The 142922-nt window shown below is 42.5% G+C and overlaps 1 protein-coding gene across 2 annotated transcripts; it reads right to left on the bottom strand.

Moving 5' to 3' along the window:
- Positions 1 to 858: 858 nt before the first annotated feature.
- Positions 859 to 87433, bottom strand: FILIP1 (filamin A interacting protein 1). 2 transcript variants are annotated; one of them, XM_065401270.1, is made up of 5 exons: positions 87161 to 87433; positions 53704 to 53877; positions 50346 to 50524; positions 5204 to 7999; positions 859 to 1063 (listed from the first exon to the last, which is right to left on the bottom strand). In XM_065401270.1, exons 1-5 carry the CDS (start codon positions 87431 to 87433, stop codon positions 859 to 861), a joined length of 3627 nt encoding a protein of 1208 aa, XP_065257342.1. The 2 variants fall into 2 exon arrangements, with proteins under 2 accessions (XP_065257342.1, XP_065257341.1); XM_065401269.1 differs by having other exon boundaries at positions 859 to 1065; positions 5197 to 7999.
- Positions 87434 to 142922: the final 55489 nt, after the last annotated feature.

Here is a 142922-nt window from a genome sequence, read left to right on the forward strand (position 1 = left end):
ATCCACTTATTGCGGTATCTACATCCCGCTGTGTTGATGGGAAATGCTCTCCTGCTGACTTACCTTACTCTTCTCGAGGAGCTGGAGTACAGGAGTCGATGGGAGAGCACTCTGCCATTGACTTAGTGGGTCTTCACCAGACCCACTAAATCGACACCACTGCATTGATCACAGCAGTGCGAATCTAGCCAAAAGTATAGACAAGCCCAAATAAAGTAATTCCATTGACTTCCAGGGGTTTTGGATCAGGCCCAAATTGTGGCTGTAACAAAAAATCAGTTAGATCAGAGCTTTCCAAACTGCGGTCTGTGAATCACTGCTGATCCACAGAGAGATGGCTGGTCACATGGTGCTGGCTCTTCCTCTTTGTTTTAGCTATGAGACTTCATTAAAAGAGACCTAAAAATACATGGCTTTTCTAGCATTACTTCTCTAGGCAAGCAATGCTTTAGTTGTCTCAGGAATGTTAAATGATCATGAAAAAGGAGGGAAAGTGGCCTATGTGATTGTGAGTGAGATGGAAAGTGGTACCATGAGACAATCTCTTAAGAAGTGGCCCATCCTATCAATAAATTCAATAACCCCTGCCTGAATTAAGATCAATGTGTAAGTGAGGCTGCTCAGTCTGATTTCATTGTCTGCAAACATTACGAGCCTCCAAGTAGCTTTTTAGCCCAGCACAGAAACAAAATTATATTGTTAAAGACACACACACACACACACACCTATTAGTTTGTTATGTTAAGTGACAGTTTCAGGACTTAATTAGTAAATGCAAACACCAGCAACTAACAGACAGGGGGTTGATTTCCATGGTAGCAGTAAAACCTGCACAACATACCCCCTTAGCCACTGCCCTCAGCCCTTCCCCCCGCCCAGGGAGGCAGAGCTGTTGGCTGAAGATTTCTTCAGTTCTATTTTCATAGACTGAGTCTCGGCACGAGGCTCGAATTTTGTCACATTTCCTGTTCCTGGGGCTGCCACTACTGGCTTTCCTGCTTTCATACCTTTTGACACAGGAATACGGGTGGGTGTAGGTCTCTGTGATGACCCATCCTGTCCTGTCTGAAAGAGAGAAAAAGAGAAAGGATATAATTGTAAGCAAGATTTTTAGGAGTTTTTCTTTAACAGATCCTAAATCTGTGCAGTTCCTTATTTGTTTCTTCAAATTTTTAAAATATGCCTTGAAGCACCTATCCAGTGCACTGGGAGCCTCTGCCATGAATTAAAAATAACAATATAAACAAACAACTGGCCATAAATATATTCACCCCAGCCCAGCTCCTCCTTAACAAAGACAGAGAAAAGATGGACTTTGCAAGCATGCCCAGACGGTTAACAAATCTAGGCTCTTGTGTACCAATGGTGGGGAGCAAGTTCCAAAACGGAGGACCCCTCACAAGGAATGCCCTGCCACGCAGCTCTCTTTCACTTATATTGGGAGGGTCCCAGTTTGAGTGCCTCGGCTACTCTCAACAGTGGCAAAAAATCACAGGAAGACAGATCATATCTCAGGCAACCAGGTCACTTTGCGCACCTAAATTATTTAATTGGTATTCAACTTTGGAATCAGGGCATCTCCTTTGGTATAACAATGGTTGAATCCTTTGCAGCATATTTAAATATTAGTGGCATGAAGCAAAATGCCAAGAAGACATTTTGTACCAGAAGAGTTACTGTACAATGGTGAATATCATGCTAGAGATGGACCCAAAATGCAGAGGTCAGATCCAGACCTTATTTTTCTGGTGTTCAGATCCAGTATTTTGGGTTGGCTTATTAGAGATGGGGGTCAGGTACAAAGCTCTGGATCCATACTTTCCTAAAGTTTGGAGCTGTTCAGATCCAGAGAATTGGCCTAATCTTTTATTATTGAGAAAAGAGAGGAAAAGGAGAGAAAGTCTCTACTGTCTTACCTACATTAATGTAGACAAGACCAGCACCTCTATGGGAAGAGATGGACTAGAAACCTAATAGGTCTTTACTATTTCCTGTTCATCTGACAGGCCAATGTATTCTGCAGCAAAAGAATTTGGAAGCCATTCTTTGCCATGCAACTATAGGCCAGACTCTAACCATCACGTAGGAAAAACGTGTATAGCCTTCCTTCATGGTTGAGAACAAAACATAATGCAAATGTAAACTGATGCAGCATTGCACATGCATTGCCCTATTTATCTCAGTGGGCTGTTAAATTTGAAGCTTAATTAACAATATTAACTGCTTCACCACTGATCATTTTAAACAGAAAAAAAATCAGTTATTGTCCTAATCCCAAATTCCCAGAACACCTCCTCAAGTTCTAGAAGTCCCAGCTATCCTCAACCTAGAGGCTAAAATACTTCCAGGTTCCCTGACAATTTCTACATAGTAATTTTGCAGTGTGAAGACCAAAGCTGCAGCACACTGAAAACAGCAAGTGTGGAAACAATATAAACTGAATTGAATCAACAAAATAAACAGTGTTGTGGGCACTTATAATATATATAATTTTCCTAATAGCATTTAGTTGCACATTACAAACTTGAGTTTAAAATAATCAAATGAATCTGCCACAGAATCTCCTTCCTGCTGCACCAGACTGCAATAGAATCTAGGGCCCTTGCCACAGAGTTTAGTTTCAAGTTGCCGTGGAGCACACAAGGTCCTGATTATATGTACTGAGCATTGCAAAAGAGGAGGCAAACTACCACCATCCTTACCAGTCAATCAGCGCTCTCCATTACTTAATGTTCCAAGAACAGTACAAAACCACATGCACACATACACAAAATAAAATAAATGAAATCACAATTGGGAAATTTGAATGCTGACAGACCGATGGGAAGCAAGCCATTTTCAACAATCAAAAGCAGTGTTTACAACAACATTTAAAGGAACTCACATTTTTATGTCAAAACAAGTAAGAACCATGGAACATTGTATGGCACAACATGCAAATACATTCTATCAGAGTTGGAAAATATGTCAACATACCCTGGAGCCAAAATGACAAACATCCTGCACTCCCTGAAAGCTTTCCCCGGTGTGTAAACATACAGCTATTAAATGAAGTAGCTGGAATCTCAGGCATTTCTTGAGTTTTAATGACACGTAAATTATTAACTGAAGATTTTGGCACTCTAGAGTTACTAGTTTCATGTCTAAAACACTCAAAAATCATTTTAAAGTATTTTGACTCTGCCCTCCCGGTCCCCAAAGAGGCACACTAACATGTCGCTCAGATCACAGCTCAACACACAACTCCAAACACATTTTTCCTTGCTAAGTGAAGGGAAAATTAGCTGTATGCAGGTCCCCACTGTCTGGCCAATGTAACTGAATAAACATGCAGACTGGGCTTCAAACAGCCTCAGCCAGTGCTGGTTCTAGGGGTGAGCAAGCAGTGTGGTTGCCTTATGTGCCGACTTCCAAGGGGTGCTGTACCCCTGTGCCATTTGTGTGTGTATGTGTGTCTCTCTCTCGCTCTCTCTCCCCTCCCCTTTGCTGATTGGCCAGCTGTGGTGTTTTGGGGGGTTCAGCTGCTTATGGGGAGCATCTAAAACATTTTTTTGGTGGCTGGGAAAATGGCTAGAGCTGCTTCTGCCTTAACAGTGTCAGTTGTAGAGAACCTCTTGGTATCATTTTGCAGGATTCAGAATCCGGTTGGCTCCCTTCTGCCTCGCACGTTTGCAGGTGACTGCATTTTTTTCTGCTTTACGCAAATATACTGCATCAGCCAGAATTTGGCTCTCTGTACTTTTATGAAGTTAATACGGGACACCTATAATGCTGCCTCATTAGGACTTGCAGAGTGAAGCTAAGCTGTTCTCTTCCCAGAAGTACACACTAGTGGAACATTATAGATACCCAGAACTAAATTTTAATGAAGGAGTAAACACATGCAACTGCCGAGGCTATTTACGCCCATAACGGTGGCTCACTGCAGAACATGCAGACATGACTACAAGTATACTAGTCAAAGTGTTTGCAATGAGGATGGGTGGTTGGTTTAAATAAGCAGCAATGATTTGGACTTTTTGAAAGTTTAGCATATTCTTAAGCAGTTTATAACACAAATCCTCGAGTGTATTTTATTACTATCTGAGAATAGCTATGTCACTTGCACATTATCTCTTGTAACATTTTTAATATGTGAGGGGAAAAGTGGTACAGAGGGGGCAAGAACAGTCATAACACAATAGAGAATTGGGTCCCAGGCCTGTAAGAATGGCACAGAAGGTGTGTGGAACACACTGATGAGGAAATTACAGGACTGATAATCATGGATTTTTGTGGCTTGCATGAGTTGGCCAACCACATCAGCACTTCCAAGATGGTATCTGTAATTTCATTCAAATTGAGCCTGCTGGAGGCACTTATATAGATTTTTGGAAAATAAAAAGTTAGACAGACTAGAGGGGATGTCAATTAAAAAAAGAAAATCCCCCATGTCCTAAATGGCCCAGACATGAAATTACAGCCACCATCTTGGAATCACCATGCAGGGAGGTTTCACAGCTCAGGCAGGACTCCTAAAAATGACATGCTTGATCCTAAAGAAATATCCTCCCTGTATAACTGGTGGTTCTGCAGAGTTGTGTGTCGTCCCCCCCCCCCCACACACACACACACACCTACCTCTATTTTATACAGTTAAAGTTAAAGCCATGGCAAATCTGTCATAAAACAGACAAGAGCCAGGAACTTCAGAATTAAATCTCCCACTCTGTTCTTTATTCACCCCACTGGGTACTGTATTGCTACATAAATCATATCAATTAGCTGAGAGCTATACACTAGCTAAGCACAATGGACTAAGTTAAGAACTGACACCTCCAAAAAAATAGAAGCAGGGTTTCTCTCTGCATTGCCCCCTCTTCCTCTCTGCCCACCTCCCCCAACCACCATAGGAAAGTTTACAGCACCATCCTTCTTTCATTTCCTACAGCTTTGCAAGGGCTTCCTTGTAAGGCTCACCTCAAGTGGTTATAGTGAGACAATGCCAAAATGGACCGTTTAAAAACACAACAGGGCAAATTCTGCTCTCAGTTACCCCAGTTGAAATCCAGAATAACTCCAGTGAAGTCAGTAGCATGAACAGTTTTTTGCAACTGTTCTTCCACAATTGGGACTCACACAAAGTCCATTTTATGGCTTCCCATCTCCCCACCATGAAGTCTGGGCAGATATCCCATGGAATCCTCTGCTACTTACCACTGATTGTGTTCCTCGTGTGGATGATGTTGTAACCGGAGTTATAGTTATGGTACTTGTCACTTTGCTTGCTCCAGGCCTGGAGGAGAAATGGTTCCTGGGGGAACGAAGGACGGTACCAGTCATAACCTCCTTTTCTGCTGCTACATTCATTGGTCTGACCGTTATCACAGGACTAGCTCCTTCAGAAGCAGCACCAGGGGAGCGTTTAAACTGAGAACCTAAGTGAATGTGAATTTTGTTGTCCTCTGTTGTTATAATGTTGGCATTGGCATTGTACTTCCGGATTGGGGTTGGGACAGTTTGTTTTTCTGGTGTTACTTTGAAAACAGCCCTTCCCATGGTCATATCCTGCAATTCTGGAGAAACAGAGATTTCTGCTGGTGCTGCAGACGTAGATACTGTCATAATCTGAATTGGGGACGTGGGTCTTTCCATGAAAGGAGCTCTCCCTCCATCTGAGGACTTTTCTCTGGAGAATGTAGTTATAGTAACAGGTGACATAGCACGCTCTGGGCCCACTGAGCTCTCGCCACCTTTTCCTTTTTGTGACACATTTGGAGAAGGAATGATGGTAATCCGTGGCTTCTGATTTCCCAAGGTTGGAATGACAGTGGTGCTTGAAAAGAACTCCTCAGATGTTGGGCTAGTTATCTCCAGAGTAGCTGTACTATTCTCATGATCTGGAGTCACCCGAATATGAAGAGGTTGCCCCTGCTTTGGGGAAAGGACAACCTCTCCAGGATGTCCTGGGCTACCATGTGTTCGGGCTCCTTTATCATGAGCTCCTTGGGACACATTCTCTCTTTTTCTCATCCATGGTATCCAAGATTTCCTCATTGCAAGCTCATTTGCTGCTGGGGGATACCTGTCAAGCACAGATGAGCGCTCTGTGGGTTTTTTCAGCCCTACCTGTCGCAGATTACTCATGATGTGATTTTCCTCTTGGAAGGATTTCCTTATAAACACAGCTGGGGTTTCTTCTTCTGCTGCTTCACTGCTTTCTGCATCAGTCTGCACCCCAGTTGATGTCACAGGAACATCTACCATTCTTCTACCATTCATGCTGGGTCTGAGGACACGACTGTAACGCTTAGAAAGCTCTAACTCTTTTGTTAAGTTCAGGACTTCTTGACCCATATTTTTGTTTTTATCTTCTTCTTCCATAAATCTTTGCTGAAGAACGGAATAATCAACTTGGAGCTGGGAAAGCTGGTCTTCTTTGTTCATCAGCTCATGAATTTTTTCCTTAAGAGCTTGCACTTCTGCTTTCAAATCTCTGCTTTTAGCTTCTTCTAACCGAAACCTGTGCCTCAACTCTGCTTCCTGACTCACCACTTCACCCTTCTCTATTGCTTTGTTTTTGGCAATCTGGAGCTTCATTTCCTCCAGTTGTTGAGAAAGGAAGTTAGCTTTGTCCTGCTCAGTCCTAAATTTCTGCTCCAGCTGATCATATTCATCCTCTGTCTTCATCAAGTCTCCTTCAACCACTTCCAATTGTTTGAGACGTTTTTTCAGTCTTTCAATTTCAATGGTTAGTTCTTTAATCTTGTTGTCCTCATGATAAGCAAGTTCTTGTCCTTTTCTGGCTCGACCTCTTGCTATTTCTCTTTCTACTTCCTCTATACCTTCAATTCTTTTCTTTAACAAATCAACTCTACAACTCAGTTCAGAGGATTTTTCTTCTTCACTTTTCAGTTTCCCAATTAACTCATCTCTTTCCTTTGTTAAACTGGACACTTTTTCCTCCATTTCAGTTTTCAGTTTCAAAAGTTTCTTACTTTCATCTATTAATTTCTCAGTCACATCCATAACTTTACCTTGTTCTACCTTAACATTTTTGTTCAGACCTTCAACTTTTCTTTCTTCCTGCTTTATTTTTTCCATCATATTTTTTCTTTCATCCACCAGCATGACAGTAAATGACTTCAGCTTGGTAAGGTCCTCCTTTAAGCTTAGTTCAGCTTTTTCCAACTTACTTTCTGAAGATTCAAGATCTTTCACTCGAGTCTTCACCATGTCCAACTCACTTATTAAGTCTTTGGTTAAATTCTTTTCTTTCTCCAGATTTAAGTGCAACTGGGAACATTCAGACTTACTTTTACTAAAAGCCTCTTCCAGCTTCTCCAGTTCTGACATTCTCTTCTGCAACTTTTCCACTTCAAATTTCAGCTCTTTGCTGTGATGTTCTTCCTCTTGCAGTTTCTTTTTCAGCTCTCTACACTGGGATTCAGTTTTTGTGATCTCCTCATCTTTGCCTTCCATTTCAAGTACACGCTTGCGTAGGTTTTCCACTTCAGCCATCAAGCTAGAGTTTCCACATTCTCCTTTTGCTATTTTATCTCTTAATTCCTGAAGTTCTTCCTCAGCCTTTTGAAGATTTTTATTAGTTTCCTCTAGCTCCTCAATTCTACGAGTCAAACCAACCAGCTTAAGTCTCAGCTGTCTATTATGTGACTCTTGATTACCCAGTTTAGCGGTCATCTCCTCATGCTCTTGAGAAAATGATAATGTCTTGTGTTCAAGTTCTGCTTCTAATTTCATCAATTTTTGTCCATCTTCTTTTGTTTTTGAACTAATAACTTTAAGCTTTTCTTCTTCCTCCTTTAGTTTCTGAGCAAGATCTTGTATTTTCTGACTTTGCTGACCAAGTTGTTCAATATGCATTTGTCTCTCATCCACCAGCATGAGTGCAAATGACTTGAGTTTGACCAATTCGTCTCTCAGTTTATTGAGTCTCTTTGTGTGTTCTTTCTCCTTGCGAGCTTGATAGATTTTTTCCTGTTCGAGAAGCTTCTTTAACCTGAAAAAAATGGAATAAATACATTATACGAGTGCAATTTTCCCCTTGCATTTCAAGTTTCAGCCACATTTTCTAAGGTTTTCATGTTTGCATTACTGTCCTACAGCGCTCTTTCAACACTTGGTTTCATATAAGTCTCCCAAAGCACAGTTATTTAAATTAGGGAAGCTTATTGGAAATCACACAAAATCATTTAGTATTCTGAAAACAAGTGTCAAGTGTAAGATTTTATCCTCCAACTATCCTCCCTACACATTTTCCCCTTTATCTGAATGTAAATACATTATTTCAGATTTCCTCTTTAATCCAATATATATGTGGCATCATTCAGTTGCAGAATACGTTATCTTCAGTTGCAGAGGTGACAAAGAAGATTTTAACACACAGCTTTGAATTGAACTATTTCTCCATCATCATCCCACCTGAGAAAGTGTACAGTTTACCCAACAGGACATATCTCTAGATTTACTGTCCCTTTTATACTGTGCCAGCTTTATAAGATGGAAGCCTCATTAGCTTGTTGTACATGCAAGAATGCGTGAAATGAGATCAGAATTGAGTGAGTTGCTTCAAGCAGCCAGCCTTCACCGGATCAACATTGGTCAGAAGTGAAACAGCTGACCAGAAGTACAGGATGTCAGCACTTGGTCATCATCTAGATATTGCAGCAGTGGAAAATTAATATAAAAATAGGTTTGGCTGCTTAATGACTGCTATGTTAAAGACTTAAAAGTGTTTATTTTCCTGGGCTCAATTCCACATACAGCACAGTACACAACTGGTACCGCTCTACTGACTGCGAGGATCAGACTGATCAAAGCTTTGGCTATAACACAAGTTCTCTACTTGACATACAGCAATTAGAGAGCAATTGAATTTTCTGACATTTCACAGAATGTAAAGGCTGATATATGAACTAGATCTATTATTATCAGAAAAATGATTTAAATCTGTTATGTGCAATGATACTTTTCCAGACCTATTCATATAACATTTCAAAGCAGAAACAAAGTATAGTTGTATACATTTTAGGCTTGTGCTTTAAATCCAGAACACATGGATATCAATGTAGAAAGTGCTAGTGCATTATTTAGCAGAGATTTGTAAATGAAATGTTTTTCCACTGATAAAGAGGTACTGTTGTTGCAGGGATATTTATGGTCATAAATTTAGGAGCACTGCTGTAAAAAAAGTAACAGTATTGTTTTAAAGAAGACGATACAGATATGTTTATACAAATTACTGGGAAACTACATACTGTTCAATCCATTACCAAAGTACTCTCAGTTCCCATATGAAGATCCATCCAACAATACAAATTCATTTGCTTTCTTCAGTCTATATCCAAAACTTTTTAACCCTTCACAACCAAGTGAAGAGCTAATTTATTTGGACCTTGATTTAACAGCAAGAACTAAATTAACTTGGTTGTCAATGACTATTAATGTCTCACTCCTGATTCCATGGGAATCAAAAAAGACCAGGAACTGGGATGAAAAGCCATAAGAAAGGGGAGGGAAGCCAGAACACTGAAAGATTCAATAGGCAGGGAAGGCGAGTGTCAAAGAAAGTGACTGAATGAAAGGGTGGGATGGGACGTGGGTGGAAGAGGAGAGTAGCAACATTAGAAATGGAACTCATTTTTGGCTCAGGAGGAAAGGCAACAATGGGAGCAGGAACGATCAGTAAGGCTAAATTTTAATCACAGGTATTTTTAGTAAAAGTCACAGACAGGTAACAGACACTAAGCAGAAATTCACGGCCCATGACCTGTCCATGACTTTTACTAAAAATACCAGTGAATAAAACTTGGGAAGTCTGCCCGGGGCCCCCATGAGTGCTGAGGGAGGGCAGGCCAGCTGCTTGTAGGGGTGGGGGGGAGAGGAAGGGACAGTGTGCAGCCCGGGACCCCCACTGGTGCGGGGGCGGGGGGGGAAGGGTTGGTGGGGCCGGTAGGCTCCCTACCTGGCTCCACGCCTCCCCCCCAGCAGCAATAGAGTTTGGGTGTGGGAGGGCGCAGGGGGTTGGGGCACGGGACGGGGTGAGGTGGGATCTGTGCAGCGCTTACCTGGGGGGGCTCCCTGGAAGCGGCGACATCCCCCTCACTCAGCTGCTAGGCGGAAGCATGGCTGCCTCCAACTGCAGGCACCACCCCCGCAGCTCCCATTGGTCATGGTTCCCAGCCAATGGGAGGTGCGAAGCCAGCGCTCTGGGTGGAGGCAGCGTGCACAGCTGCCTGCCCACGCCTCCACCAAGCAGCTGAGAGAGGGGTATGTCACTGCTTCTGGGGAGCCCCCCCGGTAAGCGCTGCACAGATCCCACCTCACCCCGTCCCGTGCCCCAACCCACTGCCCCCTCCCACACCCAAACTCTGCACGGTGGCCCGAGACGGCCCCAGCAGCGCCCAGTGCACCTGACGCAGGGGCTGCCTGAGCTGCCCCTAAGCCAGGTGCACCAGCTGCTGCAGAAGTCACGGAGGTCACGGAAAGTCATGGAATTTGTGACTTCTGTGACCTCCATAACAAAATTGCAGCCTAACTATCAGGTATAGGATGCTGTAGCACATAGCACAGAGAAATGGGGAGGGGAAAGAGAAGGGGAAAGCAGGGTAGCTAGCAGAAGAGAAAAGAAAATATACCAGGAATGGGAGTAAATCAGTTTGTCTGATGCATCCCCTAAGAGATGTGAAAAAATTAAAGTGAAAAAAAGAAGATCCCCAAGCAACATGCACTGTCTTTATACATTCTAGGAAATTGTGCATAGGATGGCACTACCAACACCAACCTCCGTACTGCAAGTTTCTTAAACTGCTGAACTAAGCCCTTATAAGGTCAGGTAAGCAAAAAGAACTGTATCCTTGAAAACTCTCAGGCCCCTTTTCCCCAAAAAGTTAATTTAAAACAGCCTAGGTGTTTGAATTACTGACATTCAGTACACATCCCCTCTGAATCTTGTTCAGTGGAAATTAGATTCATAAGAACATAAAAATGGCCATACTGGATCAGAACAATGGTCCATCTAGCCCAGTATCCTATCTTCCAGCGGTGGTCAGTGACAAATGCTTCAGAGGAACTGAACTGAACAAGGTAATGATTGAATGATCCATCCCATCATCCAGTCCCAACTTCAGGTAGTCAGCGGTTTCGGGACACCCAGAGCAGGGGGTTACATCCTTGGCCATCCTGGCTAATAGCCATTGATAGGCCTATCCTCCATGAACTTATCTAATTTTTTTTTGAACCCTGTCATACTTTTGGTCTTCACAACATCCACTGGCAATGAGTTCCACAGTTGACTGTGCCTTGTGTGAAGAAATACTTCCTTATGTTTGTTTTAAATTTGCTACCTATTAATTTCATTGGGTGACCCCCTAGCTCTACTATTATGTAAAGGGGTAACTAACACTTCCTCATTCACTTTCTCTACATCATTCATGATTTTATAGACGTCATTCATATCCTACTAGTCATCTCTTTTCTAACCTGAAAAGAGAAGACTTTAATCTCTCCTCATAGAGAAGTTGTTCCATATCCTAATCATTTTTGTTGCCCTTGTCTGTACTTTTCACAATTCTAATAGATCTTTTTTGAGATGGGTGACCAGAACTATGTGCAATATTGAAGTTGTGGCTATTACATGGATTTATGTAGTGGCATTATGACATTTTCTGTTTTATTATCTGTCCCTTTCCTAATCATTCCTAACATTCTGTTAGCTTTCTTGACTGCTGCTGCACATTGAGCGTATGTTTTCAGAGAACTATCCACAAGGATTCCAAGATCTCTTTTTTGAGTGGCAACAGCTAATTTAGACCCCATCATTTTGTATGTATAATTGGGATTACATTTTCCAATTTGCATTACTTTGCATTTATCAACACTGAATTTCATCTGCCATTTTGTTGCCCAGACACCCAGTTTTATGAGATCCCTTTCTAATTCTTCACAATCAGCTTTGGACTTAACTATCTTGAGTAATTTTGTATTGTCTGCAAACTTTGCCACCTCACTGTTTACCCCTTTTTCCAGATTATTTATTAATATATTGAATAACACTGGTCCCCTACAAATCTTTAGGGGCCTCTGCTATTTCCCTATCCACTGTGAAAACTGACTATTTATGTCTACCCTTTGTTTCCTATCTTTTAACCAGTTACTCATCCATGAGAGGATCTTCCCTCTTATTCCATGACTTCTCACTTTGCTTAAGAGACTTTGGTGAGGGACCTTGTCACAGGCTTTCTGTAAGTCCAAGTACACTATATCAGCAGAATCACCCTTGTCCACACGTTTGCTGACCTCCTCAAAGAATTCTAATAGATTGGGGAGGCATGATTTCCTTTTACAAAAGTCATGTTGACTCTTCCCCAACAAATCATGTTAATTCATAATTCTATTCTTTACTGTAATTTCAACCAATTTGCCTGGTACTGAAGTTAGGATCGCCTCTGGAACTTTTTTTTAAAAAGTGGCATTATGTTAGTTATCCATCAGTGATCTGGTATAGAGGCTGATTTAAGCAATAGGTTATATACTACAGTTAGTAGTTCTGCAATTTCATATTTGAGATCCTTGAGAACTCTTAGGTGAATACCCTTTAGTCCTAAAGACTTATTACTGTTTAATTTACAAATTTGTTCCAAAATCTCCTCTACTGACAACTCAATCTGGGACAGTTCCTCAGATTTTCACCTAAAAAGAATGGCTCAGGTGTAGGAATCTCTCTCACATCCTCTGCAGTTAAGACAGATGCAAATAATTCATTAGCTTCTCAACAATGGCCTTGTCTTTGTTGAGTGCTCCTTTAGCACTTCAATTGTCCAGTGGTCCCGCTGATTGTCTGGCAGGCTTCTTACTTCTGAGGTACTAAAAAAAATTTAGCTGTTAGTTTTTTTGTCTTTTGCTAGTTGTTCTTGAAGTGCTTTTTGGCCTGCCTAATTATACTTTTACACTTGACTTGAGAGAGTTTATGTTCCTTTCTATTTTCCTCAGTCAGATTTGTCTTCCAATTTTTAAAGGATGCCTTTTTGTCTCTAACTGCCTCTTTTACTCCGTTGTATAACCATGCATCCATTTTTGTGATTTCCTTACTGTTTTTTTTATTATTATTTGGGGGATACATATAATTTGAGATTCTGTTATGATGTTTTTTAAAAGTTTCCATGCAGCTTACAGGCATTTCACTCTTGTAACTGTTCCTTTTAATTTCCATTTAACTAGCCTCCTCATTTTTGCATAGCTCCCATTTTTGAAGATAATGCTAGTGTGGTGGATTTCTTAGCATTTCCCCCCCTACAAGGATGTTAAATTTAATTACATTATGGTCACTATTGCTGAGTGATTCAGCTATATTCACCTCTTGGACCAGATCCTGTGCACCACTTAGGACTAAATAAAGAATTGTCTCTCCACTTGTGGGTTCTAGGACTAGCTGCCCAAGAAGCAGTAATTAATGATGTGTAGAAATTTTATCTCTGCATGCCATCCTCAGGTGACACGTTCCCAGTCAATATGGGTATAGTTGAACCCCCCCGCCCCCAATATTATTGGGCTGTCTGTTTTCGTAACCCCATTAATCTCCCTAGGGATTTCACAATCACCATCACCATCCTGGTCAGGCGGTCAGTAGTATATTCCTACAGTTATAGTCTTATTATACAAGCATAGAATTTCTATCCATAGAGATTCTCTGGTACTGTTTGATTCATTTAATATTTTTATTATATTTGATTCTATGCTTTCTTTCACATATAGTGCCTCTCCCACCAGTGCCACCTACTCTGTCATGCCTATATGTTTTGTACTTTGGTGTTACCATGTCTCATTGATTATCAAAATTCCACCAAGTTTCTGTGGTGCCTTTTATATGAATATTCTCACTTAATTCCAGGCACTCAAGTTCACCCAGTTTAGTATTTGGACTTCTTGCATTTGTATGCAAGCGCTGATAAAATGTATCAATATTTAGTTATCTGAGTTCATGTGATGTAATTGACTGGGGCACTTTCATTTGACTGCTTCTCTTCAGCTTCTACTTGTACTTAATCAACTTCTATCCTCTCCTCTTTACTAGGATACAGAGAATCCTCGTTAATAAATCCTCCCCTAAGCGATGCATCTGTCTGAACTGTACACGCCTCAGCATTTGTTGGCTTTCCCCCAGTCCTTAGTTTAAAAACTCCTTTATGACCTTGCACCAAATATCTGAATGAGCATAAGGGAAACTAAATGGGTGTCCAGTACATAACAAAGAACAAGAAAAAAGTAGAATGGAGGATACTTTAATTTACTCCCTATTTCACAGTCCTGTTATTTTCTTTTCTCCTCTTTATGAGTTATTCTAGTTAGACATGTTTTCACTCCCTTGGACTCAGTAGGCCAAATTTAAAGGCAACGCACAGGGAAGAGGTGTAAGCTAGATTGCTACCCACCTACCAAAACTAAGTGAATTTAATGGTATGTCTTCACTATGGAGACTATACTATACTATAACCTGGTAGCGTACATGCAGCCTACACCCACGGAAGGGGTTTTTCCATTGGTGTTGGAACACCACCTCCTTGAATGATGGCAGCAATGGAAGCATTCTTCTATTGACATAGCTATGTTGCCCTGGGGATTAGGTTGGCATAGCTATACCAAGATGGGGTGTTGATTAATAATGGCTACCAAAAAAAATCTGCCCCCTAAATCCAAATTTATAAAAAAACAAAACGACAACCACGCTAACCATTGCACTTGTTCTAGTCAACATCCATCTGTCCTCTGGGGAAAAAAACAGGCCCCTTTTAGCGTGTTGCAAATTGGGTTCCCAAAAATTAATCATCAGTTTTGAAAATCTTGACCTAAATGAATTTGCTTCAACTACACACGTGCTTCTTGCATTCATTTCCCATTAATATCTGAATAAACAACCTTTACTGGCATAAATATTCACAGAAGAGGTGTCAAAGTCACATGGACAAATATTAGCAGAAATTATGTATTTGCATCAGAAATCCTCGCACATGCCAGAAAAGGTCATGTGACTTATCTGATTACTCACAGCTGACCAATGCAGTACAATCCACAATGTATTTTTAAATAACCTCTAGAAAGTCATAATCTGCTTGCTGATATTAAACCAGCAGAAACAACAGCTAACCTTGTTGTGTAATTTCTTATAGATTATTCTCCATGATCTGTTTTTCTGAGACTGTTGGAAAGGACTGAATGGACATGGAGATTAAACTACCCTAATAGGTGCTGTGTCCAGGTTGTGTGGATCAAGTTAGAGCGTCATCTGACAACGATAAAGAATAGAAAGAGTCACTTCTAACACCGAACAAGGAATTTTATTAGCAAAGCCTATTATTCCCAAGGCTACTCCATCTCTCTCTGCAATATTCAAGAGTTTCTGCCTAGAACTTTCCCCACACTCCCACTGATTGGCTTCCTGCAGTGTTTTTAAAAACATAGGATACATACCTTCACAAAGGGTTATGTAAAAACTCTTTTGCTTTACTTATGACGCCATGGTACAGTGCTACCAACTCTCACTATTTTATCATGACTCATAATATTTAGTGTTATTCTTAAACACCCAGCTCCTGGAGTCATACAAATATGTGAGAACTTGAGCTTTCATTAAAAAAAAAGAAATCTTATGTTTCTAGTCCTCATAGTTGCAGAGAAAAGCTTGAAAATGTGACCCCAATGTATCCTAAAGGTTCAAAAATCAGAAGGCAAATAAAAAGAACCAAAATGGTTTGGTTTAGTTTTTTTTTTTTTTTAAATCTCGTGATTTCTAAGCCAATCTCATGGTTTTTGCATGCCGGACTCCTGATTTTTCAATGCTTGTGGTTTGATAGTACTGGTCATCTGTCAACAATTGTGTATGCCAACTAATCTGCTAAGCATTGTTAGAACCGTAACAGGAAGCTATTAATAATAAAGCTCCTTACAGAAAGAACTGTTTTTTAAGATAGAAGAGAAGTTGGGGATGAGACCCAGGAGCAGAGCCATGCAGGTAAACTGGCACTGCCATTGTTATGCCATCCCTATTCAGAGAGCTAACGGAACACTACTATTTCTGGGCAGTCAGGCTTGAACCTTTCACAAACAGTACAGCCACTTTTTAAGAAATAATGTTACAGTACTTCTGTATGAATGAATTAGTGAGTGTGTGCATCTTTACAAGTGTAGTGTTGGACCTTCAGAGCACTCAACTCTGTCTCAGTTCCTACACAGTAAAATCAGAAGGCCTGCAGTTTAAGAAGTGGTCTTACATCAAATAGTAAACTTCTATTTCAGTGTCCACAGAAACCACTGAAAGTTATTTGTGTGGAGGATGGGTGGTAAAACCATGTCAAAACTGGTAGTGGTGTGACAGTAATAGCGGAAATCTACAGCCTTGTTTTAGTGTTACTGCTAAGCAACAGAATAAAAGTGACTTTTGTCTTGCTATGGCACCTACTATACAATACTTCAGATTCAATGGTTAACTGGAATTTCAGCAGAAACCCAAACTATGCTGTTCCATCTTGACCTTTACTACTGATTTATCAGTAGGCTTTGCCTCCAGCATTAGCTTGGATGCTGTTGTTAAGGCTATCTGAGTCACATTGGCCTATACAGGTTCCAATGACTCACCAAAAAAACACCCTCATAGACTCAGAGCAGGAAGGTCTTAATATACTGTGAGTAACAACTCTGCTCTGGGTCATCAAGAGAGGGTGAAATCCCCTGCATGCAGTGTCAAAATGACCTGGCTAGCTTCAGTGGAGCAATGAAATGATTTACTTGCATAATGAAATGCAGAGCTAGGTGCATTCAGAACCACTAGAAACTGGTAGAAAGTTCTGTTCTCTTGGCCTTGGATTGACGGTTGAGGGTGTGGGGGATCCTGACTGGCTGTTATTCCCCTCTCCCTCCAGAGACGTATCCATCCAGTGCCAGAGCTTTGTCCTACTAACTACTGTTGATGGTGTTTGGTTGGCACTTGCCTTCACAGCCCCGCTTTGGATAATCACTCTTTCAGGTTAGAAAGACATTTTTTCCACAAAGCAAAACTGGCTGGTGTTGCATGATCTTTTTCCTCTCAGGAACAAGGAGGTCTGGTTATTATATATATATATATATGTGACACATTTGGAGGAGTCTAGTATGGAATATGGTGCAGTCCCAACTGGCAAACCAGTACATGATTAAGCTCTCGCAGCTGGGACTGAGATTTGATGGGCAAGCGTATCAGTCTATAAGGTCTAATGCAGACAGAGGCCCTCTTTCATCTGGACCCCTAATACTCATACGACAAAGAACAGGTGAAAGGGGAAATAGGCTGCTGGACCTAATCTCTTATATAGTAGCAAACCCGGGGAGGCTGAGTGAGGGTTTCTTAGTTGGAATCTGCATTGGACTTGGTCTGCTGGGTGGTTTTACTCACCTTGTAATGCTGATTGCTTTATTGAATAAATAAAGTTACCGCCTTGTTTAACCACATATTGTTGTCCTATGTCTTTTTCCTGCATCTGTCAAGTTCAATCATTGACACACAAACATGGAACCCCACAATGCCATTTTCCTAGTCACTTTTCAGAGTAGAGCTGGACTTCAACATTCATTACATATTACAGATGGAGACAATTTTTTTTTAAAAGGACAGTGCAACAGTGTGTCACCTGAAAAGTTTAGAGTAGCGTTGTTATAGAGATCTAGTTTACATGGGACTTATTTTGTTTGAACACCAGTAAGAGAAATACTGGAACCTCAACCACTGCCAAGGGCCAATTTTGGCAGATGGAGGTGAGGAAGAAGGCCAGAGCTATTTCATTCAGTTGGCTGGTTGGTTCCACGGTTCTTTGCTCCACTGAAACACATCAAGACTATTGCTGTTCAGACAGTATGAATACTTCTTCTATACGAAGCAGTCCACTGCTGCTATTACACAGCTAAATATAGCCGACAATAGATATAATAGACTGACAACTGAAGGTCTTCTTAAACAGCCTATCTGTTGTCCTTTAAAATAGTGACAACCAAGTTTCTTTTGGTGTAGTTCACCTAATACATATAAATTCTTTTCTCTCAAATATATTGAAGATTTCAAAACAAACATAAATTTTTAAAATCTTTCTGTGCTTTATAACTTCCAACCAATTCTTCTCTGAATTTGAAAAGTGTGCATAGAATGTAAACATCATTCTGATCTAAAACATATGGAAAGTTTCTGCTTCAATGGCCATAGGGGCAATTCTACAATATCATGCACAAATTTGAAATTTACTAAACATACTTCACAATGGATGAATAAAAACCGATAATGATAGTTAGCACTTAGAGTCAATATGAGAACCTAGATACATTTATAAGCCAGGGTTTTCAGAAGTGACTAGCAATTTTAGGTGCCCAACTTGAGATAATTTAAAACTCCTGATTTTCAAAGGGAGAGTGCTCAGCAGTCTCTAAAAATCAGGCCCCTTTAGGGTGTTTCAAATTGAGCATCCAAAAATTGATGTACCCCAAATGACTTTTAAAAATCATTATAATAGATTATATTACACTTTTCATTTTTATGTCTCAGTACTTTATAATGGTGGGTAAGCATCATTAACTCCATTATACAGATAAGGAGAACTGAGGCACAGAGTTAAATAATTTACCCATGCAAGTCAATGGCAGCACCAGGAACCCCCAGTTCAGTGGGATAATGGATAGTGTCAGAGGAGGGAGAAACTGCGTACGCTCTTTGGAGCAGGCACCCTTTTTCTGTTCTGTTTGTATAGTGCCTACCACAAGGAGGACTTGGCACAATGGAGCTCCTAGGTGCTCCCGCAATGCAAAGAAGAAGAAATAATAAATTTCAGAATTACTGTTAAAGGATAGAAATACACACTTTAGTTATTTATATTTCTAACATTGAAAACGTCTGATGTTAGTATATCACGTTTCCCATGGTTTGTGAATGGTGGGTGCATGTAGATAAATAAAAATTCAAATCTATAGAGTAAGTTATTATGAAGATGAAGCCAGCTAATGAAAGCCATCTTCCTCTTTGAGGGGGCCTATGACACCAGCTTACACTGCTCCTGCCAGTCACATAACAATCTTGAGGAAGCATCAGGAAAGCAAGCTCCTTTTTCCTGTCTTTCAACTTGAGCCACAGAGCCTGAGGGTATGTGTACGCTGCAGTTACAAACCTGCGGCTGGCCCAGGGGGCTCAGATGTTCGAGCTTGGGCTGCAGCCTCAGCTCTGGGGCCCTCCCACCTTGCAGGGTCCTAGAGCCTGGATTCCAGCCCAAGCCCGAACGTCTACACCGCAATTAAACAGCCCATTAGCTCAAGCCCCGCGAGCCCAACTCAGCTGGCACAGGTCTTTAATTGCAGTGTTGACATACAGGGAGTTTGTTTCTGCAGGAGCATTTGAGAGGCCATGCAACTCATTGTTTCCAGTTAGAACAGGGGTGGGCAAACTACGGCCCGTGGGCCGGATACAGCCCGCGAGCCGTTTTAAGTTGACCCGCGAGCCTAATCACACGGCTCGGCCCTGCTCCGGTGCGCAGGGTTGGGGGCTGCAACACGTGGCTACAGGAAGCCGCGGCATGGCCCCGCTCTGACTCCTACGCACTCCAATGGCCCCTCCGGCGTTCCAATGGGAGCTGCAGGGATGGTGCCTGTGGATGAGGCAGCGTGCAGAGCCGCCTGGCCGCGCCTCCGCGTAGGAGCCGGAGAAGAGACATGCCACTGCTTCCGGGAGCCGCTTGAGGTAAGTGCCACTCGGAGCCTGCACCCCTGAGCCTCTCCCCATGCCCCAACCCCCTGCCTCAGCCCTGATCCCACTCTCCAAACCCCTTGATCCCAGCCCAGAGCACCCTCCTGCACCCTAAACCTCTCATCCCCAGCCCCACCCCACAGCCTGCACCCCTAGCCGGAACCTGCACCCCTGCCCCAGCCCTGATTTCCCTCCCACTCTCCAAACCCATGGGTCCCAGCCCAGAGCAACCCTCCTACACCCCAAACTCCTCATCCCCAGCCCCACCCCAGAGCCCGCACCCCCTCCTGTACCCCAACCCCAATTTTGTGAGCATTCATGGCCTGCCATACAATTTCTATTCCCCGATGTGGCCCTCGGGCCAAAAAGTGTGCCCACCCCTGAGTTAGAAAGTAATTGCCCATCAAACCTTGTTAAAGAACACCTGAGTAGAATTTTTTTTTCCAATTAAAAATTTATATGTTTTAAATAAAGCAATTCCTTCCCTACTTTATTGATGCTTAAATTACACAAATGATTTTGGAGAAGCTATTATTTCATAGGTCACTGGGAAATCTTCTACATGTCATCCGGATTGAGAGTATGTGTGGTGGAGGAGAGGGTTAGGGTTTGCAGTGATGCCCAGATATTTAAGAACATCCACTAGTTTTGAGTACCTCCATTTTTGGATGCACATCTTGAGACACCTAGGACTTGATTTGCATAGATTCTGAGCATCCACAATTCCAGTGAAAGTTAATGAGAGGTGCTGGTGCTCAGTGTCTTCCTGGGAAACAAACAGCAAACAACTAAATCAGGCCTACTATTCAAGTGGACACTCCAAAATATATAAAGGCACCCAAAATTAGTGGACACTTTTGAAATTTTTGGGTTCAATCTCTCCCCCAAGTCCATATGAACTGAGAAAGGGAAGAGAAAACCTCCACAGTAAAACTGATGTGATCAGTCCTGGGATCCATTAGCAAAGAGAATGAATGAAATATATTTGTATTAATTCCTTTTCCTGCTAGTCCCTGAAATTTCAAAGCCATCTAGCAGAAGAAAAGGGGAAGGTATGTTGCAGTTATCTTGATACAGAATATTTATGAATAGCTGTTCAATTTAGCAAATTATAAATTGCATTAAAAAAGTAAAGGTTCATTAAATATGTGATCACTAATGCTGGTAATCTATGGAAAAATGTTATCTGCATCATAAAATTAAAGCATAGACTACGTATGCTAAACTAACTTTGATCTTATATTTAGCTGTGACACTTTGAGTACATTTCCCAAATCTGAAGAGCTTTGTGTAGCTCGAAAGCTTATCTTTTATTGGACCAACTTCTGTTGGTAAGAGAGACATTACCTCACCCACCTTGTCTATCATAGGAAAACCACACATTACAAATTTCTGAGAAGTGACTGTGTTAAATGAAATCAGACTTGTACATTAATAATTTTGGCCCTGGGGAACTTCACAACAATTATCAACTTAGACAGCGAAACTCATTTCCTTTATTTAGGAGGATAAACTCTGCTGACCTTAGACAACAACAATACGTTTGTTTTTTTTCTTCCTTCTTTTGGAACTTGCTAGGTGATTGTTTCAGTTTTATTTATTTGTTATTAAAATCACATTTGGTTAACATGGCTCATCACTCTTAACTTGTCCTCTCCTCTTTGAAACTGGGCACTGAGTAAGCTCACTATTTTAGAGCAATTACACTTATTAGCTCCAATGCCTTGCCAGCTTTCCAAACTCCTTATTCACATTAGAAAAGAACCAAGGATTGTCAAACAAACAAACAAAATTGTTCAGGATGCAAGACAATACTCCAAATACTCAATAGCACTTTACCCAGATATTTTTTTCTTCTGGCTTTAAAAGAAATCATAAATTAAAAGATACAGAATTGCAGCATACGTCAGAAAGGGATGTGGGCAGAAAGCATTCAAAATACATCAGTGGGATAAAGAAGATTTAAAATTTAGATCACAGATTAAATTCCCCAAAAGTGTCTTTGGGCTGAGGTTGTCTTTTCCTTAACACTTCAATATGTTGTCTGCATTCGCACACACACACACACACAGAAACACACACAGAAGCACAAAATATGAGCATCAAAACAAGGTGTAGCTTTAAATGGTCTTTGGATTCTTCAAACCCAAACATTCCAAATCAGTTATTTTAAGACCATGATGTTCCAGTACCTTAATACAGTTTTTTCTCCCTTCCACGTGAGTTAAAGTCTTGAGAGAGCTGTAACTTAAAAGACTGCAGAGTTCTCCCTTTGGAACATGTCAGATTAGTCAGTGCTTCATTAATTTACAAACCCAGTTCCCAAGCTGTTCTTTTCAATAACACTTACAGCTGTTTCCTTGCCAAGTAAACCCATTAACAAGTGAAAGGCGCATGTATAAGAAAAACTAACATTTGTTAAATAAAAGCAGATCTTGATTTTCTTACCTCACAATTAGGAATATACATATATATATTTGCAAGAGGCAAAAAAAAAAAAAAAATCCAAAAAAACTCCCACACTTGCTGAAGAATTTAGCAGGCCGTGCTCAACCCCCTGCTCCACAGGGAATTAGCCATCACATTCCAGCCATGTCATCAGAACAATGAAAGGTGAATGTTGTGCAAAACAGCTTGGGACCACTCACTGATGATGTCATCCCTCCCTTATATGGTTCATTATTGTGCAGATTTACTTTAGTCAGTGAGAAGGGGTGGAGCCCAGTGACTCTAGAAGGAAGGCAGTTCTTAGGAAAAGAAAATAAGCTGGCTGCAGAAAGGCTTAGTAAAATGCGTAATCTATTCTAGATGGGGGGAAAACTGCATCCCTTCCATCCTCCCCTCACTTTTTTTCCCCTTCAGAAAAACTGGATTCCAGCCAATTCTATTCAGCATGGCTGAATGTAAGTCGCAATCACATTAGCTGAAGATGCAGCATACTGAGCTGAAGTTAGCCAGGGTTTAGGTAAACAATTGATCAATATAAAGAATTCCATCCAAAATACAACACAACTAATGAATAGCAAGCAACTTTTAAGTTACTTTTTCTTGCAGTTGCTTTCTTGGAAGCTATCTTTAGCAAAAATGGATATGAATAAGCTCTCCACACTGACTTGACGCTTCTGAATTTAAATCAGTTTAACTATCTTCAGGGTTTGCTTTTGTCAACATTCTGCTATAATCCCATCTCCCCTCTTCCGCCTCCCCCCCACCCCCGGTTTATTATTAACAGCTTCCCACCCTCCACCACCAGGTTTATAACTTAGCAGTTATAAGATATTCATTTGAAACCAGGGAGCATCTACGAGTTATGTTCTTTTAAATTAAACAAGTATGCACAAAAGAGAAGTTTACCAGGCTGAGTTGCCACTTTTGTTCCTTTAGCTGAAGAAAAGCTTGAGGTGTTGTTGGTTTTTTTTTTGGGGGGGGGGGGGGAGTTAAAGTTAACAGTCATACTCTTGTTGATGATTTATTGACCCTATGGTCCATTCATAAAGGGATTTATATACTTATGTAAATAAAGGAAATCTATTGCTGCTGCCCCCCCCCTCCAAAAATAATAAACTTGCTTGTTTGTTTTTAAAAGCAGATGCATGGCAGCAGGACTATCACAAGAAACAGTAACAGGACAGAAGAGCATAATATTGCCACCCCCAGTGTTTAAAAATCATGAATCACGCCACCCCCCTCCCTCTCCAGTCATTGACATTTTTGGGTCCTTTAAATGCCCTTTGATCCTCTATGCTGTGTTTGGGTCACCTTTTCAGGCTTTATTTCTCCACAAGCCCGAGGACTAGAAACTTTTTTTTTTTAAACAAGAGACTTTCAAGCTTTCATTAATCACAGGATTCCAGAAGTTGGACTTTTAAGAAATAAAATCAAATATATTGTGAGATGGAAACACTGCAAACACTCTATTATACATAAATATTGTGAAGGTTGCAAAGTCAAGCACTCAAAAATTAGAAAATTCCAGAGTTAAGGTTGCCAGTGCAACCATAATTTAGCTCCTTTGTGAGTATGTATTATGATACAGCCTTTAATTACAGGATCACATACTTTTTTCCTACAGGACCCCTGCCTTGTTCAGTGCACAGGAAGGCACTGCTCTGGACATGAAGCATGGCTGTGCAGTGAAGGAGATTGTTATAGGACCCCAGCTTCATATGTTGCAAAAGTTGGAAGGTATATAGGGAATAAGACAGGGGATTGCAGGAAAATAAAGTTCAGTCTTATGGTTTAAGGCAGGTAAATGTTTCCATGGAGAATTAGAGTCTATCTGTGCCTCTGCCACAGAGTTCTTATGTGATGCTGGGAAAATCACTTAAAACCAAACTCTTCACAGGTGGTCACTAACTGTGTGTGCCTCATTTTCTGTGTTCCCAACTTGAGAAGTGCTGAGTACTCACATCTGCAACTGAAGTCAATGGGAGCTGCAATTTAAACATGTAAATGCTATAGAATGCGAAGTACTCTGAAAAATCGGGTAGTAGGCATCTCAAATTGGGCACACAAAATTAGTGGCTACTTTTGAACTTAATCTCTCTGTGCCAAAATTCCCTATCTGTAAAAAGGGGATAATAATACCCAATTTTCTCATAGGGCTATTGTAAAAATAAATTCATTAATATTTGTGATGTAATCAGATGCTATAGAAAAGCTTTCAGAGCAGGGTTTGAATAGTGTACAGTAAATAAGGCCTGGAACCACAGATAGAACAACGAGGAGAAAACATAATATTGAATAGCTGATCAATAATGAGTACCATCCATCCTATGCACTGAATGAGTCTGGGGGCCTGTGAAAAAATAATGTGATCATGTAATTAAAGACTGCATCATAATGCATAGGTACTAGGAAGCCAAATGAAGATTACCCTTAATTCTGGCATTTCCTAATGTTTGAGTGTTTGACTTTGCAACCTTAATAAATGTTCACTTAATGTAGTTTGTGTGTAAGTTCCTAGGTTTGTTAAAAAGCAAACTGACAACAGAAATTACATGTGGCATCATACTGACATCCACAGGAGTCATCAGCAGAGTTGGAACCTTTAGATCCACCAGATAGACCTCTGCCTCTTGAACTAATGGAGTAGCTGATAGCAGTAGCACGTTGTTATTCTCTTTATGGACCAACACTAGAAGCGGATGGAACACTTTGGCTGTATATTTCACAAATATTTGCAGACAGCCACTCACTCCTCTCTACCTGCTCTCCTCTCATTGCTTGCACTTACAGTAGGAGGGGGCGGAAAGGAGCAAGTGGCAGGGCACTCAGGGGAGGGGGCAGAGAGGAACGAGCAGTGGGCAAGTGGGGGGACTTGGGGAAGGGGGCGGAGAGGTGTGAACAGCAAGCAGGTGAAGAGGGCATCGGGGAAATAGGCGGAGTGAGGTCAGAAAGAGGCAGAGCGAGGCGGCATCTTGGGTGGAGTGAGAGGTGGGGCCACGGTCTGGATGCTGCTGGCCCCTCCCACTTCTAGGGAACTTCTGGCAATCCCGCCCAGCCTTCCCAAATGCAAGTCATGCACCGCTTGTGCAGACAGCAGAGGAATGGTGAGACTCAGGAATCTTAGGCTACGTTCCATGCTCTGAAGAGAACTGTGTGCTAGTGGGCACAGAGTCTATTTCTCATTTCCCCCAAGGGTGACCCCTTCTTCTTCCTTCTTTCTAACCTGCCCTTGTCCCAGTCATGCCTCATCCCCACCCCGGTTCCTCATCCCAGTTCCATTTTCCTCACCTGGCCAGTCCCAGTCTCCACTCCTCAGGCTTTTCATCCCAGTCCCAGTATTCTGGGTCAGCAAATCCTAGTCTTGCCAGTTGTGAAATGCCCCCTGGACTCCCCATTCCAGTCCCAGTATCCACACCTCAACCCCCACTGCCATTACCCAGCCATTCTCAGTTCCCCACTTCTTCATTTCATCTCTTTCTCTCCTTCACCCTGGCCCCCAATTATCCCCTCCCCAACCCATATTCCTCATCCCCACTGGCTCATAGTCACAATCTCCTTGCCCAGTCTCAGTGTCCACCGCTTCCAACTCCCTATCCCTTGCCTACCCAGCCCCACTTCTCTCCTCCCCAACACCCCCGCCCCCAGTTCCTCATCAGATTTGACTCCTCACCCCTATCTCAGTCCCAGTATCCTGGCCCAGCCAGTCCCAGTTTCCACTCCAGCTCCTCCTTTTACTCAGTCTTTTACTAGCTCCAAGTCCCATCCCCGCTAGCCACATTTCCCCCCCTGGCTCCCAGTCCCGCCCCCTCTGCAACTCTCAGTACCAGTTTCCCTCTTCAAAGTCACAGTCTCAGCCTCTCCACCCTGTCCTCAAGGGTGAAGCTAATCACACACAGAGACTGCCAGTGCAGGTCCAGTTCTCTTGGTCTGGCTCATTCAATCAGGCAGCTTCCTCCTCCACACTGCCTGGAGCTGGGGTGGAGGGGGTGGGGGGAAACTGGTTGTCTTTGAAAGCACAGGAGAGACAGGCCCACTCTCTTCTCTCAATTCAGCATGGCCTGCAGCTCAGACCTGCACTTACACGGAAAGTCCTGCCAGTCCTGGGCTGTAGCTTGCCAAGTGTGCATGGAATCTTTGGGGACATTTAGCTGCTCAAATCTAAGGTGTTTTTAACATGTGCAAACTGTGATTTTTCAAAGACTTAGAATAACCATTTGGGCAGATTTTCACAGGGATGGCAAAAGGCACATCCCTGACATAAAGGGCACTTCCCTGCCAAATTTCAAATCCCTGTTCCAAGAGTGCAGAATGCTAGAGCCTTGCAAAGAAGAGGTCACTAGAATTTTGTAACATGGGCAAAACAATGTGTTTTCCCTAGCCTCATTCTTGGAGACAGCTGAACAGTTTGAGCTAAAATAAACGAGAGAGAGAGAGAGAGAGAGAGATCAGCCTAAGGTAGATATGTGATGTGACATGGAAAATTTCAGCCCCAGCAGTTAATGTTTGGCAAAGTTATAACAACACCTAGGTCTTCCATAGCGTTTTTCATCAGTAGACCTCAAAGCACTATATAAAGGAGGTAAGCAGCATTATCCCCATTTTACAGATGAAGAAACTAAGGCACAGAGCAGTGAAGTGATTTGCCCTAGGTCACCCAGCAGACCAGTGGCCAAAATGGGAATAAAATCCTTGTCTCCTGAGTCCCAGTCCAATGTGCTACCCACTAGTCCATACTGCCTCCCTATAAAAAACTGAAAAGAAGGTCTTATAATGGGAAGTGTCAGGCAACCTTTATAGCAGGTGGTGCTTCCACCCCTCCTATGTATTATTTGTATTGCTGTAGTACTTAAGAGCCCCAGTTATGGACCAGAACCTCTTTGTACTCGGCCCTGCCAAACTCTTTTTTGTGTATTGACCTAGAGTCATGAGGCACATTAAGGGGAAGAAATTTCTCCTTGTAAAGTTTAAGATACTGATACATCAACTGTATTTGCATATTCATTTTAGGGCTGGCATTCAGCCAATATGCCGACTGCACTTTTTATTAGCTGCATACACAGCTCCAACTGATTGCCATATTTAGGGTCAGGAAGAAATCTTCTCCTGGGTCAGATTGGCAGAGACCGTGAGGGGTTTTCACCTTCCTCTGCAGCATGAGGAATGGGTCACTTGCAGATTTAAACTAGTGTAAAAGGGGAATTCACTGTAACTTGATGTATTTAAACCATGATTTGAGGATTTCAGTAACTCAGCTAGTGGTTAGGGGTCTATTACAGGAGTAGGTGGGTGAGATTCTGTGGCCTGCAATGTGCAGGAGGTCAGACTAGATGATTATGATGGTCCCTTCTGGCCTTAAAGTCTATGAGTCAGTGTATGTCTGTTTCAAAGGGTGCCTCTGTTCTCATGCTGGGTTTTAGCCAGCATAACACTAGGCATATCCCCTAGAAATCTGGAGGGAGACAGTGGGGTTGGGGGCCTGTGTGTAGCAGGATTTGGGTTAGAGTGTGAGTGGGGCTGGGGCCCTAGAGTGTGAGAGAAAGCAGCACACAGCAAGGGATGAGTCGTGATCGAGAGAAGCTGAAGTGGCCTGCAGGAGTAAGAGGTCAGGAAGGGAGAGAGGAAGGAAACTGGAGGGGAGTGCACACTCTCTCTCTCTCTCTCTCTCTCTCTCTCTAGGGGGAAAGGAAGATAATATCAGTGAGGCTGGAGAATAATGAGTGGGAATCCAAAATACTGGAAAAAGGAGACAAATACAAAAAAAGGAGAGAGAGAGAAAAGGATGAAGCTGGAAGGAGGGAGAGAAAAAAAATGACAAATAAGGATGATGGAATCAAATAGAAAAACAAGAACGAAACTATGTACGTAGAGTCCGAGATTCCAAAATTCGAAGGTGAGAAGGGACCACTGTGATCATCTAGTCTGACCTCCTGTATAGCACAGACCATAGAACTTCCCCAAAATAATATCCTTTTAGAAAAACATCCAATCTTGATTTCAAAATTGTCATTGATGAAGAATTCACCATGACCCTTGGTAAATTGTTCTAATAGTTAATTACTCTCACCATTAAAAATTTACACCTTATTTCCAGTCTGAACTTGTCTAGTTTCAAATTCTAGCCATTGAATCGTTTTATACCTTTCTCTGCTAGACTGAAGAGCACAATACATATTTGTTCCCCATGTAGATATTTATAGACTGTAGTCAAGTCATACCTTAATCTTCTCTTTGTTAAGCTAAATAGATTGAAAGACTCAAAGAGCTCACTTATAAGGCATGTTTTCTATCCCTTCAATCATTCTCATAGCTCTTCTCTGAACCCTCTCCAATTTATCAACAGCCTTCTTGAACTGTGGGCACCAGAACTAGATACAGTCTTCCAACAGCAGTCACACCAGTGCCAATATAGAGGTAAAATACCCTCTTTACTCCTCAAGATTCTCCTGTTTATGCATCTCATGATCACATTAGCTCTTTTGGCCATAGCATCACAGTGGGAGCTCATGTTCAGCTGATTATCCACCATGACCCCAAATCTTTTTCAGGGTCACTGCTTCAAAGGATGGAGTCCCCTATCCTGTATGTATGACCTACATTCTTTGTTCCCAGATATATAAATTTACATTTAGCCATTGATAACAAATGTTAAATAGAGGAGGGCCAAGAAGTGATGCCTGCAGGACCTCTCTGGAAACAAATCCTCTTGATGATGATTCCCTGTTTACAGTTACATTTTGAGACCTATTAGTTAGCCATTTTTAGTCCATTTAATGTATGCCAGGTTAATAATATATCATTCTAGTTTCTTGAATCAAAATGCCATGCAGTAACAAGTCAAATGCCTAACAGAAGTGTAAGTATATTATGTCAATACTATTACCTTTATCAACCATACCTGTAATCTCGTAAAAAATATATCAAGTTAGTTTGACAGGATCTATTTTCCATAAACCCATGTTGATTGACATTATTTACATTACCCTCCTTTAATTCATTATTAATCAAGTCCCCTATCAGCTGCTTCATTATCTTACCTAGGACTGATGTCAGGTTAACAGGCCTATAATAACCTAGGTCATCCTGTTTATTCTTTTCAATACAGACACCAACTAATACCCCATCTTGTGCTTTATCTGTTAGGACATTGATCCATAAGCATTCAAGGTCATTTTCTTCCAAGTTATCAGTTACTCGGAAACAGTAAAACCACTTTTGACAGAGTGCATCTCTCCCTCCCCTTTTGCCCACTTGATCCTTTCTAACTAGGTTATAACCATTGATTTTAACATTCCAATTGTGTGAGCTATCCCACCAGGTTTCAGTCTTATCAACTAGACCAAGTTTATGCTCATAAATGAGCAATTTCAGTTTTTCTTGCTTGTTACCCAGGCTCCAAACATCGGAGCATAGGCAATTAAAGAATTTCTTCTCATCATGTCCTTTGGTTCCTTGATTAATTTTGTTCTCAGCATCTCTCTTTTGTGCTGAGTGCCCATATCTTCCCTTTTTTTTACCCACCCCTTTTGCTATTAGTTTAACCCCCTCCTGACTACTCTAGCCAGCCTGTCCCCAAGCAGATTGGTCCCCCTTCAACTGGATCAAGGATTCAGGCCTAAATTCATATCAGTTTTTATACGTTTAATGTTTTTATCTTTACTTGCTTTGTGGGTCTGTTACAAAGTCAGGTCTGTAACTGCATAAATCATGGCCTTTGAACCACACCACCTTTTACCCCCCTGTGGAACACGGATTTAATTTGGTAAGTAAAAGTGAACAGCTAAAAAATATTAAAATCCATTTTCAAAAATAACTAATTTTTTTCTCAAAATGTATTGAATCAGAAAGAGCTTATCAGGTTTCAGATATAGATTTTATTTCAGTTTAATCTAGAATTCTGTGTGTTTACACATTCGTAGGCCCCAATCCTGGAAACTGGGCAGACCCCTATGTAGCGTTCCATTAGGAATTTATGCATGAGTAAGGGTTCTGATTGTAGGATCAGGGACCTTTATCAATATCCACAAAGCCCCTCACAAACCACCTTCCCTTAGATTGATAGGGGAGGAGGAGATTTTATTTAACTCTCAAGGAAATCCTGCAAAACTAGAGAGGGGTCTTGATGTATGACATGAAGCTAAACAAATGCATATCATATACAGAATCCCTTAACTCTCAAACAATGTTTTCCCCACACATTTATCATGGTATGTTTGGCTGGCTGCTTGCTGTGGGTTTTTTTTATATAGAAAAGCCCATCACGGAATCCAAGACTAAGAGTCTCCCTTAAATATGTCTTGTGTAGTGGGTTTAAGAATTAAAACACTTTCCTTCATTTATTTGAGCTATTGCACTGTGCCAAAGTATAATGGAGCACATGAGGTATAACAGCATGAACTAAGGCTGAATAGAGTTTCACCTTTAACCCTGGGAGACTCTTTTGAAGTGTGGGAATTAAATTCAGAGCCTAAGCATTAAATGCCTTTTTAAAATTACTTTTTAATCTCTCAGTTTATACAAGAGGACTGAATAGGTCTAGCTTGCTCCCTACAAGATTTACAGGTAAGCATAACTTTTCTTCTTAATCTCTACATTTAAGCTTTCACCAGCATGAAGTAGTTTAAAACACTAAATTCCAGAACAAATTGCACTCACAACATTTGAGAAACCACATAAGACAAAAAACAGGAAAAGAAAAGGTGGTGGGGGAGGGGAATCACAAATTCCAGCCTAATTCAAAATTTGTGCTACATGATGGGTACAGTCTTTTGCTACAATGAAGAGGAGAAACTGGGAAGCAAAAGATGGAATTGATTTAACTGTTTAATGATGTGCTAATAGACTACACATTGCTCTGATTTGTTGCTCTCTTTTGTCGGTGTTCTTAAGTGTCTGTAGCCATTTCCCTTAGCAAATGAGTATTTGATTATAAAATTTGCTTTAAACACTGCTTTGTATTCTTTCCAGGGACAGCCCCACCCTCTCCCTTGCTCTTTATCTTCAGTGCAAGAACATATGTAACATTAATAGCAAAGGCAGTATCTGCAACCTCTGCAGATTCTCTAGCTATATTACAAATAACCCTAATCCTGCTACTAGTGCAAAGCAAAGCAAAACAAAACAAAGATTTATCTGGATTTGTATTTACTTACAGATATGAAAATGCACATCATGTAGTTTGACAGACTGCAAATTACTGTCCATAAAAAACCCAAAGCAATGAAAACCTTTCATTATTAGGCTCCAGTGTTCTCCTTGATCTTTTAGGGCACTTGTCTTTGCTATATGTTTCTGGATAATTAGCACTCATTTGTTAGGTGCAAATCTGTCTTCAAACTTCCACCTGTCCACATATCTTCCCATAGCTTAATAGATGTTAATGAATTCAATGGAACAAATTCCTGGTAGAGCATAAAAGAAAAACTCAGAAAAAAAGACTTTTTAATATGCTGTTGAAAATATATTTAACTAGGTGGTTCCCTGTGCCTTTTGGGAAAAGTATACACTAAAGATATATATACCAAATCCTTGAAACTGAACCTTGTAGGAAAATCGTAAGTAAAAGACCACAAGTTGGAATCTGTTCCGTTATATATTCTAGGCAATACATTTTATGTGGTATACGTCATACACGCTAAAAAACTTCATTTGGTGATCTAAGCTGAACAACTGGCTTTGTTCACCTTTCTTCTTATTTAAAACAGGTTGTTCCAGGCAGCTGTTAAAAATCCCCAACACTTTGTTTTATTATTCCCTAGATAATTTCTAAATAAGTCATGCTGCCTGGGTTTAAGTTTTTCTTCTCTTTTCTTTTCAGTATGTAAATTTCACTACATTTTGACGTTGTTGCCTTTTATGGAAGTATGATCCATGAGCTAACCATAAACATTTCTTTCTTTTTGGCTTAAGAGAAATCATTCTTGCTTTCATGGAACTGCTATATGTCCTGACACTATTTCAAAAAGCTCATTTTGGAAGCAATGATATTACACACCTGCGTGGGAGATATTTAATAAAAGAAACAAAACAAAAATGATTTAACTTAAATCATAGATAAATGCAAAGAATCATAATAGTTGGTTTATATGACTAATCCTTTATCTGCCTATGAAGAAAGCCAGTGTCAGTGAGACTTCTCTGAGCAATGATGCTTAAAGCTGAACATCATTCAGGACCTACCTAGACAGCAAGTTGTACTATGTCAGGGTTCTAATTGCTTTATGGCATGGTTTGTTCTTGCCAGTATGGACAGGATTCAGTCATGTTATACAGCCATATCACAGTTCTTTAACAACAGGGGCCAAGTATATCCCTGGAGTAACTCTCAATGATTTCAGTGGGGTTTGTAGCTGCTAATGTCAGGGCTGTAACATGGTTCCATGCTGCCCCCTATCTACCTGTCTAAACGTTCATGCCCACCTCATCACTGTAGCATCTTAGAGCTAGTCTACACTAGACTGTAGCGCTTCTGGTGAAGACGGTCTATGCCTCCGGGAGAGAGCTCTCCCATTGGCATAATAAATCCACCTCTGTGAGAGGTGGTAGCTATGTGGGTGGGAGAAGCTCTCCTGACGACATTGCGCTGTTCACACTGGCACTTAGGTCGCGGGGGTGGGGGTGGGGCCTTATTCATATCCCTGAGCGATGTAAGCTATACTGAAGCAAGTAGTACTGTAAACCTGGCCTAAGCAACTTCCATGTTGTTTCAGAGTACACTACTGATCTCTCTTGCTCTACTCAGATTTCCTCCCTCCTTTTCCCCAACCCCATCTTCTTTTCCACCCCATTTAATTATTTCTCTTCTTCCTCCAGCTTTCTCTCCTCCCCTCCCCTCCCCTATATCTTGCTGCCTTTATTTTTTAATTGTTTATGTAAAAACACTAAGTTGAGGCTGTGAAAAATGCTAAGTTTTATATTCTGCTCTGAAGGCCATGCGGTTAGAGGTCATTTGGAATGCAGAAGAAGAAGAATCCATAGTCTTGGGCCAGCCACACTCTGTCTTCCATTCTCAGAAGTTTGACCTGAGAGGGTGTCAGTTTCATAGTTCTAGTGGAATGTATCTGTCATGCGAGATGACAGATGAGAGAAAAATGTTTCCTTAGGTAACCTGAACCAGTGTCACGCAGGGCTTTAGAGATGAGAACTGAGATCTTGACCTTGACTTGGTGCCGTAAAGAGAGCTAGTGCGGTAAACAGAATACCAGAGTGGCATGTTCTCTTGTTGCTGAGTAGACTGGCGGTAGCATGCTGGACCAATTACAAGCTTTTTGTGGCTGGAACAGTCTTCCTTCCTCTTCCACCCAGCACCATCTCTTTCTTTCTTCAAAGTCTTCCTTAAAAATCCCCAATTCCACTCCCACCCCCTTTTCAAGCAATTCCTCTTTTCTTACTCTGATCATGCCAATCAATCCTTAACATCCTGAACACTGTTTAAAAACAATTGATTCAGGGTCTCAGTATTTGGGTCTTTTTGATTTGTGTTTGTATAGCTCAGGGATCGGCAACCTTTGGCACATGGCCCGTCAGGGAAATCCACTGGCGGGCCGGGGCGGTTTGTTTACCTGCAGTGTCCGCAGGTTTGGCCGATCGCAGCTCCCCTGGCCGCGGTTCACCGTTCCAGGCCAATGGGGGCTGTGGGAAGCGGCGCGGGCCAAGGGACCTAGTCCATCACTGGGGCTCCTAGGCACAACCATAATACAAATAGTAAATCATCATAATCATCAATAATTCTCACAGCCCCTCACTCCAGAACTATAGTGTCCTATGTAGACTAAGTTCTTTAAGTTCTTACCTACTTTTATAAAACTCCATGAAACCTCCCCAACTCTCCAACATCGGTCCTGTTTCCCTTCTTCCCTTCACTTCTGAACTCATCAACACTGAATGAACCATTTACAACTGTTGCCTTGAGTTTCTTTTGTCCAAGCCAGTCATGGATCCCTTCTACTCTTTCTACTCTATTGAAACTGTTATCACTAAAGTCTCTAATAAGTCTTCACAGCCAAATCTCAGGGCCTCTTACTCCATCTCTTCACCATCTCCCCTTCCTTCCATTCTTCCACTTGCACAAGCCCTACTACATTCTTCTCTCTGACTACTTTATACCTAGCTCTTCTCGTTGCCCTTTCTTCCTTCACAAATCTTCCACTTGCAATTATTTCTCCTCTTTGTTTTTGTTATCATCTGTCCTAAACTGATCCTCCTTTTATTCCTGCCATCCTTTCCTCTCAGACCCCTTCCTTTCCCCCGTTATGCTGCTTTTAATTCTGCTGACCTTGTTTCCAGCTGCTGTTCTTTCTCATAATGCCGCCTAGAAGCAGCATGTATGGATCACAGGATGACTATGAGCTGCCAATGTGATGTGGCGGTGAAAAAGGCTAATGCAACCCTAAGATGCATCAGGCGAGGCATTTCCAGTAGAGATAGTGAAGTATTATTACCATTATACAAGGCATTGTGAGACCCAGAGGTGCCGACTTTCTGAGTTCGTGAGGGGTGCTCTGCCCCCACTCCACCCCTTCCCCCAAACCTGCCCCCTCACCCCGCCTCTTCACACACCTGCTCTGCCCCGCCCCTTCCTGCCCCCTCTCCCTGCCTTTTCCTTCCCCCTCTCCTCCCTCTCGCCCCAAGCACCTCCTGCACACCGCTGAACCGGCGGGCGGGAGGGGGAGGAGCTAATCCATGGGGCTCCAGTCCCGGAGAATCCACAGAGTCAGCACCAATGGTGAGACCTCACCTGTAATACTGTGTGCAGTTCTGGTCTCTCATGTTTAAGAAAGATGGATTCAAACTGGGACAGATGCAGAGAAAGGCTACTAGGATGATCAGAGGAATGGAGAGCCTACCTTATGAGAAGAGACAGCATGAACTTGGCTTGTTTAGCCTAACAAAATGAAGAATGAGGGGCGATATGATTGCTTTCTATAAATACATTAGAGGGACAAACACCAGGGAGGGAGAGGAATTATTTAAGGTAAGGGCCAATGTAGGCACAAGAACAAATGGATGTCAACTGGCCATCCATAGGTTTAGGCTTGAGATTAGACAAAAGATTCCAACCATCAGAGGAGTGAAGTTCTGGAAGAGGGGGAGTAGCTTGATAAGTTTATGGAGGGGATGGTATGATGAGATTGCCTACAATGGTATATGGCCTATCTGCAAGTGCTATTAGCAATGGCTGGAAATGGAACACTAGATGGGGAGGGCTCTGAGTTACTACAGAAAATTCTTTCCTAGGTGTCTGGCTGGTGGGTCTTGCCCACACGCTCAGTGTCTAATTGATCACCATATTTGAGGTCGGTAAGGAATTTTTCCCCAGATTAGATTGGCAGAGATCTCTGGGATGGGGGCAGGGGTTTGCCTTCCTCTGCAGTGTGGGGCACGGGTCACTTACTGGTTTGAATTAGAGTAAATGGTGGATTTTCTGTAACTTGAAGTCTTTAAATCAAGTATTGAGAACATCCAGTAACTCAGCCAGAGGTTATGGGCCTATTGCAGGAGTGAGTGGATGAGGGTCTGTGGCCTGTGATGTGCAGGCAGTCAGGCCAGATGATCATGGTGGTCCCTTCTGGCCTTAACTTCTATGAGTCTGTAAATCTAGTGAACCAATTATGGGGCTGGTGGACAGAAACTCCTGCGTTCTAAGCCTAATAATAATTGTCAGTCTTGTCATTGTCTTTCATTTGATACATCAGTCTAGAAAGGCAAATAAAATGAGAGGGCGAAACACACAAAAATGTGGGCAAAACACAGCAGAAATTGCCGTTTTGCGCCAATTAATCCAAAAAGTCAGAGTGACAGAAGTTCTGGGAGAGGGATGGATCTGACTTTCCGGTGAGGGCCATGAACAGAAAAGCTCTCTAAAGCAAAAGTTGAGACTCTTGACTTAGGAAACAAAGTAATTCATGTAGCTGTGTACAATGGCATAAGAATGATCTAAGATTTAGGAGAACAGTGAAAATCACCTGTGTGCAGAGAAGTGAGGCAAAAAATTATACACCTCTACCTCGATATAACGCTGTCCTCAGGAGCCAAAAAATCTTACCGTGTTATAGGTGAAACCGCGGTATATTGAACTTGCTTTGATCCACTGGAGTGCGCAGTCCCGCCCTCCCGGAGCACTGCTTTACCGCGTTATATCCGAATTTGTGTTATATTGGGTCACGTTATATCGAGGTAGTGGTGTATATATATATATAGAGAGAGAGAGAGAGAGAATTTTCCTAATAGTAGAACAATTGCTAATGTGCAATTGGAGTGCAATTTCTGGGGTTGATCCCACCTTCACTGAAGTCATTAATAACATTCCCATTGGCTTCGATAGTCTAATATCAAGCCCTTCATTTTAGAAATTATTTTTCTACTTTTTGAAATTGTCATTTTACCTTTACACTTTAATCTTAGCCATTTATAATGTCATTTGCCTATACAATGAGTTTATATTAACTCTTTCAAAGATGTTTCTTAGGGTGCCATAACAGAAATACATGGCTTTATTTACTGAGGCTTTTTTTAGCAAACTTTCCAAAGAATGGCTTTCTACATAATTTAGCAAAAATGAATTTTCAAGAACTGTGCAACATAAATCAGCGGCTGCTTCTGACCCCAGGTGAGACGAATAGATTTTAATAACTTCAACACTGAGTAATCCTGACTGTCACCACAACCTAATACACCATGTCACAACTGTCAGTAGGAAAGGCGGGAAAGGTATTTTCATTAATGTACATTTCAGTATCTGTGGATTTTTCCTGGAATGCAAAAGAGAAAACAGCTGCCCATTACATCAAAACCTCCACCACTGCATCTCTAATACTTTCTGTCCCCTTATTTTTTCAGTGTAATGAATCTAGGAAGAGTAGGTTACATGGATAAAATGTGTATTTTTATCTACAGCTAGTTTTTCTTGGCTAAAATTAGTAAACTTCCCAAGTGATAGCTGTCTTCTGTGTCTGTGCTAGCATGTTTATAGGTGGCTGTGGAAGAAAATGGCTTCTCTGTACTTCCATCTGTATTTTATGATATTTCTAGTATATAGTGAGACAAATTTTGCCTTCACATATGTAACTCCTCTTGACTGGAAGTGTTGAAAGAACTTCTCCCCCACAACTTCGTACTATTCTGTTTGTCTTTCCTTTGAATAGCTGCAAGGTTCATGCATCTTCACCCACATCCCCCTCAAATTTTGTATCTGTTTGCCTCACTGTTGTCTACTACAAATTCCATTGGCTTGTATATTGCTATTGTTTTTATATGTATACAGTGCCATAAGTATGAATGGTGCAAAGTCCCTTTCCTGAAAAGCTAAAAATCACCAGTTCATCTGCAATGTGCAACACTGACTGACTGTTGTTATAAAAATAAATATACAGTATTTGGCTACAGAAATGCTCTAAAATTAATACGGCCACAAGTGGAACAAATATGGTCTGCAAGTTACTTTGCTAGAGAGCTAACTTTTATTCAGAGACTAAAAGTACAGACTGCAAGTAGGAAACAGCTTATTTATATACTTTTTAAAAAGTTATTATTCAGATTCTGATTGGACTTACACCAGTGTAAATCTTGGGTAGTTCCAATGTCATCAAAGGAATAGCACCAATGTAAACTTGTGTATGTGAGACCACTAATCAGACTAATACATTTATGGATTAGTTGTGCACTCAGGTCTAAATTACAACTTCCTGCATGAGCTTGCGGCAAGGAGCTCAGATGCCAGTGTAATGGACACAAAATGGTTCAGGGGTCCTTGGCCTGCCAGGTAGGGGACAGCTACTTATCTAAACTGTTTGAAAGATATATTCATAGTGGAGGCCCATTGTTAACTTTTGACTATAGAGAACAGATTGAAAATATTTTTAAAGTCTTTCCAAGACACCACTTGAACTGCTATGCAATACCAGTATTTTTCTTATAGTCCCATCAGTTTCTGCAAGGTTTTTGAATGCAAAATTAAAACCAACATGCTCAAACTGCAGAGCCTAAAGTCAGAGAGACAAGGTCTTTTATTGGACTAACTTCTGTTGGTGAGAGAGACAAGCTTTTGAGTTTACACACAGCTCTTCTTCAGGTACTAACACCTAAATCCTTAATGCACCACATTAATAAGTGGTGCATAAGTAATATGTTAGCAGTGCTGAGCACCTGCCACTTCCATTGAAACTGTGCTTCTAGCCTGTCTGTTTGAGAAGAAAACTGTCTAAATGTGACCCTGATTCAGCTAAGGTTTCCTGTGGCTGTAGACAGCCTGAAAACATGACTAATAGAGCTGTTAACGAACAGATATGTTTCAATTATGTGTGTGACGGGTTGGATCACAGAACCCCCCCTGGGAGCTGCCACCTAATGTGCAAAGACTACCCCTGCTCCTGTTTTCCCTGCCAGCTCAGAACTCCAGCACCCTGTCTTGCTGAGACAGACACTCCCGTCTGCTCCAGCACAGACCCAGGGTCTAAATTACTTGCCCCAAAGCTGCAGGTTTACCCAAAAACAGCTCACAGAAGTGTGCTTGTCTTTAGCACTCAGATGCCCAACTCCCAATGGGGTCTAAACCCAAATAAATCCGTTTTACCCTGTATAAAGCTTATACAGGGTAAACTCATAAATTGTTCGCCCTCTATAACACTGATAGAGAGATATGCACAGCTGTTTGCTCCCCCAGGTATTAATACATACTCTGATTTAATTAATAAGGAAAAAAGTGATTTTATTAAATACAGGAAGTAGGATTTAAGTGGTTCCAAGTAGTAACAGACAGAACAAAGTAAGTCACCAAGCAAAATAAAATAAAATGAGCAAATCTATGTCTAATCAAACACTGAATACAGATAAGATCCTCACCAGTTCCAGAATGCTCCCTTTTACAGACTAATCTCCTTTTAGCCTGGGTCCAGCAATCACTCACACCCCCTGTAGTTACTGTCCTTTGTTCCAGTTTCCTTCCAGTATTCTGGGGGGTGGAGAGCCTCCTTCTTTAGCCAGCTGAAGACAAAATGGAGGGGTCTCCCACGGGTTTAAATAGACTTTCTCTTGTGGGTGGGGACCCCCCTCCTCACTCCTATGCAAAGTCCAGCTCCAAGATGGAGTTCTGGAGTCACCTGGGCAAGTCACATGTCCCTGCATGACTCAGTCTTTAGAGGCCGAAGCCATTGTCCACATGGTATCTTGTATGTCTCCAGGAAGACTTCTTATGTGGATTGGAGCATTCCAAGATGCATTGTTCCCCAAGTGCTTCCTGATCAGGTACTTAACCTTGTGAATTCCTTCCTAGAGAAACTGACCAAATGCCTCACAAAGCTTACTTAGAAACCAAGCAAGTATACAGCCCATATTCTTAACCTCAAGTAGAAAATGATATAAGTGTACAAATAGGATGAATAGATATAGTAGACCATAACCTTTACGGAGATATGTTACATGGCACAGGCAGCACAAAACATATTCCAGTTATGTCATACATACATTTATAAGCACACACACCCCCATAAAGCCTTATGGGGTACACTGTCACAATGTGGTAACTGTGAAAGACACCTATGCCAATTTTAATGTCAATATTGCTAGTTATTTCACTCTGGGTGGAGCTTGAGATTGTGAGTGGAGCTTGAGTAGAGTAACTTCCCTCCCCCACCTGACCCATGGAGTATTTAGAGTGATGGGTCTGCAGATGCACTAAACTTGTTCAGAAATAATGCAACAGATCTCTTCTGCATAATAATTCTCTCTGAAGGCCTGTAAAGCTGATTCTGACTTAGAAATAATCTGCAGTTGGAAGAGTAGCTGAAATACCACATGATGCTATTTTATATGCTCCCAGTACTGACTATAAGATCTGACAGTGTTAAGGAATATCCAAGCGTGAAGATAGGGATTTGGATTACCCCAAACTCATGGCAAATAGCACATCATATTAGCCTCACAATATTTTCTCGTTGTTTTTGTACAGCTAGATGTAGCTTTATGTTTTCTCATTATTTTAACGTTTGTGGAACTGTCCTGTTTAAATCTGAGATCAGGATCACAAGCTTTACAACTCAGCTAAAATACATGCCTCACAAAATCACATGTTCCAGTCATTATCTTACAGGTCAACTGAAACTGTAAAATAGAACTTGAAGAATGGGTGACCTCAGGAGCTTTTGATTTACTTAACTGTTTGGAAGTGGCATTTGTTACTGTCAGGTGTTTTCATAACAGACTATCATTAAACTTGAACTACTTAATCTGCAATCCTAAAATTTTATCATATCGAGAGAAAAACTAATCTTTCTGAAGTATACAGATACTTATGTCAAGCTAAAGGAATGGGATGAAAGCTGTTTAATGATTGTAAAACTGTTGCCCTTGTCATTGTCAGCTTTTTAATTAATTAACACAAAATTCAGTTTATAGATGCAATTACTGAAAAGTCCAAATAGACTGACTCAGGGAGTTACTGTTGCCAACAACATAATGGTAAGCTGAGTAACAACTGTAGGCCATGCTGTGGATCCCTACTGTGCTGGCTTTTTCCTTCAGGCTCATGATTTGGAAAGCAGGTCAGAAAAACAAATAAATGAGAAAACTCAAAGTCAGAATAAGAAGATGGCTGAGAAGTCTTGGATGTATGGATGCAAATCTCTAACCGTGAAAGTTTCCAGAATTTAAAAGAAAAAACACATTTTATAATTAAGGGCCAAATTCTGTGCTATATTATACCTTCCGGCACCCCTCTGAAGTCGCTGCATGGCATTACACTCAGAAATTGGCCTTAAATGTTAAGTCCGAGAGATTCATTAACAGTGAACATTTCAAAATGACCTATGTTTGGTTAGACTATGCTGTAGATCGGTCACTGGCTGATTGATACTGTGGCCTTTTCTTCATTTTACTAGTGCTATAAAAATCAAAAGAATCTACAGATCTGAAGGAGATCACGGGTAAAACTCTACAACAATCTCAGAACTCTAGCCCCTACTAGTACCCCTCCACCTCGGCTGTCTTGGCTAAATTTAAATAAAATGAAACAATTGAAAATGTTTAATAAAGAAAGGGCTTGGTGCTGGCTTCTCATGGGATAAGGGAGAGGAGAAACTTTAATAACAAAAGCAGGGGAAAAAAGGAGTTTGAAATCTGCTAACATTGATACTCCCGTTTTTGTTTCAAGACGGTTGTGCTTTTTATTACTTGCAGATCAATTTTCTTTGCAGGTGATGTGGGCCCAGCATTACATCACCAGAAGAGCAGCCAGGAGTATCTTGATGCCAGGATGACTAAAGCAGAGAGGAATGTATTATCACAGACCGCTGAGAAACTTGCCAATACATTCCTTGCTGGGGGTGCTGCTCTGGGGGAAGAGGAGAGGAGACAATTTTGCATGAAGAGTGAAAGAAAACTTTGTAGAAGAATGATCTGGGGTCAGAATCCTGCTGTCTCCTATGCGCAGATCTAATTATGGTCATGTACTTCAAAAAGAGGGTTTAACTAAAACCAGATTTAGCTGGGCATTGCTTAAGAAATACAGAATTAATTATCAACCCTGTCTTGGAGGAAAATGCTAAATGCTTCTCTGTACTTGGAACATTGTCTCATTAGTTGTAGAGTGCAATTTGAGGCTACAATGAGAAATGCAAACAGTCAATTCAAATCTTTATCACTTTAATGAAGTCTAGCATAAACGTGTGTGTGTGTATAATTTATATATACATACATACGTTAGTTCTGTTAGGCTGAAATATCGGTTTTCTATATTGACAGATAGGGAAGACATGGTATGTGTTGTGTTATAAATGTTTTATCAGCCTGGCTTTGCGATGGTCATGTTACTCCCAAGTGTCAAAGCCATGAGTGAGTTACGCAGATCATCCCAACTACGTTCCAGTAAAACCCTCATGCCATCCCACTCCATGATGTATTCTGTAAAATATATGCCATGTATATTACAGAAAAAGCTATCTTAGGAATGTTTTAGAGGGCTTTCAGGGCTATTTCTTGTATTCTTCTGCAAGACTATGGGCTTGGGCCTGATCCTGAATCATTAACATCAATGCTGCTGACTTCAATGGGAGAAGGATATGCCCTTATGAGTCCAACCAAAGCAGGATTAGAGGGAGATAAAATTCAAACCAATAAATGTAAACACTTCCACCACTGATGCAAAATAGCTTTTCTGGGGCTAAAATTATCAGGGTTTTAAGTCTGATCTCTCAGGCCTCTCCAGGACTTGTAGCAAGAGCAGTTTCATTGAGGATCTCTCCATTCCATTGTGCCCATTTCTAGCCCTGCAGGATCATTAGATAACAGACTTTAAAGTTGTGACAGTTTTATGTATGGAAAAGCTGCCACTAGTGCAGGACTGAACTGTGTGTGTCCTGGGCCTCGGGCAGATGTAATTTTTTTTTTTTTTTGGGTGGGGTGAGGGGAATTAGACCACCCTGGAGGAGAAAGTGTACAGTTTTCTGGTCGGTTGATTTTTAAGACAATGAAATGGCAGCTAATTGAAGCTGCTCAGTGGTCACAGATGTGTGAGCAAGTGAACAGAAGTTATAACTTAACTGTATACCTGTGCACTTTATCACATGGATATAAACTCAACCTGTCAGGGGCCTAAGTCTCCACTGCCTTGCACCACGTGCAGTCAGAGTGCTTGTAAAACTCTGCTGCTGGCATAAACAAATGGAGAATTAGGATTTGGTCAAATTTTACCCGCACTTTGCATAGGTTCAAATCAGTGGAGAATCAGGCCCAGGGTGTTAGAATTGTTAATTGTGTTACACACACACTCTCACTCTCTCTCTCTCACTCACCTATTTATTCATTCTTTTGCCTTGGAAGTGTAGGGTGCTAATACTCTATAATCTGTGTGGAGATCTTACTCTTTAGTTAATATTTGCTAATACTAATAGTGTGTTGTTTGCATTTGTTGCACCCAGAGACAACAACATTAGGTGCACGTTAGAAATTGCAAAATAAATGAGAGAGGGGTTTCATAGAAGATTAGGGTTGGAAGAGACCTCAGGAGGTCATCTAGTCCAACCCCCTGCTCAAAGCAGGACCAACCCCAACTAAATCATCCCAGCCAGGGCTTTGTCAAGCCAGGCCTTAAAAACCTCTAAGGAAGGAGATTCCACCACCTCCTTAGGTAACCCATTCCAGTGCTTCACTACCCTCCTAGTGTTTCACCAGATCCAAACCCTTTTATACTTTGGAGTAATTCAGATCTTAATCCAAACATGTTCGCTCAGCTCCATTTCTGCAAAATGAATCTGAACAACATCACCTGACACAAATCTTTCTGAGCTTTACAGATTCAGATCTGAACCTGAACATTCAGGCTCAGGCCCATCTCTAAAGCCAATCTATCGTCTAGTTTTAAACAACACCACCCAGCATTGTAGTATCTCTATTCTCAGGCCCAGATCAAAGGCATTCAGGTGCCTAACTCTCATTTGAAATCAATGGGAGCTAGCTGACTAAATACCTTCGAGGATCTGGGCCTCAGAGCCTCCCAAATGGTTAAAAATCAAGAATACAAACAGCCAGAGGCCTAAATTATTTTTTCTATGTGCCTCTAGATATTTGGGGTGAATTTTTTGTTTGTGTAGGTTTTCTTTCTTCCTTCCATCTCTCTTAGCTCCCTCTTCGATTACACTTTTTCTTGTTCTTCCTTCTTGTCTTCAACTCTTTCTCCTCGTCTTCCACCTTTTCTCTTCTATGATGCTGTTAGTTGTGATTGTATGAAATCCAAGTCAAAGGAGTGAGTTTTACCTTTCATTCTGAATTGAGAATTGTGGTTTTGCTAATCTCAACTGGTAATGCTTTCCAAAGGCTTGCTCCTTTTGCCAAGAAAACCCGTCTCCTCCTCTCATGGGTTTTACCTGTGAGGTTGACAACTTCATAAGTCCAGAGGAGCACTCCCACTGAGGGAGAGTGCACAATGGAATCAGGCATTCTCTGTGACTGTGTCTATTTTTGAGGACTGCACAACCTGCAGCATTGTGACTGAATCAGCACGAGTTTGCAATGGCGCAGTGCTTCTACCCTAGCCATCCTGCTTTAGGTGCACACAGTGCTCCCTGCAAGCATTGCAGGTTCTGGAATTTGTTTCACTGATCCCATAATGCCTAAGCCAGCTCCCAAGGAGCTGAGACCATGGTCACACCTGTAGATTGTCACCAATCACCCCTGAGCCACTGCCAGACTGACTCTGGAGTGGACCTAGAGGCACAAGCTGTATTATGAGAAGCATCACTGTCTATTAGTGGTGATGCCTGCAGAAGTGAGGGACTGGACTGTATTCTTTTCATTCATTTATTCAGTAGTATTTTTCATTTCAATTTTGCCATTAATGTTTTTTCAGTTCGTATTTCCTGGTCTTTTGCTTTCTTTTGTAGCTGAACTAATGGCTTTCTTCTCTCCTGAGTGGAGAAATGGGAGTGATCCAACCCAGGATCTGAAGGGAGGCCATCTCTATAGGGCACCCTCCATTTAGCATATCTAGTTTCGCCTGCCCCTCCCCCCCTGCACAGTGCAGTAGGACTTCCAGGATATGAACCATTCCTTGAGGGGACAGTGAGGCAATGAATGGGTGCTGAGGCACCATGGGGAGTTACAAGAGAGTAATGGGATTGGGTGACAGCAATAGCCTTACTTTGCATTTTAGCTAATGACCCCTTCCTATGTTCGATCTCAGGAGCGTGGGAAATGCTGAGGCAGTGGATGGACAGCAGTGGCACTCCCCAGTAGAGTGCACTGAAGGGTGTGCCTGCATTTGTCGGTTAACTAATCTTTGATTTTTGTCTTTTGTTTTCCAAGTGAATCTCCAGGGGACCAAAGAAAGAGTTTAAAGTTTGTAATAAAGTTGTAGTTTTTGTTATATTTTTATATCCTTCTTTGCTATCTGAGGGTTGGGACTAAGCAGAGCTGAGGGCAACAAGCACTCTCTCTTGGCTACGCTAAGCCCTGCCCTCAGGAGAGGTTTGTGGGTGAATGGACAGAGCCAAGAACTGCCTCAGCTGCTCTCATGCTTGAATGCAGCCAGCTTGACAGGTGACAGAGCCAGCGCTCTCAGCTGTCAAAGCTGTGACTGAAGGATGGGGAGGATCATTGTGGGACTGTGCTGAAAGGATCAATTGCAACCTTGCAGCTGCTACACCAGCCCTTCCTTTCTACAGTGGCCAATTCTATCCAAGACCCCATCCCAACTCCACCCAGACCCCATTTCGCCCGTCCCCAGCCATTCCTGGTCCCTCTGGACCCCACTTACCATTGATGTCTTTGAAAAGTGGGCCTGGTGTCTTTCAGCCCTCTCCTTTCTTCCCAGGCTTTCTAGGGGGGCTTAGATTGCTGTTCCTCTCCACACTGGGACTTTAGGGTAGGTAGTTGGGGTGCCAGGCACAGGTTACTGCTCTTCCCACCTATTGAATTTTCTGCAGATAGTACTAGGCATTCTCCCCTAACCCTTGGGCTGGAGGGACTGGCAGTCTGCTCACTGCTGTGGCCATATATAATGTGCAGAAATATTTGCAACTATACGAAGACTTCAGCCATGATTTAGCTGGAGAGATGACTGTTCCCTTCTCCGGACACAGGAAAGGGGCCACCTAGAATCCCACATCCACAGAAAACTTCATGAATGAGGAAGGGTTGGCCCTCACCTGGCACCTCATCTCCATGGAAGGCCCAGTGTGGTGTGAGTGGCCATTTTGTGCTAATCACCCTATTAACCCTGAGAATGTGGGAGAGGAATGAAGACTACCCCACTTCCCTACCCAAAGCCACCAAGTATGAGTGAGGAAGAAGAGATGAGTGACAGGATGCTGAGCATGAATGGGAAGGCAAGACAATACCACAAGGCGATGGAGCTTGGATAGGCTAAAGGCTTTGCAGTAGGAGAGGACAATAGAAGGAGACTAAACAGAAGGTAAGGAGATTGTGAGGGAAGTGGCTTGGGAATAGGCCTGGATATAGCTAATATGTATGCTAGACCTCGGTGGGTGGGAGGAAAGAAGGGTGCCAATGGAAGTGCAAGGCCTGGATGTTGGCTGAATGGAATGGTATAATCTGTACCTAACAGATACTGGTGAATTTAGCAGACCACCAGGCATCCTCCTGAAAGATAGCACACTCTGCAAACAGGATTAATTAATCCCGGGGGAGGGATAGCTCAGTGGTTTGAGCATTGGCCTGCTAAACCCAGCGTTGTGAGTTCAATCTTTGAGAGGGCCACTTAGGGATCTGGAGCAAAAATCAGTACTTGGTCCTGCTAGTGAAGGCAGGGGGCTGGACTCGATGACCTTTCAAGGTCCCTTCCAGTTCTAGGAGATAGGATATCTCCATTAATTTAATAATATACCTCATTGATGGAGACATTGAAACAAGAACAGACAATTAGTAAACTTTGCTAAACAGTAGAGAATAAGAACTGAAGAAGAGAATGAGGGTGGAGAAAATGGTGATAGAAGTGAGTAAGGGTAGAAAGATAGACTTGTGGTTAAGGTACAGGACTAGGAAACAAAATATGTGGTTTGTATTCCAATCTTTATAAGAACAAACTATAGAGATATTTACAAAACACAAAGGCCACCCTTTCTCTGGGAGCATCTTCCTTTGGAATTTCTGATTCCAACTCTTCCTAGTCTAGAGATGCCTTCTTATAAGATTTTCCCCCAGCATGCCTTTCTGGAGCTGGCTTTTAAAATTTGGCAAAGTCAAACAGCTACAGCCCTTAGGGGTCATTTTGTGACTGGCTGCTGCTTGCTACAATTTCCTCTCCTTGATGGGTATGTTTTATACACTCCTGTTATGTTTTCCACCCAAGTGCTTTTTTTGATTGAATACCTAAACTATATAAGTATTATAGCATTATAAAGTAAATATTATAAATGAGGATTGGGAAGATGTAAGAACCAAGAGCCCTCTGATTGTTCTTAGAGTGTTTCCGACCGATAGCTTGGGCAAGATGGTATGGGGCATGTGGTCTCTGAAAGGCAGCCTGTAAAGCATGGGTTACGAAGGATTTGTAAAGTTCTTTGAAGAGGGGAAGAGCCATAGAACTGCTAAGCATGATCATCGTTATGGCTGACTTGTAAGAAAGGGACCTTCTAAAGGATTGTTCTTTCTCTAGGTTTTCACTCTCCATTACCACTGCAGATACTGCATGTGTAATAGGGTGAATAACAGCTTAACCTCAACTCAACTTCTGCTTTCCCTTGCACAGGGGGGACTGGGTATTTGTTCAGTTCCTATCACAGTGGGGCCTGGGCCTTTAAGAACTGCCATAATATAAATAATATAGATGATGTTGATGGTAAAATAAGAATGGTTAGGTGAAGAGAGAAGGAAAAATGCCTTTGGGAAGGTTGACTCCCCATCCAGTGTCTTAGACTGGATTGAATCTTGAGCTGGGGATGGGTTTTTCTTATCTCAACTTAATTTTCTTTCCTGTTACAAAACCTGTCTCTTGATTAAAAGACCTTGCTGACAGTTTCTGTGGGGTTTTGTGATGATTCATCTCACTAGTTTATCTTTCTCTCTGAATTTGTCCGTCCAAAGATATTACTTTCAGTTTTAAAAATATATGAAATAAGCTATTTGAACTCAGATTAGTCTGGATCCTGAATTCCTTGTGCACTCAAATCCTAAAGGATCTGTCCCCTGAAGGGTAAGAGTTGAGACCATTTAAGTCTAAATTAATGAACAATTTCCACACCTCACTCATAATGCCATATATAAAGCCATGGTACACACACACTTTGAATTCTGCATGCAGTTCTGATCACCCCATCTAAAAAAAAGTTATATTAGAAATGAAAAAGTACAGAGGAGGGGTATGGAATACCTCCTGTACGAGGAGAGATAAAAAAGTTGTTGGGATTGTTCAGCTTGGAAAAGAGACAGCTAAAGGAAGAATAAGTGAATAAGGTGAAAGTGAATAAGGAAGTGTTATTTACCCTTCACATAACACAAGAACCAGGGGTCACCCAAAGTAATTAATAAGTAGCAAGTTTAAAAAAAAACAAAAGGAAGTATTACTTTACACAATGCACAGTCAATCTGTGGAACTTATTGCTTGGGGTGTTATGAAGGCCAAATGTATAACTGGGTTCAAAAAAGAGCTAGATAAGTTCATGGAGGATAGGTCCATCAATGACTATTAGCCAAGATGGTCAGGGATACAGACCCATACTCTGGGTGTCCCAAAGTCTCTGACTGTCAGATCCTGGGACTGGATGACAGGGATTGGGTCACTTGATGATTGCTCTGTTCTGTTCATTGCCTTTGAATGATCTGGCATTGGCCACTGTCAGAAGATAGCATACTGGGCTACATGGCCCACTGGTCTCATCCAGTATGGCTGTTTTTATGGTATCATATTTCTCTTGTCACTTAACAGAAATCAAAGGGGCTTCAAGAGGTGCAATTCTTGCCCTACATCTATTTGCCCTTGTGACTGAGGCAAATGGTCTTGGCTATTCCCAAAGGATCAGCTTTCAATATATATTTAAATTCAGAATTTCCTTTTTATTTATGTTTTTGCACTAATCATGGAGTTTATAAAAGGACGCACACAATGGAGCAGAGAGACTGAGAGAATGCACATGGAGATGGGACTGGATGTAGCGAGTTAGTAACAGGAGACAGAACTCAACTCAACCCAACCAAAGAAAACAGCACAAGTCAGTAATGACCAATAGTTTATTACTTTAGGGCTGTTTAGTGGCCTATATGAATTGAGCTGGTAATCTCAATTCAATTGGCAGTGCACAGGTGTACACATAATAAATACCTCTCACCCTTGAAGGTGCTTTTCTAAGATAGGGATAAAGTGAGGTTGCAGGGAAACTCACACTGGTACTTTCAAACCATCCCTGATCAGTGGATAAAAAAAGAGCTTTAATCTCCAGGGCTGGTAGTGCTGCCAACTCTTATGATTTGATTGTGAGTCTCAGGATATTAGGTGTTTTTCTTAAATTCCTAGCTCCTTTAGCCATGTGACTATGTAAGAGTTCCAAAAACAATGTACAAAACCGCATTATTTGGACAACACAAATTCATTGCTGGGATGGTGAGATGGCAATAACTGAGCTGGGTGATTTGTAGAAAGTAAATCAGATAAGATAATACTGAAACACTCTTATAATAATGTATTATTATAATATGTACTTCTATAGTGCTAAAGGCCTGATTCAAAGATCATTAAAGACAATGGGTAGCTTTCAATTAACTTCAATGGGCTTTGGATCAAACCCTTGTTTGTGTAGTCTCTAGGCATAAATATGTATCCCTACACACATGAATACTAAGCATATATAAAAATAATTTATATACAAGCACCAAATGTGATAATTGTCATACTCCTTAACTGGAAAAACAAGCCAACATAATTCTTGATATGCTGTGAAGGTGACAACATTTCACATCACTGGGTAAAATGCAGCAGAGTTTGTGCTCTTTGAAGTTTGTCAATCAGCTCAGCAATGCAGCCAAGACATACATACTTTGTAGCTTCATGCGTCATCTACAAAAAGATGGTCTTGAACCTCGCTGAGAAAATAGGTAACAAATAATTTACTCAGTGAATCTGGCATCTTTCTTCTTGGGAATGTCTGTAACTAGTCTGCGGTAGCAGATGGGCAGGACCAGGCAATTTTTAGAAAACATTTCCTTCCTGGGACAGACACACACGTTGCCTGAAGCATTGCTCTTCAATCAATTGTGAATTCACAGCCCTGGATGTGAAGAGTGCAATCAACTTCTTCTCACTTCCGTGCCAAGGCTCTAGAATGTGGGTTTGGAAACCATGTCCTCCTGCTGTGCTAAACAGTGTTCCATTCCATAGGAAACCTACCACCTCGGGTTCAGCATGCCAGATTAAAATTCAGTCAATGTAAATAAAATTGTATCACTCAAAAGTTTCCAGAAGATGAACACAAATTGGGCACTGGTGTGGCCAAAGCAAATTCATTTTAAAATTCGAGTGCATACTCACAGAACTGTCTGGCAGGATCTCCCAGCTCTGGACCTGAACAATGTTGTTAGTACAATGTGATCACAGTGATATTTTACAAACAGATTGCATGGGCAATAGATGTATCATATAAAAAAACATTTAACTTCTTAACTGAGGAAGTGACCGGATGTTGAGGATATGCTACATAGTAACTCTAGTGCTCACCTTTCACGCTCCTGCTCCAAGAGGTTGGTAAAGTCATCGCTCTTGTTCATGTAATCTGTATGTTTATGCTTCTCGTTTTCCAGCTCATAAACTGTGCGCCGATGGCACTTCTCGGCCAAGAGGAGCTGTTCCAACATGCGTCGATATGTCTCTTTCTGCTTTTCTTCCAGTCTGTCCAGCTGGATAGTTGAAAAGGAGAATGGACTGTTTGAAAGGTCTCATTCACTGACATTGGCTGATTAACTAACTGAATAAACTGTATTTAGTAAATGTCAGTTCAGTAATTTTACGTCTTGGGTTTTACATAAAGCAGCGGCTTGGAACCAGAGCAATTGTTCTGTGAAAAGAATGATTTCTTTATACAGTGTATTTATATTAAACATTTGCATAGCTCCCAGATGTCTGAAGAATGGAATCTGACACCATTGTATAACACTTTTGCAGGACTGAGTGCTTCCTGCAGTACGCTGCTGACCACCTTCACCTCCTACCAACTGGAAGAGGAATTGAGGGTGTTCAGTGCCTCCAGGGAGGCAGGTCTGAGACAACGAACAGACAAGGTGTTCAGCCTCTCCTGTCAGGTAATGTGTCCTCAAGCCTGTTGAAGTCAATGGCAATTGAGGGCACCCATCAGAACAAAAGAGGGTGGACGCTATGTACAAACTAAGATGCCTAATGTTAGACACCTAAATCCTGCATTCAAATGGCTAGATGGGCATTTAGATGCCTAAACATGGGGTTTGGCACTTAAGTTGCATGCCTAAAGCTGAAAATGCAGGTGCATATCTGTGACATTCATAGATAGTCGCCCCTGCCATTCATTTGATTGATGAAAAATAAAATCTAAATTAGCTAGAGTCAGTGTGGATTCTTTTTGTAATACATTTCTGGTTACTGTTCAATTTAGACTTTTTCTCTCTGCCTCTTCTTTTACAATTTATCTCATTACTTTCTTAGGAATGGTTTATATTTTTTTATTTGGTCTAATTTTATTATTAATTATATTGTTATTAATTATTATTTTATTATTATTATTCCAGCTATTTTTCAAACACTGGTTTTCGTGTGTAAAAAGTTGCTAGGAAAGAACAATACCAAACATTGCTATTCACGCTGCTACCTTCAGTGTTTTGTTGGGGAGAGGGCAGTTGAATCTGAGTTCTCATTCAGTTTGTAACAAACTTCCCACTAAGGTAGACCCACACAGTACCTTTCTGATTATGTGCCTCCAACAAAAATATCACTAGGTCCTGCTCTGATCACACTCAGCCCACCCATTGTGGGAATCATGTCTTCTATAGCCAGGAATGGCCAAGCTAGTGGCTATTTTATGGTATTCCTGTAATGGGCTAAAGGAAAGATGAGAACAGGATTGCAGCCCTTTTGAAACAACTCTAGATGATAAACAGGAGAGTCTGAGGTGCTCATTAAACTTCACAAAGGAGAGAGCCTGGCTTCGGCTGCATTCTCATCTGGACAATGGACCTTTTGAAGCCAGAAAATATTGTAAACGCAGTATTTTTATACCAATCATCTTCTAATAAACTCCTTGCTGTACAAGTTTTACAGAGAACAAAGGGTCCCTCACAAACCAAGGGATTCCATGGACACAGTGCCCTTGCCACCTATTACAAAAGAGTCTTGTTAAGCTCTTTTAGCATTGTTCAAAGTGAATATTTAATGTATCCTCCTGAATGCTACAATCTGTTTTCCTTGCTTACTTGCCTCACAAATATTCCAGAAGATGTCACATTAAAAGTACGCAGTGTATTTTAAATTATCTTCTACTAGACACAATTAATATGAATTGTACTGTGTTCTACCCAGAGAGTCCTTGAAAAATTGTACATACATTGTGGCATATTATACATTTTTTGGCTGGCAGTTATCAGTGCTAGTTTTTTGATATGTGGGTAGAGTTCATCAGCTGCACCATTCCTATTCTGGTACTAAGCAATAAAGTGGCTGCATGCATCCTAAGACTCTTGGGTGTTCTGTGACTCACTTTTTTCCTATATGAATCAAATGTTGGCATGAGTTAACATGGGGATCTCTTGGCCAATTCTTATGAATACCTAGCCTCATAATTTGCACTGGACACCTTTAGTATGGTGAGGGGATCTCAGATACAATATAAGTGTGTTTACAGTGTGTCCTGATCCTTCTTTACTTTTTTTTTAACATAACCAATCACCCAGGCATGTTGAATCAGTTTGATCACTCTGTTGACTCTAAATTCTGAAAAGATGTCATCTAATACAGTGGGTTGTTCAACCATTGTACCATTATTACTGTAATTATTGTACCAATATTACTGATGTATTTAGAAAAAGTAGAAGAGATTAACTAAAACCCTAGGGATGCTACTCTTTACCTTAATAACTGATCTCAAAGATGGCCTTTTTTACCTTAAGAACGTGCTCTGTGCTCAGTTTTGGATTCACCCTGTAGGTATTAGGACCTTTTTCTGGTCTCCTACCTATTCTACACTGGTATAGCTCCATAGACTTCAAACCAAGGATCAAATGCTATAGGTCTAACTTAGAGCCTGATCTTGCTCCCTATGAGCCTGATTCTCCACACTGTTACACCATTTTAATGCTGATGTAACTTTGTTGACTTCAATGGCATTACACCAGCATAAAATCAGTGTTATAATAGAGAATCAGGCTGACTGGTGCCATTGGGTGCAGGATTGGGCCCACAGTCATCATATTGGCAAAATGACTGTTGAAGACAAACTTTCTAAGGACTGAGTAAAGACTACGGGATTTGGTCCCTAGACTTAACTTCTTCACCTGATGCAATGATCCAGTCTCATGAAAATTGGGGTGGGACGGAAATTTCTTTTGCATGTGGATTGACTGCAGTGGAGTAATTAATTTACACTGGTGTGAGTGAGCTAGTCCTCTCATCCTAATTGCTCACTTGATGATACTCTAACAGGAGACACACTGTCAAGAGCACTTATCACTACAGATTTGTACCTATTAATGGAAAGGAATTTAAAATGTAGAGTCAAAATGTAACCATTCACCAACCTGGGAGGGTTTGTTTTTGCTTAACTGCTTGAAGTTCACTACTTAGGGGAGCAGGGGAAGGAGGGCAAAGTCCCCTAAGGAACATGAGAGGCTTCTGTTTTTGCATTCAGAGCCAATGCTATTATCACGGGGAACATGCTTTGGTGATTTCGTAACAAGGAAATATTCACCTTCCCTTCAATTCCTTTTATTTGTGTGAGCAGTGAACACTGCATTTGGCTCTTGCTTTGTGAAATGACAGCAAGGTAAATGGGCACAGTCTATTCATCATGACTCACTCTATTCATCCTTTCTTGGGGAATTGGATAAGTTATTACCTCTGAAATGGGTTTCTCATAGACATCTTCCCCTACGGATTTTTCTTGGGCAAGGATGGCATCCCTATGCAACACTCGCAGCACGTTCTCTGGAGCTGCTGATCCATAGTGAGCCTCTAAAACTTCAGGTTTGGTTTTCTCTGTCTTCAGCATGTGGATGACATCTTCTCTAGCCTGTGGGATTTCAATTCAATATAATTAGACAACCTACAATCAACAGGCAAACCACACTTGTATTACTACAACTACAGTGTGTGCAGTATATGTATATAGTACACACACAGAGTACATTGGGGGGGAATTAAAAGAATATTAAGATTGCAAAATCAAGCAGGTGGGAAATGCCAGAATAAAGATTGCCTCTGTAATCTTAATTTGACCCCTTGTGGGTATGAATTATGATAGTCTTTCCCAGCATCACATATGAAGTCTATCACATTCAGGGGTAAAACCTAGCTCTCCTGGGTCCCAGTCTAGGACCTTAACCAGAATAGAACATCTTTGTTTTTCTTATTACCTCCTGCCTCATTCACTGTCCATCCTGTGCACTGGATGAGGCAAGTGTCTTGTAGAACAAAGAATATATGATCATGTAATTAAACTATGCCATACAGCACACACAAGGGGGCTGAATTAAGATTTCATGGGCAACTGTAATTCTGTCATTTCCTAACTACTGAATTCTTGACTTTGCAACCATAATGTTCTTTTAAAGTAATTATTGTATGTACAGTTCTAGGTTTTTTAAAACAGGGAACTGGAAAAATAAAATACATGGAACCATATTAATTGCCACATGGATCAGCAGTAGGGTTTGAATCAAGGACCTTTATATTCATAGCATGGATCTCAAAAACTTGAGCGAAGAGAGTAACTAGTAGTAATAAAGGGCTGTTAACAATGGACCAGCCACTAGAGGGGGACACAGCACACACTTTGACAGTGGCTTACCTAATTATTTGCTAGACAAGAGAGGAAATTTAGGAGTTTATTCCTGGCTCTGGATGGGAGTTTGTTCTTGTGGTTACAAATAGCAGAGCCAAGCACATCGATTTGACATGCTGTGGTTCTGCCATATCAGAAACAGAGGCCAGTTCCCAACTCTGTCTGAAGTGACTTTGTGCAATACCTGTTGCCCCACTGTTAAAATGGGGGAATGACACTTGCCTGCCTCTTAAGGGGTTATGGTAAAATGGGGTTATGAAGCCTTGCTCAATAAGAAGGGTTGTGAATTTCACAGAATTACAGTCAGTAAGTAGAGAAGAACTCATGCTTTCCTACTGGCTCTCTCCTTCCCTTAGGTCAAAGAGGCAGGTGCTGCTCCTGCCCCATGTAATGCTCAATCTGTGTGGAGCTGGGAAGCCATTTCAGTGCACATGGAAGGTTCAGAGATTTTAGCATCAAGCGTCTATAAAGCTCTAAACACACAAATGGTGATTTTCAAAGGCTTATAACTTGGCCAAATCTGGGTGTGTTTTCATGGGGACAGCAAAGGTACCTCTCTGTCCCCAGGACTATCACTCTGCAAATTTTACCATGGAGGCACTAGAGCTCTTCAAAGAAAAGGCTTCTAACATTAGCAAAACTAGCTCTTTTCCCAAACTTAATTCTTGAAAATGGCTGAGCCACTTTTACTGACACTTAAAAATTGAGCCTGCAGCAGAGAGTAAGCAGCCCACATGAGAATGTTAGCAGTTAAAAACAACTAAGAACAGGGGCTTCTAATGGAAAATATTAGGCAACCAGGCATTACAACTGTCTCTTCCTGTAATATAGAGAAAACATGATAGAGGAGTATAAATATTTTTATCAGCATGAGACTGAGGAAGCCACATTACTCATGAGTGACAAAATGAGTTATACAGGTCAACCCCAACTTATGCCAATAAAATCTGTACATTACAATCCATCATATACTCTGTATAAGATACTTATAGTACATGAAAAAAGTTATTGTAGGAATGCTTTAAAGATGTTAAAGAAAATTTATTGTGACTATTTTTCATACTCTCACTGTAACAGCAGGTACATTAGTTATCATGAGTTCAGTGTTTCTGGGCTCAGAGGAAGCCATAAAACCCTCTAAAAGTGGAAGGAGACAGCTTTTCTATTTATATAAATGTCACAATTTTCAAATCCATTCTCTTGGGCCCTTCCAAAGGAAGAAGTGAGTATTGGATCCCACAGAAAAGCGGAAAGCACTGCAAGGCTGCAAGATATTGGATTGTTAATTTGTGATGTTCTGCCCTCTACTACAGGACTGAACATAATTTGAGGGGGGAAACAAGTAAATATTTCTCTGAGAGGTTGATTTTATTTCATATATAATGACAACTTATTGAAGATGTTTTTGAAATGTTAAAAAGTTCAAAGGAGGATGGGAAGATGGATGGACAGGGGACAGATGAGTTGCTCAAAGATATATGATATTAGTTCTTCACATAGTTCTATGATTTTTCACATGGATATCACCATATGTGTATATACTTACAAGCTGTGATATATGTCCATGTCATATGTACTGTATATTACCTTGTATATATGTGTGTATAGATGAATAAGTGTGTGTGTAGATATAATATGCTCATTGTTTATATCCTCATCTTGTCAGGGGTAGTTCAGCTAGTTCATCAAGAATTGTTTCCTTGTATGTTACCATGGACTTATGATAACAATTTATGAAAAGCAAACTAGCAAACAGATACTCCACTGAGGTTGCTAGGAAGCATCAGAGCAAAAATAGGTCTGTGCTAATAATAAACTGAACACAAATTGCTTTTATCTGGTAAGACACAAATCCAGGAGTGGGAGGATTTTGAAGTGCAACTGCTCTTAAATCTTAATGGGCTACAGGGTCACAGACAATACTGTAGCTTTCAGGAGTTCTCAGGATTTCAGTTAGTCTCCCTACAAACTCCTCATAATGATTGCATGGGGAATTGGCTAAAATAGCTGGCCTGTGAAATTAATGATTTCATGCTTCCTCCAAATGACTAATTTTCCACTTAAACAACAAGACTAGCCCTCACGTTGCTGTTTTGTTTCAAGGTATAGTGATAAAGTATATAATTAAAATAAACTTTAGGACGCAGGCCATTTTCAGATAGTAAGCCAAAATAGTCCTGTTGGGAAAGAGCTGGGTTGCCTGGGGCCACATACTTGGTTTAAAAAAAAAGAAAAAGAAAAAAGAACTGAGGCAAAGTCTCCACTGTGAAGTACTTTTGTTGAAGTACTTTTTGGCTGTCTTCACTACAAAGGTTCACTGACAAAACTTTTGTCAGCTTACAGCCACCAACATTCCTATAACACTAGAGCATGTGCACATTTGGCCGCTTTTGTTGTTGCCGCACATCGCAACCACAAGTGCTTGTGTCAGCAGAAGATGCATTGCACTATGCGTGGATGTCCCAGTATCTTCTGCACCACTGTCCGATGCAATGCTTGTGGGACATTTTGCAGTGCATTTTGGGATACCAGCATAGCGCTCAGATTTATGGGAGCTCCCCCATAATTTCATCCCATAATTTTCAAGCCATTTTTAAAAGTTCCCACAGTTCCTCATGCCACTTTTCTTTGTCTATCATGTCGCCAAAAGAAATATGAATCCTGAACAGCTCAGGGGAATTTTCAAGTGTGTTTTAGAAACGCAGTGCACATTTCTTCTGAATTTGTGGAACTTCAGCTACCAACTGTAGTGCTGCAATGAAGATCAGACAATTGAGGAGGGGTAATGTATAATGTAGACAGTGAATTAAAACTGAGGGTGTTGCAAGCATTTGCTGACCAGCTCCACACACTGGAGTGGTGCTTCTACGCTGGAGAAAGGAGCACTGAATGGTGGGATCGCACTGTGATGCAGATTTGGGGTGACCAGCTGTAGCTGCAGAACTTTCGGATGCAGATGGCCACATTCCTGGATCTGCGTGTTGAGCTCACCTCAGCCCTCTAGTACAGAGACATTAGAATGAGAGCTGCTTTGTCAGTGGAAAAGCGGGTGGCAATTGCACTCTGGAAGCTGGCAACTCTGGTTGGTAGGTAATCACTTCGGTGTTGGAAAATCCAGTGGAGTGGTTGTCAGAAAGGTGTCCAAGGACATAAGTATCTCTTGATATGCAGACACGTGAGTCTGGGCAATGTGCAGAAAATAGATGAGGGATTTGAAGCCTCCCGAACTATAGTGGGACAATAGATGGCACACATATCCCAATTCTGGCCAACAGAGACTCTATCATCCCAGCTGGTGGGTTTTTTCTTTTATGTTTCCTGTTTGTTTAAGGACACAATGTTACTTAATATAAAACACATGCTAGGGCACAGGCACAAGGAAGGGATTTCAGATTGGAAGTAAATTTGCATATAAAATCACAGACTGCAGTCTCTAGTGGTTTTTGGTGGAATAAATGGGGTTTTCTGGCACTAGAAAACCATTTCTCAACTCCATTCCCCTTGCCACTGTGGTAAGTGGGAACATTCAGAGATAGGAGATGATCAGATATTACAACAATTTCTAGTCAATGGAGATATATTTTTAAAAGTTTGAGATTATTCAGACAAAAGGTTAAGAATTACTGTGAGGAACTTAGAAAATGGATGAGTTTTCACTTTTAGAAAATCACTTTACCTTTTAAATTCACTCATAACTTTAAATTGTTTGATATGAAAACTCCAAACCAATTATATATGCTATTCAGATTGTATGTTCTTTAAAGCTGGTACCATAGATAATCTTACTTTATGTCTGTACAGTGCCTACCATGTTACTGATGCACTAGCAATAGTTTTCAAGGTGAACTAGCACACAAGTTACTTTTACCTAGTTAGAGTGGAAAGGTTTTTAGTTACTAACAGTTTTTGTTTCACCAGGGAGCCATGTGAGGGGCTCTGTGTGTGAACTTTTGAGAGGAGGCTTGTGAATGTTACAAACTTAGTTCCACCTAATCTGAATTTAAGGCCTAAATTTACAAAATAAATAAGGCATTGCATTTGGGTGCCTCCATTTTTGGGTGCCCAACCTGAGAATTCTTATACCTGGTTTTCATACTATAAGAATAAAGGGCTACCCAGTAAAAATCAGAGGCAATACAGTTTTAAACTGATAAAATGAAATAATTTTTACACAACCTACAACTAGCATGTGGAACTCATTGCCACAAGATATTAAGTTCAAGATCTTACAGGAATAAAAAAAGAATTGGCCATTTATATGGATAATAAGAACATCCACAGTTACATTAGAAAGGATAAAAGTATAAGGGATATAAGCCCTCATGCTTGAGAGCCTAAGCCAACCACTAGCTTCTCTGTAGTTAGGCAGAAAATGCCTGTTTTCTGGCTTTCCCATTATTGTCCATTGTGAATATTCTTATATCTTCTTTCGCTGAAGCATTTGGTTCTGGCCTCTATCAGAGAGGCTAGTGGGCTAGATGAATCACTGGTCTGATCTAGTATGGCAATACCTATATTCTTAATAACTAGGGACCATATTGTTGAAATTCACATATGCAGCTGATGAGGGTTTTCAACTCATAGGTAGAGAGTGACCAGGCCGGGCTCAGAGTCAGGAAGTTATGGAATTTTAACTCTGGATTTCCTGAGTTTCCAGTGTTTAGGGTTTTTTATTTAACATCTATTAATATTGTGTTAAAGGACAATATTTCTCATCCTTGACAATCACATTCTTTGGTTGGGAATTTGAGTTTGGGGTTACAAAGGAGCGCAAGGGAGTAGTTTCAATGGGATTTCAGTGCCTGACAAATTAGGCTCTGCTGAAAAGTTAACCCTTGATATTTCTCCCCCACTTAGCATATAGAGGCTAATCTGGTTGTAAGAGCTGGGTAACTGGTAACAGATTCTGGAAGAAGGGGGTTTGGGCTGAGTGTGAGCTGTCACGTTATCTGTTTTGATATCTCAGTGTGATCCCCATGTCAGTTCAGCACTGAGGAATCATTTATGCCTTCTTCGTAATTCTTCCTGAGACTTGAAGGGAGAACAGTAGGATGCATTCCCCCACAAAGTGAGTCAGAAATCATGGGGTCCTCTTGTCTAAAGCCTCTGAGAGTAGCTGTTTAGTGAGATTTTCAGGATTTAATCTGAAAAAGAAAGCTGTCTTTGAAGCTGAAGATTACAAAGGGTGAAAGGCCATGTCTGACTTCATCACGGGAAGATACAACTCCATTCCAGCCTACATCTTGTAGCATCTTTCTTATCACTTCCCTTCATTCTACCAACACTGCCAGCCTCACTCCCCTTCATGCCCTCTTTCCACTTCTAGCTTTATGCCTTCATCCATGCTATTACCAATGGATGGAATAACTTTTCAATCACATCCTCTCCTCATTCAAATCCTTTAATAAAGGCCTTCAAATCCTTATTCTGTAAGGCCTTATCACTAATATTCTTCAAGTGCCTTCTCTACCCCAACACTATATAAAAGGAAGAGAGAATAAGAGGAATAAGAGGAGAAAAACATTCCCCAAAATAAAAACTAATACTGCCCCTCTCCTCTGGTCACCCAACATATCTGTCTTCTTTACCACTGATGTGGCTTTGATATTGTTTCTTGTCCCAAACTGACCATAGTAAGTGCTTTACAAATAATAAATAGCATCACAGAAGTTTTAATTTAGTATAAAATATTCTTGGCCTGATTCTCATTCTGATTCTCACCACAAAGTTCCATTTACATCACTCTGGTCTTAAAGTGGGTGTAAATTACACTGTAAATAAGGGCTTTGTGAAAAGGAGTCAGGCTGAGAACATTTTATGCAAAAGAGGAGGTTACTCACCTGTGCAGTAACTGATGTGCTTCGAGATGAGTGTCCCTGTGGGTGCTTCACTCCAGGTGTTGATGTGTCCCTTCGCTCGGAGAGTTGTACACCAGTACCCGCATGGGCTATGCACACACGCTGCCTGCCTCATGCGCTGCTGGTGCCTTAACAGCGTGTGCACGGCCGTGACTTCTCAGTTCCTTCTCTAAAAGGAGACCGCCCCAAACGCTGAAGTAGAGAGGAGGGTGGGTGGGTAGTGGAGCACCCACAGGGACACTCATCTCGAAGAACGTCAGTTACTGCACAGGTGAGTAACCGCCTCTTCTTCTTTGAGAGATGTACCTTTGGGTGCTCCACTCCAGGTGACTGAAAAGCAGTATCTCTAGGATGGTAGGGACTTCGGATCTGGAAAGAAAGCCGTAGACAGCACAGCTTGGGCCCTTCGAATGTCAGTCAAGGGTCCCTGAGAAAAGGCATAGTGTTTGGCAAAGGTGTGCTCTGAAGCCCAGGTAGCAACCCTGCAGATGTCTATGAGGGGAATGTTACGTAGGAATGCAACAGACATTGACACAGATCTGGTAGAGTGTGCCTTAATAGAGGTTGAAGGATGTATCTTCTTTAGTTGGTAGCACAAACGGATGCACTCTGATATCCAGTTGGATATCCTCTGGGTGGATAGCGATTTGACCTTAGATTGCTCTGCGACTGAGCATTTTTAGAAGGACGGGTGGTGACCCAGAGGGACAAAGGATTCCCGGCTTGGGCAAAAGATTTAAGGGGGTGGAACAGAACAAAGGGAGCTGCAGTCATGAGAAATCCCCTAGCTACCATCTGAGCTGGAACAAGGACTGTACCAGGGGAAAGGATTGGGCCCAGACTAGGAAGGCATCCAGTCTGTGATAGAAGCTTACTGAAACATCTCTGAGGGTGAGATTTTATCTGTATTCAGTTTTCTTACTCTATTAGGCTTAGACTTGCGTGTTTTATTTTATTTTGCTTGGTAATTCACTTTGTTCTGTCTGTTATTACTTGGAACCACTTAAATCCTACTTTTTGTATTTAATAAAATCACTTTTTACTTATTAATTAACCCAGAGTAAGTATTAATACTGGGGGGAGGGGGACAACAGCTGTGCATATCTCTCTATCAGTGTTATAGAGGGCGAACAATTTATGAGTTTACCCTGTATAAGCTTTATAAAGGGTAAAACGGATTTATTTGGGGTTTGGACCCCATTGGGAGTTGGGTATCTGAGTGCTGGAGACAGGAGCACTTCTTAAGCTGTTTTCAGTTAAGCTTGCAGCTTTGGGGGACGTGGTTCAGACCTGGGTCTGTGTTTGTAGCAGGCAAGCGTGTTTGGCACAACCAGGCAGGGCATTGAAGTCCCAAACTGCAAGGGAAAATGGGCTTAGAGGTAGTCTCAGCACATCAGGTGGCAGTCCCAAAGGGGGTTTCTGTGACCCAACCCATCACACCCAGCCCATAACAACGGCTGTCGTGGTGGAACTGGCTGTGGTGTCCACAGCATCAAGGGCAGCCTGGAGTGCGTGTGGAAAATTATTTGCCCTTCAGAGACCACTGCCTTAAATTGCTATCTCTTTTCTTCTGGAAGATCATTAATAAATTCCATTAATTTCCTGTAATTTTTATGGTCATATTTGGCTAGGAGGGCGGCATAGTTTGCCACCCTGAATTGCAGTGTGGAGGATGCATAAATCTTGCGGCCAAATAAATCCATTCTTTTACTGTCCCTGTCAGAAGGAGTAGACTGGAAATGCTGCTGCTTGTTTCTTTGGTTTGCCGCTTCCACTACCAGTGAGTTTGGGCCTGGATGTGTGAAAAGAAACTGTGAGCCCTTGGAGGGGACATAGTATTTCCGATCTTCCCTCTTGCAGGTTGGGGGTATAGTGGCTGGAGTTTGCAGATGTTCTTGGCCAGGTCCATGATAGCTCCGTTGATCAGGAGGGCAATCTTGGAGGAGGTTGCAGGTTGCAAGATATCTGTCAGTTCATGTTGCATGTCTGACACCTCCTCCATAGTGATCTTGAGTTCGCTAGCCACCCTTTAAAATAGGTCTTGAAAGTGGGTGAAATCATCTGCCGTTGTCAGCGGTGGTGGCATAATAGCCTCAGCAGGTGAGGAAAATGGATTATTGTTATTTGGAGAGGTATCGGGTGGCACATCTTCTGTATACATATCTGCAGGTTCCTCCTGTACCTCCACCACAGAGGTGTGTGAGGGTTGAGGAGGAGATTTCGTGTCACCTCTACGTGGGCTGTGTCGACTGGTGTGATGTCTCCTGTAGGACTCCCATGGGTTCCATGCCATTGTCTGGGGAAGGGCATGGGTGGTCCCATCCAAGGGTGCCCATACCAGGGTGGTAAGTCTCTGGTGTATGAGGACCTTGATCTTATTGGTCCAGCATTAGTAGATGTGTCGATTGGGAAGAAGTGGTGTGGTGAAAAAACTCCCTCCACTTCATCATCCCCATCATTAGAAAAGTGAGAGGGGAAAGGGGATAATTGTAGGTACAGTCCCAATGTTCCTGGTGAGACATCTGTACCCAGCAAGGGAGATTCGGGGTTGGTGAAACAAGCAAATCCCTTTGATGAAGACATCGTGGTGCCCATGTAGATGGCGCCGATGGGTACTGTGCTGAGTGCAGCAACGGGACCACAGGGTTCGTTGGTGCTGATTGGCGTGGCACCGTGTGCATCACCAGAGGTGGTTGAGGAGTTGGTGCCACAGCTGAACCAGCGGTTGTGTGCAGCTTAGACAAGTGCACCTGAGGCAGCGCCAACAGTACCGTGACAGGAGAGGCAGGCAACTTCAAGCTATTGGCCTTGGCACCAGAGCAGTGCGTATTGGCAGCAACCGGAGTATGGACGGCATCGGAAGTGCCTAGAGTGTGCTGAGCCGTGGTGCGGTCGACACAGACGAGACAGACCTTCTCGGGAGCATTTGAAGGCAGTTTGGTCCCTCTGAGGTGACAAGGCTGGCCGCTTTTTTACTGATTTTTTGTCCTTGTTAGTCTTAGGAGGGCTCTATCCTGAGAAGGACTCATGTCTGGATCAGAGGTGTGTCTGAGGGACTTATCCATCAAAATTAACTTGAGCCTCAGGTCTCTGTTCTTCCGTGCTCTGGCTTTGAGCTTGCTACAATGGGCACATTTTGGGGGGACAAGGGATTCCCCCAAACAACGGACGCATTAAGAATGTCCATCAGAGATGGGGATGGCCTCTCTGCATGTAGTGTATCTCTTAAAGCCCGGGGAGCCAGGCATAATATAAAGTCACTAACTAACCGTGAGGGGAAAAACAGGAGGAAAAATAACTTATTTTTTGGGGGGGGAAAGGGGGAGGGTAGAAGAAAATAAAACTTTGACTAAATATTGACTAAAATACTATACTAACTATACTAACAAACTAACTAACTATGCAAAAGCAAAAAAAAGTTTTGAGTGGGACCACTGAGCTCCGTCTCAGGCTGGGGACGGTAGAGAAGGACCTGAGGAGTCCCAGCCGTGTACGCTGCGCAGCCCGTGCGGATACTGCTGTACAACTCTCCGAGCGAAGGCGCAGGGATGCACCAGCACCTGGAGTGGAGCACCCTCAGGGACGTCTCAAAGAAGAAGAACAAAAGCTTCCATGGTGTTATTTGTTAAACACTGCAACTCCTTCACACTGCTCTGGTAGGGTTAAGAGACCTTACGCACACCACATCACATACATTATTACACTTATACCCACAGTAAGGGCCATTTACACTGCCAAAGCAGCATAAATAGGCCTTAGCATACATGAGAATTAGGCCCATGGTTTAGAAAAAATGGTGTCATTCACTGCTTGGGAAAGTGATTGACAGCCTGGCAACCAATGGTCTTGATTTGTTGACAAACCAGTTCTGCATGAGCAGAAACAACGCAAGCTTCCCCCTCATGCCCTGCCAATTTCTTACCATTCTGACCCAGGAGATCAGCTCTGAGTGAGTTTGCAATTTGGTCTCCAAGCCCACTCAGTCCTTAGCCTCTCCAATCAGACTGCTGACAAAGCTACACTTTAGTGCCCATTGAGGTGGCATGTTTTGTGATAGGACACTTGTCCACTACAAGCTGGACTGAGTGAGTCAAACTTGTTTCACATAAAAAACAAGGAGTCTGGTGGCACCTTAAAGACTAACAGATTTATTTGGGCATAAGCTTTCGAGGGTAAAAACCTCACTTCTTCAGATGCATCTGAAGAAGTGAGGTTTTTACCCACGAAAGCTTATGCCCAAATAAATCTGTTAGTCTTTAAGGTGCCACCAGACTCCTTGTTGTTTTTGTAGATACAGACTAACACGGCTACCCCCTGATACTTGTTTCACATAAACCACCAAAGAGCCATTATATTATATCTGTTTTCAGTCATTACCAAAATGGGCTGGATTGGAGTCAAACCAATGACTCATTGGTGAAAGTAAAGCTCATACCAAGCCCCTGAGCCAATCAGTTTCTCAACTTCTTTCTTCAATTCTGGCTTTGCATAACTTGCCTTCCTGCTAAGTGGCACCACATCTTCTCAGAGCTACCTGCCTATCAGTAATAATCTGCTGCCTAAAACAGTAATTAGTTTAGAATTTGCTGATCAAAGAGCTTCTTTATTTCAGTAACATAATGAGAATTCCCCAAGCTATTAGGAAGGAGTGTGGTGTAAAGTTAAGGGCAAATGATATCATTCATAAGCAATGCTTTCAGGAAACCATTAGAAGTTCATCTGGTATTTTTCACTTTCAAAAACTGCCTTTCTAATCATCATGGCACATTGGAATGATTACACAGGTAAAAGCACCATATAATACAGGATCAAAGTTTACAAAGTCATATTTTATCTCTGATTAATGGCATGACAGTAGCTGTGAAATCATGGATAGGAGCACATTTTTTATTACTTGTGCTGTTATTTTACACCTGCAGTTTATTAATAGTGCAACAGCTGCTGTGTACAGGATCAGAAACTAGATAAGGTCACAGGTTCCTCATGCAGTGTGGTGATCCTACCAGTGGCTAATTTCCAATAGACTTTGCAAGCTTTTCACATAGTGCTAATAAAGACCAAGAGCAAGGCCTCATATTACACTCCTCTCAAGGAAATCAGGTGGCTGTTCTCAGCTGTATCTGAGTCATGCTGGGTGATATGTCACTGCAGAGATTGAAGGGACTTTTTGTTTCTGGAAATTCCAGTTAGACAGTTCAGGTTATGCATGTGTACAGTAAGGGTTCATCTAGATAAAATTAATGCAGACGACTTCTTCAGGCAGCTGTAACCCTACTGTGTCTCAGAGGACATTATAAGCAAACACGGATATCAGTGTAAGGTTGCTAACAAAAGTCCAAATCCTTAGATTTTGTAACTCCCGTTCTCTTGTTAGATTCTTAATAGACTAATTTAAATATTTAAAAAAAATCGTCCTACATTTTGTATTAAAATAAGAAAAAAATAAATGACGAAATAAAAATTGGCCACTGCCAAGATATCAAATTGAGGCTCCTTTGAACCATATAATATTAAATTGTCCCTTTAAGGTCCTTCCATTAATATCCTACCTCCTCAAAGTATCCCCATGTACTCTTACAACCACTTTGTCACAGGGTAGCTGGGCTCTGTCCATAGACTGAGTCCAGTGCCCTGGACTGGAGCAGGTGAGCCCAATCGAGCTAATTAAAGAGGGCTGGGCTACACCTGGGCCTATCAAGGTAATTCTACACAGCAAAGGAAAATCCACAGCTGGCCTGTGCCAGCCAACTTGGGTGGGTGAGGCTGTCTTTCCTTGCTGTGTAGACGACTTCTAGACTCCAGCCTGAGCCCGGAAGTCTACACAGCAATGAAACAGCCCTCCAGTTGGGCCAACCGTGGGTTTTTCTTTGCTGTGTAGGCATACTCTCAAGGGCTGTTAGTAGGCAGCTGGCAGGAGGAAGGACTGAGACAGGCTGAGCCCTTGAGAGGAAAAGCCACAGCAGATTGGAGCTAGCACCTGTGGTTGGGCCCTGGAGCAAGGGGGCAAGCAGCTCATGGAAGCAGCCCTATGGATGCTGATCCAGGAGGGGAACAGAGCTGACTGATGTTGGGAGGCTACCAGGAGCAGGAGTGCTAGAGACTTCTGGGAGGGGGTGGCCCTGAAGCCTGGGGCTCAGGATTGAGTTAAGACTGTGTTTTTGTTTGTTTACCTCTGATAGGAAAATAAACCTCCTTGACTGAGGCTGGGAATAGCAGCATGCTTTGGATCCGGGGAGATGCGCTGGCCCTGGTAGCAGACAAGCTAGGCATGGGTTGTTGGGATCAAATGTTTACTGTGCACAAGATCCATTGCACGGGCTGCTTCAAAGCTGGAAGCTTGGATACTGTCACTGAGCACCACTGCACATTGCTATTTTTTTTTTTGCCAAAATCTTGAGAAATAGCTCTCAGTCTTACAGAAAAGCTTGGTAGTATGTTTTTTCTCACTTGTATAATAACTCCAAACATGAAAAAATGCTGTCTTTTTCCCTCTGGAAACAGATGCATAGTTTCCCTAGGTTTAAAGAGTTTTTATTGTCCACAAAAACTGCTTTTCACCTGAGCTAACTTCCCCACCACCTGGTGGTATGCAGTTCCCTTGAATGAATTTGTTTTGATATCTACAGGCCCAGGTCTATTTATGTGACTTACAATTTGCAGTTTAAGGAGCTGGGAGATTTCAGGGATGAAAACTTGACTTTCAGCCTTTGTTGAACAGTTTAGTGAAATTTTACAAAAATGCAAGATAGTTCTAGAAATGCTGGGAAAATGAAACTGAATAGTGTTATCCTGTCCACAGTGTGAATAACTTTTACCTTACATTATGACACTGTCAGTGTGATGTGATAGCTGTGAACTGTATATTGCTGTGAGTCTCTTACAATGATAATACAGAAAGTCCTATTAAAATCAGCATGTGGGAGGGAGACATATGTAGGGTCAAACTGTCCCCTCTGTAAACTCCACTGAAGTGACACCAGTGGAGTTACATCAGAGAATAATCTGGCCTCTTACAGTTAAAAAAAAAAAAAAAAGTCCAAGCTAAAGATGGCAGTGCTATGGAGGAGAAACACTGAGCAATATTTTACTTCTTACAGAAAGCTTCGAAACAGATCAAATGAGCACTAGAAGACATCTGTCTGTTATTTCCTGCCCACACAGCTTTGTTCTGTTTTATTGCCAGAGAGCTCCATAGATGATGTCACTTTTCTCTGAAGAGAACAGGCCACCAGAGCCTTTCACTGACATAATTAATTATCTGTAGTCTGGGCTAGGGCCAGCAAATTCCCATGGCAAGGCTCCTAGAAGTATTAACTCCACACTGCTTGATGCTTTCTGACTTTTAAAAGGCTGCAGTATAATTTCTTGTTTGTTGACATTGAAAAGGAGCTCTGCTCTGTATTATCAAATAATGGGTAGGTTGCTGCAACATACAGATTTACAGTTTCATGATCTTTGGCAGTGGAGAAGCAAGCTCAAAAGGTCACTGTAGATTATGTACACAAATCAAAGCATGTTGGGATATGTCTTACATGCTTCAGGAATGCATCACAATGGCTAAACCTGCTGTTTGGGGTTTGCTATATCCAGCTACATAAATGATATCTTAGCCACTACTAACCATATAAAAACATTGTGCACATGACTTGTACCCAGCAACAAGTAGAGACCACAAACTGAACAGCACTAGCTAACAAGAAGAATGCTTTTCAAACAATCTGTAGATTGTACATAGGGAAGAATCATCCACAGTTGCACAAAAAAAGACTCTTATCCACATTTCAAGATTTCTCTGGGGTTCTGTGTTACAGTGAATAATTTGTTTGCTGATCTCATTTTAGATTTTATTCTCCTTCCAGCAGACAGCAAGCTAGTCACAGAATTTATTGATGTTTAAATCTATGCTCTGATTTGCAGTAAAATCATGGTAGTAGATGATCAAAGTTTATACAATTTTCTTCAAGCTATAAAAGGTAACTTTGTTCAAAGCAGATTTTGCCAATAGTTAATAACTTTGACTTCATAGTTTTTAAGGCTAGAAGGGTCTGTTATGATCATCTAGTCTGACCTCCTGTATATCACATCCCATAGAATCCCAGGCAGGAATTCCTGCATCAAGCCCATAACTTCTGGCTAAGGTAAAACATACCTTTTTGTAAGACGCCTAATCTTGATTTAAAAACATGATGTGGTAGATTTGGCAGCACTTGCTTTAGTAAATTGTTCCAGTGCCTAATTACCTTCACTTATAAAATGTGTTTTATTTCCAATCTGAATTTGTTTAGCATCAGCTTCCAACCACATGCTCTTGTTATGGTACTGTCCATTAGATCAGTGGTCCCCAAACTGTAGGGCACGCCCCTCTAGGCAGGCATGGAGGAAAGTCTGGGGGGGGGGCAGAGTGGGCCTTAAGCCAGCCCCCATGGGGAGCGGGGAGGGAGTGCCACCCAGCGCTGCTTTGGCCCCAGCCACCAGCACCCAGTTGCACTCCCGGCCGCAGCCCCAGCTCCCGGTTACGGCTAAGCCCCCACTCCTGGCCACATGGGATGTGTGTGTGTGTGTGTGTGTGTGTGCATTCAATTACTGTTAATGGGGGGACACAAGAGGAAAAGTATGGACACCACTGCATTAGATTAAAGAGCCTCCTACAATCAAATCTCTTCCCTGTGCTCCTATTTGTAGATGGTGCTCAAGTCACATCTTAACCTTCTCTTTAGTCTGTCTCTATAAGGCAGGTTTTCCAGTCCTTGTATCATTCTCATAGCTCTTTTCTGAACCCTTTACAATTTTTCAACATCCACTCAATAACACCCTCCTCAACAGCCAACCTCTTGAAAGAAAATTAGTTTCCCCTGAACAAGAAGAGGGGATCATGCTTTCTCACTGGTACTAATGCCTTCATAGTCAGCAACACTTCAAGGAAGGATCTTGAAATCACAAAAACCTGTAGGTAACCAATTTACTGCATCTAATTCTGATTTACAGGATTTTATGCCACTCTGGCAGTGTAAAAGTCATTGAAGTGGGAGTAAAGTATAGCCATTTTAAGGCCTTTTTTACACTGCTATACCAGAGTCATGTAGAACAGCCTTAATGTGAATGAGACTCAGGCCTGTTATTTCATGACTAGCTGGTACCTAATTAAAAAAGGAAGAAAAAGGTGGGTTGAATTGTGATATCAGGGGAGAGCCTCCTTTGCTCCTCCTCTCATTCCCCTCTTATCCCAGGTGTTCTTGTGGTCCACACTCTGGATTAGGATCAGGAGATCTGGGCTCTGCTTGTGGTCTGCCACAGACTTCTTTTAAGACCTTGGCACAAATCATTTAATATCTTTGTGCTTCAATTCCCAGTCTGTATAATGGGGATGACAATACTTCCTTCCCTCCTGGGGATGTTATGAGGCTTAATTCATGAATACATTATTGTGGGTTGAGTGAAAGATCACTGAAGCGGGCGGGTGAAACTACCACCCTTCATTTACGAGAGCTGTAAGACAGTTTAGCTCCTTTACAGTAGCCCCCCGCCAGCCAGGAAATAGAATTATGCGGGTGGAGGACTTCACTTGAGATTGTTTTAGATAAGAGTGTGCGTGTGTATGGATGCGAGACAAGCTAAGAGAAGCAGAAACAGCCAGAAAAAGAAAGCCACACACAGCCAGTTCAAGCAAAATGTAGTGCTGGCCAAAAGAGGTTTGAGGCTGCAAGCGAAGAAACTATTGTGACAGTGAGTCACCTTGTTACCCCCTGCCACCAGCATAAGGGAGTCTTGCCTGTGTGTCAGCTCCTTAATGGCACCAGCCTTTCAGCCACTCTCCTCTGGGCTATACCAGCCCCATCTTTGCCTTGCAAGTGAACAAGAGGTGCACCCCAGTCCCAGAGTTCCTTTGAATTGTTCCCCTGTGATATCCAGCCCCTGAGGCTGGTTACTCACAGAAATACCAGATCCTCTGCCCCCAAGGGAGCTGTGTACACCATTTTACCAGTTTTACCTTAAATCATTGCTCCTGTAAAACGCAGATCAGTGGTGTAGCCAGGTGGAGGGAAGAGGGGGGGCAAAAAAAAAAAAAAGGTGCCACCCACTGCGGCGCTTTTACTGACGGGGCGGCTCTCCGGGTCTTCGGCGGCGGGCCCTTCACTCGCTCCACAGGTCTTCGGCGGCATTTCGGCGATGAAGTTTCAGTACCGCCGAAGACACCTGGAGCGAGTGAAGGTCCCGATGCCGAGGTGCCGCCGAAGACCCGGAGCGCTGCCCCGTCAGTAAAAGCGCTGCAGCGGGTGGCGCCTTTTTTCCCCCCACTCCCGGGTGAGTAAAATTAAAAAGGTGCCACTTGTGCTCGGTGGGGGAGCGGCCGCGTCCCCGCTCCCCCCCAGCTACGCTACTGGCGCAGAGCACTTGTAAGCACTTATCACAACACAAAAGAAGGCATATTTAAGAAAGAATAGTTATTCTACTAGAAATAAGAGAGAGTGGTGGAAACAAATGGCTACAATACAAAACAAAATCATGAAACACAAAGCTGGGTTTACACTTAATAGTTACCTTTTCTTTCTAATAAAGTAGGTTCCCCCCCGAAGTTCAGTCTGTTGCAGAGCTGGCTGGCTTCACAAGAATCAAGATCCAATTTTTCATGAGAATATCTCCACTCCTCATTGAAAGGCTCCAGAGGACCTTTCCCCACTCTGTGTTACACTGAAACAGTCTTTTGTCTCTATTCACAGGCAGGACAAATCCCTGTCTTGTTGTAATGTTCCTTTTTTAACCTTCAAGTGGTTTCAATTGTTTACGGTTGCCTCTGATGGTTTTCCATTGAAACTCTTGCTCCTAAGCAAAGCTAGACAATTGAGGCTGGCATTGGATCACCAGCTGAATAGGATGGGTGACAACTTTCTCCTGCTTGAATGGGCCATCACTGAGATATATTATTCCCTGGGACTCATTGCAACTCGAAGTCCATACGTACACTTCCAATATAAATACATTATTCCTTAAATATTACCCATGCATACGTCTCATAATTAAGGCTAAGATTTTGTCATGATTATTTTTAGTAAAAGTCATGGACAGGTCACAGGCAATAAACAAAAATTCACAGAAGACGTGACTTTTGCTGCTGTGGCTCCATGGTTTCTCCTGCCACTGTGGTGGTTGGGAGCTGTGGGGTTCCCCCTCTACCCGCAGCAGCTGGAAGCTGCAGGGAGCCCCCCCCTCCACCCATGGCAGCTGGGAACTGCAGAGTGACCATATTTCCCAAAGAGAAAACGGGACACCCCCAGCCACTTGCCCGAGGTGTCCCCCTCCCTTTCCCCTGCACAAGGCTGTCGCCCATCGCTGGAACCCTGTGGAGGGCCCACTCAGGAGTCTGTCACCTGTCGCTGGAACCTTGCAGGGGGCCTCCTGTCACTGCTGTCACCTGTCACTGGAACTCTGCCAGGGCCCCGCTGGCTGCCAGCTCCAGAGTCCCGCAGCCCTTGGGGCTGAAGCAGAGAATGTTACGGAGATCTCTGGAAGTCACAGAATCAGGTCTGAGGTCAGAGCTGTTTGCAAAGAACAGGAGGCCCTTTCCCAAGAGGTCTCTCTCACAACTATCTCCTGTTGATTGGTTCCTCCTGTGTTCAGGGAAACAGGACTTTGTACATTCCTTGTAAATAAACAAGATTGCATCAGATACCTGACTCCACCAATCTCTCCTAGCTGGAACAACCTGCAGTACCCTGGATTTTTAGCTAGCTTCTTGAGCCAAAATGGGATAGCAAAATGTACGGTCAGGGCCAAAAAGGGCTAATAAAATGTAACACGCTCAGATACTATGGATATAAATAGCACAGAAAAGCCTATAACCATTGTAATCAGCTCATTGATAAGTGGTGCCATTGTCGCCTCAGTGTAATCTCTCCTCCATTACCCTTCTTTTTAATTCATTTGCATACTGCAGCCCAGTTGGGAATGAGTAGGGAACACAATGACAAAAATACAAACATACCTTGCATATCATTTTAGTGTGTGCCTAGAGAGTACACCATCATTAAGCTTGCAGGGGGTGCAGCATGAGGGGACACGAGGTACTCTGATGCCTCACTGCCCCAGCAGTCAAGATGATGAACTGCAGATGAAACCCTGCTGCCGCCCTGTGTGAGATCTCAGCTTAATCCAGAGTATGATACACACAAACACAAATGTGTGCTAGTAGGTGGTGCTGGTAATGAACTGTATACAGAACTCTGCCTTGTCCAAGTGTTTCCTTGGCTTCCAACAAGCGGGATTTCAGTGCTCTGTATGCCAATGATGAACATTCATTTACTGATGATTGACATAGCTGCAGTAAAACTAGGACTACATTACAGAAGATACTTGCCAGCTTAACCAACCATTTAAAACTATGTTTATGGAAGTTATCTAAAAAATCTGGTCCTCCCAACTTATGCGCCAATAGCATATGAAATTTAACACACTTAATATCTCACTGTAATTTACTTTTTCAGCCCTCAAGGCAATAGTTTTCCATTATAAACCTGAACTCCTCTCTTTGTCTCTTTCAGACACAGAGGGGACAGATGATTATAAGTTAAGAACTACACATGTTTGGTCTAAGGGCGCTCTATTTTTGTTGTTGTTGTGGGGGGAGAAGGGTCTGTTAGGAAATTATGCTAAATTCTCTGAGAAAAAGAATCTATCATTTCTAGGACTCAGAAATATTTCATTTGCAAATCTCAGTGGGTGTGTTTAGAGGACGGCATCCCTTGGACAGTCTATCAATGATTCTACATTTTGGGTAATAGTTTGTCATTGCTGACTCTTGTATGCAGACCACTAAAATAAATCAGTCAGACTCAACTTTTTTTTTTTTTTTGAACATCATGCAGAATCTTGAGGTCAAAGCCAGTAAGCTATGGAAGATGTGGCAAGATCCAGGAGCATGAGAATAGCCAACAATTCTCTGAGTGAAAATGTTACATTTCTCTCATTTAAATCAACCAATAGGTGGAGCCTGTAACCCTAGATACAAGACACTTTCTCAGAGTTCAGGTTCCCACAAGTATGGTTTGAAAGCTTATATTTGCTGTTATTAAAATGCATTTTTGGAAGGAAAAATATTAGTTTTGATTTCAAGAGATTATCTGCTCCTCAGCTGAGGATCAGGAGACACAAATTTAATAAATACACCATTAGGGCAGTAAAGCCAATAAAACCAGACTAGGAGCCACAAACTCGAACATTAATTAATGACTGATGACTCAGTACTGCCCTGCAATGTGACCTGTGATACATACATTCACCGCAAGTTTGTTTCAAGAATCCCAGATAGTTTAGAGCTGGAGTGACTATAAAACTGCCGTGTGTTACAAGAGTGTCTGACATGTTCCCTCAGTAAAGAATGAGTCTTCAGTGAAGTACATGGGAAATTATACAAGCAGCTCCCATCATTGTTACTACACAATTCCTTATTAATTGAAGGACAAAATATCTTCTGATGTCAGCTGATCAAAAAAACCTTTTATCCATTAACTTCAAAAGGTAATAATGGAAGAAAAGGCAATTAAAGAATGTGGATCATAATTTGCTCCCCTGGAAGCCAATGGAAGTTCAGACATTGACACCTCTGGGAGAAAGACTGTGTCTTATAGTTTCAGGAATGGTGGTGCCAGACTGTTCAATTTTGAAAGGCTAAGAAGAGAAGGCTAAGGATATTTCCGAAGAAATGTGTGTGACACTGGTAAACCAGGAGCCAGCTCTTGCCAAAGTTGTAGGCATCCACTGAGCACTGACAAATTCATAGCTGGAAACCAGACTAGCTCACCTGTATGTTAATATTGTTCAAGACGGGTGTTGAACTTGTAAGAATGTGTTTAATGTTTAGACTCTATAAAATGCTTGTAAGTTGCTGCGTGCAGTAATCTTATTTGTAAAATGTCTGTATTCCATGCTATAATATGTAAATTTTGCTTTATAACTGTAAAAATCCCTGTTCTGAACTTGTGAACCTAGACAAGAAAAGTGGTTTTCCCACCCATCCAGAAGAAATATCAAGTGTAAGTGGACCACTGTGGAACATCACAACAAAAAGGCTGGATAAGGGCCCTCTTCTACCCAGGAAGGTGCTATGTGCGAGAAGGCAGGCCCCATCAGTTTGAATTCTGGAAGAGGGAATAAAGATGGCTAACATGAAGATTTTTCATCTCTTTGCTGTTCGGACTCTGATAGGGCTGGAGCTATGAAGCAGAAGCAGAGATCCCCAGGGTCAACCTGGATTAGCCCTAAAAAGACATTCAGTCTTGACAGATTACTACATCTCTGTCACCTTTTGGAACCATAGACCAAACTCATTTGTGTATGTATCAGGGGTAGCCAAACTTACTGACCCTCTGAGTCACATATGACAATCTTCAGAAGTTCGAGAGCCAGGGCATACCTGCCAGGGCTTGGGGCTTCAGCCCTGCGGGAGGCACCTGCCTGGGCTTGGGGCTTCAGCTGCTTTTGCTGCTGCCTCTCCCCAAGGAGCTAAAACAGAGACCCCTCCCTGTAGCTCCCAGCTGTTTGCCACTGCCTCCCCACGCAGAGCTAACACCTGGAAGCTGAAGGGTGGGGCCACTGAGGGAAAGCGGGGGAGTGTGCCTAGGGGTGTGTGACTCAAGCTGTTGGGAGGACCGAACCTTTAAACTGTGACCCCCCCTACACACACACTCTTACAGGCAGCCGTCGTCTCTGGTAGAAGTCCCTAGCCCCACCACAGGGCAGAAGCTCTGAGCTCCACCACCAGTCTGGTAGATGGAGAATGGTGGGTTTGGAGGGCTCTGGGAGCTGCACTTTAACTGCAAAAGAGCTGCATATGGCTCACGAGCTGCAGTTTGGCCACTCCTGGTATATATGTTGCCTGCTTTCACCTGTAAATAACCCTCTCATTTCTTTTTCCTAGTTAATAAATCCTTAATTAGCTACCAGTGTTGTCTTTGGTGTGAGATGTATGGTACAAATTGATCTGGGGTAAGTGACTGGTCTCTTGGGACTGGGAGCAACCTGAATATTTTGTGATTTTTGGTGTAAATGACCATTTATCACTAAGGCCAGCTTGCCTGGGTAACAAGATAGACTGAAGTGCCCAAGGGGACTGGCTGTGACTCCATGGTCAGACTGTTACAGTGACTCAGGAGTTCACATTTGTTACGGTTGGTGAAATCTAATTGAAGAACATACCACCAGTCTGGGGTGTCTACCCTGCTTTTGACAATCTGCCCTGAGGTTCGCACTCTCAGTTGTGAGCCATTCCAGCCAGCATGACAAGGTGCTCTTAGCCCTACCTCAAGTCTCGTCTAGAAGATTCAGTGGAGCTGATACCCGTCCCTCCCCAGTTATTCCTTCTCTGTTCTGTTACCAGTGCTTAGTTGGCACAACAGAGACAAACTCTGGTGTTCACAGTTCATGGAGGAGGACAGACAGAGCTATTATGAAGAAGCTATTCACTCTACAGTTAAATATAGATAACAGTATAAAAACTTCCAGCTGATGTTTTTATAAACAAAATTTTTAAACAATTATCTATTTTTAAGGCAGTTTTATTACTAAAGAGCCAGCTTAACTTCAGTGGAAACAGGAAAATGCTGAAATAAATCACCATGCTTCAGCAAACTGTGTCTTAGTACTTTCTCTTGCAAAAACAGCAGGGTTCCATTTTGTAATTCTAAATTTTTGGGAGTACAGACTTGTGGTATGCTGGCTCAGATTGCCTTGAATCACAGTGCTTAAGCAGTGTAGTGATCGTAATTATAGCAAAACAGATGATTAGCTGGAATTTACCTCAGATAACAATTCCATTCATGAAGCCCTTACCATCTGAAATCTACTTTAGTTTGGTATCATGTCAAAAACATGAGTTGCTAGAAAAGCAACATGTATTCAGTCAGATCTGAGGGAATAGTTTAGCTCCTTGTAGCAATACTGTTTTTTGCGCTCTCTCTCTCTTGTATATGGCCTCTGCATAGTAACATTCTCTAGATGCAGTTGTAGGTCCATAAGCCATTTCAAGGTCTCTTTTCTGATGTGTTTTTTGCTACTTCTAGTGCTATCATTCTGCTGCCATGTCGAGTTCCTCCTTCTCCTTCATTCTCTTCCTTCTTTCTCAGTCCCTCCTTCCTTTTCCTCTTCCTGCTCTCTATTTCAAATTCACTGGTCTCTGTTCCATTCCTCCTTTCCTCTTCATCTCCCTTCCTCCATCACTCTACCCTTTTATTTAATTCCATTTCATTTAGCCTAGTTCTCTCTCCTGCCACTGACCTTACCTGCCTCCTTTTTACTGTTGCTGTGTATATATCTAGAATTTTCTCAATGCTTTAGTAAAATTAACTCTCATCTAAGTAATATGATCAGATAAGAGTGGACTAAATCAACCCACTCATAATGCTCAGCATAGTTAATAACTCGGCTCTCCTCCTCACCTCTTAGACACAGGTTTATCAATCCTGGTCACCCACACTCCATTCCAGATGACCAACGCGTCTCACACCAGCTGATACTCCTGATGGCCATTTCAGAACTCCCTCCACTTCCCTCACCTCACATACACCATTTGATTCTGTTGCTTCCCTCTGGATTGATTCTCCAGCAGCTTTTCCTCACTTCCCTTTCTAAGTGAGTCCCCCTCACAAATCATAATGTAGCACCTCCATATACCACCCCACCAACAGCCCCACCTTCCTTGCTCCAGTATACAAGCAACTAATTATTTAATCAAATCAATTCAAGAATGTGAGAGTATGTCCAGTATTTCTTTAACCACTTTCCATATCACCCATCACAACAGTGTTTAAGCCTATCGTCACAATTTCTGATGGAAGCAAATACAGTACAAGAGGACAGAAACAGTTCTTACTGCCACAGTGACAGCACTGTAAATACCCAAGAGAGATGGGAGGAAAGATGATGTAAGAAGATAGAAGATGGACAGTAAAGTTATGTAGGTACACATAGTTATCTAAATGTAGACTAATATTGATCTCCAAATGTGGAGATAAGGTTTTTTTGATTTCAGACCAATTCTCCAATTTGTCAAGGCCATTTTGAATTCATCCTCTTCTCCAAAGTGCTTGCAACCCCTCCCAAGTTGGTATCATCACAAATTTTATAAGACTACTCTCCACTCTATTATCCTACTCATTAATGAAAATATTGAATAGTACCAGAACCAGGACAGACCCTTGCAGGACCCCACTAGATTTGTCCTCAACTAGCCATTGATAACTATTCTTTGAGTAGTCTTTCAACCAGTTTTCATCATCATCAAACACACATAGTCTATTAAGGACCTTAAGAATCAAAGAATCATAGAAATGTAGGGATGGAAGGGACCTCAAGAGGTCATCAAGTCCAGCCCTCTGCACTGAAGCAGGACCGACTAAACCTAGACCATCCCTGACAAGTGTTTATACAAACTGTTCTTTAAAACCTCCAATGACGGGGATTCCACAACCTCCCGTGGAAGTCTATTCCAGAGCCTATCTACCCTTATAGTTCTTAATATCTAACCTAAATTTCCTACCTTCAGTGGCATGGAGAACAATTGGTCACCATCCTCTTAATAATAGCCTGTAACATATTTGAAGATTGTTTTTAGCTCCCCTGCCCTAGTCTTTTCTCAAGACTAAACATGCCCATTTTTTTTAACTTTTCCTCATAGGTCAGCTTTTCTAAACGTTTTATCATTTTTGTTGCTCTCCTCTGGACGCTATACAATTTGTCCACAACTTTCCTGAAGTGGATGCAGCACTCCAGCTGAGGTCTCACCAGCACCTCATAGAGCAGGACAATTGCCTCCTGTGTCTTACATATGACACTCCTGTTAATATAAGACCATTGCACCCTCCAGAGTGACCACATTTGAGAGCACTGCACTAGGCATCATGTAGTGAAGTTCCCAGCTTTGGCTCAATCCTGCAAATCCATGCATTTCTGAAGCAGCCGCAAAGGCAGTGCCAGATAGGGTCAGGGTATGCATTCTTTCAAGCTTCAATGGAGAGTTTGACCGCATAGTGCACTCGTTGCTTTTGTCCATTCTGACAACACAGCCAAAGAACACGCAACACCACTTTTGAATATAACAAGCAATGGAAGGAAAACTAGATCTTTGGGAGACTCTGACATTTTGCACATATGGAATGCCTCTAGCCCAGCGGTTCTCCAACTGTGGGTCAGGACCCTATTTTAATGGGGTCGCCAGGGCTGGCGTTAGACTTGCTGGAGCCCAGGGCCAGAGCCGAAGCCCAAGTCCCACTTCCCAGGGCCGAAGCTGAAACTCGAGCCGCACCGCTCGGGGCCGAAGCTGAAGCCTGAGGGCTTCAGCCCTAGACAGCGAGGCTCAGGTTACAGGCCCCCTGCCTGGGGCTGAAGGTCTTGGCCTTCAGCTTTGGCCTCATCACTCAGGGTGGTGGGACTTGGGCTTTGCCCCGGCCCCCCACACCTGGGGTGGTGGGGCTTGGGCAGGCTCAGGCTTCGGTCCCCTCCTGGGGTCATGTAGTAATTGTTGTTGTTAGAAGGGGGGTCACAATGCAATAAAGTTTGAGAACGCTTGCTCTAGCCATTCCTAGACCCTGTGGGAGTCCAGGGTTCTGATCCATATAGCAATACAGGTAGTACACAGATTTGATAAATCCTGAACGTAATCTCAGAGCAAAGATGTTTTTGTGTCCATCAGTAAGACAAGTATTCTTGCAGGAAGTAGTGAGAACTATTTGTTGAAGAACATCTGGTTTGCTGCGACCATTTTAATTCTGCTTGCAGCCCAGCTAGATGAACTTGACAACGCTCTCAATGGTTCTTGATCCCACTTCCTCCTAGGATTCTCGTGGCCCAGCTCTCAGGTTCTGGACCTCAACCAGGTTTGCACCCACCTTATATACCACATTTCCCTAGTTTGCTTATGAGAATGTCACATGGGACTGTGTCAAAAGACTTACTAAATAGTCTACAGCTTCCCTCTTATCCACAAGACTAGTAAGCCTGCCAAAGAAGGAAATTAGGTCGGTTTGCCATGATTTGTTCTTGACAAATCCATGTTGGCTATCCCTTATAGCCCCATCATCCTCTAGGTGCTTACAAACTGATTGTTTAATAATTTGTTCCAGTATCTTTCTAAGTATCGAAGTTAGGCTGACTGGTCTATAATTCCTAGGTCCTCTTCGTTCCAATTTTTAAAGGTAGGTGCTATGTTTGTCCTTTTCCAGCCTCTGGGACTTCACCCGTCCTCCAGGAGCTCTCAAAGATAATCACTAATGGTTCCAAGATTACTTCAGCTAGTTCCCTGGAGTGGAACTTCTGGACTGGAGAGGGTGGTGGAAACAGGCTAGACTTGGTGCTGCTGGAAAAGAGGAGTTTGGGGACAGAGGCTTGATCCCTGAAAGGAGAGGGATGGTGGTGGTGGATGGGAGGAGTGGAGATAGTGATCAGAGGTAAGTGAGACAAGAGTAGGAGTGGATTTGGGGGATGAAGGGTGAAGAAGATATGAGACTGGAGAGGAATGAAAGATAGACCATTGTGGAAGGGGAGAAGAACATAGCTGGAAAAGAAAAGAAGGAAAAAGAGAGAGAAAGCTAAGGGAAGAGTGAATGTCAAATACTGACAAAGAGAGAAATGTAAAGTAGAGTAGAATAGAATATATTAATATACAATGGAAGGAAAGAAAAGTGGTGTGAAAGGAAAGAGCAAGAAAAGGCTGTAATAATTTACAATTCTTAATTATTTATTAGAAAGATGAATGACAAAACACTACAATAAACTACCTATAAACAAGTGCAGTTAGTGGCTTTGTCTGTTAGCTGTGGAGGTCTGGGCTAGTGCAGCCACACCAACGGCTGGGCAATGATGGCTGTGATTAGGGCAAACCTCATTTTAGCCAAGACCTTAGCCAAGGACTCCAATGTAGACTGTCCTGCTATCAGCTTCCTCTTTTTTATTACTGGAAGTACTAGCTCGAGCACCTTGAATGTATGCAACTGATACAGTGTAACGTAGGAAGAGATGCAATCCCTCAGATAACTAGGCCCAAAGCAGTTAGAGTTTTATAGGTTAAAACCAAGGCCTTACGTGTAGTGTGACCTGGTAGCCTTAGTCCAGTTCCTAATGTACAGGCGTTCACGTTACAAATTAGACTCTTATTAGCACTCTATCCAGAGAGGCCAATGATTGAATGGACACACCAAGAAGAAATCCCTCCAGGCTGAGAATTGGTGGTATGGTGGAAACTTGCACTGACATTGACTATGCTGAGTCTATTGCTCTTAAGAGAAATGAAGAACTCCAGTCTTCAGGGATCTCAGTCTGATGCCTTTCATGAGCATAGGTGTGGGAACCAGGGGTGCGGAAGGTGCTGCAGCACCCCCTAGTTTTACATGGGGCTGCTAGACCCATGCCTGGGGGTCCGCTCCTGGCCCTGCACACGGGGCTCCACATCCGACCCAGCTGTGTCCTCAGCCTCAGCCCTCTTACCCCTGTCCATGTACCCCCCCCTCCAGAACCCATGGCCCTGCTCCCGGCCCCAGCTCTAGAGAGCAGCAGGGGGCAAGGACAGGGACGGGAGGGGGGGGCACAGCTCCCCCACTCTAAAAAGTATTCAAGCACCACTATTCATAAGCATTAAAATTAATTGTAAAATGAAACCTTGTTTTTAAAGGATTTTTTTTTTCATAGATTCATAGATTCTAGGACTGGAAGGGACCTCGAGAGGTCATCGAGTCCAGTCCCCTGCCCTCATGGCAGGACCAAATACTGTCTAGACCATCCCTGATAGACATTTATCTAACCTACTCTTAAATATCTCCAGAGATGGAGATTCCACAACCTCCCTAGGCAATTTATTCCAGTGTTTAGCCACCCTGACAGTTAGGAACTTTTTCCTAATGTCCAACCTAAACCTCCCTTGCTGCAGTTTAAGCCCATTGCTTCTTGTTCTATCCTTAGAGGCTAAGGTGAACAAGTTTTCTCCCTCCTCCTTATGACACCCTTTTAGATACCTGAAAACTGCTATCATGTCCCCTCTCAGTCTTCTCTTTTCCAAACTAAACAAACCCAATTCTTTCAGCCTTCCTTCATAGGTCATGTTCTCAAGACCTTTAATCATTCTTGTTGCTCTTCTCTGGACCCTCTCCAATTTCTTCACATCTTTCTTGAAATGCGGTGCGCAGAACTGGACACAATACTCCAGTTGAGGCCTAACCAGCGCAGAGTAGAGCGGAAGAATGACTTCTCATGTCTTGCTCACAACACACCTGTTAATGCATCCCAGAATCCTGTTTGCTTTTTTTGCAACAGCATCACACTGTTGACTCATATTTAGCTTGTGGTCAACTATAACTCCTAGATTCCTTTCTGCCGTACTCCTTCCTAGACAGTCTTCCCATTCTGTATGTGTGAAACTGATTGTTCCTTCCTAAGTGGAGCACTTTGCATTTGTCTTTGTTAAACTTCATCCTGCTTACCTCAGACCATTTCTCCAATTTGTCCAGATCATTTTGAATTATGACTCTGTCCTCCAAAGCAGTTGCAATCCCTCCCAGTTTGGTATCATCTGCAAACTTAATAAATAATCTCTGCCCATTTGTCATGCAATGTTTACACCTTTCACAATAAGCTCCTAAAAAGATGTTACATCTGACCATTTGGAAGACTGACAATTTCTCAGGGCAGCTGTTTTGTGGTAAATTCATGTTGTTTTTTTCACACCCCTGCGTAACATAAGTTATACCGATAAAAGTGGTAGTGTAGACATGGCTTGTCTAAAGAGTGCAAGAGACAAATGTAACTGGTAACCTCTGAGCTGTGTCTGATATATACCAGTGCCACACTAGGGAATCATGCTAACACAGAGGATATAACTAGAGGGTTGAGTTGAAAGGTGCTTCTACTTTAATTGGTGTGAAGTGTAGATTTTAAGCGTGGTAGACAGTTTCCTACATCTGTCAGGCAACAGACAAAAACCTGGCTCATAAATAATTTTCCTTGAAAAATAAACTATTCCTAGTGGAGTACTGCATTTGCAAACGAGATTTTATTATTGTTTTTTTTAATCTGAAATAGGAGGGAGGCTGGTAAAAATGTGTACATGCTGCTTCCTGTTTCCTTTCAGGCCCCTGATCAGGAAATGTTTAACATTGGGGTGGGTATTTCTGTAGATTAATGGCTGCTCTTTGGAAAATATAGAGGGAATATTTTCTTGCCAGTACAAACATGTAGATGTATCAGACTAAAGTCTGTGTACCACAGATAGGATGACACCTTAGCTGGAAAGATCCATGGTGCCTCTGCTGTTCTGTTATGGTAATCTATGCCTTTTCTTTTGTGTCATCGAAATCACTGAAAGTGTTAGGCACAGGGATATTATTCTTTCATGTCTGACTGTAGTTCAGGTTCTTTTTTCTTTTTAAATCAATATTTCATGATTTAAAAACCAGCAGACATTTTTCATGTTGTTACTGGGGAAACATCCCCTGCAAATTGTTTACCCCCATGCATGAGGTGGGTGGTTAAAGACTACATAATCTCTGCTTGCTTTCTGTAAGCAGTAAGATGCTGCAGAATAATAACTATTGTATCAAGCGGTGTGTGGCTTTTTAAATCAGTTCCTGGCATGAGCTTGTTCTTATTCCCTCCTGGAGAGGCTGTCCTTAAGGCTCTCCTGCCCATGAATATTGGGACGAAGTCTAATTACTGCAAGTTTGTAAATGCATTTTTTCCTTCTACTTTCTTACAGAACAATATTTAGGCACTGGTGACGTTAGTGGTTTATGAAACTCTATTCTTCTGTAAACTCAGTAACTAGATATGGCCAAGCTAGGAAATTTGAGGACAGACAAACCAGTGTCTGACATGGCTCTAGGAACCAAAACTCAGGCGAGCTACTGTAGGTCACTGTAGTTTTTAAAAAAAGTTATAACTATCACTGTTAGGAGATGTCCATATAGCTTGTTAGCATTTTCAGCCCCTGGAGCAGAAGCTAGGGATTCACATCCCATACTAAGGTCTCATCAGTACCGACAGCAATGCAACAGAGTACTGGGAGGTCGCTGCATTGTTAGAAGTGTGATAAATTAGATCTGTTGCCTTGTAGATGTTAAAGACTTGATGGCACTTTTTGCAAAGATATTGGTTAATCCTAGATGCAAAGCCTGCAGTCATTCTCTCAACAAAACCTTGTCACATGTGTCTATATGATGTTTGTTCTGCTGGTGTTTAAATGGTTTCCAAAGACAAGGCTGTCACCCTATTTTGCATGTCCTGGACCCTGTCTCAATATCTTGAGTAGGAAAGGTGCTTTATAAAGCACTTAAACCATGGCACCAGAGCTGTGGCTAACAGGAGTCTCTTGTTCTAGAGACCAGCTAAGTAATGTAATTTGAACAATCCAGAAGGTTTGAAGACCAAGCTAAACCCAGAGTTTGATTTGGCTCTGTGAATCAAAACACTTGTCAAGCCACTACAGTTGACTATACACATCTGAAAAAGAAAGTACGTAAAACGATACAGTGTAGTAGGTCACTGTGACAGCCAGGGAGTAGTGCCAGAATATTCACCCTGGCATGATTCTTTTTTGGCTTGTCCTCATTTATGATCACAAAGCCCAGACCTTCATCTCAAGCCAGGCTTCTTTGGCCTGCCCACTCTATTAACAATTCAATACATTTAGCATAATTGGGTAAATAATTCAAATTGGTTTTTGAAGCTATATTAAAAACCCTACGGATTAACAATTAATACTTTCCACTTCAATAGCACCTTTCTCCTGAGGATCTCAAAGTGCTTCACAGACACGAACAAATTTAGCTTCACAGTCCTCTTGTGGGGTAGGTAAGTATCAATAGATTCTACGCTCTTTGTGGCAGGGACTATTCATTTGTTTGAATAGTGTCTAGTACAATGGGACTACAATCTTGACTGAGAACTTTGGATGCTACTGCAGTTCAGATGATGATTGTGCTCAGTTACCATATGAGGATATGGCATATGAGGAGGTGGATGGATGGGCCTTTAATCTTTCTGTTCCCTCAATGTAAAATGAGAGATAAAGACTGAAGACCCAGCTGTGCTCCAGTGAAGTCTACAGGAATTTACATGAATGGGAGCAGGATCAGCAATGCTTAATTTGTAATGAAAGAGGTGGCGGGGCTCAAGCTGGGTGGTGGGAGAGTGGCTGCTGCTGGCCAGCACTGGGCATGGTATGGTGTTGTTACCATTACTTCTGTACTGCTGCTGCCAGCTGTGCTGCCTTCAGAGCTGGGCAGCCAGAGAGTGGCAGCTACTGACCGGGCGCCTAGCTCTGAAAGCAGTGCCGCTGCCAGCAGCAGCACAGAAGTAAGGGTGGCATGGTATGGTGTATTGCCACCCTTACTTCTGTGCTGTGGCTGGCAGCAGCACTGTCTACAGAGCTGTCCAAGGGCCCAGCACGGGGCTATGAACTGCCAAGTCTAGAGGTGCCAGGGCTGAGCTCTGGCAAGCCCCAGCACAAATTAAGCACTGTGGATCAGGCTGTAAGTGACTTAACCAAAGTTAGACAGAATTCTACAACAGAGCCAAGAATAGAAGCAAATCTCCTGCCATGTAGGCTTGTGTCTTCACCACAAAAGTGTATTTCATCCCTCCCCCATCAGTGATGCATACAAATCACTGAACTGATTTCTGCTTAAATCTTTCAGGAAACCACACATATGTTAAATGATTAATCAGATCAGACTGCATTCAACACTACAGCTGTGTGTGACAATTTTGCTTTGCAAAAATTAACACTGATATTTTCAAACATAGTTGCAAATCTCATCCAAGGTGAAATTTTTCCATTTTTAACAGTACACATGGCTAGTGAAATTCTGCCCCAGAAGCAATAGCATGACTTTTTGTAAAACTGAATCAGACAGAATTTCATTCTCTTTATTTCCATTTGTCATAGAAAAATTATGGTTGTATTCCTCTGGAAAGGTGCCTTTTGTTTGTGACAAATTAAAGTCGAAAAACAAAGAACAATTTAGTTTCTGCCACTACATGAAAAAAAAAGTTGGTTTCTCTTCTCTGCTGACAAGATTATTTTTCTTTTATACATATCTACTAAGAAAGCAACCAACCAATGCACCTTAGACTGTGCCTTGGTATTTTGGTGATGAAATATGGATGGAATAATAGTGTTCAGTAATGAGCTCAGGCCTGATGTTTTTGCAGTGGTGTTGTAACTCAGGTTTCTCAATGGCTGATCACTCACAACATAATTGTTTCCTGCCAGTGGATTAATGGAGAGGCAACAGGGATGAGTCCAAAACTAAAGGAAAAGTCCAGTGAATGTGGCTTTCAGGAAAAGCAGGGCATAAAAAAAGTGCTGTGTAATAGTGGTGCACTGGAAAGAAGGGGCTGGGGATGATAAAAGCTCTGACCGCATTTAAACTGCACCTGGGTAGTTTTAGGAGAAATGCAGAGAGGGGACGCCACTATGAAAAGAAATCCCATTCCCCCTGTTATAGCACCATCCCAGCTGTAGGTAAATGTGTTAACTCAGCCAGGAAAATTGGTATAGCTTTCGGAATGTTGCTGTGGTTCACAAATATAAACACAAGTGCAGTATAAAAGGCTAAATTGTTTCATGTATTGCCCCACTGCCACCTCAAGCATTACTGATTTCCAGGTTTCTCCCTCGCACTGAATAACTGTATTCTGGGTTGTTTCCCCCATTGTACTTGTTTGCATCTGAATCTCATTTGGTTGTTTTCTGCCCACATGTCTAATCTCTTTAAACCTCTTAGTATTTCTCTTTCTCTTCTGAGGCTACGTCTACACTACGGGGGGGGGGGGGGATCAATTTCAGATACGCAAATTCAGCTACGGGAATAGCGTAGCTGAATTCAACATATCTGATCCGACTTACCCCGCTGTGAGGACGATGGCAAATCGACCGCCGCGGCTCCCCCGTCGACGGCGCTTACTCCTACCTGGGCTGGTGGAGTACACGCGTCGATTCGGGGATCGATTTTTGCGTCCCGACGAGACGCGATAAATCGATCCCCGAGAGATCGATTTTCTACCGCCGATCCGGGCGGGTAGTGAAGACCAGCCCTGAAACTCCTTTGCAACTCCTCCCTCCTTTGCACCTCCTCTGCAAATCACTAATGAGGATTTCAATAAGGCTGTACTTAATAGTGACTTCTGCACTAAACACCTCAACCCACTCACTCTCATTTGTCATTACTCCGCCTTTGGAGTCCTTTGTCTTAAATGTGTGTGCCAATGTTGAAACCCAAGTCTCTCAAGGTACGTCTACATTTAGAGCTGGGGGTGTGATGCATAGCTGCAGGAGACATCCTTGCACTAGCTCTTATTGAGCAAGTATGCTAAAAATATAGTGTAGCCACGGCAGCATGAGCAGCAGGAGGGGCTAGCCTCCCTAAGTGTCTGCCTAGGGTCTCTCACAGGCAGGTACTCAGGGCAGCTAGCCTGTCCCACTGCTTGCTCTGCTGTGGCTGCACTCCATATTTAGTGCAATAGCTTGGTGAGGGCTAGTGTGAGTACGTCTAGTGTGAGTACGTCTCCTGGAGCGGGGAATTATCTCCCCAATTCCAAGTGCAAACATACCCTCAGAGAAGAGTGTAACAAGGAGAAAAGGCAGAAGAGTTATATAAGAGAGAGGATGTTTTATTTACCTGCAGTTCTCCTTCCATTATACTGAGGAGCCGGATTAAGTCCTCTTTAGAAAGTTCTATGGATTTCTTGTTCTTTCGTTCACCAGGTGCCGGTGAGTTTAAGTGTCGTTTTACAGTCCCTGAGACCATGACCTCCTCTTCCTTTCGATGAGATTTGTTCTTTTTCTTGGCATCTTCCTGAAGGTTTTCATTCTCTGCATTGCTGACAATGGGCTTAGAACTGGAGAAATGCCCATTAGGAGAGCTTTCTCCAACTTGGTTTCGGGATCTCATCCCCACCTAGAGAGAGAAAATTATAAAGATGCATTTTCTAAGCATGTAAAACTATTTACATGAACACTTGATCTACAGCAGAATTATTGCCAAGAGGAAGAGCCATCGTTTCATTCTCAATACCAAGATTAATGTCATGCTCAATGCAAGAGTGCTGAAAAGCTCACCCATGTCAACAAGTTTGTCTTTGGAAGCCAATGAATCAAAATATTGATTATAAACTTAATAGAGCCTTAAAACAGGGTAACCATACTGAGGTGAGTTACATTCTGCAGTGCTTGGAATGATGTGGGAAACTGGTAACTAAAATTTTCCAGTCTCTTTATTTTATCATTCAGCATTCGGTTGGCTCACTGTAAGAAAAAATGAGAACACTGGGTTTGGAGGCACATCTTGATTTAACATGAGAGTTAGCTGAAAGATAAGACTGCACTTAATATTTATAAAAGCATATACCTTGAGTGTAAGTTTTCTAAGAGACAGAGTGAGAAGGAATGTGACAAACTAGGATAATTCTCTAGCTTCTCACCTGTGGCGTGTTGGGTTCAATGTTGGTAACTGAGATAACCCTCTTCTGCAGACCCTCTTCATCATTTCCAGTCTTGATTATTGTGACATCAACCTCTCCATCCCTCCCTAACACCTACATCACCTTCCTGGGTTCACACTAAACAGAGCTGTTAAAATAATCTATTCTGTATGTCACTCTGACCACAGAAACATCCTGTTTAATCTCTCCGTTGGACCTCCTTTAACTACACCAAGTTGAAGCTGTTTGTCCTCACTTTCAAGATTCTTCACCACACTGTCCATCCCTACATGTCTGCTCTTACCAAGTTGCCTCCCATGCAGTTTTCACTCTTCCAAGAGCAGCCCCATCTGCCTGTTTGTTTGCTTCTCTCACAAACATCTCTATGTCTTCTTCTTTGCTGCCCCCCAAGTATGCAATTCCCTTCTTGAGCTGATCAGTAAGGTCATTATCCTCTGTTCCATCACATCTCTCTTTGAGACTCACCTAGGTCTCAATGCCTATGGGAAATCAGCCAGTTAGTTATGGCTTGATGGGGGAGGTGGGATTCGTTGGCACTCACTTCATCTACTTACAGTTATAAAATGCAAAATATAGTCAAGTGTATATATTTGGACATATATCCCTACCCTCCCACCTTTCATGTGTCACTTACCTATGGTAAGGTGTCTGAGGCAGGGACTGTGTCTTTGTAAGTATTTGTACAGTGCCTAGCACCATGAGGCCCCAGTTATGATTTGGACTCTGGATGTTACTGTAATAGAACTGTAAAATAGTAATAATGAATTTTGAGGCCTGTTTCAGGGCCAAATTCAGAGCTAAGGAGTAAGGAGGTATAAGTTAGACTCCCTGATATTAACTTTGTCACCCTAAAACTCAGACTTCCTTAGACCTACTTATTAATATGTAAGACTATAAACTGATGTAATTTATAGGCTGAACAGTCAGAAGAAGGCATAAAAAGGATTAAGTTAAAGTAAGGGGGGGCCTCTTCAACTTACTTTATTACACACACCCTGTTTCTTTTTGTGCTACACTCCTGTCTTCTGGCCTCTTATTGTGTGAGTTAAGCCAATTTAGACTCCCTTAGACTCGGTTAGGTTAGGTAGGCAGATTCAGAACTAACATGTAAAGCGGTTGAAGATATAATAAGTCGAAGTGAGTTGAAGGGAGCTTAGATGGAGATTAAGTATAACAAACTGTTTGAGGGACCTGGAGGAAGGTGTAAATAACGATATCTTAGATAACCTCTAGACTTTCTTTGACATTCTTAGGGCTTGATTCTCTGATCGCTTATACTGTGGTAAAACTGGTATAATTTTATTGATTTCAGTGGCATTACTTTTGAGATACATGTTAATAAGACTAGAATCAGGCCCCTAGATTTTTCTTAGACTTGCCTAAATTCACTTCTGACTTTAGTTTGAACTTTGTTCTCTAGTCACAGGAGATGATTTTCAGCACCACAAGTACTACCAGTTTGGTATAATTGCCAATCTGTGTTGATGAAAAACCCAGAAATAGCAGATCAGTAATGACAATGCAAATCTTAAAGTACACTGGCAAATCAGTTTGGGTAATCTTACACAGAGCCTAGAAGGATTTACATTTAAGTTGATTCTAGCCAGTGCTATAAATATCTTGTTTATATTAGCCTTAATTTTTTGTAATGTCATTCACAGAATGCCTGATTGTTTTTTTCATTTTCATACTGGTTTAACGCTATTGAATTCAATGAAGTCTATCCTGAGAAGAGAATCCAGCCCAGTGTTTTTAAGCAAGAGAGTCTTGTAATGAGGTTGCTTGCATTGTAAGGTTATTTCCACCCAGACAATATGTGATACAGGTATACAATAGCTACTAACTTCCTGAAAGTCTACACAGTATATTATTCATCAGACTGTTTAGATTTATCACAAGAACTATGTTTTCTAAAAACAGCTCTCCATTATGAGTATGAACAATACCTGAGGAGCTCAGGAAATCTTTTGGGTCTCAGGTTTGTAATGGAAAAATAAACACTATACTATGTTTCCTTTCAGATAGGGCTACTCAGTTTGTTTGGTTGTAATGGGTTTTAAACTCCACAACCATGTTTCCTCTCCAAGACGGAGCACTTGGGATTTACTTTGTCTCTATTTTCTATGTATTTCCTTATGAGTCCCTCTGGTCTGCAGCCTCCAGCCACAAGAGCACCTAAAACATTTTTCATGGTTTAGACTTGAGAGTGAATGATTTCATGGTTTTAGAGCAGTGGTGGGCAACCCCGGCCAATGGGAGCTGTGGGAAGCGGTGCGGGCCACAGGGATGTGCTGGCCGCCGCTTCCCACAGCTCCCATTGGCTGGGAACGGCGAACCACTGCCACCGGGAGCTGCAGGTGGCCATGCAAATGTAAACAAACTGTCTGGTGGCCGGCCAGCAGATTACCCTGACGGGCCACGTATGGCCCGCGTGCCGCACGTTGCCCACCACTGTTTTAGAGCATCCTGTAAGCATTTCAGATCATATATATATGTTTTCAAGTGGAAACCAGATTGTTACATTACACAGTGCTCTAGTTTATAATATATTACATAGTGACCTTGGCAGAAAGATGACTAAACCCTTAGAACTGAAGATGAACACAATAGTTAAATTTAACTCTTGACCAGTTGAGTAATGCTGTTCGGACACCTCAACTGTGCCATAAAAGACTAGATAAGGGTAACTGTGTATGCCAGACTTCCTGAGGGGCGTCATGTTGCTTTCTTGTGTCACATCATTCTGGGGCATATTAACAGGAGCCTCATATGTAATTGTCCCTCACTACTTGGCACTGGGGAGATCTCAACTGGAGTGCTGAGTCCAGTTCTGGGTGCCAAACTTCAAGAAATATGTGGACAAATTGGAGAGCGTCCAGAGGAGAGCAACAAAAATTATAAAGTGTTTAGAAAACCTGACCTATGAGGAAAGGTTAAAGAAACTGGGCATGTTTAGTTTTGAGAAAAGAAGACTGAGGCAGGACCTGATAACAGTCTTCAGATATGTTAAGGGTGTTATAAAGAGGATGGTGATCAATCGTTTTCCATGTCCACTGAAGGCAGGACAAGAAGTCATGGGCTTAATCTTCAGCAAAGGGGATTTTGGTTAGATATCAGGAAAATCTTTCTAAATATAAGGATAGTTAAGCTCTGAAATAGGCTTCCAAGGATGGCTGTGGAATCCCCATCAATGGAGGGTTTCATGAACAAGTTAGACCAACACCTGTCAGGGATGGCCTAGGTATACTTGGTTTTGCCTCAGTGCAAGGAGCTGGATTTGATGACCTCTCAAGGTCCCTTCCAGCCCTTCATTTCTATGTTGCCATTACAATATGACAGAACCACTTTGTTGTCACACACCAGTGAAAGTCTAAACAACAATTCACATAGGATAGTAATTGAGCAACTAAGTGCAGGCTTACAAGCATGTGAACAGCAAATAACTAGTGCCCATTTAGACAAAGTTTAAAAAAAATCTGGGGCCAGATCCTAAACTGATGTAAATCAACATCACTCCACTGAAGACATCAGTTAAATTGAATTACAAAATATACTAATATTGCATGTAGATTAATCAATAATCCCAGTTTTTCATACTAATTGCCAAACTGAGAATTTGCTTGTCATGGTGCTAAAGGAATCAACCTTTACAATCTTAGCTGACTTTTTGATATTTCTTTAGCACATGTAATTTTATTTTGCATTAAATTTGAGATTGAAGTAGGTGTGGCAAGCATTCAATTACACTCACAGACACTAAATAAACAATCTTTTAAGGTGTAAACTCACCAGGATAAATGTAATTTTAAAATCTCTGCCTATATCTTAAATTCCTTCCCTCAGTACTCTTTCCAAAACCCCTGTTGGGCACCAAGGTGTTGTATGCTGGTGGCAGAGATGCAGGTGAACTCAGGATTAAATGACAGTTGCAGGGATTGACGTTTTAATAACTGCTTTATAGAGCATTCTGAGACTAAAGACCAAATTTACTGCTATGGTCTGGCTGCTTTGCCGTGCTCTGGTGATGCAAAGCAGCTGTAAGCCTGACTCAGATACGGCTGCTTTTTTAATTGGAGTAGTGCAAAGCAGCCAGAATGTACGGGTGAATCTGGGCTGAATGTTTTGTCTTGGAATTATGAGTATGAAGTATTATTATTTTGGACCCAGGCTACCATTCTTTTATATTTCTGATAACATGGTGATCTAAACAAAAACCGTGTCTGAATTGTTGGATGATATTCCAGGGTTATGCCAAGTGCGTGACTGCCCAAAGCCCTGTTACCTGGCCTATCTGTTATCCCATCACAGTTCCACCTCCCTGCTCCACAAACTGATTTTGGGGACCTACCCAGACCTAATTCTAGTGATAAACATCCTCCTGCTGCCTGCCCTCCATGACACAGGACCCCCCATCTGTGAAATTGAAGGGACTGTGTACCCTGAAGAAGTAGTTCAGATGTAGATTATTTACATTGTAGGAGTTTAATGTTTACATTTAACCCTGTGCTTGTTCCTTCCCTCACCAAGCTATATCTTAAACTATGGCCCAGGCTGCCAACTTCTACTCAAACAAGGAGTTGTACAACTCATCCCATTGACTGCAAGCATTACTGACTACTTGTGTAAATACATATTTGCAGGACTGAGCTCTATAAATGGGCTGTAAGTGCTTCAAGACAGTGACATTCACTCTTTTATTTATCTATTAAGCACCACAGTGCCTTAAAAATAATAAGGAAAAGCTGAATGCTGTGATTATTTACTTGAACCTATATTGTTGTTCTTGGCATAGATTCTTCAGTTTTCAAAAGTTAACAACACATACAAGTTTTTTTAAATGTTCTTTACTTTTATTGTAAGAAATCTTTGTGAGTAATTTGCTGAGTAGAATGTCAGGAGAGAGTAGACTATCCGTTGTTCCAACCCTTTTTCTTCTATTGTTATATAACCTCACTAGAGTTCCTGGAATAACAGGCCAGATTGGAATATATTGTTACATTAGCTGTGTTATTATTAGAATCAGATAATGCAAAGATTTCTCTGAACCTAGCAGACAGTCCCTTATGATAATCAAACACGCTGATTTTGGCTACATAATGGTTTCTTGTCTCAAAAAAATAATAGTGTGAGAGTTCAAAAAAAGACTGTTGATTTAGATCCATAATATGGTCATTGGATGTGGACACAAATTGTAGTCTGAAGTTTAATAATAGATCTGAATAATAGAAACACCATATGGAAGTGCTGTGTTTCTGTGAAAGGCTAACAGTACACCGCATGTATGTCCAATAAAAGTTTTTTTAAAGATGAGTCCAATGTGGAGCCATTTCTCCAAATTCCTCTCCCTCAAAGTTTGGCATTCGGGTTCTATGAAACACAGATTTGAGACATCCCTGGTTTTGGTTTTACAAAACACTCCGATGCCAGTTTGAGTTATGCTACACATGTAGCCAGAAGAGAATGTAACCCTAATGACTAACACTATGAAGAACGGAACAAATGTTAACCCTTTGTAGTTCTGCAGTTTCCTAAATCTCCAGAAAACAAAAAGGCTAGAGCACTATCCCCCTGTGCTCTCTAGCTGCCTTTCTTCTCATCTTATGGGTCACAGACTATCTGCACATCTGAAGAATCAAACTGAATACAAGGTTCTTATTCCTTTTACCTTTACCAAATGTAAGTAATTTATCTTGGGGGCGGGGGGAGGGGGGATTGAAAGATCATGTCCTTTTGTGATGGAGGATGTCAGGTGCTTGTTTAAGTACAGGTATCTGTACACTAGGTATCATGGGACAAACCCTTGCCTTGGTGCTTAGATAACCAAGCTGCAGACTGAGGATCTTCACCGGGACCAGGGAGGGAGTGCCCTCTCCCCCAGGGTACTGCATGGCTGCTCTATTTGCAATAACACCAGCAGTGCTCCATGAGGTAGGGAGAATAGCTGGTGGATCCCCACAAGTCACACCTCTGCCCCTTTCCGCCAGTTTAAACTCATCTGTGAGCATGAGTGCAGTGAGACCCATGCAATTGGATCACGGCCCCTGTGCAAGGCTCAGCACCCTGCCTGCCCAATGCATTGGAACAGCACTGCTGTCAGGGAGCACAGCAGTTATGGAGAACCTGGATTTGGCCCTATTATCACTATCCAGTTTCTGACAAATGGTATGTGTGTGGGGGGGGATGTATTATAAAATATATTGGTATCTAATGTATATTACTGCTTTCTACTATCAATGGAATGGATGGATAAACATCCCCTAACCTACTTTGGTGAACAAGAACTTTTTTTTTTATGTTCGTAGAAAACGCTTTGAGAAAGACCTGCTCTCTGAGGTGCAGTATTGGTTGCCTTAATTTCTCTCTTTTCCTTATATTTTCAAATCAAATTATTTATTTGTATACCTTTTCAATTTCTCAGTTTCCCCACTTACTTGTGCATTGTGACCTATTAGCACTGAGGGGGTTAATTTCTCCTCTGGGACAGGGAAATCAGAGTGTTGGTCAGGTAGGCATGTTTGGGTTGGTATGAATGAACTATCAAGGACTGTCAACAATATATGAATGGAGTTACCTTGGAGATATAAAGGAAGACCAACAACTGGACATTACTTTTAATGAGACAAGGTGGATGAGCATGGGTAGTGGGTGAAGCTTCCCATTGAAGAGGCTAGCCCCCTGTTCTGCCTCTTCTGACCAAGGCCCCACTCCCACTCACTGCTCTCACACCCTCCCTCCTATGATCCTAGCTGGGGGGCTGAGAGTTCAGTCAGGGGGCCACGAGGGGGAAGCTGAGAGGTCGGCCCGCATGGTGGAGCTCTTTGCCCTGGCTGGAGCTCGGAGCCTGCAGCCCCTCTCCCATTCTGCCCCTTATGCCTGCAGCTCTGCCCACGTTCTGCCCCCACTCCGCCTTTTCCACCCTGAGGCCCTGCCCCCTGCTCACTCCTTCCACCACCACTCCCCTTCCCCGCTGCAGCCCTAAGACCAGAAAAGCTCTATTCCCCTACCACCGCAGTGGGGAGTGAGAGCTCCTCCAGCCCCAGGGCCATGGTGGGGGGAGATTTTTCCAGGGGCCCAAATCTGCCACTCCTCGCCCCCCCCGCCCACAGCAGTGCGAGGTTTGGAGAGGCTTAGCCTCCCTTGCCTCCATTACACGCCATCTATGTGTATGAGATAATATCTTTTATTGGACCACCTTCTGCTGGTGAAAGAGACCAGCTTTTGAGCTTACATAGCACGGAAGAAGAGCTCTGTGTAAGCTCCAAAGATTGTCTCTTTCACCAACAGAAGTTGGTCCAATAAAAGATATTACCTCACCCACCTTGTCTCTCTACTATACTGGGATCAACGCAACAATTACATTTTTAATGACTGCCAATCAAGGGAGGCAGAACATGTGAAAACAGCTTGACTAAAGCTTGAAACAAAGAACTGAGATAGTCAGGGGTCAGGAATAAGAACTCTGCTGCTTAGTGTAATGGATTTGAATTCAGGATGCTTGGGCAATAGAGGCAGACTGGGCTGTTACCATAGACACTCTTGCAAGCTTTTCTTTTCCATTCTAACCTACATACTGCCTTTCCTTTGATTAATAACTGCTGGCTTGTTTTAAACAGGCTGTCACTGCTAACATCGCTCTCAAAAGAATAGCGTCTCTGGCAGGAATTCAAGTTCTTTTGGACTTGCTGAAAGAACCATGGTGAGAAACAGGAGAACTAAGCCACAGGGCCCAGTCTAAGGGCAAGTCTACACTACCGCGCTACATCGGCCAGTGTGGACAGCACGAAACTTGCGTCCCTCAGGAGGGGTGCTTTTTCACACCCTGGAGCAATTAAATTTATATTGACTTAAGCAGTAGTGTAGACCTGCAGTCCATGTACTGGACCCACTATGCTCTGTCTTGCCAAAAATAGAAGACCTTGCACTAAAGGGTTACACTCTCAGAGAGATTGTCTAAAGGTCAGAGAGACGCTCACCCTACAGATCCATGACAAACCATAACAGCATGTGAATTATAACGACCATACAGTTTCTCTACTGAGAAAAGTACTTCAGTTTTGTGGGTGAGAATTGCTATTTAGGAACTATTTGCCTATCAAAAAATTTTCTGAAACTTTCTTAGTCATTGTGAGTTGATATAATGTTCTTCAAAACAAGACAATTTCACAAAACTAGTGATATAACCTTCAGGGCAAATCCAGTGGACACAGAGAATGATACATGTGGCTTATGCTAGTGTCATTTTGTTGGCTTCATTGATTTCAAGCCAAACTTTCTCTCAGTTACATTGGTTGCTCTTGAGCAATCCACTTTGTCTAGCAAAGGAGTGGCATGGACTTGTTTCACAAGGAGTCTCGTCCAGCTGCCTTCAACTGGAAAGGCATTTTGGCTACACTGGCTGAGGGATAATAGGGAGAGGAATTTAGGTCACCACCTACTCAAAATAAACTTTTATTGTTTGATCTGTGTCTGTTTCATAGATTCCAAAGCTGGAAGGGACCACTGTGATCATCTAGTCTGATTTCTTGTATAACACGGGCTATAGAACTTCCCCAAAATAATTCCTAAAGCATAACTTCTAGAAAAACATCCAGTCTTGATTTAAACATTGTCAGTGATGCAGAATCCACCAAACACTTTGGTAAATTGTTCCAATGGTTAATAACACTCACTGTTAAAAATGTATGCCTTATTTGGGTGGATTTACTGTCCTTCCTAGCCTAGTACACCCAGTGCATGTGTTCTCGCATAGCAAAGTGCCCATCTACCACTACAGTGCTCTATTCCCATTATGATGCAACCTAATTGGATATCTGGGACGCTTGTTTTTTAATCTGATGTTACAACAAAGTTTGATTTTAAAAGAAAATCATCACTGGTATCACAGTACTCAAGCGGCTGGCTATTTTTACTGGATGGTACATTACTCTAATTCGTTTCCCACTAGGTCGTCAATAGGAGTTTTGGCATTGATTTCAATGAGATCAGAATTTAGCCTACAAATACAGTGTACAGAGCCAGACTGTGCCATTAAGGCACAGGGCTGTATTGGGGTAGCATATCTGATCCAACGCCTTTTAAGGTCAGGTCTACACTACAACATTTACTTTGATATAACTACGTCGCTCAGGGGTGTGAAAAATCCACCCCCTCCGAGCGACGTAGTTATACTGACCTTAATCCCCCATGTAGACTGTGCTATGTGAGCGGGAGAGCTTCTCCTGCCAACACAGCTACTGCTTCTCGCAGGAGGTGGAGTTAAGCCAAGAGGAGAGCTCTCTCCCATCGGCTTAGAGCGTCTTCACCAGACATGCTGCAGCTGCACCGATGTAAATTTGTAGTGTAGGCCTGCCCTAAAGCTCCCCAGCAACCTGGACCACCTTTCTAGGGTGTAGCATGTGTGGAGGTGACAGGAGTAGCTGGGTTATTGCCCAGACTCCCCACTGCCCCCTCCATCTGTTTTGAGTAGCTTGTCCCACAGTGGACGTTAGCATGGAACATGCCTTATTCTCAGGAAATTGCAGCAGTATAGTTGTGACTGACCCGTTTGGGAAAAAAGGCTCATAACAGGCCTGAGTTTGTGAGGTAGTGAGTACGCTCCACTTCTGGGTACTAAGTATCTCTGATTCACATTAACTTTCATGGACGTTTTCAGCACCTCTTCATAGACATGTAGCTCCTTGAAGAATTGGGTCAATGGGTATTTTACCCTTTGCATATTTTTTTCCTCCTTTCCACTCTCTGAAGTTCTTCCATTCCTCTAGAAGAGCAGCTCATGACCTTTAATGCAGGCTTTAAAGAAACCTTGTCACCATTAATTTTAGTCTACAATTATTAAACATTTGCTTCATCATGTGACAGCAACAACATGCCTGGAAGATTACTAGGCAGGCAATGCAGTCTAGCTGACCTATCAAAAACTTTCTTTGCTCCTGAAGTTGAGAATCCTTGGTATTAGATAAGCATTAATCATTTCTGTATTGTTAACAATATAGACTCAAGCTTGTATCCCACAAGGTAAAATATACCATGAACTTATGAACCACGCTCAATCTTTGTTAAGCAGTTTTTGTTCCCTGTCAGAGAGTAGGCTTCCCTCACACTGGATTCCTTGCTACAAACACCACAACCAAGTTCAACACCAACTGCTTTATCTACAGGGTGTTAAACAAGCCCTTGCCCCCCACCCCATAAGTCTTTCACCTTCTCACTAGGCATAAGATAGGGGAATCACCCCCTCCTTACAATCATGGGCTTCTCTAGCTCTTCCTTCTCCCGTTTCTCTTTTAACTGTCCTCAACTGAGGTGCTGAATCACCTTGTTAACTGGTGAATCATCCAGTCCGTAATCAATTATCACCTCAATTTGGCCCATGTGGGGATACTTGCCAAGTGCACAGAGTGCTGAGTCAGCCTTAAGCCACTCACACTCCGTCACACTCCAACAATGGATTTTCTGTTTCCAAAATGGCAGGAAATGGGTATGCCGATAATACATGCAGCTGTTGGTTCTTCCTTCTAGTCCCTTGTCATTGCCCTTCCAATGACCCAGGAGTGATATATATCTGCTCTAGCACCTAAGAGTGATATATCGCTGCTCCAGCATGATGTGGAAATTAAAGTCTAATCCTTCACTCTTTGGGACCCAACCACCTCATGTTTACTTAGAAATGTGTTCCAGAGAGCTAATAGTGACAATAAGACACAGCCAATAAGGAAACGATGCTTTTACATTAGAGGCTGATTTTTTTCACTTTAATTGAAACATGGAAAACAATTACAGCTAAATTTTGTTTGGCTTTTAAAAACTGCTGGGGGGGGGAAGCAAAGAAGAAGATACAAACAAATACAAGCACACCAAAGACAAAACCAGCAGCACTATCCACAGCAAGAGTAAAAAGATGAGCCTTGTCCTGCAGCTCATCCTGCTAGGTCTTATTTGGTTATTGACCAAAGCGGAGAACCAAATCCCTCACAGCAGCTCCCTCTCTTTTGTGTCATGGGAGTTCAGGCTTGAGCACCAATGCTGATCTCCATCTATGTACTGTGTAATTATTCCACCCAAAGGGCAGAATTGCAGCTTCAGAAAGGCACCGTCCCTCTGAAATCTAGCCAGTTTCAAAAATGAGTTAAAAGTAGCTTCTGATACTAAACCAGCCCCAGAGTCCCACTGCCAATTTTTAAAAAGCAACAGAGGGTCCTGTGGCACCTTTAAGACTAACAGAAGTATTGGGAGCATAAGCTTTCGTGGGTAAGAACCTCACTTCTTCAGATGCAAGTAATGGAAATCTCCAGAGGCAGGTATAAATCAGTGTGGAGATAACGAGGTTAGTTCAATCAGGGAGGGTGAGGTGCTCTGCTAGCAGTAGAGGTGTGAATACCAAGGGAGGAGAAACTGCTTCTGTAGTTGGATAGCCATTCACAGTCTTTGTTTAATCCTGATCTGATGGTGTCAAATTTGCAAATGAACTGGAGCTCAGCAGTTTCTCTTTGGAGTCTGGTCCTGAAGTTTTTTTGCTGTAAGATGGCTACCTTAACATCTGCTATTGTGTGGCCAGGGAGGTTAAAGTGTTCTCCTACAGGTTTTTGTATATTGCCATTCCTGATATCTGACTTGTGTCCATTTATCCTCTTGCGTAGTGACTGTCCAGTTTGGCCAATGTACATAGCAGAGGGGCATTGCTGGCACATGATGGCATATATAACATTGGTGGACGTGCAGGTGAATGAGCCGGTGATGGTGTAGCTGATCTGGTTAGGTCCTGTGATAGTGCTGCTGGTGTAGATATGTGGGCAGAGTTGGCATCGAGGTTTGTTGCATGGGTTGGTTCCTGAGTTAGAGTTGTTATGGTGCGGTGCGTGGTTGCTGGTGAGAATATGCTTAAGGTTGGCGGGTTGTCTGTGGGCGAGGACTGGCCTGCCTCCTAAGGTCTGTGAAAGTGAGGGGTCATTGTCCAGGATGGGTTGTAGATCACTGATGATGCGTTGGAGAGGTTTAAGCTGAGGGCTGTAGGTGATGGCCAGTGGAGTTCTGTTGGTTTCTTTTTTGGGCCTGTCTTGTAGCAGGAGGCTTCTGGGTACACGTCTGGCTCTGTTGATTTGTTCCTTTATTTCCTTGTGTGGGTATCGTAGTTTTGAGAATGCTTGGTGAAGATCTTGTAGGTGTTGGTCTCTGTCTGAGGGGTTGGAGCAGATGTGGTTGTACCTCAGTGCTTGGCTGTAGACGATGGATCGTGTGGTGTGTCCGGGGTGGAAGCTGGAGGCATGAAGGTAGGCATAGCGGTCGGTGGGTTTTCGGAATAGGGTGGTGTTAACGTGGCCATTGCTTATTTGTACTGTGGTGTCCAGGAAGTGGACCTCCCGTGTAGATTGGTCCAGGCTGAGGTTGATGGTGGGGTGGAAGCTGTTGAAATCATGGTGGAATTCTTCCAGGGTCTCCTTCCCATGGGTCCAGATGATGAAGATGTCATCAATGTAGCGTAGGTAGAGAAGGGGCGTGAGTGGACGAGAGCTGAGGAAGCGTTGTTCCAGGTCAGCCATAAAGATGTTGGCATATTGTGGGGCCATGCGGGTGCCCATAGCGGTGCCACTGGTCTGGAGGTATATATTGTCACCAAATTTGAAATAATTGTGCGTGAGGATAAAGTCACAGAGCTCAGCAATAAGTTGTGCTGTGTCATCATCAGGGATACTGTTCCTGACAGCTTGTATTCCATCTGTGTGTGGGATGTTTGTGTAGAGAGCCTCTACATCCATGGTGGCTAGGATGGTGTTTTCGCCATCCTAGCCACCATAACACGCACCGCACCATAACAACTCTAACTCAGGAACCAACCCATGCAACAAACCTCGATGCCAACTCTGCCCACATATCTACACCAGCAGCACTATCACAGGACCTAACCAGATCAGCTACACCATCACCGGCTCATTCACCTGCACGTCCACCAATGTTATATATGCCATCATGTGCCAGCAATGCCCCTCTGCTATGTACATTGGCCAAACTGGACAGTCACTACGCAAGAGGATAAATGGACACAAGTCAGATATCAGGAATGGCAATATACAAAAACCTGTAGGAGAACACTTTAACCTCCCTGGCCACACAATAGCAGATGTTAAGGTAGCCATCTTACAGCAAAAAAACTTCAGGACCAGACTCCAAAGAGAAACTGCTGAGCTCCAGTTCATTTGCAAATTTGACACCATCAGATCAGGATTAAACAAAGACTGTGAATGGCTATCCAACTACAGAAGCAGTTTCTCCTCCCTTGGTGTTCACACCTCTACTGCTAGCAGAGCACCTCACCCTCCCTGATTGAACTAACCTCGTTATCTCCACACTGATTTATACCTGCCTCTGGAGATTTCCATTACTTGCATCTGAAGAAGTGAGGTTCTTACCCACGAAAGCTTATGCTCCCAATACTTCTGTTAGTCTTAAAGGTGCCACAGGACCCTCTGTTGCTTTTTACAGATTCAGACTAACACGGCTACCCCTCTGATACTTGACTGCCAATTTTTGTGGTTTTTACAATAATATTTTCTATTTTCGTTTTTTCTTCTTTTTTTTTAAAAAAAATCTCTTCTCCTTCTCCCTTGCCCTGTTGCTGTGTGAAAAATCCACAGAACCAAAATAAATAAATAAAGCCCTAGCTGGCTTGACACAGGAAACAGTGACACTCGCTATAAACAAACAGTAAACAAACTGGGTAGGAAAAATAGAGCAGCACTTTCATTTACAGTAAGGGTACGTCAATTCTTTGCAGGCAGAGGTATGCTTTCAAAGCAGGAGGAGTTCTTTAAGCCACAGCCCTCGTTAGTGGGTGTTCGGAGGTGCTTCAGCTCAGAGGGAGTTCTGAGAAGCATTGAGCCTGAAACAGCACAATGTTCCACTAGTGCTCGAAGATTGATGCTGCTACCACACTCCTTCAAAGATGGCAGCAACATTCCTTCTTCAAACCATGCCACTTCTACTGGCTGTACAAGGAGTGGGGAAGATAATAATCCAGCTCTGTCTCTCTGTGTTCCCCTTAGGAGGGCTAGCACTCTCTAAGCACAAGACACTTGAGTTGTTACTACCATTTGTGCAATGAAAGAGGAAAGAATTCTTGAGTCCTCTACCTGTTTTGCTTCCCTGTGCAAGGCTAATCACAATCTGTCCCAAATTATTTTACCACAGGGTTCTCAAACTGGGGGTTGTGACCCCTCAGGGGGTCACAAGGTTATTACATGGGGTTCGCAAGCTGTCAGACTCCACCCCAAATCCCGCTTTGCTTCCAGCATTTATAATGGTGTTAAATATATAAACAAGTGTTTTTAATTTATAAGGGGGAGTCACACTCAGAGGCTTGCTATGTGAAAGGGGTCACCAGTACAAAAGTTTGAGAACCACTGTTTTACCAGCTCTTCAGTGAGTACCATACAAATGTATTGGAAAAATTAAAGAGGAACCAAAGTTAACCTGCACCATATATATGTTTTCATTGGTTTGAAAGATAGCAATGCTTCATGCTGATAAGGAACAACATAAAATGCTGCACAAATAGCCCCCTCTGTGCACTGATGGTGACCACATATGCTTCAGTGCCTTTCAGATATAGGAACCACATTCATGTATCTCTTCTAATGACTTGATTTAAAAAAATTCCCAGCCAATTTCTTGACTTGAAAAGAATGATTTAAGATCATTCTTATTTATGGATCTACACGTTGAGTCGGTTTTACTCTATTCTTGACCATCCTGTCCATTCTAGTTTGCTGAAAGCTTCTCCTGTCTTATTAGCTCAGAGGAAGCAAAAGATGCTAAACTGAAATCATAACATAGCTACTTTAAATATTGGGGAGAAAAAAAGATCCAAATAAATATTCCCACATAGCATCATCTTGTTTTCACATAACTGAAACTATACACTGTCAGAATCACCTTGCTTTAAGGCTGTAACCTCTTAAAATCCTGTTTCAACATGGATACAAGGGAGGGTAAATATCATTTGTCTCAGTCAGCCAGGCTCCCTACATGTCTCTAAGTTTGTTTTTAGTGATACAGACTCTTGAATTTTCTTTTTGCCACTAGTGCATGGTAAAAATTACTCAATTATTTTAACATAATTAATTTCAAAGCAAAGCTATGGAAAAGGGGCTCCTTCAAACTGTGTGCGGGTAGTTAGAAATGTTTTAATTACAGTTCAGTCAAAATCCACTGTAGTGTGGAAGCACAAGTGTATCAGCATTGGGTTAATGCATGAGAGCCAGAAAAAGAAAGTGACCATCATGGCTTTAGGGCCAGATTTTCAAAATTGCTCAACACCAAAAATCCCCCCACTGTGACACTTATGGCCAAAACCAGCTCAGCAACACCCAACATGCTGAACACTCCTGAAAATCTGGACCTGATTTAGGCATCTAAATGGGAACTGAGCTCATTTGCATATCTAGCCCCAGTTCTTTGAGCTGAACTCCTTTTTGAAAATCCGGCCCCTACCGCCCAAGATAAGTAAATATGACAAACAATAAAGTATCTTAAAATTATTTTTGCATTGGTAATGTAAAGTGCTATTCATAAAAGATGTACTGGTAGTAACAGAGGTATATTGAAAAAAATACATTGGCCAAAATTTTCAAACTCCTATGACTAGTATTAGGCACATGATGTAAAAGTGGCCTGGTTTCCAGAGTCACTGAAAGGCATTGAGCAGGTGCCAAGTACCTTTGAAAATCAGGCCATTTTTTAGGTACCTAAATATAGATTTAGATGCCTAATTGTAGGCATCTAAATCTGGAAAATGCACAAGAAAAGATTAGGGACCTATAAAGTCCTGGTTGGCAAATTAGACTAGAAAGATGCATACAAGTAGAAAAATCACTGTTCCTCAAGAATTATACATAAACTGAGAAAATATTTTTCCGGGTAGTTCTGTGCTAAGTGCTACTTGTTTGTTTACTTAAATATTTTTCAGCCGACCTCCAAGGAATGGTGGGCAACAGATAAAGAATTCTGGGCTTATTTTCCCAGGAGTGTTTGCAATCCCTGAACTGGAAAGGAGCTTCACTGCTGGGGGAGTGCAGGAGGCGATGGAGCTGTTGCCCTTTCCTGAGTGTTTTGCCAGGGAGAGCAGCTTTATATTCCTGCCAGGGAGCCAGCCTGACCCTAACCTGCCTTGGGAGCTGTAATGCCCAATTCCAGCTCACCTAGCATAACAGGGGTTGCAGGCATTGTAAGTCACTGTCCTTACTCTTGGCAGACTTTCCACCACTGAGGATTGTCAGCATGGGTTTTACTGGAAGAAAACTATGAAACCCAGGCAGTGAATTGGGCTCGATGCTTTTACCTCCCAAGCATCCAAAAACTTGTGATTGGTATAACTTAAAATATACAGTGAGGGGCAAGAAGAAAGTGTAGTTATACTAGTTGATATTCCCTTACACATCACTCCTGAATTATGTATTGGAAGACATTTTAAAGCCTACTCAATTTTCTAAATTGTGATTAATGAAGAGAAAAAAAACAGTAGAGATTTATATGTTGTAGAAAATGTGACATCCTCCTTGACTATGCATACCAATAAGATGGCTACACAAGAGTTAAATAGCAAATGTTTCTGGATGGAAATGCTGATTATTATTAAAAGCTTAAACCTACCTCCGTATTTAAACTGCTCAAAATTACATCAATATCACTTTTATATTTTTGGATGGATCTGCTAAGCAGGGGACAACACAACTCCCATCAGCCCCCTCCCCATTTGCACATCCCCTTCCTCCTGGCCAGGTAAGGTGAACCAGGAAGTGGCCAGACTGTGTTAGGTAGCACCAGCCACATGGTGAGCCAAGAGCCGCAGAGAAATTGAATGTAGAGGGGAACCCCCAGGAACTGTATGCAAACGTTAACCATGTGTGAAACCAGCTGTGACAGCTGGATGCAGGTCTGTGTGAGACTTACGGGGTAGCAGCAGCAGCTGGGCTGGGAGCCAGTGCAAAGGGGCCCCAATGAGAGTCACTAACTGAGCCTGGCTTGGAAACAGGAAAGCTTCTATTTCCTTGAATAGAAACTGACCTAGACAGGGCACTCCAAACATCAGGCCTGAAGAGTCCTAACCCTCTAATTGCTATTGCTCACTTTGAACTGTACCCGTTCAAGCCTCTGGGTACCTCTTCACTACCCGCCGTATCGGCGGGTAGCAATCGATTTATCCGGGATCGATATATTGCGTCTCGTTAAGACGCGATATATCGATCCCCGAACGCGCTCACCGTCGACTCCAGAACTCCACCAGAGCGAGCGGCGGTAGCGCAGTCGACGGGGTAGTCGCGGCCGTCGATCCCGTGCCGTGTGGACCCCAGGTAATTCGATCCAAGATACTTCGACTTCAGCTACGCTATTCACGTAGCTGAAGTTGCGTATCTTAGATCGATCCCCTCCCCTCCCCCCCCCCAGTGTAGACCAGCCCTCTGTATCTAGGGTATTTGCAACTTATCTCTTTCCTGCCAGCCCTGGTAAAATACCCTTTCACTTAGCTGTGTGTCTGAATGGTTACTGGGACTTGCCATAGCTAGTAGCAGGGCTATCCCCTATGAGGCCTACCTGCTGAAGTGCCTACCATTTCAGGAAAGATGTGGACAAATTGGAGAAAGTCCAAAGAAGAGCAACAAAAATGATTAAAGGTCTAGAAAACATGACCTATGAGGGAAGATTGAAAAAATTGGGTTTGTTTAGTCTGAAGAAGAGAAGACTGAGAGGGGACAGGATAATAGTTTTCTAGTACGTAAAAGGTTTTTACAAGGAGGAGGGAGAAAAATTGTTCTCCTTAACCTCTGAGGATAGGACAAGAAGCAATGGTCTTAAAGTGCAGCAAGGGCGGTTTAGGTTGGAGATTAGGAAAAACTTCCTAACTGTCAGGGTGGATAAGCACTGGAACAAATTGCCTAGGGAGGTGGTGGAATCTCCATCATTGGGGATTTTTAAGAGCAGGTTAGACAAACACCTATCAAGGATGGTCTAGATAATACTTAATCCTACCATAAGTGCAGGGGACTGGACAAGATGAGCTCTTGAGGTCCCTTCCAGTCCTATGATTCTATGCTTGCCTCCCTGGTACCTTACATGTTTGTTATACTCCAGCACTGAGCTGCCCATGTAATGACTGAGTTTGGGGTAGGGGAAATTAAATAGCAATTATCCTTTATGGTCATGCAGTGTAATGGAAGCCTTGTTCAGTTATGTCTGCATGTTAAGGCCCAGTTAATCTATCCTGCTTCCTTAAATGAAGAGGCAATTTTCTTTATATATGCTTGGCTATTTCTTTGCCAAATATTATGATGTAAAATTATATCTATAAAAGTCACAAGATTTGGCAAAGAATAGAAAATTCCATTCTGCCCCACACCCTAACCTCATCCCGCCCCCCCCCCCCCAAAATAGATCACATTAGGGTTATTCTCTGTAATGGAAACTTCTGGGAAAGCAAGAAGTACACTCTGATCTCTGATAATGTTCATTTCTAAACCATCAACAGAGCTTTTTCTCCCACTGCTTGCTCACAGATGCACTGCAGGTTTTTCCTGGGCAACAGACATTTTTCACACCTGCTCAACTGAGAGTTTAATTGCAATTCTCCAGAGTGCAGAGTAACTGATTCTAGAATAATTATGCTCAGAGTAACTCACTGGGCCTAAATGCTCTATATACAGTGAGAATACATCTTCCATACAGTTTTAGAGCAGTCAAGATAAAAAATGCACATTAAAGAAATAAATCTTTACCAGAGTTATTAATAACACTTCATATTATTAAAGCTGAAAGACTCTGTCAAGTCTATTTTACTTTCAGGCGCTTGTTCACTTTTTGCATTTCAGCAGACAGTTTGTCTTCACTGCACTGTTAGCTCAGGGTATAACTCAAATATTGCCCCTAGTCCAACTACATTTGCCAATTGTCTGATATCACAAACCCAAACACCCTTGCCCTGCCTCTTCACCAAGGTCCCACCCACTCCATCCCCACTCCCTCCATTGCTCACTCTTCCCCACCCTCACTCACTTTCACCAAGCTGGGTAGGGGTTGGGGTGCAGGAGGGGGTGCGGGCTCTGGGTTAGGGGGTAAGGCCAAGGGGTTCAGAGTGTGGGAGGGGGCTCTGGGATGAACCTGGGGTGGGGGGTTGGGGTGCAGGAGGGGTTGGGGGTGCAAGCTCTGGGAGGGAGTTTGGGTGCTGGAGGGGCTCAGGGCTGGGGCAGGGCATTTGGGTGTGGGAGGGGGTGAGGGTTGCAGGCTCTGGGAGGGAGTTTGGGTGCAAGAGGGAGATGAGGTAGAGGGTTTGGATGCAGGAAGAGGTGTGGGGTGAAGGCTCCGGCCAGGAGACACTTACCTTGGTCAGCTTCCGGTCGGTGGCACAGCGGGGCTTAAGCAGGCTCCCTGCCTGCCCTGGTTCCGCGCCGCTCCCAGAAGCGGCTGGCACGTCCCTGTGGCCCCTGGGGGGAGGGGCAGGGGGCTCTGTGATCTGCCCACGCCTGTAAGCTTGCCCCTACGGCTCCCATTGGCCACAGTTCCCGGCCAATGGGAGCTGCGGAGTCGGCGCTCGGGGTGGGGGCAGCGTGCAGAGCCACCTGGAGTCCCCCCCGAGGGGCTGCAGGGACATGCCAGCTGCTTTCGGGAGCAGCGCGGAGCCAGGGCAGGCAGGGAGCCTGCCTTAGCCCCACTGCACCGCCGGACTTTCAGCACCTAAAATCTCCCGGTTTGGCTTTAGTAGCCTCTGGGAGCTGGGGCCTGATTCCGGGAGACTCCCGGAGAAACTGGCAGGGTTGATAACCCTAAGTCCAACTTTTGTCTGTACACAAATATCTCTAGCTCAAGTTAAGTGATGCTTTCAACTGGAACTGTCTGGTGCATCAGGAGGTATGGGTTGAATGTGGTGTGATGCTGATGCTTGAGCTAGTAATGCAGTGGGGACTCATTTACTCTGTGCCTCTAACACAAAACATTCTGTGCTGTCTGAATGTTGTTTTGCAGTGTGAATGCTCTCACTTGAGCTAGGCTAACTCCAGTGTAGATAACAGGACCTGATGCTTCAGTGAAGACAAGTCTTCAGCCTGAGAAACTGAATTAGACTGGTCAGTTTCCTTATTGTTTCTAATCAGTTTCACTTTCTGATTTTCAGGCGGCAGTACAATGATTCAGTGTTTGGGGTTCAAACACTGTAGACAAATATTTGACTCCAACCAAAAACATGATAAAATTATTTAAATCAATATTAAGTTTTGTAACTGTTTAACCAACACTAATTTTAAAAGTCTAAGTTCTGATATAGTCCTTGAATTCATCTGTACAACATCATCAGGCATGATTCAAACAATGACTTTAAGTAAACAAGTCAACAAAATCCCAATCTATTCTAGAACTGCTTAAATAATGTGGTCTGATATGGACATTTTTAGACAGTAACTGCAGTTGGTGGTGTGTTGTGTGATTGTATTTCATTATGGCACACTGTTAGTGTTTTTGTTACTGTTATCAGAAGAAAGGTTTACATACAGTACATACAGAGCAGTGACAATATGCATGCTCTTATTCCTGATGTCGTGCTTGCAAAATCATCTTTATTACAGCTGTGTTTATTGATACTAATGCCAGTTACTGTTTTTTAGGCCAAGAAATGTGGGTCAAGAAAAAACATGTTAAGGGAAAGATTTTTTTAAAAGTAGAAACATATATCTGTGTGGTATTGTCTGATATTGTCCGGTATTGTCTATGGTTCAATGGATGGACCTTTATAACTACTAGAAACTACTGAGTGCCACTGCAAGGGGAGTATCAGACACTGAGCATCCTTCAGACCTGTGATTTGCTGGGGCAAGGATACGTATGAAAGACAGAGGGTTATCATTGAAAGGATAAAGGGACCCAGAGCATAAAAATATCTTTAAAGTCCAGAAATTCTCTAACACTCTAAGCACTATGAACTAAGCCATTCTCACAGAGTGTCAGCAGTCTCAGTTATCTCCCTCAGTTCATCCTAATAAGCCAGCTTGTTGTTCAAGGTGTGCATTAGCAATGTGCATGCAGTTCCTGCAGAGACCTAAATAAAGGCGAATCTCTCTATTCTGGTAAACCACAACATGCCTGAATAGCTCTGTATTTATACTTGTCATTCATCGGCCCCTTCTATCTCAGACACATATTTATAGTGAGGAAATAAAAAGAGATTTGATTGTCTTGAGGTATTCTTCCCCATCCAATAATTTAAATACTATGAGAAAACCAGATCTCATGATACTTTAACTTCATAAATGACTCCCTGAAAACCAGAAACATAAATATGAAGAAAAGTACTAAAACCTATGCACACCATGGGAAGCTAACAAAATGCTATTTCCTACATCTATTGGTCAGTTCTATAACAACAACATTTATTGTACTTATTGACCTCGGGGGGTTTCTAGCTGTGATACCAGCCTCTAATGAAAAGGAAGATAAGCTGGAGAAAGCTCTATAATGAGGATTTTCCAAACCTTGAAGAAACATTTCTGAAGCCATAAAGGAGGAGGCCTGAGGTAAATGCTTTGTTCAAGCAGTGGAATAATTATTGGGCAATAGAACACCAACACATTTTTAAATAAGACTGCAGCATGATCCAACCCCCGTTTACTTTGGTGTGACATTGGATAGGTCATTAATGTACCACAACCACTTGAGGAAGACAGCAGCCAAAGTCACCACTCAGCACAACCTGCTCAGAAAATGGACCAGTTCAACCTGAGGTACGAACGCCCGAACGCTTAGATCATCAGCCCTTGCCCTCTGCTATTCAACAGCAGAGTACTGTGCTCCTGACTGGTGTTGCTCGTCTCACCTGAGGCTGGTCAATGTAGAGCTTAACAAAGCGATGCATATTGTTACGGAGACTTTATGGACAACTCCATTGCCATGGCTACTGATATTTAGTAACATAACACTGCCCCATATTCACTGTGAAAAGGCCTGTGTCATGCTGCTGGCCAAGATCCGTGACAATAGCGACCTGCCATTGTACGCAGACCTCTTCAACCATCCGCCAGCTCACCTGTCTTCTAGATCAGTGCTTCTCAAAGCCGGTCCGCCGCTTGTTCAGGGAAAGCCCCTGGCGGTCCGGGCAGGTTTGTTTACCTGCCGCGTCTGCAGGTTTGGGAGATCACGGCTCCCACTGGCCGTGGTTCGCCGCTCCAGGCCAATGGGGGCTGCAGGAAGGGCGGCCAGCACATCCCTCGGCCCACGCCACTTCCCGCAGCCCCCATTGGCCTGGAGCGGCAAACCGCGGCCAGTGGGAGCCGCGATTGGCCGAACCTGCGGACGCAGCAGGTAAACAAACCGGCCTGGACTGCCAGGGGCTTTCCCTGAACAAGCGGCGGCCCGACTTTGAGAAGCACTGTTCTAGATGCCCTTTATGGTCATTTATGCCACCACAGGACATGACAATGGAATCTGCTTGACGCAACAAGTGGTCAACGACGACACTCATTAATCACTCTCTCACTACTGACCCAACCATCTGTAGACCAGGTTTTGATCTGGCAAGGTACATGTGGATATCTCTGAACCAGTTTTGAACAGGACAGAGCAACTGTGTAGCCAATCTTTTTAAATAGGAGTTTTCTAATGACCACTTTAGACTATGTTGCATATCCTTGATGAGTGCCCACTGACTTATTTTGATGGTGGGCTACCGGGTCTCCAGCTGACTGATGATGATGCCATTAAATGGGTGGGCACATACACTGACGATGAGTTAGCACCTCTGAAATGTGCAAACCAGGCATTAACATGTAAATGTTGCTCTCACTTATATAGTCTTTGTATATATATATATTGTGGCACAGGGTATAGAAAACTGGAACTAGAAATATTTAACGCCAAATTCTGACCTGACAGTTTACTGTATGCAGTGTAGTTGTAGCTGTATCAGTCCCAGGATATCAGAGAGACAAGGTGCATGAAGTGATATCTTTTACTGGACTAACTTCTGTTGGTAAGAGAAACAAGCTTTTGACCTTTCCAAAGATCTGAAGAACAGCTCTGTGTGGCTCAGGGGCATCCACGTGGGGGTGGGGGGGGGGAAACAAGCAGGGGCGTAGGGCCCCAATAATTGGCAGGGGCACAGAACTCCTCCAGCCCCGGGGCTAGGGTGGGACCTGACAGAGCTTTTAGTTACAGCATTTGTCAGCCAAAGCACGTCCTCCAGGAGCCAGTATTCTCCGGAGCTCACCCACCCCACTCATTTCTCTTCCTCCACCAATCAACAGCTGAGATGATATGGGTGATAGTCCTCCTAACCAATAGTAGAGAGGCAGTGAGCAGAGCCTCTGGTGGTGGGGCAGGCAAGGAAGGCATCAGTCAAGGGGGGAGCATGGGGTCCTTGGTGGTGGCAGCATAGGGTACCCTGTGGGGAGGGTGGGTAGGAGAGGTAAGCACAGGGTCCACAGTGGGGCCACAGAGAGAGAGTGAGCTCCTTTGGCCCCAGAGCCATGGAGGCAGCACAGAATGTGCCCCTCCAAAAAGGGTCAAATTTTTATTCCTGTGCACCGCCCCTGGTGTGGCTTGAAAGCTGGTCTCTCTCACCAGCAGAAGTTGTTCCAATAAAAGATATTTCGTCACCCACCTTGTCTCTGACAATTTATTGTCATTCTCAATGAAATTAAAACTTTTCAGAACAAGATGTTCTCTTGGATGAAATATTTCATCTAAGGGACCTCTCTAGCCTTATTACTCTAAACATATTCCATTTCTTGGAAGCTGATTGGCGCCAGAGATTGTGCCGCCCTTTCCGCCCCCCCAGTGGCAGCCTGACAGTTCAAGCCAACTGACTCTAATCATTCTATCCCAGCTGTCCCTAGAGTCACTAATAAGACCTGCACTGTTTGTTCACCTCAGCAGGATGTTATTTAATATTTTGCCTCACAGCAGTGAAGTCACATCAAGTGATGTCACCATTTAAGGAATAACCCTGGGGACAACTATAGCTAACCAGAATGGCAGCACTTATAGCAGTACAAGACACATTTTCCCATGTAATTTCTAACTGAATTATTTGTGGATCCCAGCAGAATAGGAAATAAATGGGAAAGTGATATAAAACCAACTTGACATTTGCAGAACATATAATCTGTTATTGCAATTGACAAATGATCCAAGAGTGCTTTCAAAAACTCTGAATTGGCCTATGAGAGGAAAAAGGGAAACTATGGTAAAGAAATCGGAGCCAGACTCTCCTTTCAGTTAACCTGGTGCAATTCCATTGAGTCAATGGCTTTACACCACTGTAGCTGAAAGGAATACCTGGCATTATATGACATGAGATAATTTTACTGATAAAGAAAAGAAATAAATTTTTTCCTGGAACAGTAGAAGAGGAATTTTAAATACCAAACAACTAGTTCCAGAGTACAATTGTGCAATCTCCTTTTGTTTGTTTTGTTTTGTTTCATTCACAGAAAGCATTTCGCACCAGCACTTCAGTCAAGGACATCCTATTTGTTATACCAAAGAGCTCTGAATCATGACTGACATTACACTTTGCAGGAGGCAAAGCAGAGATCTCTGGGGTATTGATGTAAATTTGTACAAGATACAGGAGGTGTAAAGAAATCATTGCTTTGCTTCATAAGAAGCAATCCCTATCTTTTGGGACATATATGTGGCTTGATCCTGCACCCATCAGAGTCAATAGGAGTGTTTTCATTCATTTCAATGGGAAAAGGATCAGGTTTATTATCTTAAAAAACTAATTTAAATATGCAATCAGATAGAGCTGATAAAAGATGGTGAGCATTCATTCTGGTAATGAAGAGCTTAATTTTCAGTGCAGTTAATAAATGCTAAGAAGCAAAGGGGGATAATTTTATTTTGAGTTGTATACTTTAGTAGATATTAAAATTATCAGAAGAGTGATTCTGGTCTCATTTCTGCTGGCACATGTCTGGAGTAACTCCAGTTTGTTTAAAAGAGTTCCTCTAGACTTGGATCATTGTAAGTGAGATCTGAATCTGGGCCATTAACTTGAAAAAGCAACTTGGTCCATGATTTTCTAAGGTCTTGTTCACAGGGCACATAGTTTAAAAATAGCACTGGAGCATATTTTGCCTCCACACTATGTAATTTGAAAACTATGTTACAATCGTGTTAACCATGTTCAAACCTCACTCAGAAGGGGTAGCTTAGAACATGGCTCCGAATCGCATGGCTTAGCACCACTGACTGTTCATGGAGTGCTGGTCTGGTGCAGATGCTTTAAACCAGTTTTGAAAACATTGTTTCATTTAACGCCAAATCATGTTGCAAAATAATAATTATCTGTACTTATATAGATACAGTCTATATGCTGGTTTCACTTTCTAATCTTCTTCCCAAACGTACTGACTTCCAAGGTAACTCTCTCTTCTCTACCCAGCCACATACTGAGCCTGATTCTTTCCTCACATACGCTGGTGTAAATAAGAAGCAACCCCACTGATGCTAATTAAATTAATCCAACATGAAACCGGTGTGAGACCACAAATCAGATCTACTGCCACTACCTTTTAGCTAAAGTACCGACTGTGTTTAGTTAGAGCCTTGGGATGAAATGACCCCATTGAAATCAGTAGGATTTTTGCCATTGATTTCAGTGGGATCAGGATTTCACCCATGCTGTTTGTATAAGTAGATTAGAAATCACTTCTTATCTTTGTACAGCAGGATGCATTTTTATTAGACCACAGCGTATCTTTCTCACTTTTTCTAGTTCTCACTATTGAGAATTTTAATCACAGCAGCAATATGTTACTTTGAAATATAAGGCATGGAAATGTATAAGATAAAAAAAGATCATCTATTTTTCAGTTAGGACTGCCAGCAGATCCATCTGACACCAATGATTCCCATCAATTAGCTTTGGAGGAATTTCCTCCCTCCTGTTCCTTTCCCCTTTCTCATATGCTGCTTTTTCCCCTGGTTCTCTGGTGGAAAAAAGGAGGCCACTGATCAGGAAGATGAGTTTTTAAAAGGAAATCAAGGTATGACTGAGATCTATGCTCTAAATCCCTTTTGGAGACAAAATGTAGTGTAAATCCTTAACATAACATGCAGGGTCATGCAGAAAACACATTCTTCAACATTGCACTGGAGGTTTGTGCCAAGGCCCCAAAACAAGGAAGCTGGATCCAAAGAGCAGAGAGCTGGCCAAGATACTCTAATGACCTAAAGATCTAATGATATCGCCCCTTCTCGCTGACTCTCCAGTATTATTCTTCAGCAGGCCTATAGGCCCCATTTCTCAGTAAGGCTGACCCTGAGCTGAACACAGGAATGGAGGGGCCAGGAGTAGCAAAGAAGGTTTCAAACCTTCTTTTCACTCCCTCTATTTTGGTAGCTATTTAGTGGCTGGGGCAGCCCCAATATCCCTGAAAGCAGCCTCAGAACTGCTTAACTTATGGCTCGCTTCCCATGGCCCACAGGAGACCGTCTGGAATGTAGTGTGAGCCTCCCACGCTCCCATTTCTTGCACAAGACACACCCCTTACTCTGGGGCCTGGGGGGCTAGTCCAGCAGCTGTGCACCAGTGAGCAAGCCCCCTTGTGCAGCAGGTATTCCCTGTGGCCGCTTTGCAGTCCCTTTTTGCAACAGATAACTGGCATCACAGTGTGTGTGTATAATAACTATGAATCTTCAAATATAGCCCCAGAATACATATATTCTGTGAATCTCTCATGTGTGTATATACTTGAAGATTCATCTTTATTATTAGCTGACATATTCTCTAGCATGAAAGTTTCAATTTTTGTTTACTCTCAATTATCCAGTTAATTTGTTTTTGATCATGTCTGAGATTTCCCTTTCCTCTTGCTTAACAACATTGTTTATATTTTTAAAAGCCTTCTGTTCATTGCTGGCATTAATCTTCATATGTCCATTTAACAAATTAGGCCTGCTTTCCTCTTTTCCCTCCTTGTATTAGGGCTCTATGTTCCCTTATGCTGTGATATGTGGACAGCAAATAAATATAAAATGAAGTTAAATAATCCTGAAATGAGTGGAGGAAGGGGAGAGGAGTCAACCCAAAATCTCCTCCAACCCCACAGCACCCACACAAGCACCCAGAACCCTGTGGCCAGGGCTCCACAAATCTAGGAAGGGTATGTAGTTTCAGCAGATCTCCAAGGCAGTTGCTCTTTGTGGCATGTTCCCCTTGAAACTTGGTGAAACTTCCAAAATCAGTGGAAATTAAAAGAGGAAAGATGGTCTTGTGGTCTTCTGGGATTGGAAGTCAGGTGATTTGTCAGGCTACTTAGGGAGACATGCCACCAGGGAGCAGGTACTTCTCGAGCTGATTGAAGTGACAGCCAGTCTACAGATGTAAAAAACCTTTTCTCTGTGAGTCTCTGGGATTTGCAGGGTTGATACTCCCTTCACTTCCACAATCCCTAATACCAATCGGCAACATTGTCAGAAACTCTGCAGGATTAATCCCATGGAATCTCCTGGACCTCTCTCCAGGGGTTTTATTACAGGAGCAGTATGAATTTTAAATGCCGTGTCCCCAACTGTCTGACCTGTTTTCAAAACTGGAAACATTGACCACATGCTGTATGATGCCCCTCAGATTTTTCTCAGCACTTTTTGCATTCTATCAAAGTAAACTTTCTTAACATCAACACCAGGATATGTTGCTTCCTTCAAGGATTAACCTCATCAGTATTTCAAATCAATTTGCTATTGAGTTCACTGAGGGCCTGATCCAAAGCTGATTGAAGTCAATGGAAATACTTTTTATTTCATTTACCACATAAGCAAAAAAGTCCATATTACTCAAGCATTTTGCAAAGTAAACAGCTCTTTAATTCAGCTGTCCAGCACTGAAATTCCTAAGATTGTTGAGAATTATTTTCCATTTGTCCTGTAGCATTGATTTGAGGTTTGTGATAAATATCAAAGAATTTTTTAATTCATAGTTTAAAAGTCTTTATAGCAGAAGTTCAACTGTTATTTCTGGTATTCTGCTCTGAGTTAATCCTAATTAAGTATAAGTACTTTTTGTATTTATGCATTTTCATCTTGGAAGATACCCAAAAAAATGTAGCCAGAGGACAAGTATGATAAGCTGAGAGGTTTATTTAATGGTTAATAAAAAACTGCTGGAATAGATTATTGTTAGTTTATTTTGGTTACAACATGGCTTGTAACTGTGAGAGGTAAGGCATTTTGTTAGAAACAGAGCTGGACTGAACAAATTTATTTTTGAAGAAACTTTTAGAGCTCTCAATTTTCCTATGGCCAAGAAACAGCTTGAAATGAGTTTCACAACAATGGGAAACAAATTTTTTGACCAAAAAACCCCCAAGAAATATTTGGTAAAAATATTTGAGTTGGAGGGGGGAATTATTTTAAGTAAAAGTTAAAATTTTGGGGGTTTGGTTTGATTTTTGGTAAAATTTTCAGTCATTGTTTTTTAAAAGCTAATTTTTTACAGAAAGTATTTTTTGTAACAAAAACAAGTTTTTGGTTAATTTTTTTGGTTGAAAAATCAAAATATTTTGATGGGAAAATGTGATTAAAAAAAAAAGAATTTCCTTCGAAAACAAACTCTGTTTTAAACCGGAACTACCATTAAGCCACTATGATCCAACTGAGTTGGGTGAGTGTCACTGTAAGGTAGCTTAATAAAAAAGCATCAACACAAGGAGCTTTCTTATATTACTGAAGTGCGATTTTATTGTAACAACAACTAAAAATTACTAAAATATATTACATATTTTAATCTTATTCGTATCTATTCCCACAGCCCCCCTAGGTTTTATAAACCTACAATCAAGGTTGGTGGTCCATTTTATTATTACCAACTCACTTCCTTAGCCAGTAAAATTTAACTGTTCTCATCAGTTTCTGTTAGGAAGTGTTAATTGAGCTGTTCGGATACAGCCTCGGGAGTATTTAATGGGGTAAAAAAAGGTACTGAAAGGAGGAGGCAGCTGTCCAAATTTATGTACCTCTGTGGCTTAAAATATATAGTTAAACCCATGGACAACAACCATAGCAACTATATACTTAAAAGGAAGCATTGTGAAAACTGTGCTTCACATAAAGGACATTTTGGCACTTAAATCAGAGCTATTCATTTAAAATCCTTGATGTAATCCATTGAAAGAGAACAAACATACTTTTAAAATTAACTTGTCTTTCTCAGATACAGTGTGGGTGCACCAATACTCTCTTTCCAATAGAGAAGTAACATTTCAAGCTTCTCTTGTATCTTGACAGATACAGAATATTCTAAATTGAATGTATAAGGATATCAAAAGTATTTTGAATAACATTTTGTATACTAAAGAGACAAGTGGGTGAGATAATATCTTTTATTGGACCAACTTCTGTGAGTGAAAGAGACAAGCTTTTGAGCTTACATAAAGAAAAAGGTATTACTTCACCCATTTTGTCTCTCTATTCTGGGACCACACTGCTTCAAAAACACTGCAAACAACATTGTGTACTAAAGGCATTCTGGGTGATATTAGAAGTGCTATTTAAAATCAGCTATAAACAAACAAATCTATACACTGAGCCCTACCTTGTGTCAAAGATTTCTCCATGGAACACACAGGAAAATATTGTATAATATAATTCCGCTAATGGTTAACTAAAGATTAATGCATTGTTCAACCACTTATCTAAACCCACTACCACATCCTTTTAAGGTTTTGGATGTGCAGATGTGTTGTGATTTGTTTTGTAATAAAAATAGCAAAGCTACCTAAATATCATGCTACTTATAAGAAAACCATTTACTTTTGTTATACCAAATTTAATTAGGCAGCATAGGAACACAGAATTTTGTCAAGCCAGATAAGATCAGCTGTCCTTCTACTCCACTGTCCTACCTCTGACAGTGGCCAGTATGAGATGCTCCAGAACAAGCAGCCCTGTAGCATCTAAAAGGATTTTTTTCACGATCTTATATGGCCATTGTTTATTATTCATATAAAAAAATCTTTTTAAATTCCTAAACTCTTAGCTTTAATCATCTAGTCTGGCAGATTTACATGGGTTAATTATTCATTCTGTAAAAAATTATTTCCTTCTGTTTTAAATCTGTTGCCTTTCCATTTCACTGCTAGTTCGTTGTGCTTGTATTATAAGATAGGTTAAATAGAAGTGTCCAGACCTTCTTCTCTATACCACTTATTGTTTTGTATATTTCTATTCTGTTCTCTTTTATTCCTTTCCTCTCTGAATTAAACATTTTTTTCAATTTTTCCTCACAAAGAAGTCACTCTGTGCCTCCTAATCATTTTCATCACATAGCTCAGAACCTCTTTTATTTTAGCTATGTATTTTTTCAAAGATACCGACCAGGATTGAACTTGGTGTTTTAGGTGAAGACATACCACTGATTTCTAGAACAGCATTATAATATTTTCAGTATAATATTAGTTTTGCATCCTAGCATTTTGTTAATGGCGACTGCATATTGAGCAGAGATTTTCATTGAGCTGTCCACAGTGATGCTCAGATCTCTTTCCTAGGTGGTTTTAGTCATTCTAGAACCCAGAAGTGAATATGAGTAATTGACAATTTTCCTTTCAATGCGCATTCCGTTGGTGTTTTTCAACAATCAATTTTATTTGTCTATGATGGGGTGGATAAGCCTCACACCGGGGAACCAAGGGTTAACAAGCAGCTTCGGGACCAGAAGGTCCTGCCCAGCCACACCTGCTGGGCATGCTCACAATGGAGGGAGAGCTCAAAAGGGAATAGTCTAGCTCAGTCAGGGTGGACAGAACCAGGGAGCAGTCCTGTGCTGATAGCTCTTGCAGAGAGGCTGCAGGAGCTCCACACTGCCTGGACCAAACCCTGCTGCAGAGCTGCCGAAGGCCCCCTTGGAGATTGGGAATGGTGGGCGGGGATTAAGACGCCTCCAGATCGCTGTCAATGAGAACCACCTGCCCTGCCCTGCCCTGCCCAGCGAGTCCATAAACTGACTCCTGTTGTGACATTGGAGGGCCAGAGGCTGTAGTAGGAAGTGACCCAGGGAGCAGTTTTGGTGCCATCTGCCCCCCAGGCTGCATATCTGACCTGCTAGTCTGAGGGCCCTGGGTTGGAACCGGTTGGAGCAAGGAAGGTCTGGGTTCCCCTACTGCCAGCCCCATGGGCTCTCATCACTGGGTAAACCTGCTAAGGGCTTCGGCCCAACCCCTCCAACATTGCCATCATACCTAGCTTAGGTAGATCCCCCTAAAGTTCCTCTGTCTCCTGTATTCATGACTAACCTACATAATTTTCTCTTCTACAAATGTTGCCACCCAACTTTTCAAACCCTTTTCTACCTTAATATATTAATTCTGGTCCTAAAGTAATACCTCTGAGCACTGTACTATTCATCTTTCGCCATGTTAAAAACGTACTATTTTATGTTTGAAGAGGAATTAGAGGACAACACATTGTTTGGCTCCAATGCATCTTTTCTCATCTTATTTGTTTACTACTACTTCATAGGCAACAGCTGCATAATTTTCAGCCTTCGAATAAAGCACTGCATTTTCCTTAAGCCCAAGAAAGCTTATGCTTATGCTCAAATAAATTTGTTAGTCTCTAAGGTGCCACAAGTACTCCTATTCTTTTTGTGAATTTTCCTTGTCTAGCAAGGAGTCATTGTTCACTATTATTGTTTAAGGGAGATAAACAATTCATGACAAGCCTTGGACAAGATGCAGGATTATTCAGCCTTTCACTTTTAGCTCATCGGTATGATTCCAGTCCAGTTGATAGTGATCAAAAGTCATTACGCTCCCATGACTTTTCATTTATCTGTTTGAAATTAGTTAGGTTTTAGTAGAGTTCCTAACAGACAGATGTCCACATAACACAAACAGCACCAGCACACCTCGCCTCTGCAGAGTTGCTAAACACTGATCAAGCATAGAACATGAGCTAATCTCCCACCTCCAAAGTGGATTGATAAAGAGGTGAATAGGCCCTGCAAAGCTTGTGAGGAAATCCTCCTGGGCCAGCAATATTTCATTCCAAGGTTGCCTCATAAAAATACCTGTGGGACAGGGGACATCCTCACTGAGGGAGGAGGAAGGGTTCCTCTGGGAAGCAATCTGGAGTTTGTTAAAAAGCTCAATTTGCCAATTTTAAGTTTAGGCCGTAAGGTAGGAACTCCATGTGAAGGATAGATTAGGACCCTCCTCTAGCCTCAATGGTGAAGGTCAAGGCTGGCTCGGGGTAGTTCTTGGTTGACTTCTCTCTGTGATTTGGGAGAGCAATGTTGCTAGGAAATGTAGTCCTTCCTGAGAGCCATATTTTAATCCTGATCTAATGCAAGCCATCAGGTAAGGCCATAAACTATGTCTTTCCCACAGCTGGGGAGAGATCTGGAGGAAGTGAGACTTTGTTGGTATTCTCTCCTGGAAACTCTGGCAAGTGAACCCATTGTTGGTTGGTTTGTTTTTGTTTTGTATTGGGTTTGAAGCAGAATCCTCTGAAGAGGGTTTCTACAAATTTCTGGAAGTCTGTGGAAGCACTGTACTGCCTGTGCTTGCAAACTGAAATAAAACCCCAGCAGGGGAACATTTTCTGGTAATAAACTTCATAGATGAACATTTTGTGTTGTATGGCCTAGCCCAGGCTCCCTCCATAGATGCACATAATGGAAAAACTATTTTAGATATGTTTTAAAAAGATACAAGACTTGCCATTTTCCTTCCACCTGCTATTGGAAGCTTCCTTAGTAGTGTGTGACCAATATGATACTACATACCAAGCCCTCTTAGTCCTGTAGATACTGCTGGGGAGTGTAAAGGTGAGAATCTCAGTCCTGATAGGTCATGGGAAATTGAACATAAGAACAGCCATACTGGGTCAGACCAAAGGTCCATCTAGCCCAGTATCCTGTCATCAGACAGTGGCCAATGTCAGGTGCCCCAGAGGGAATAAGCAGAACAGGTAATCATCAAGTGATCCATCCCCTCTCTCCCATTCCCAGCTTCTGACAAACAGAGGCTAGGGACATCATCCCTGCCATTGATGGACCTATCTTCCATGAACTAACCTAGTTCTTTTTTTAACCTTATTATAATCTTGGCCTTCACAACATCCTCTGGCAAAGAGTTCCACAGGTTCACTGTGTGTTGTGTGAAAAAATACTTCCTTTTGTTTGTTTTAAACCTGCTGCCTATTAATTTCATTTGGTGACCCCTACTTCTTGTGTTAAGAGAAGGAGTAAATAACACTTCCTTATTTACTTTCTCCACACTAGTCATGATTTTATAGACCTCTATCATCTCCCCCTTTAGTCATCTCTTTTCCAAGTTGAAAAGCCCCAGTCTTAATAATCTCTCCTCATATGGAAGCTTTTCCATACCCCTAATCATTTTTGTCGCCCTTTTCTGAACCTTATCTAATTCCAATATATCTTTTTTTGAGATGGGGTGACCACATCTGCACACAGTATTCAAGATGTGGGCGTACCATGGATTTATATAGCGGCAATATGATATTGTCTGTCTTATTATCTATCCCTTTCTTAATGATTCCCAACATTCTGTCTGCTTTTTTGACTGCCACAGCGCATTGAGTGGATGTTTTCAGAGAACTCTCCACGATGACTCCAAGATCTCTTTCTTGAGTGGTAACTGCTAATTTAGACCCCATCATTGAATTTCATCTGCCATTTGGTTGCCCAGTCACCCAATTTTATGAGATCCCTTTGTAACTCTTCACAGTCTGCTTTGGACTTAACTATCTTGAGTAGTTTTGTATCATCTGCAAATTTTGCCACGTCACTGTTTGCCCCTTTTTCTAGATGAATATGTTGAATAGTACTGGTCCCAGTACAGACCCCTGTGGGGCACCAATATTTACCTCTCTCCATTCTGAAAACTGACCATTTAGTCCTATCCTTTGTTTCCTACCTTTTAACCAGTTACCGATCCATGAGAGGACCTTCCCTCTTATCCCATAACAGCTTACTTTGCTTGAGAGCCTTTGGTCAGGGACCTTGTCAAAAGCCTTCTGAAAATCTAAGTACACTATATCCACTGGATCCCCCTTATGCACATGATTCTTGACCCCCTCAAAGAATTCAAGTAGATTGGTGAGGCATGATTTCCCTTTACCAAAACCATGTTGACTTTTCCCCAACAAATTATATTCATCTATGTGTCTGACAATTCTGTTATTTACAATAGTTTCAACCAGTTTGCCTGGTACTGAAGTCAGGTTTATTGGCCTGTAATTGCTCGGATCTCCTCTGGAGCCCTTTTTAAAAATTGGCGTTACATTAACTATCCTCCAATCATCTGGTATAGAAGCTGATTTAAATGACAGGTTACAAACTACAGTTAGTATTTCTGCAATTTCACATTTGAGTTCCTTCAGAACTCTTGGGTGAATACCATCTGGTCTTGGTGACTTATAACTGTTTAATTAATCAATTTGTTCCAAAACCTCTTCTACTGATACTTCAATCTGGGACAGTTCCTTTGATTTGTCACCTAAAAAGAATGGCTCAGGTTTGGCAATCTCTCGCACATCCTCAGCCGTGAAGACTGCTACAAAGAATTCATTCAATTTCTCCACAATGGCCTTATCGTCCTTGAGTGCTCCTTTAGCATCTCAATTGTCCAATTGCCCCACTGGTTGTTTAGCAGGCTTCCTGCTTCTGATGTACTTAAAAAAAATTAGCTATTACTTTTTTAATCTTTGCTAGTTGTTCTTCAAATTGTTTTTTGGCCTTCCTAATTATATTTTTACACTTGGAATGTTAGAAGTCATCCTGGGGGAGATAGACTAGTGAGCAGAATCCAGGAAAGGTGGTCAAAGCTGCATGATAAATACAGCTTATCACATGGCTGTTAGCACCACATAATAATGTGTTTAATTAGTCAGTGGTTTGCTACCAACATTAAAAATCAATCAAAAACAGAAATGTATACTAATGTGTGTACATACAACTCTTTAAAAATGAAAGGCCAGATTCTTAGATGATGTAAATCAGTGTAGCCCTATTGAAATCAATAGAGTTATGCCAATTTAATCTCACTGAGGGTCTGGCCCAAATGTTTACTGCTACATAGTGAGTGATGTCTTTGGTAAACTGCTTCAGACAAATGTATTCATTAAATTTAATATATTTATAGAGTGCAAAAGGTCTCATTTTAGAGTGATTGAACATTATAATACATATTCCATAACATAGTACACAGGCTATCTGTATCTTCAACAGAAGTCAGTTGAAATCAAATCACCAGCTATTATTGTATTTGGCCCTTGGCATCTGCCTTTTCCTTGGTTTACAATAGACAGTCACACACAGGAAATATTTGTTATTACTGAGCAGAAGCTGTTCTTGTAAAACAGAATATTTAAAGACCCTGAGAGTAAGAATAAAGGAATGGTGAATTGCAAAATTCAGAAGCATTTGCTTGCCCTTAAAATTAAATCTGAAGTCTACTTATTTCCCATGGAACAAGATCTAAGTGTGGGGAATGCCATTTGTCTCTGGGAATTCAAGTCAGTTGCATGCCACGGCTGAAGTGACAGAGCATGCTTTTCAGTAATGCTCACAATCTCAGTGCTCAGAAAAGAAAAAGTGACTATGTTGATTGCACAGTTTTAAAACACCAAGAGTTTTAATGTTACACCCATCCAGAGATTTATATTTACTAATATACTAACAGTTGTGCCTCACAGAAACTCTTTGGTGACATACTTCTAGCACCAACATCAGTGCTGAAACGGTTGCTTATTTCCATGTTGTCTGTCATCCACTTCTCAGTTAAGATAAAGAGACCAGCCTTAGCGTAAAGTATTGGAAATGTGATTCCCCTTAACAGAGCTACTTGAAGGACCACTGAAGTGCTTTAATTGCAGAAATAGTTTAATATCTGAAACTATTAGCAGGATTCAGACTACAGGTATTAATTAAAATTACTATTTGGAAAATAATTTCCTTATATGATGACTGTGTTCAAGATTCTCTCCCTCATGGAAGAGCTGGTGAAATTCCCATCACTTAAAGCATTATGAAGAATGCAGCCCCTGCTCTACTTTGTGTTGGTGATATCATCACCTCTTAGAGAAAGAACACAGAACCTTGAATTTGGTTCTTGGCAGATAAAAACTGTTCAGTTCACTTGTAAAATGTATTTGTCTTTAACTTTAAGGACACATTTGTTGTATTAGATGCAAATGCTTTCCCCGGTATCCAGCCTGAACAACATGGCTGGGTACTGGGATCTCTGCAGAGACAGAAGTGTGGGAGGTACCTTACATTCCCCACTATGGACTCAGTGAGGAGTCATTTCCCAGATGCTAGTCCACTAATGGATCGAGCAACCGCTAGCACTACCCTTCCACAGATGCAAAGGGCCAAAGGATTCAGTTAGCGTCAGCTCCTCCTGCCTTGCTCCAAGCCTCACTGGCTCTCCGTTTGCATGTGGCAATATAAAATAGCTCCTGTGGACTTGAGTGCTCTCAGACACAAAAAGTGAGCTCCCGCTGTCTCCGTGCTCATGAAGCTGAGGGCATGACTTGCCCACTAATGATTTAAAATCTTAGCCTTCTGCCTTTTTTTTTTTTTTTTGCAGTTCACCCTAAATTGCACCAAGGAATTAGTATTATTTGTATTGTGGTAGCTAGAGATGCCAATCTGGGCTCCATTGTGCTAGACATTGTACCCATATGCCCCAAAACAGTCCCTTCCCCCAAAGAATTATAATCTTAAAATACATTTCTGCAGACATCTTTTCTTTACATTTATATATTTCCTTTTGGAAGGGAGCTAGGGAACGGTCCTGTCAGAGGCGTAGCGAGCGCCCTCCGTACCATCCGACCGGAGGGGGCCCCGCAAGGAAGGGGGCCCCTAAAAGTGGCAAAAAAAATGTAAGGTATAACTAGGTAAGTGACATTTATTGACGCTATTGCACAATCCATGTCGGTTTTACTGACAAAACCGTGAAGTCATTATGATACATCATAATGCTATTGGCTACATCAGTTGTCTGTCAGTCAGTTTCGAATTTTAGTTGGACCCATTCAAAGAATGTGTATTTGCGTTCATAATGGCGGTTGGTGGATAAATGTTATTAATTTAGTTGTTTAATTTTTTATCGTTTGAAATGATTCGTTTCCAACGCAGAAGCGTGCTTTGTGATGTCTAAGAGAATGTATAAGAGCGGAGCTAGTAAATGAAAGGCAGCAAAAGATGCCGAGAAGGAACTTGAGAAAATTCCAAAGTTGTCAACGTATTTTGCGCTGCAATCCAACGTACAGGTAAAGGCACATGAAATGGACAGCGCTAGCAGCGACGAATTGTATCCAGAAGTGCTTCAAGTGAGGTCGAAGGTGAAGCCAGTTGTTCTACCAAACAAACTGTGACAGATATTCCAGCTGCTGCCGGGAAAGAAGTATCTGAATCTGAACCACTGACTGATGATCCAGGAGATTGGCCGTCTATAATATCGGACAGGCAAGTGTGTGACATTGTTGCACATGGCCCACCGCAGCAGAATGAAAGTTACGAATTTCCATTTAACGAGGAAAGACGGAGTTTCACAAGTACTCATTTCTATCGAATCATGGCAAATGGCGAGAAAATAAGACGTTCATGGTTAATGTACTCAGTTCAGAAAGATGCCATTTTTTGTTTTTGTTGTAAATTATTTGGCACTGGCGACATACCGCTACGTCGTGGAACATCTGCTTGGAAAGCACTGTCAAAAAGACTTCAGCAGCATGAAACAGGCAAAGGTCATCAAGACTGTATGGTGAAATGGTTTGACCTTCGGTCAGGCATAGTAAACCGTACATCTATTGACCAACTCGAATTGCAGGCTTTTCTGAAAGAAAGAGATTTCTGGAGAAATGTTGTCAAACGCATGGTTGATGTCGTTATTTTCTTGTCCGAAAGAAACTTGGCATTTCGAGGAAGTAATGAAAAGCTCGGCGATCCTTCGAATGGCAACTTTTTGGGACTGTTTGAATTATTTGCAAAGTATGATACTGTCGTCAGCGAACTTTTACAGAGGATTAAGAAGGCAGAGACACATGTTCAGTATCTCAGTCCACAGATCCAAAACGAGCTGATTCAACTTGTTGCCAGTAACATTCAAGAGGCCAACATAGCGCAGCTTAAAAAAAGCAAAATATTATTCAGTTATTTTGGACTGTACTCCCGACGTGTCACATGAAGAACAGATGTCTGTGGTGTTAAGCTTTGTTGAATGCAACGGTGAAGATGGTGTCAATATTCGTGAAGGGTTTGTTGGTTTTCTTAATGTTCATGATACAACTGGCGAGGGCTTATTGGAAGCGTTTCTTGAAAAGGCAAACAACTTAGGAATAGACATTGCTGACATGAGAGGCCAAGCTTATGATAACGGCGCAAATATGAGAGGAAAGAATAAAGGAGTTCAAGCCCGCATGCTAGAAATAAATGACCGTGCCTTGTATGTACCATGTGGAGCTCACACGTGGAATCTTGTGATCTCAGACACAGCAAAGTCATCGAAATATGCCGTTGACTTTTTCGGTCTGATTAACAGAATATACGTTATCTTTTCTTCTTCACCTTCACGTTGGGATATACTTCAAGAACATATGCCAATATCTGTTAAAGGGTTATCAGACACTCGTTGGGAGTCGAGAATTGATGCTGTGAAGCCATTGCGTTATCACCTTGAGGAATTGTGCAATGCTTTGTCATCTTTGCGAGAATATGCGCTCGAAAAGAAAGATGGCAATACAGCAACAGAAGCCGGTGCACTTTTAGACCATGTTACTACGTGGCCTTTTGTTCTGACTGTGTACACGTGGTACGATATACTATTTCACGTCAATAAAACCAGCAAATTAATTCGGTCACCAGATGTGTCAATTGACGTACTGCAGGCAGAAGTCGGTGCTACAAAGAAGTTTTTGGAAGACTATCGAAATACAGGATATATCTCTGTGGTCACAAATGCACGTGAAATAGCAGAGCATATGGGTATTGAGCAGGTGTTTCCAGAAACCAGGGTGCGACGTAAGAAGAGAATGTTTGATTACGAATGTGCTGATGATTGGAGTCGTCTTTCTGCCGAAGAAAGATTCAAATCGCAGTTCTTTCTTGTTCTCACTGATCAGGCCATATCTTCTGTTTCGTCGCGATTTGACCAACTCGTGGAGTGGTATAAGTTGTTTGGATTTCTGTACAACGCTAATAGCCTGAAGCAGTGTCACAGAGAAAATGAACTGGAGAATCACAGCAAAAATTTTGAAAGAAAAATGGGAGACATTGATGCCAACAAACTCATAATGGAATTGAATCGTTTTATTTATGTCATCGAGAAAGAGAGAGGACTTGTCACGGCAAACAATTTTTAAACGTATATATACAAGAACAGCCTTCAGGAGATATATCCGAATCTTTGCATTTGCATCAGAATTCTTCTGACCACACCAGTTACTGTCGCTGGTGCTGAAAGGAGCTTCAGCAGAATGAAACTGATCAAGAATATCCTGCGCTCAACCATGACAGATGACAGGCTTTCTGCGCTTGCAGTTATCTCGATCGAAAACAAGATTGCCAGATCTCTGGACTATGATGCATTGATTAACCAATTTGCGGAGAACAAGGCTCGAAAGAAGCGCTTTGCGTAAATACGGAATACATGTACACTGTAGGCCTATGTATACATAATATGAACCCTGTATATTGTATAAAATAAATACCGCATTCCAGTTTCTGCATTGTAAGGGGCCCCGCCCGGACATATGTTCGGAGGGGGCCACGTTCTTTGTTGCTACGGCCCTGGGTCCTGTGAATTACTATGTAGATCTGGGTTCTTTGCTGTCATATACCATTTACTCTTAAGGAACTAAAAGGATCTAACAAGTATAACATTATCACAGTTGAATCTTTTGACCATAATATTATTGGGTGAGTTCAGTAATACTAGCATTTCAGGTCCATCATATCCAAGAATGATTACAATTCTCTTAGCTTTTTGCATCCGTCAAATGGCAGCAGAACAAAAAGCCAATCTGCCCTTTTAAGGTAATAACAATGGCAAGCAATCAGCATTGCAGTTCAGGGAAGATGTTAAAATAACATCTAAAGGAACGTACTTAATTTCAGCCTCCTGATGTAAATGAAAAATTCTTTTCAAATATATTTTGATATTTGATGTGCTGCTAAATACTTTTCAATGCCATGACTTTGATAAGTTCCATATATTCAAAATTTTGTTGCTACAAATATTTGACATTAAAGTTAATCGCATTTTAGATAGTCTGAGATGTTCTTGGAGAAAATTAGTTATTCCCCCTGTGTCTTGTGTGGAGTCTGATTATAGAATAATATATATGTCTGTATTGTATAGCAGATTTTATGCGGGTGCTCAGATGCCCCCATGATGAATGTGTGCTGGATACCTGAAAACTTTTTCCTACAAGTCCACAACTGTTTCCATAAAACAAGCTGCCATGTAACTTTTCAGTGGGAGTAAGAATTGGAGATGTGAAGCCCCACTGTGTGGAGGTGTGAATTCTTGTTCCACAAAATGGCGGCGGCTGTGCTGTGAAAGCTGTCCTTGCTCCTGAAGCCCTGACTGATGATGGAGAGTTGGGCAGAAAGATGGCAGGAAGTTCTGCACAACTTCCTGGGACTAGGGCTGATGAAAAGCAGGTATGGCTGGGGCAACAGTGATGCCGGGACAGCAGCTGCTGCTGCAGGGACCCAGCAGGCTCAGAGCATCCTGAGCATGTTGCCCTGGGGAGCCTGCTCTGCACTGTATATGAGACTCAACCAGAACCTCAGAAGGAAGGAGATGCCCCCATCGGTGACTGAGGGCGTGAGTGGACAGATATGTGGTGCCCTTTATGTCCTGCATATCTGGGCAGCCTGGGACTGTATGTTATTTTGACCCCTAGAGGGAGAGCAGGGAGCAGTTCAACCAGAATCTGCAGCTGAGGGGTCAACCAGGGGCCAGACCCAGGGGCCAGTTGAGACTCAGAGAAGTCTGGGCCAGCACCGGGACTATAGCAACAGGCACCAAACACAAAATAGACCTGGACTTTGCAATCAATGCTCACACACTAGAGAGACACGCTGGGGCATTTTGGATTCTGAATCTGTCTGTTGCTAATCAAGGTGACTGTTTGTACAAACTGAGTCTTTGTACTAGTCATGGCACGGGAGTGATTCCTGGGTATATTCCTGCTTCCCCAAAAGCAGTAAGAGAGGTCTCCACCCCAAGCCAAGTCTTAGTAAGAAAAATTGAAGTAGATGGCTAAGATCGAATAATTCTCTTTCTTGATCTAAACTTAAATTGTCAGACAATGGGAATGAATGTTGATGCCTTATCAAATCCATTTTACCCAGACTCCACATGTCACTTTTAGGGTACTATTAAATCACTACACTAGATTCTCAGAGAACATGTGGTATCTTACTTTAAAAAAATAGTTCCAAGTAAAGACTGAAGTTTTCTTCATTTGATTTATTAAATTCATTTCCCTCTTTTCCCATGCTTTCATTGAAAATCAAGCAACTGAAAGTGTCCTTTCTCATTGTCTTCTCCTCCCTTTTATTGACGGTTATGTTTTTAGAATGTATGTGAGATCTCTGGAGCACAGAGGTGGCACATTTTCAAAGATGCTCTGAGAAACCGTCTAAATATTCGTATAATAATGGCAGCCAAATTTATTAATTTTTCTCCTTATCTGAAAAAGATTCATTTTGGCAGTGCTCTGGAAATATATGGGAACAATTTAACATCTGTGATTTATGTTTTCCTGCCTCTAATGTTTTATGACAGCTTTTTTTAAAGATGTACTTATTTGACACTCAGCCAGTGTTATCTGCTATGTCCTTGGGAATTCTGACCCTTTAAACCACAGTTGAATTTTTAACATACGCTATTCAAGGAAGGGGAACTTTTCTCTAAGAAGCTGTTTTGAAGTTCAAAAACAACTTGGATGAAATGCTACATAAACTTGCCCTTAAACTAGAATTAGACAATGCTACTAAATTCTGCTATGGCTGCAAGTACAAAGATAACATCAGTTTCTGCCCTGTGTGATAAACCTGTGGAAGAAGAAAGTCACAGGAGAATTTTTTTTTTTTTTTTTTAAGAATATCAGGGTTGGAAGGGACCTCAGGAGGCCATCTAGTCCAACCCCCCCTGCTCAAAGCAGGACCAATCCCCAGACAGATTTTTACCCCAGGTCCATAAATAGCCCCCTCAAGGATTGAACTCACAACCCTACGTTTAGCAGGCCAATGCGCAAACCACTGAGCTATCCCTCCCCCCATGAGGTACAAGAAAATAAACCTAACCTAAAATATAATATTGTAGCTTCTAAGACTTTCTTAGAACTTCAAAGGCTACAGAATCTGGCCCCTAAAAGTGATTTGCAAAGGGGGGGAAATCCTGGGGTTTTGGTCATTTTTAGTACTGCTGTGGCATAAAAGGAAGGCAGCAACTTGTTTTAAATATGGGTATTTTGCTTTTTTCTTACCTTGTTCTGAGGGAGCTTGGGGAAAGAAACATAGGGCTAACCACTAAGTGTCCCATATTCCCTGCATCTGAATGGATTCTGGGACCATCTGCACAGGTCCTCCTGTGGCTTCATACCACTTCTGTGCCTCAGGATCCCCTCCTTCCAACTGCTTTCTGGCAACACAAGCTCCACTGGAGTCACACTGCCACCAATTTGTCAGCCAGCAGCAACCCTAGGGACTAGCCTTAAAGGAGGATGCCCACCACAGGGGGTCCAGCAATGGAAAATGTGGGGGTTTATTATTATTAACTATAGCCTGGGGCTGTAATAACTGCCCTAGGGAATCTCCATGGGATCATCCAAAGGATGAGGCATTTCCGCTCAACCTCACCCTGAAGTGCCTGCTGCTCTCCAGTCCCAACCTCTTGCTTCCTCTTCTCAACTCACAGATCTTGGTCCTATGGTGCACCCTTTGCAGGGTGTAGGACAAGACTGGGTTCTGAGATAGCTAATTCCCCACCCCTTCCCCTGATCTATGTGTGGAGAGCCCACTCTGCATGAATCATAGGGCATGATTAGTTATTAAATGAAGGGGGAGGGGGTTATTAATTGAGAAACTTGACAAACTTGAGTGTGCTTACTGGGGGATTTTTATTTTATTAACTTGAGTAGCACATCTCTCCACCATTATTTTGATTATGCATAGTAAAAATAGACACTATTGTATTACATATCTACCTATACATGGCTACTGACACTGTCAAATTACATTAATTGGTACTTTGTTTCTTTGTGCACAAATTAAGGGCTTGTCTTCATTACCGGGGTAAGTTGACCTAAGTTACGTTACTCCAGCTACATGAAGAACGTAGATGGAGTCGATGTAGCTTAGGTCAACTTAGGTAAACGCGGTGTCTTCACTGCACTGAGTCAATGAGAAATGCTCTCCAGTCGACTTACCTTACTCTTCTCGGGGAGCTGGAGTACCGTACCGGAGTCGACTGCAGAGCGCTCTGCTGGTCTTCACTAGACCCGCTAAATTGACACCCGCTGCATCAACTGCAGCAGCTTCCACGGTAGTGAAGACGAGCCCTAACTCTGATAAATAATAAGCTTCTGCCTTCTTTAATACTGCACATGAAAGTGCCTCTTTACTGTTGTCTTTCACAGTTACGGAATATCTTCAGTCCCCTGTCATTTTAGTCTGGTGTCCCCTTCTCCTTCTTTCTGCTCAAAATCTTTGGTCTATGAGATTATTTTGATGAGATTTCATTTCAGCGCATCACCAGAAATGTTCTCCATTAAGAATGTGTTCTGTAAAGGCAGCAAGAATAATTGCACTGCTAGGAGCAGAAGGAGAGTAGTGGTATGCAGGTAAAACCATGAGAAAGCTAATTGTTAGAGTCAAAGTAAAAGAGCTAAGAGGCAATGTTGGTGTTGGGATGAACTGAAATGTTAGCTGTAGCGGTCAGCAAAAATGTTAAAGAAACAGCAGCTGCATCATACTGCTAGCAGAGGAGTGGAGCAATCCTAGATCCAAAATAGACTTCGGAGTCAGTGTTTTCTTCTAATGAACCCCATTAAGAGTCATGAGCTGTTTATTTTAGAGGCTAGTTTGACCTGGATGATAATGCTGCTGCTTTTAAAATGGGTGACCCATAAAATATTTGAAATACAAATACAAAAGGCAGAACTATTTAAAGGAGAGGTTATGTGGGTATATTACTACACATCAGTCGTGCAACTTGGCTTACTAATGATTCTCAGCTACTGTATCCAGGCTTCATTTTAATTAACATTAAGGATAATTAATTGCTAATAAAAATGCAAATTACATTGCTCAGTTGAAGCACAAAGAATCGGTTTATTTTCAGCGATTGTAACATTTACTTGTCCTTTTTGGAAAAATATTTACAAAAGCATATCTTTCCATCTTTTTTGGCTGGCCTTATAGAATAAAAGAAACTGCCATTTTCTTTTGATCATGAATGCCAAGACAAATGTAATAAAGCCTGTGGGCTTGTTGTTGTTTTACTGTTTAGAAAAACCTATGCAACAGCCCAATGCAGTTCTTATTGTCAAGCTAATGAAGTACTGCCAGACTGGAGATACTACAATGGGTCAGGAGACCTGGACATTTCTGAACTGAGGCCAACGGAGCCCAGACACATCACAGAGGTGATGCATACATAACCTTTGGGGGAGGGCATGCTCAGTTGTTTTTCAGCACCAAGTAGCTGCCTGATTCAAGGAGCAATCCTGATTCAAAGAGTGGCCTAGGTAGGAAGAAGGAGGCAGTTGTGCACTGTCAAGGCTGTATCCCTACTTTGAACTTTAGGGTACAAATGTAGGGGCCTGCATGAAAACTTCTAAGCTTATCTACCAGCTTAGCTCTGGTCCGCTGCCACCATCTTAAGAATTCCCTCCCTGGGAAGCCTTGAGAAACCTTTCACCAATTCCCTGGTGAATACAGATCCAAACTCCTTGGATTTTAAACAAGGAGAAATTGACCCTTCCCCCCTCCTTCCTTTCACCAACTCCTGGTGAATACAGATCCAAACCCCCTTTGGATCTTAAAACAAGGAGAAATCAATCAGGTTTTTAAAAAGAAGGCTTTTAATTAAAGCAAAAGGTAAAAATCATCTCTGCAAAATCAGTATGGAAAATAACTTTACAGGGTAATCAAACTTAAAGAGCTCAGAGGAATCCCCTCTGTCTTAGGTTCAAAGTATAGCAAACAAGATAAGCACTTTAGTAAAAGGTACATTTACAAGTTGAGAAAACAAAGTAAATCTAAGACGCCTTGCCTGGCTTTTACTTACAATTTTGAAATAAGAGAGACTTGTTTAGAAAGATGGGGAGAACCTGGATTGATGTCTGGTCCCTCTCAGTCCCAAGAGCGAACAACCCCTTAAACAAAGGACACACACAAAAGCCTTTCCCCCCCCCAAGATTTGAAAGTATCTTGTCCCCTTATTGGTCCTTGGGGTCAGGTGTCAGCCAGGTTACCCGAGCTTCTTAACCCTTTACAGGTAAAAGGATTTGGAGTCTCTGGCTAGGAGGGATTCCATAGCACTGTACACAGGAGAGCTGTCACCCTTCCCTTTATAGTTATGACACGCCCCCCAAATCACAGATAGTGTTGGACGTCCGGTTCCACACTGGCTGTGATTTCTTCCTGGAGCTCTAGGAGAAAACAGAGTTAACAAGACACATGTACCTTTAGACATACTACTGATTATATAAAAACTAACAATATGTTTCATTACAAGAACAATTGTTAACCAGTTAACTCTGGGAAACTTTCCCGGGAGAGTGCATCAGCCACTTTGTTAGAAGCTCCCGAAATGTGTTGTATTTCAAAATCAAAATCTTGGAGAGCTAAACTCCACCGAAGAAGTTTTTTGTTATTTCCCTTGGCGGTATGAAGCCACTGTAGCGCAGCATAGTCTGTTTGTAGTTGGAAACGCCGTCCCCAAACATATGGGCGTAACTTTTCCAGCGCGTACACAATGGCGTAGCATTCCTTTTCGCTGATTGACCAGTGGCTTTCCCTCTCAGACAGTTTCTTGCTGAGAAACACGACAGGATAGAATTCTTGATCCGGTCCCTCCTGCATTAAAACTGCTCCCACGCCTCGCTCGGAAGCATCTGTGGTTACTAGGAACGGTTTGTCAAAGTCTGGGGCCCTTAGCACAGGGTCAGACATGAGTGTTGCCTTAAGCTGGTTAAAGGCCTTTTGACACTTATTAGTCCACTGAACTGCATTTGGCTGTTTCTTTCTGGTTAGGTCTGTCAGCGGGGCGGCGATTTGGCTGTAGTGTGGTACAAATCGCCTATAATATCCTGCCAAGCCTAAGAAGGATTGGACCTGTTTCTTTGACTTTGGAACCGGCCACTTTTGGATAGCATCCACTTTGGCCTGTAGGGGATTTATAGTTCCTTGACCCACCTGGTGCCCCAGGTACGTCACTCTGTTTTGGCCTATTTGACACTTTTTAGCCTTAACAGTTAGTCCTGCCTGCCGGATGCGCTCGAAGACTTTTTTCAGGTGCTCCAGGTGTTCTGTCCATGAATCAGAAAAAATGGCCACATCATCGAGGTAGGCAACTGCAGATTCTCCCAATCCCGCTAGGAGACCATCTACAAGTCTTTGGAAGGTGGCGGGTGCATTTCGCAACCCGAAAGGGAGTACATTGAATTCATACACCCCTGCCTGGGTGACGAAGGCTGACCTTTCCTTAGCGGGTTCATCTAGTGGTACTTGCCAGTACCCTTTGGTTAAGTCTAAAGTAGAGATGAATTGGGCATGTCCCAATTTTTCCAATAGCTCATCTGTGTGTGGCATTGGATAGTTGTCAGGACGAGTTACAGCATTTAGCTTACGGTAGTCCACGCAAAAGCGTATTTCCCCATCTGGTTTGGGAACTAGAACCACTGGAGATGCCCATGCACTGGTAGAGGGGCGGATTATACCCATCTGTAGCATGTCCTGGATCTCCCTTTGTATAGCCGCTTGGGCATGAGGTGACTCCCGGTAGGGTGGGGTTCTAATTGGGTGAGCATTACCTGTGTCAATGGAGTGGTATGCCCGTTCGGTCCGTCCTGGAGTGGCTGAGAAAATCGGTGCAAAGCTTGTGCACAGCTCCTTTATCTGCTGTCGCTGCAGACGTCCCAGGGTCGTGGAGAGGTTCACCTCTTCCACGCCACCATTCCTTTTTCCTTCATAGTAGACACCTGCAGGCCACTCCGCGTCATCAGTTTCCTGGGCTGTAAACTGGCAAACGTTTAATTCTCTAGAATAAAAGGGCTTAAGAGAATTAACATGGTATACCTTAGGCTTTATGTTGGAGGTGGGGGAGGCTATGAGATAGTTAACAGCTCCTAGGCGCTCCTGGACCGTGAATGGTCCTTCCCACGACGCTTCCATTTTATGGGCCTGGAGCGCCTTTAAGACCATGACTTGGTCTCCTACTTTGAAGGACCGTTCTCTGGAATGTTTATCATACCAGGCCTTTTGCTCTTCCTGAGCATCCTTTAGGTTTTCTTTAGCAAGGGCTAAAGAGTGTCGGAGGGTGTTTTGTAGGTTGCTTACAAAGTCTAGAATGTTAGTTCCTGGAGAAGGCGTAAACCCCTCCCATTGCTGCTTCACCAACTGTAATGGCCCCTTAACCTCGCGGCCATACACAAGTTCAAATGGTGAAAACCCTAAACTGGGATGTGGTACAGCCCTGTAGGCAAAAAGCAACTGCTGCAACACTAGGTCCCAATCATTGGAGTGTTCATTTACGAATTTACGTATCATGGCCCCCAAAGTTCCATTAAACCTCTCCACCAGACCATTGGTTTGATGGTGATGAGGGGTGGCAACCAAGTGATTCACCCCATGAGCTTTCCACAGGTTTTTCATGTTCCCTGCCAGGAAATTAGTTCCCGAATCTGTAAGTATGTCGGAGGGCCACCCTACCCTGGCAAAAATGTCTGCTAATGCCTGGCACACACTTTTAGCCTTGGTGTTGCTTAAGGGTACAGCTTCCGGCCATCGGGTAGCAAAATCCATGAAAGTCAGTACGTACTGCTTTCCTCTGGGTGTCTTCTTTGGGAAAGGACCCAGAATATCCACAGCTACTCGCTGAAATGGGACCTCAATTATGGGTAGTGGCTGGAGAGGGGCTTTAACCTGGTCTTGGGGCTTTCCCACTCGTTGGCACACCTCACAAGACCGGACATAATTAGCAACGTCCTTGCCCATTCCCTCCCAGTGGAAGGACTTCCCCAACCGGTCTTTGGTTTTGTTCACCCCAGAATGGCCACTGGGATGATCATGGGCTAAGCTCAAGAGTTTTACCCGATACTTAGTGGGAACTACCAGCTGTCTTTGAGGATGCCAGTCTTCCTGGTGCCCACCAGAAAGAGTCTCCTTGTATAAAAGTCCTTTTTCTACAACAAACCGGGATCGGTTAGAAGAGCTGAGAGGCGGTGGGGTGCTCCGTGCCGCTGCCCAAGCTTTTTGAAGGCTGTCATCTGCTTCCTGCTCGGCCTGGAACTGTTCCCTTGATGCTGGAGACATCAGTTCCTCCTTGGACTGTGGACTGGGGCTTGGTCCCTCTGGAAGCGATGCAGGTGCTGGGGCTTTTTTCATTGACTGTGAACCGCTGTCCGCTGGTGCACTATGTGGTATTTCAGTCTCTGGCTGAGCCTCTTGGGTAGGGTTATCTGCTGCTTCCGCCAGTTTAGGCTCGCTGGTGCCCTCTGGCATTGGAGTTGTAGACGGGGTTGCAAGCGCTGGACTCAGTGCTGGCAATGGTTCTGGTGCTGGTTGCATTGCCAGTTCCGGTTCTGGGACTGGCTTTGGCTGGGTCTCTGGGATTGGATCCACTACGGCTGTTGCAGTCGTTGGCAGGGGATCCGGTTCCACCACCTGTGTTTGGGTCTCCGGTAACACAGACGGGGTCCTGGTGGACGGCTCAGGAACAGGGATGGGGGTGAAAGCTTGCTTAGCCTGGCTGCGGGTGACTATTCCCACCCTCTTGGCTAGCTTCACATGGTTAGCCAAGTCTTCCCCCAGTAGCATGGGAATGGGATAATTGTCATAGACTGCAAAAGTCCACATTCCTGACCAGCCCTTGTACTGGACATGCAACTTGGCTGTAGGCAAGGTTACAGACTGTGACACGAAGGGTTGAATTGTCACTGTAGCCTCCGGGTTGATGAGTTTGGGGTCCACTAGGGATTGGTGAATAGTTGACACTTGTGCCCCAGTGTCCCTCCAAGCGATAACCTTCTTTCCGCCCACTCTCAAGGTTTCCCTTCGCTCCGAGGGTATGAGAGAGGCATCTGGGTCTGGGGTTCTTTGGTGTGATTGGGGTGTAATGAACTGTAATCGGTTGGGGTTCTTGGGGCAGTGAGCCTTTATATGCCCCAGTTCATTACATTTAAAACATCGCCCTGCTAAGGTATCACCGGGGCGATGTTGGTTGATGGAGACTGGTGTGGTGGGGTGAGAAGGCGTCTGGGGTTTCCCTTGGGATGTGGGTGGGGCCTTGGGTTGTCCCCGGTGATAAGGTTTTGTTTCGGCTTGCCCCTTCTGATATTCACTCCAACTGCTACTAGCTTTTTTCTTTTCTGTCACCTCCACCCATTTGGCTCCAATCTCCCCCGCCTCGGTTACAGTTTTGGGCTTCCCATCTAGGATGTACCTTTCTATTTCCTCAGGAACACTCTCTAAAAACTGCTCCATTTTTACTAGGGAAAGCAGATCTTCCAGAGATTTAACATTTGCTCCTGATACCCAGGCATCACAATTTTTGTCAATGTGGTAGGCATGTCGGGTAAATGACACATCAGGTTTCCACCTTAGGGCTCTGAACCGCCGACGGGCACGCTCAGGTGTTAGCCCCATTCTGATTCTGGCCTTGTTTTTAAAAAGTTCATAACTGTTCATGTGTTCCTTAGGCATTTCAGCCGCCACCTCTGCTAAGGGTCCACTGAGCTGCGGCCTCAGCTCTACCATGTACTGGGTTGGAGGGATGTCGTATCCAAGGCAGGCCCTTTCAAAATTTTCTAAGAAGGCCTCAGTATCATCGCCTGCCTTGTAGGTGGGGAATTTCCTGGGATGGGAAGTGGTACCTGGAGAGGAGTTGTTAGGATGGTCTGATGCACCCTGCCTAGTCCTTGCTGCTTCCAGTTCCATCTCTTTTTCTTTCAGCTCCATCTCTCTTTCATGGGCCTCCTGTTTGGCTTTTTCTTCTCTTTCATGGGCCTCCTGTTTGGCTTTCTCTTCTCTGTCATGTTTGGCTTTTTCCAGCTCCATCTCTCTCTTGTGGGCCTCCTCTTTGGCTTCTTTCTCGAGTTTTTTAATTTGAAGTAGTCTCTGATGTTTTTTCTCATTTTCTTCTGCTTCTAGTCTGGCCAGTTCTAGTTTGCTAGCTGCTTCACTGGTAGTCATTTTCCTGCTTTCCTGTGCTGGGCCACACCCCTCTGCAGTTGACTGAAACTGGGATGTACTCAGCTCTAGCTGCTGCTGAGTTAACAGAGACTTTCTAACTAGCTACTCACGAGGATGTAAAAAGAAAAAAAAAAAACAATTCAGCTTGTAAATTCCTTTTACCAGTCGTTTGCTCATTAATTGAACCCTTCTCTTAACAAAGGACCTTGTTAAAAAAAACTTAACACCTCTGCCTTCAGGCAAGGAGAGATAAGATATGCATCTACCTTCAGCTCTGCTTTCCAAGCAGCTAGAAGGAAAAAAAAATCTTACTGGCTTTTGGGTTTAAAACGATCCCACCGCTGTGCCACCATGTCAAGGCTGTATCCCTACTTTGAACTTTAGGGTACAAATGTAGGGGCCTGCATGAAAACTTCTAAGCTTATCTACCAGCTTAGCTCTGGTCCGCTGCCACCATCTTAAGAATTCCCTCCCTGGGAAGCCTTGAGAAACCTTTCACCAATTCCCTGGTGAATACAGATCCAAACTCCTTGGATTTTAAACAAGGAGAAATTGACCCTTCCCCCCTCCTTCCTTTCACCAACTCCTGGTGAATACAGATCCAAACCCCCTTTAGATCTTAAAACAAGGAGAAATCAATCAGGTTTTTAAAAAGAAGGCTTTTAATTAAAGCAAAAGGTAAAAATCATCTCTGCAAAATCAGTATGGAAAATAACTTTACAGGGTAATCAAACTTAAAGAGCTCAGAGGAATCCCCTCTGTCTTAGGTTCAAAGTATAGCAAACAAGATAAGCACTTTAGTAAAAGGTACATTTACAAGTTGAGAAAACAAAGTAAATCTAAGACGCCTTGCCTGGCTTTTACTTACAATTTTGAAATAAGAGAGACTTGTTTAGAAAGATGGGGAGAACCTGGATTGATGTCTGGTCCCTCTCAGTCCCAAGAGCGAACAACCCCTTAAACAAAGGACACACACAAAAGCCTTTCCCCCCCCCAAGATTTGAAAGTATCTTGTCCCCTTATTGGTCCTTGGGGTCAGGTGTCAGCCAGGTTACCCGAGCTTCTTAACCCTTTACAGGTAAAAGGATTTGGAGTCTCTGGCTAGGAGGGATTCCATAGCACTGTACACAGGAGAGCTGTCACCCTTCCCTTTATAGTTATGACATGCACTGTTCAGTTTCCCAAGGGTCGCTGCCAAGAAAGCAGAACAAAGAGGAACAAGCCAGAGTGGCTTAGTGGTCTAAGCTTCAGCATTTAAATTAGACTCACTGGACCAACAGGTCCAAATCTCAAGGTCCTTTCCTGGTACATAGATGTACCATACAAGCTATTGTCTGGGGAACTTCTGATGACCTTTTGAAGACAATGTTCTCTGTGCATATAAAAAATACCATGGCTCTCTTCATAAGAATTGTGGTGTTGCCATTGTGTCCATGAGAAGGACTGCTTAACAGTTTGCAGGCTGGTTGGCTGGCAGCCACCCTCACTTAGACCTTGCTACATTTCAGTGGTACCCTATGGTATACATACAGATTTATAGCATTTTTGATCCTTCAGAAAACTAGTCATGATGGGCTCAATTTTGAGCAGTCTGGAGCACTCACCACTTAAATGTGAATTGTATATTGTGCCATAATGTTAGCAGGTCTGTTTCCAGCAGGGCACAGCCAATTCCCATTCCCCTCTCTTCTCCTTCTTACAACTAAATGTAATATTTGCCTGAGACCCTAATTCCTTTACTCTCCCCCTGCCCTTCCTTAGCTGTTCCTTCTCTCACCTATCCCAATGTCTCTTCCAGCTGGAAGGCTTCTCAAAGCTACAGTAGCTTTCATTGCTGCTCTAAAGAAAATTGTGAGCTCTCAGTGGTTTGCCCTCTGAATAGTGCTAGCTTGACTGCTATTGGGGGTTTCCACTTGTCCTGGCCCTCCACCTTTTGTCTTTCTCTGGAGGGAGCTTCAGGACAAGGAAAGCCCTCCCACCCATGAAATCCAATGCGACCCTTTACCCGCTAAGAAGGATCTCCCAGATTTCTTGTTCCGAAGCCCCATAGTCTTAACTGGCTGGCAGATCTCTGTTGGGAGTGGCTCTCCTTGGAAGCAGCAACAACTACTAATTTGCAGCAGAGCCTTCACACTGATATCTGCCTTCTGCTGTGTCTCAGCAACTGTGAGTGTGACCCCCGATCTGTTCACTCTTCGTACTGTGATTAACATGTGAACGTTGGACCTTCCTCTAAGCTCAGACTCACTCTCCCTTCTCTCTAGCAGCATTGCCAACCCCAAGCATTCAAACTTCAAGTCAAGACCCAAAAATTGAGGTTGGCTGGAAAATCATGACATCTAAAGCAATAATTTGGGGTTCTTTTTTCCCTTCTGGTACTGGAATGTTTAGGATTCATGTTTTTTACCTGATTCTAGGAGCTGGGGCGCTAACAAAAATACCAAATATCGTGGTACTGTACTTGTGATGAAATTGTGAGAGATGGCAATACTGTTTTAGCAAACACTGTTTAAAAATACTGTTTTAGCTGGACTGTGACACTTAAGCCTCTCCCGTCTCACCAAACTGAGTGCACAACTCAGGATGACAAGATTGTTTTACAGGAACTTTTTTTTCCCTCACAGGTTCATTGGTCCCCTTCCCTGATCCTCCATGGCAGTTTTCCCTCTGGCTTTCCAACTTAGCTAGTGGAACCCAGGGCCCTCTGGTTAATTAGGAACTTCTGTGTTCTTCAAGGCTACTGGGTTAGTCTGTCTTCTCCTGTTGGCCGATTTTGCCCCCAATTTTCTTTTCCTTCGGCACTCTCCATCTTGCACCAGACGGCTTTCTGGAGTGCTGTCAGTGATCTGCCTACCATAGTGCTCCCTTGTCTATAATAGGAAGTTTTAGAAAAAATGTCCACTGGTGTATATGCAGAGTCAGGGTGTAGAGGAGGTTCTGCTAGCTTCTGGTATTTTTACTACTGTACCATTGGTTGACACAGTAGTAAACCCACCGGTAGCTGCCCAAGACTTTCCTATTCACCCCCTCTGCTGCAGCTAAGCCAGCTGATATGTTTTTCTAAGGCTTCTTAATGTTGACATTACTTAGTTTTTATTTGCATGGGTTTCCCTTATTGCAACATCATGGAGACATCTCACATCTTCACTTCCCTTCTGATGCCCTTTCAGTGCTGGTTAACTAGCGGTTTTCCCTGCCTCAGAGCATAGGCTGTCCAGCCACACTTCATTCTGTCTCCCTCCCCTGAGGCTGCATGTTCTTATCCCTCTGATCAATCAGCTTCTCTGCCCTCTTCATGCTGTAGAATCTGCTTTCCAAGACGGAAGAGGTTTAAACTCTATTTTAGACACAGTATTTGAACCCCTCAAACTCTTTAATGTATTTATCCTCTACCCTGCAAGGTAGGGAAGAAACGAGGCACAGACAGACTACGTGACTTGTCCAAGGTCTTACAGGAAATCTGCAGTGGAGCAGGGGACTGAACCTACGTCCCTCAATTCCCAGAAAAGCATCCTAACCCTAGGACCATCCTTCTCATCCATTATTATCCTGAAGATCTGATATCACAGGATGAAAACTGTATAAGAGGGATGGACTGTGCATTCAGAACTTAGGGTGAATAGATTATGGAGGATCATCTGAGTTTAGCAATGTAGCCTTCACTCACCAGGATATTGTCTCATTAATGGGAGCCACTTGTCAGATGCTTTGTCATGCCTTAAGTATCTCCATTTTAGTATCCTGAACTCATTGTTGAGCGATATCTAAACACTGCCCCTCTCTGCATTTATGCCTGGCACTGGAGCTATCTTTAGGTATTGCTTGCTTCCTCTGAGGGATTTTTTGAGATCACAGTAGCATTCTGTGGAACTGTTGTTCCTGGTATGTTTATATCATAGCCAGCAATTAGGCCTTGCTAGTATCTTGGATTCTGTATCTGTAAAACTCAGGCATAACCACAACAGGTATTGAGCATGGGACAGCTAGTGGGTTTTATTTGTGATGCATCTTTCCTGTGCTTCCTTTGTGATGCTTGAGCTAAGGAGAAACTCATAGTATTTCACATTTTTGCTTTTGCAGCACCTTGTAGGTTCTCAGAGAACTTTGCAGACATGATTGATTTATGCCTCACAATACTGTTAGATAGAGAAGTATTCTTGACCTCGTTTTGGAGATAGAGGCTGAAGAAGTGAGAGACTGACTTGCTCAGGGTGTCTTAGGAGGTATGCGGTAGAGTCAGAAATAGAATCCAGGATCACTCAAGGTAAGCTGTTTTTGTGGCAAAATCAGTTGATTGTATTACTATCATTTAAGTGCTGTAAGTCTAAGCACCAGCAATACTGAGGGCAGCCCCATGCCTCAGTCCTCTGGTCTGCTCTTATCTATTAGTTCTCTAATTTTTCCAGCACAAGTGAGTAGATTCCCAAATTTAGGCTTCCATTCCTTTGACCCAAGCTAAAGGGGCTTGTTCTAGAAAGTGTCGTCTCACACCGACATTGGTAAGGAAT

The sequence above is a fragment of the Emys orbicularis genome, chromosome 3 (genome assembly GCF_028017835.1).
Source record: "Emys orbicularis isolate rEmyOrb1 chromosome 3, rEmyOrb1.hap1, whole genome shotgun sequence".
Lineage (NCBI taxonomy): Eukaryota > Metazoa > Chordata > Testudines > Emydidae > Emys > Emys orbicularis.

Bases quoted from the DNA above. Each gene is read 5' to 3' on its own strand.
- FILIP1 (XM_065401269.1), bottom strand. From the start codon at position 87,433: ATGAGATCCCGAAACCAAGTTGGAGAAAGCTCTCCTAATGGGCATTTC. The intron at 53,878-87,160 runs GTAAATAAAACA...GAAATCCCACAG, and splicing joins TAATGGAAGGAGAACTGCAG to GCTAGAGAAGATGTCATCCA. The intron at 1,066-5,196 runs GTAAGTAGCAGA...TCTCTCTTTCAG, and splicing joins CACGAGGAACACAATCAGTG to ACAGGACAGGATGGGTCATC.